Source organism: Dipteris shenzhenensis, chromosome 13 (assembly GCF_047967505.1).
Source record: "Dipteris shenzhenensis isolate YYH24624 ecotype China chromosome 13, Dip_SZ_1.0, whole genome shotgun sequence".
Lineage (NCBI taxonomy): Eukaryota > Viridiplantae > Streptophyta > Polypodiopsida > Gleicheniales > Dipteridaceae > Dipteris > Dipteris shenzhenensis.
In genome coordinates this window covers 25,112,419-25,256,597 of record NC_141608.1, presented here as the reverse complement: position 1 = coordinate 25,256,597, position 144,179 = coordinate 25,112,419, and the positions used below count along the sequence as shown (strand labels likewise).

The 144,179-nt window shown below is 41.9% G+C and overlaps 3 protein-coding genes and 1 pseudogene across 4 annotated transcripts; 3 read left to right on the top strand and 1 right to left on the bottom strand.

Moving 5' to 3' along the window:
• Window positions 1-19,294: 19,294 nt before the first annotated feature.
• Window positions 19,295-40,752, top strand: LOC147895214 (uncharacterized; annotated as a pseudogene).
• An 11,685-nt stretch (window positions 40,753-52,437) lies between these two features.
• LOC147895213 (transcription termination factor MTEF1, chloroplastic-like) lies at window positions 52,438-53,956 on the top strand. Its single transcript, XM_087383875.1, has one exon. It carries the CDS (start codon window positions 52,465-52,467, stop codon window positions 53,650-53,652), a length of 1,188 nt encoding a protein of 395 aa, XP_087240001.1. The 5' UTR covers window positions 52,438-52,464; the 3' UTR covers window positions 53,653-53,956.
• Window positions 53,957-78,060: 24,104 nt separating this feature from the next.
• Window positions 78,061-96,482, bottom strand: VEL1 (vernalization5/VIN3-like protein). Its single transcript, XM_087383524.1, has 4 exons — window positions 96,116-96,482; window positions 94,929-95,613; window positions 94,293-94,621; window positions 78,061-79,843 (listed from the first exon to the last, which is right to left on the bottom strand). The coding sequence occupies exons 1-4, from the start codon at window positions 96,153-96,155 to the stop codon at window positions 78,345-78,347; spliced, it is 2,553 nt and encodes an 850-aa protein (XP_087239650.1). The 5' UTR covers window positions 96,156-96,482; the 3' UTR covers window positions 78,061-78,344.
• Window positions 96,483-120,586: 24,104 nt separating this feature from the next.
• Window positions 120,587-142,525, top strand: UVH3 (5'-3' exonuclease family protein). Of its 2 annotated transcripts, XM_087383381.1 has the most exons (14): window positions 120,587-120,686; window positions 120,790-121,040; window positions 121,241-121,473; window positions 121,558-121,678; window positions 121,817-121,894; window positions 121,976-122,029; window positions 122,128-123,843; window positions 124,230-124,424; window positions 124,527-124,612; window positions 127,342-127,636; window positions 127,963-128,099; window positions 129,964-130,048; window positions 130,173-130,631; window positions 141,536-142,525. In XM_087383381.1, exons 1-14 carry the CDS (start codon window positions 120,599-120,601, stop codon window positions 142,166-142,168), a joined length of 4,431 nt encoding a protein of 1,476 aa, XP_087239507.1. In that variant the 5' UTR covers window positions 120,587-120,598; the 3' UTR covers window positions 142,169-142,525. The 2 variants fall into 2 exon arrangements, with proteins under 2 accessions (XP_087239507.1, XP_087239508.1); XM_087383382.1 differs by lacking the exons at window positions 120,587-120,686; window positions 120,790-121,040; window positions 121,241-121,473 and having other exon boundaries at window positions 121,625-121,689; window positions 141,536-142,524.
• Window positions 142,526-144,179: the final 1,654 nt, after the last annotated feature.

The window sequence follows — 144,179 nt, the reverse complement described above, 5'->3', positions numbered from 1 at the left end:
AGATAAGGGAAAGGAAAATTACAAGAGTTTGTGGACATGGACATATGTCAATGGATGTGTGCCTAGACCTACTTTGCAACCACCGTGAAACTCCAACAGTCCCTGTAGATGCCTTCCATGCACATTGTCTTTTGTTCTTGGACACCTCCTGAACTGCTGCTCGAACAAGTTCCGATTCCCTTGCCTTTTTAATGTTCAAAGTCCTTCCTATTATAGTTCTATAGAACCAATCAAACATCTCATGCAGTGCATTGCTAGAAGTGAATCCACCTCCATGCCTCGTATTCCTAAAGTACGCAACCCGGCATGATAATGTGACTTCTCCATACCTTGTGTGTTCCAAATAGATAAAGGCCCCCATTTTTTCAAGAACCATGGACCATGTGCAAAAAGAATGTGCTGCAAACATGAAATCATATTAAAACCAGAATTCACACATAACATCTACAAAATATGTCAATAAAAAGATGATTACCATGTAATATGTTATATGTGTCTCTCCCCATGCTTTTATCATTAGTTGTATAAATTCTGTCACTGCCATCCTGAACTTTTCATAATACATTTCATCTCATTGACTCTGGCGAAGTAGTTTCACAAATGCATCGAGTTTGGGCCACACTTTTTCTCTCAAGGTCATTGTTGAAGGGTGTGAAGCATTATTGGTGGTGCACTCACATAGAGCTTTCCAACACTCCCAACTTGAGGGACTATGAGACAATGTATGCTTTTCTTTTCCAAGATTATGGTTGGATAAGAATCACCTTGCCTTTGCTCCACCCATGGATACTTTGGCAAGAAGGTTTTGTGTTTTCCCTGACATTTTCTTGTCCTCCTTAAGTCTCACATGTCTACCATGGAATCCCATATCTGAAAGTAACTTCTCGGCCTGGGAAATACAATGTGCCGACAATTCTACGGGGATCAAAGTCCAAGCATAAATAAGATGCAAGTATAACAACTTGTCAAGTATGTGTAGTTTTGCATGTAGGGTACATATATGTACTCTCTCTAGCGGGATGGGCAAGATCGGATCCCACTTTGAACCTTTCTTGTCACGATCATGGGCTAGACGTTGGTCACAAGAAAGAATGCCTTTCTCCCATTGCAAGCCTACCTTTTGGGTCTTCTGGGAAGACATGCAATAAAGGCATGTGAGTTTGGCAGAGGCTCCCGTGTCACAACCAAACAAGCACTTCAATGTCTTCAAGTCATCGGCAAGATGCCACGCGACGTGAAATGGCCATGGCCATCCACCAATGTTTGCCCTTCCTCTTGCCTTTTAATAATCTCTGCTATGCCAGCTCTTTGAAAAAACCACTTTAATGTCTCATGGCACTATTTTGGAGTTTCAAAACCTGCGAGATGCCACTCGACTTGAAATGTGCCATGGCCATCCACCACCAATGTTTGCCCTTCCTCTTGCCTTTTAATAATCTCTGCTATGCCAGCTCTTTGAAAAAACCACTTCAATGTCTCATGGCACTCTTTTGGAGTTTTAAAAGCTGCGAGCCACCATATGGCTCTCTCCGATTGCACCGAGAAGTCTTGTACTACTTCCTCATCCCCTTGAGCAAACTGCAAGGCTTTGTTCATGATGCAAATGCTCACCTTCTCAAGCTTGTGTTCTTTAACCAATTGAGCTTCATCCATTTTGATAACAAACACCAACTTGCCAAGACAATCTATGCAAATCCGATAACTAATGAGGGCAACGGAAAATGCTAATGGTACAAGAGAAGCACTAAAAAAAAACCTTGGTATATCCAATGCAGTATGAAGATCAACGTACCGTTCTCCTTTTGTCCATAAAATCTGACCATTGTCTTCTGGAGTTGTTCGAGATCCACATAAACATTGTTGAAAGAATCCATTTCAAAGGATTGAGTGCCAGCTTTCTTTCTATTCTTCCAAGTCATTGTGCCAGTTACACTCCTACCATTTCCCTAGCATGTATGTTACTTTCTGTTCATGCAAGCTTCAGAGACCAAGGTGTTGGTAATGGCATGGCTGGATTCTTATACTGTTGTGCAACCGAGGATTTAAAAATCTTGAAAATAGATGAGTAAGCTTCACAACTCACACCAACAGCATCACATGCGCCCAACATCTCCTTCGCATCCACAATGGCCTTGAAGTCCTTCAACATTTCTTGAGTGACCCGTGCACATAAAATCTTATGTCTTGGGTCCTTCAGCATTTGAATGACATCAATTGGCTTCATCAAACTTTTAACAATGTATGAGTAGTCGGTGTCTTTTGTGGTTGGTGTTCCCATCACCTCGTTCATGAAGCTCCTAAACATGGGGCAATTGAATATCAAAAATAAGAAACATGAATGAACAGAAAAAAAACTCAGTAGAGATTTTGGAAACCAACCTTGTGGGATGGATTCTCCTCTTCTTTGCACCACCTTTGGATGCTAATGAATCCAATGAATGCAATTTTCTTTTTCTATACTTTTTTCCCAACGGAGTGTCTTTTAACTTTTGCACTCGATCTTTTGCAATTTGTAGGGACTTTTGCAATGACTGATTGCTTTCCACATGCTGCTTGATAGATTCTTGCAAATCTTGTCTCTCCTTGTCAAAAGCAATCGATTTCTCGAGTAGTTCCTTCTTCTGCATCTCAAGATCTTCAATGGTCCTCTGTATTACAACAATGGTGCTATTGGCTGAACAAGCTAGTTGCTCTAATTGTGCTCTTCGAAACTCACATGCTTGCAAAGTTGCACTTTGGAAATGGTTTAGTCGATTGCAATAACCGAGTAAACCATCCATTCCATCACAACATACCAAACAAGACCATGCATTGTACGGAAAGGGGGATTCCTTTGGGTTGCAGGATCTAAGGGATACAAGTTTCCATCAACCCAAAGGTCAATGTGTCTCTTCCCTTGCACACGAAAATTGTGCATCATATTCTCACAACATCCTCGATTTCCCAAGCTGCATGTGCTTGCATATTGAGCATCCAATAGTAAGTTCACATGGTACTTATTGGAGACATCCCCAAGTGGTGCCATGACTGGTCACACTACCTTTCACAAAGGTAGGGGTGCCTTGATGAAGATCTGGAAAGGAGGATAAGCCCCCAGCAATAGGGAGGAGGAGGGAAAAGTGGTAGAAGCAATGGAAAGCATGCACAAGAAAAAGGGATGGGTATCAGGTTTTGCTATTACTCCCAAATGAAGGAGCAAGAGGGAGGGGCTAAGGGAGGGGTAGGACTGGAGGAGAAGGATAGAGGAGCAAGGGGAGAATGAGGAGAAGAATGTAGGTAGAGTGGAAGGAGGAGAAGCAGGCACAGGAAGAGAGAAGAGGGGTAGGAGGAGTACGCATGGAGGTGGAGTTGGAGGAGGAGAAGGAATCTATGAGGAGGGGAGGGGCTGGGGAGGAGGAGGAGTGGGTGTCCAAGAGGAGGACAAGAACGAGGACGAGGGGGTGGGCATCCAAGAGGAGGAGGAGGAGGAGGAGGAGGAGGAGGAGGGAGGGAGGAGCAACAACAACAGAAAGAGTGGAAGTGGGGGAGGAGAAGCATGTGGATGGAGGGAGGGGAGAAGGAGGGAGATCAAATTTCAAATTTTGAAATAGTGGCCCCCTCCTTTGATGGGTTGAAAAGTGAAAGGTGGTGGGCTCATTTGTGAGCTGAATTGTGGGCTTAACCCGCATGGGTTAGGGGGTTAGACCCCTTTGGGAGCCCACCATGGGCTTTACATTAGCCCACTAATCCATTTCCTTACAAGGCCCTTTTGAGACCTCACTTCTCCCCTAATGTGTATGGTGACGTTGGCTGCCACAGGCAAAGAACTCTATAATTTGATTCTTGCAAGCGAATAAAATCCGAAAAGGGGTATCTAGTGAGCAAGTTGCCCTAGATCCTAGTCGTGGTATCTGTATGAAATTGGAATGAATTACATGAGCAAGAAGTGAAAGAATTGGATCTTACTACAAGATTGGTTAGCAAGACAGGAAATGAAGTGTAGAAAGAAACGAGAGCTTGCTATAAAATGTCGATTGAGAGTTATAAGGGCCCTGCCTACAAGAGAAAGCCACGCTGTACTCCAGAAGAACTTTCGATGGATGGAAGCTAGGACTGGTAAGACTGTTGTGCTGGCGTGATGTCCAACCCTACTGGGAAACCAAGGTAACATGTCGTCTGTCTTCTGGGAATCCACGTGAAGCCGAGAAAGATACCCCACTGTGAGATGGCTCCAAGATCTATGAGAAAACCAATTGACTTATGCCGGTTGATTTTCACCCCTACTGCTAGACAAGAAACTTCTAAAGCTAGTCTCACTCTCTCTAGTGACTCTACATCAGCTTGGACATAGAGAGCTGTGTCATCTATGTACTCTGAGTCCAAAGCTCGGTGTCGTCTCTGATGGGCAGGCACACTCCTTGAAGTCCGGTCGTATGGGCTTTGAGGAAGTGGGCCATGGCCTTTGCAAAAAATAAGAAGAGGTAGGGTGCGAGCGGGGACCCTTGTTGCACAGATTGCTCAAGATTGAACCTCTCCCCCATTCAGCCCCCAATGATGACTTGGCCGACATGCAGAGAGTTGCAGTACCCCTGATCCACTCCTCTGGAAAACCCAACCACAACAATGTGCCCTCCAGGAATGACCAATTCACCCTATCATAAGCCTTCTCAAAGTCAAGGCGTATGGCTAGGTGCTGCCCACTATGTTGCGCCCACTCGGTCACCTCTGAGAAGGTGAGGAGGTTGTCTAGAATCAGCTACAGTCTTGAACAAAGCTTGTCCGTGTGTCATGGATCAAGTTTAATAGGAGGGGCTGCATGCGAGCGCTGATCATTTTGGTAAGGATTTTGTAGACTGTGGGGAGTAGGGTGATGGGACACCATTGTCGGATCTCCTATTGGTCTCCTCCTTTGGAGAGGAGACAGATCAGTCTAGCTAAGAGACTCTTTCGCATCTGTCCATTGGAGAAAAGTTGCTGAAAAACTACCAGGAGGGACTGGTGAATCTACTCCCAGAAGGTGGTGAAGATGACTCTGGACAGCCTATCTTCCCATGGACACTTCTGTCCATCTATGTCCTGAAACACCTCCTACATCTCTGTCATGGTAAATGGGGTGAGTAGGGCTTCCTCCATGCTAGGCTGTATGAGAGTCAGTGTGTGGCTCCACACATCCTCCCTGCAAAGGTGGGCTCGAGGGGTCAGTGAGGGTCAGTGAACTCCTGCTAGAACAATGTCATGTAGTCTATAGCCAACTCCATGACCTCCTTTGGGCATGTGCTGATACTGCTATCCTGGGCCTCGAGAGAGCAAATCTACTCGCCTGCCACGACCTTTGACCACAACTCCTAAAAAACTTCTTGCACATCCTGTCTTCTTTTCTCGCCCAAAAGGACATGGAGGCGTGGAAAGAAAACTCAAATCGTCTCTGCGTGATCGCCAAATCCCCAGTTGGGTCCCACTCCTTGTCCTAGAGGTCCACTATCTTGTTGTGAACCTCCTCCTTGGTGTAGATGGAGTCTGGAATCCTGCATGAATGAGGGGCTAGGGAGTGAGTAGCCGCGTCTAGAGATAGGATAACTGGAGCGTGATTAGAAAGTGTCGTTGAACCCTAATGCTCCTCCTTGGCCTACCACCCAATTGCTGATGTAAAATCGATCTAGCCACTCCAAAAGTCTACCATCCTCCGTCCTATATCTCCAGGAGGAATCTAGGCTCCCCCGCCACTTGTTGAACGAAGGTTACCTCCAACTGTCCCTCCCTCTTGTCGCAAAGAGAAAGGACTACCACGTAGTCTACTCCACACGTGCAATGCCGGCAAACTCAAAGCCCCAGTCCTACTAATCCTCTAGTGCCTCTAGGTTATTGAAGTCCCCTCCAATTTTCCACGAGCCCACCTCCAAGACTGAGTCTACCAATGCACTCTAGAAATTGGCCCTCCACCTCAAGTCGGTCGGGGCATAGATGTTGAGGATTATAATCTTGGAGCCCTCTAAAGAGCTCACTCAGAAATCAAGGTGCCATGCCAGAAAACATGCTACTTGAGGGAAGTGCCAATGGAGGTGCAAACACCTCCGCTCCTCCCCTGCTCTCCAATTGAAGGCTCCTAGTAAGTGTGCGAGCATCCTGGGAGGGCCTGTTTGTGATGCCGAAAGTTTGCGTTCGTGTAATAGAAGCACATCCATCCGCCCAACTAGTGTCGGTTGAAGCTTCCGTTTCAAGTGATCTTCCTGAGACCACGGGTTCCAGAGGAATGGAACCCATTAACGTTCTAAGAAATGATGTGTACACTTATGTGGAGGAGTGGTGGGCCACGAACAACTGTTTGCTCGCAGTTAAGGTCGATGTCATCGGTGGGAGTCCTATATGCAAACGAAGGCGCTTCTGTAAAGGTTTAGAGGGGGTCAGATCATCCGTCCCATCCCCTAAAACCTTCAACAGAGGTGTGAGCCCTTTCGTTTTGTGATGGTATGCTCTCTCCAGCCAACTCAAAACCTTTGCCAATGACATACTATAGAAGCTAGCTACCTCCGAGGCCCTCCAGGGGCAGACCTTAGCAGGGTATATCCACTCAAGTGGGGGGCAAACAATGACCATCGAGTGAAACTGCTTGGTGCTACGGCGCCATGGCACCACCTCAAGAAAACATCCCCTTCTTGCCACTGTAAGCTACCTGTTTGGGGGGTGTTGACAACCTACAAACCAAGTAGTGGGCTGGCCACTTGTGGTATCTCTTGGTGTCCCTCCTTCCCTGCTTGGGTGCTAACTGCTGGTGTCGCAGGCGATGCGCTCTAAGCTATTGCAGTCCATGAGATAACAATTGGCGGGGGTGGGGGATGGGGAGGGTAGGAGGGGGGGGGAGGGAGAGTCTCTTATTGAGGAGTCTGCAGGTCTTGCTCCTTCTCCTGTGTGTGTTTCTCCCTACCGTCCCTGTACTCTTGGGTGGGGCATCCTCCTTGTTCTTTTTCTGTCTCTTGTTTTTACTTTCCACTTTCATCTAGCCTTTTGCCCCTGATGGGGTTATCGTGTGACGGGCTGCTCCCTATGTTGGCAGCAGTCTGGGCTAGCTAGGGGCAAGAGGAGGCTCTAGACTGGTGAAGTGGGGGCACGCTCTTTCCTGATGGCCGAATCCATGACATCTCAGGTACTGATATGGGAGACCTATGACTAGAAGACTTTGCATGATTATCCTGGCATTTGTCACGATCTCTAACTCTGAGGGCAGACTAGATGGATCCAGAACTGCCACTCTTGACTCGTGGAACACTCAAGGCTACCACTGCATCTACGAATGTATCTTGCTTGACCCATCCAAAGTGTGTCCCAAGATCTCAAACGATAGGTCAAAGCTCTACTACTAGGCCTAGGAATTGGAGGGTAACTAAATGGTGAGGTATATGGAAGCGAATGTCAAAGTCTGAGGCACTAAGCCCCTGTACCAAGAGACGAGGGTGATGATCTTGCTGTCCATTGAATTGCCTATGAGGACTCTCGGGTTGGAGACCTTGAGCCAGAAGATACCTCTACCCATGAGGGCAACATCCTCTATGTGACTATCCTCTAGAATCAAGGTGGGTCTGGAGCCAGTCACGAATCTCTGCTCGTGAGGGGCCCTATGACACGCCCATACATCGAGCAATTGGCGAAGTCTGTAGCGGCTCTTCTCATGTCTCTCGATAGGCTTTGGATGATGGGGTCTTGTTGGGCCACTAGTTCGGAGCTTGAGGCCGCCATATCGAAGGGGAAGACTAACAGGAAGCTCTCACGAGGGTGAAGGGGTTGCAGTCGCGAGAAGAGGGGATGAAGGTGATGATGGCACAACCTGGGAGTGTAGATGATGGTGAGGAGCCCTCAGCTGGCCTGCCTATCCATGCTTGTGGATCACCACTGTCTCCTTGCTCGACCAGCACCCTCGGAAGTTGGTCGCACACATGGGCTGGCAAAACTCGGCAAGATCAGCTCGCAGAGCAAGCAGTGATTCGCAGCCAGCAGGAAAACCCGCTCGCCAAGGTTGGAGCTGAACAGCAGCAGGAGGAAGTGCAGCCAGTTCGCGTGTCAGGTCATGGGCAGAGACAGCGTGCAGGTCTTGAGCAGCTGCAGCAACAGGTAGCGAGAAAAAGGGACATAGTTTCTTTCCTTGCTGCCTGCATGATCAACTTCTTCATCTCGCACATGTCTTGCTCCCCAGGATGAAAGGCTGTTCTGATGGTGAGGCATAGAAGAAGTGAGGTCTTCTTCTTCAAGTTTTGATTGGCCCGAGGCTTTTCGCATGCTTCCGGTCATCAAAATTAACTGCTGGAAGAAACCGAGCATTGAAAAATGCAAAGAAATCATCATTTTACCCTTTCATGCGGGGATGTTGTAGGTTGATTGCTGCTTCTTCTTGCAAGGTATCGCCTTTATTTGGGTTGTTTTGCCCTTGCTCTCCTCTTGCCGGGGGGAGGCAGCCTTTGTTTTCATGTTTGTTTGTCATTCAGGGTCTGGCTTGTGCCATGTTCTTCTCCTCTGATATCAGCCAGGAATCCACCTTCATGTGGGTCTGTTTGCCTATTTTCCCGCAGATCGGTGTCTGCTCCTCTTCTGCAATCTTCTGCAGGTCCGTTTTATCTGCAGGCAAGGGGTCTTTGCCCTTGATTTTTCCCTCCTTTGGGAATTGGCAGATTTGGTAGATCATTGTCTGCATCCACTCCTATTTTTCTGGCTGCGAGTAAGCCTTTGTGCAGGATCACTTTCTCTGCATTTCCTCCTTAATTGAGGAGAATCAACATGCCATTTCTTTGCGCAAACATGGCTGGTTCTGGCCTCAGATACCATGTAGAATTTCTCAGAGGTGTGCGCATAGATAGAAAAACGGTTATTGTATTGATTGATGAGTAGAAACATATAGATCATGGTGACTTTTACCAAGATGTACGTGCCTCTTCGCATCACCATTCAAATTATTACTAATGTAAGACCTTAATCATGCCTTAATTCCTACAGCTTGCGTTGGAACTGTTGTGGGACAGCCCAAAGTATTGTATCCTCAGTATTGGGTATTAAAATACAAAAATCCTGCTGGATTACTTACATTGCAAACCTTCACTTTACACATACAATATGAATTTGTTCCATATAATGAGCCATTTTCAACAACTTTTATGTGCATGCACCATGCCCAAACATGAGCTGTGCACATTTCACATGCTTATGCCTCTCCCGCCACTGGAAACAATGCTTCTTGCATCAAATGAGTAAAGCATCCCCATCCTAATAACAAAACCCTAGCCTTTCTTCATTGAGATTCTTGTTAGCGATGTTGCCTTTGTACACATTAATGTGCCACTAGCACAAACACTCGTCACAAAGCCACAGAAGTTTGAGAGGGAAGGGGATCCATGGATGCAAAAATGGTGCAATAATCGAAACTCATCATTCAAAGAACATATGATGAATAATCCAAAAGTGAATGCTACACAATAATCTTCCCTCCATTGTAGGTACTAAGAGCTAAGAGCTAACCTTGAGTCGTAGGCAGATCTTGCTAAGACCTAACCAATAACATTGGCAAGCACCACTAAGCCTAGATCTTTAACTTGCGAAGGTGTTAGAAATGTAGAAAAGAAAAAATGGATTTTGAGCTTGACCATAAGTTTGCATGAAGAGTAGAAAAGCAAAATTGGATTTTCAGCTGGCCAAAAGTTTGCACGAATATTAAAGAGAGACCAATGCCTTGCATGATTGTTAATTGAACGTCCAATTTTTTGCATTCTCACCAAATGGTGTGCGTGTAGAGCTGCTTGACGAAATTGTTGCATGATATTTGTAGATTCAATATACTGAGTCTATCATTATAGTTGTTGTGGTTAACTCTAGGATCTTGTGCAACATGATAGTGTAACAATCTTAAAATGTTGGGCAGCCAAGTGTGATTCTTGTCGAGAATCACCATTTGAATGCTTTCTTAGTGTGAAACATGACCCTAGAATTGCTAGGAAATGCCAAAGGTTGGGCAAGGTTGGTCCTTGAATTTGCATGTAGCTTGTGGGGTTTACAATTGTTGGTGGTTTTCTTATGTGGTCTACAATGAACCGTGTCTCTTGCATAGATTGAGGATCCATAAGTTCACGAAATGTTTTTGGAGATCCATTTAGGAAAATATGTAAACAAGACTTTTTGTAACAAATGAGTGGATGTTATGCTTTTATCAGGACACACTGTGTTGCATATATTATGCATGCTCTATCAAAGATTAAAACAAATGAGAGTAAGAAAACAAATATTCCACCATTTCCCTAGCTTAATCAATGCCCCTCTTTCTCATCTCTTCTTTCACGACAAATCAACAACCATCAATTTAAATCGTAGGAGACGCAAGCATACTAAATATGTGAGGTTGAAGCCTTTGTTTTGAATTAAACACGATGGACATGGGAAAATCTAAATTCTCAAATCCGTCATTTTCATACCATGCATTTGGCCCTAATTGAACCTTGTAGAGTACTCCTCCTTAGTTGCTATGCCGATCTTGTTACATCAATATCGATAGAGGGAATGCAAAATTGGAAAGGAAAATATGGTGATATGAAAGCTTATGTGTAGCATGGTAGAAATAGATCCTTCCTTGATGAGGTTTTTCTTTAAGTATGTAGAGTGAGCGACCAAAGTAAAGTTGATTGATGGGAAAATGGAACTTGCTATGTTAATGTGTGGGCAACCAAGTGTGATTAGTGCAAAACGTGACCCTACAAAAGCTAGGAAACTCCAAAGGCCGAGCAAGGATCCTTGAATTTGCGTGGAGCTTGTGGGGTTTACAATCATTGGTGCTTTTCTTATGTGGTCTATAAGGAAGTATCTCTCTTGCATAGATGGACAATTCATAAGTTCATGAAATGTTTTTTTGAGATTTGTGTTGAAAATGTGTTAACAATACCTTTTGTGACAAATGACTGGCTATGCTTTCATTCATGATACACTATGTTACATATATAATGCATCCTCTATGAAAGCTTAAAACAAATGTGTAGGAAGAGTATGAAAACAAATACTCTACCGTTTCCCTAGCTTAATGCCCCTCATCATCATCTCTTCTCTCATGAGAAATCAACAACTGAACCATAGGAGACCCAAGCATGCTAAGATACATGAAGTGGAAACCTTTATTTTGAAACAAATGCGATGGAAATGGGAAACTCTAAGTTCTTAGATTTGTCATTTTCATATCATGCATCTAAAGCAAAGACTTAGGCACGAATTGAATCTTTTAGAGTACTCCTCCTTGATTGCAATGACATTCCTGCTACATGCAAAGTGAAGGAGAGCAAACAACCTTGGCAAGGAAATGTTGATGGTATGCAAGCTTATGTGTAGTTTGGTAACATATCCTTCTTTGATGAGGCTTTTCTTTTAAGTATGTAGAGTGAATGGCCAAAGCAAAGTCGATTGATGGGAAAATGGAACATCTTACTTTGAACAAGTTGCAAAAATAGCCCCAACATAAAGAAATAACCCCATGAATAGTAAGGTGTTTTGACATAAAGCAACAATGATTTCAACTTCATGAATACATTGGAAGAAGCATCCAATTTTGCCCATAAAAAATGCAACAATTCAAAAGGAGGTCAAGCTACCAAAGAGAGGAGACAATTTGAGGGCTTTTGGTGCCTTTATTTTGCACATGTAAAGTGTAAGAAAGGAGAAAGATATCTGAAATTTGGATGTTTATTACTTATTGTGCTATCACTTAACCAAAATCCATGTGTCATTGAATTGAATCATTTTTACTCCATATATGGAGCTTGCTCTCAAAGCAAACAAGCCGTATCACACTGGATTTGTGATTACGATCAATTCATTTTGTGTTGGAGTTGCATGGTGTTACAACCTATTGAAAAACCTTTTAAAAATAAACGTGCGCATTGTTTTGGTGGGAAAAATAATGCAATACAAGAGCTAAGTTGTTGTGGTCAATCACTGTATCTTGCATTACCAAAGTAATGCTATCCTCTCGAAATGTTACAATTTACTACTTATGTTCTTACATTGCAAAGGAATCATAAGACTTAGGTGTATGTTTGATCATGAGTCCAGAAACAAGGCTAAAATCCATGTTGCTAAAATTAATGATTAAACTCATGAAAATCATTTGAGGAGTACTTGTAGAATTATACAAAATAAAGTTAATATCTAAAAGAAAAAGAATACAACATCTATGCTCAATAGATAACATGATCTTGTATTCAAGATAGAAAAACTAATAGCATGGCTCGAACAAAGATGTTCAACGATGACTAGACGAGACATGGCCCCCATCTGGTATCCAAACTAGGACCTACCAAATACCTAGCTACTTAAGTTTCATCTCCTCATATAGGGGTTCACTAGTAAAGCTAGTCGGTTCATATGTAGTTACACGAGTGGGACAATGATATTTAAGTACACTCCCCCTCAATGTCCACCTGTAGGTGAACCACCTTTTCGGCCCAATGTTGAGCCGATGAAGATGCCTCTCTAGTAAGTCTCTCCTGAGAGCTTTTGTGAATATGTCTGCAACAATCTCTGTAGTTGGACAGTACACTAAGTCGAACTCTCCATCCATGATAAACTCGTGCACAAATTGATATTGAATATCAATGTGTTTTTTACGAGGGTGGAACACGAGTTTCTTAGCAATTGCCATGCAACTTTGATTGTCAAATAACAATTGTATAACTTTGCTCTCCTCTGCACCCATGTCGCTCAAAATCCTCCTCAACCACACTACCTCACAAGAGGTGAAACATGCTAATTTGTACTCCCTCTATGTAGAAGAAAGAGCAACTGTAGGTTGCTTCTTGCTGATCCATGAGACACCCATGAGACCACTCTAAATCCAAGTGAAAAACAATTTCTGATCTCATGTTGTTTACGTCTTGTGCCCAATCTAATCATAGAATTTGGTCAAGGTGTTTCCCTTGGTATAGGCGATGCCATAATGTAGTGTGTCTTTGATGTATTTCAACAACTGCATCCTTGCCCTCCAGTGGTTCTCCTAGGGATTGTTGGAAAACTTGCCATTAATACACAAGTTGCATAACTAATGTTTGGCCATGTGTTGCACAAGTAAATCAAACTCCCTACAAGCCTTTTGTATAATGCTTCATCCACCAGTATTGATGAATTTTGTATAGAGACCTTCACACCAACCTCCATGCGGGTGGTAGGTGACTTGCTTTTAGCCATGCTAAATGCCTTTAATATAGCTCGGCCAACATACTTTTGTTGCAAGATGAAGATTTGATCACTCTTACTAAACCTCAATCCCCAAACAGAAATGCATAAGTGGAGGTCTATCCTTTCAAACTCTCCTCTCAACATTTGCTTTGTTTGTGAGATCTTCTCTATATGGTTCCATGTCATCATGACAAGGGCATCCACATAAAGGACCACAATCATACACCTGCCTCTGTTTTTGTAGATATACAAATTTTCATTAGTTGGGCTCCTCCCTTGGGGTGGGCTGGGTCACTAAAAAATATGTTACCATAGCACGTGGATTCAACAAGAGGGTTTTTTAAAATGGTATTATTTACAAAATGTTTGCACATATAAAGGGTTTATTTATTCACATTGAGAAAAAAATCACATTTCCTAGTGTAATTTGTTTTGAAAAACCATATGCGAGTATGGGTTTTTAATTGCCCCTTAAATGCATGTGTTATGGGTCATTCCTTTATAGTGACCCTTAGAGGCTCCTCCTAAACTTTTTTTGAAGGAAGTAAGCATCAATCCAATAGCAACATGCTTGTGGGGCTTGTTTTAGGTAAGCATCAATCCAATAGCAACATGCTTGTGGGGCTTGTTTTAGCTTGTAAAGTGCCTTCTTCAGTTTGCAGACTTTACCTTCTAAACTAGGGAGCACAAATCCTAGTGGCTACTCCACATATACCTCCTACTTGAGATCTCCATTCAGAAAGACGGATTCGTTAGGGGGCATTTGAACATAGAAAGGGCCTCATAAGGATTGTTAATCTCATGAGTTTAAGACTAGTTTTTATGGGATTAAAGAGACAAAGCTCTTAAAGAGGCCTACTTAGGAGCTTGCAAGTGAAGGTCCCCACTTCTTAAAGCTAGGAATTCCTCTCAAATATTCTTTTTCATTCTTTTCAAACTATTGCGTGCATAAGCATCCTTAAAATGACAAAAAAGCTTTTAAAATAAGGAAAATTATTATTCTCTATTTTAAAAAAAGTTTTATAAAAAAGCTTCAAGGATAAAATCTATATTTGCAATTCCTCTCTAACTTGATTCAAAATCCAAATAAACAAAAATTTGAAGCTCTCTATCTTTTGTGTCGAACCTACTTGCATACTCTCAAAGCTTCTTCTCAACAAGACTCAATAAATGGCACTCCTAGGTGGGCCACTATGTAAAATCCCCATATAGCATGTGATATCAAGACATATTTAAAAAAACCCTTAGCGTATGGATTTTTATAACCTATATACACCTCTTTTGTAATTTTTGAGGTGAAAAAAGCATTCCTTATGTATGGAAAATTTCATCTAAAACCCCTTTTGTTGATTGCATGTGTTATCTTACATATCACATTGAGGGACATAATAAACATTCCAGCTTCAACAACATTACAAAACAAGAACTTGCATGTTTGCACCAATAAAAAATGAATGTTCAGTTCACATGAGAAGCATCCATGAAGACTACATGATCAGACTAATGTGGATTTTTGGGTTGATGGAAATTTACATCCCATAGATTCTTCTTCACATTATTCTCCTCCATTCTTTGATATTCGATCATTTATTCAGTTTGTTGGGAAGGGTGAGAATGGTTGCTTACATATTGCAAAAGGTTAAACATGAGTGATGCATGTACATTACAATTTCTCCACATGCACAGAGTTTACAAAATATTTTAAATGCTATTTAAAATTCATTACAATTTGCTCAAAGCCAAATTTTGGAGTTCAAACACCAAGGAAAAAACAAACAGACAAAGGTTGAAATGCTGCAAGAAACAATCTCTCAAATGAAAAGCACTTCCATTGGTGCAAGAGAGCAAAAGAGACCAATGAATGATATTCAAGCACTCATAGTTGGTGGTGGTGCTTACAAATGAAGATTTCTCACAACAAGGTCTGGTTTCTAAAAGTTCTTATGATTATTTTGATTCAAATCATTTTCATGTTGTAGTGATCTTATGTTTTTCTATTGTAGGAGCTTTTTAAAAGAAGCATGTGGTGGCATTGATGCTCAAGACTTTAGAAATATATTGAGTGCTTATATGAAGAGACATGATATTATTTCTTTCATTTGAGATTCAAAATAGAAGAATTATGAGTGGTCATCACAATTGAGATGTTGAATGACATTACGAATATTATGAGTAGTGAGAATGCATGTGATGAAGTGGGTATAAGGACAAAAGGTTACTAAGCTCTCTACCAATTGTTGAAAGAAACACTTTATAGACATGATATTACAAAGATAAGATTTGCAAAGAGATCATGCAATGATGAGGTGAAGCATAAAATCAAAGAATTTATGTGTATTAATGATACATTCACCATTGGAGCTTGGGAAGAAGAATGAGAAAAGGATGGGAACCTTGCTTATTCCTATAATGAGTTCAATATATATTTGTTGATCTACGATAGCTTCAAAAAGCTATGATCTCATTTTATGGGCTTCCTAATCAATGTAAGCAAATGTAAAGCTTAGAATTTTCAAAATGATATTTAAGTGCTTTTCTTAGTGGCTAGACTAAGAATTTGGTCTTTCATGCTAGGTGAAAAAGTCAGTTTGTCTTAAGATGGACGAGTGTTAGATTGTAAATGATAAAAGGTTGGAAATATATACACTCATGAATGAAACAATGGCATATGCTATGAGTGAGCCATGTATTTTGGTTTATGGAAACATACAAAAAAGCAATCCATATTTTAGTGTTCAATCTGAGAAAGAATTGTTGTGGCTTGGGGCATTTGAGGTGCCAAAAGAGATGCATGAAGTGCTTGCTTGGGTTTTTGATAGGATTTCTTGGATTACCAATGTAATAAAACCACAAATTCAAGGACAAACATTAGAGGTGAAAGGAAACTGAACTTTCACAGTAAATTGGCATTTGGGAGGTGAGTTGAAAATAATTAGTGCATATTTGGTTGTGAACAAGGGTCTAATACTCTTGACCTTTGTCCATTTTGTATGAGAATGAAAAGAGTGATAAAATCAAAGCAAAGTAAGAAGAGCAGAGAATCGAGGTGATAAAGAGGTCACACTAAATGGCGACATTAACAATTGGATTTGTGGTGTTATGTCTGCCAATATGCTAGCTGAGCTAAACAAGAATTTGAAAGATAGACATTAAAAACCCATTATTCCTTTTGATTTAATAAATATTCATTTTTTAACTTTACGCACATTCATGCTCATATTTGATCACCTATTGAAGTGCCACATTGATTATGATTTTACAATGCAAGAAAAAGAAAGACAACATGCAACTCTTCAAAAGGTAGAGGACTTGCTAAATTTGATTGACTACCATGGTGGAAATGTACAGATTGTTACTTGCAAGAAAGCCTCAGGAACGAGTCATGAAATTGCATAGAAAGTATCCATGAGTGGAGCTAATGCAAAACATTTCTTAAAAAGACCAGAAAAAATCAAGCACTCTTCTAAACCTTGGGAATTGTGGGAAGATTTGTGTAACTATACAACTTTTGATTGCACCAAAGAGAAAGTTTGGTCTTGATTCAATAAAATGGTAAAGTTGATGACCAAACTGAAGACAATCTTAGAAGATCGAAATATGTTTGAAGAAGTGCTCTGAGATTTCACAAGGGCAATGGTGAATGCATGGGGGAAATGAACATCGCACATTATATGGTATCATCTTTCTTTGAGTTTTATTTTCAAAATTATTAAACATGTAAATTATTGCTTGATCTTTTCACTATGTTTGCATCATATATTGTATGCCCGTGGTGCATACTTTATGAATGCATATGGCTCTTTCAATATGTGGAGCACACAAGGAATGGTAAAGCACCACTATCGAGAAAGAGGAGTATATTTTAAGAACACAAGACATGGAGGATGTAAGACTAATACATTATCTTGTAGAGATGTTTAACTAGTTTTTTAGACATTTGGAAAAAAATTGTCCATGGAAAAGTGCATACAAGTGATTTAGCAAAAGTAGCAACAAAGGAAGCAAAAATGCAAAGGTCATTGCAATGGAGAATTGGCACATGACCCAACACGACATGCATCAGGGAGATCTTCACGTAGGCAAGAAATAAAATCTTGGAATAAAACATTTCTAACAATGAGTCAACCTATAAACACCTTTGCATTCAATAATAAACATGTATTTACGATGATAGTGTCTTTGTATCTACAATGAACGATCTAACTGCTCTTGAGATTCTTTATTTATGACTCCTTCTTTAGGTAATTTTCCTCTATAACGGAGGCAATTTTTGCAATTGTAGCCCTTCAATGATTCCACATTCTTGACTCCTTCACTAAGTGCATATCTTGTATAACATAAAATTGTAAGAAATAAAGGAGTAGCTTGTATATTTGGACAAGGCTTTCAATGTGAGTATAGGAATATAAGCATCATTTGAAAGCATCATTTGGCCATCTTGAATGCATTGCAACACCACAATTGGATGAGATTGATTGTGGCATGGAGGATATCAAGACATTGGCATCTTTCAAGGAAAAGATCAGAAAAGATAGTGGCCATGGCGATGAAGTTCACATTCAGATCCAAATGGTGTAGGTTATCTTGGTATATGCCTTTACACATTTTTGCAAACTGTCCGAATGCATAAAAGTGCTACTATGTGGACTTGTAAGAATGTTGATGCAAATGTGCTTGAGGATTTGCTTGGTAAGAGTTGGGGTTCAAAGACAGGTCAACAAAATGGTGATCTGTTTTGTTGTTATGCATGTTATTAATTATATTTGGTATTTATTGATTGTTAATAATGTTTTATATTGAAAAATTATTTGGCCATATTAGCAAGCATCTTTTGTATTGTGAACTAATTGTTAATGATGTTTGGTATTTATTGATTGTTAATAATGTTTTATATTGAAAAATTAATTGGCCATATTAGCAAGCATGACCAAATGTCTGAAGAGCTTGTTGACACATTGATAGATCACATGTTTCACATGTTGAAGCCCTTCTCTTCTCATATTTTCCCGTTGTTGAGCATTCAGCACCATAGCCTTTCGTCTTTTTTGTGGTGGAGCATATTGTTCTTCTAAGTCGATGTGAAGATGGTGTAATCGCTTCTTCTGAGATTGTGACGCGCTAGCATCGGCCATTTTTTGAGCTTCTGAGGTTGCAAAGTTTGCTTGTCAATCTCATAGTCTTTTTGTAACATGAATCATGGAAGTGTGGCGGTATCCATTTAAATATTTTAAAAAAGTGCAATCACCACAGTGATGGATTCTTTATGGGAGGCCTTATCACATCGTCAAAAAAGATGTCGAATCTTTGGGAAACAAGAAAAAACTAAGAACATATTTAATGCAAAATCGTGTTAGTTAGACAAAAGATTATCTTATTCCTTTCTGAACTGATAGTTCTGTAGTCCTTACTGACAGTTCTGAGCCATGTTTCCGTATTTTGCTATTTTTGAGGTCTTTTAGGAGAGAAATAAATCAAAAAATAGTGAATTTTTTACAAGGCCCCAAAATGAGCTCCCTAAAAGGGCAAAAGCATGTGAGTTGAATAGGGAGATTTTAGTCCATCTTTGAGTTTAAGAGTCTGTTTGAAACTTCCTGCTCGCGACAATCCAATTTCCTTTCTTCTCAGACTTTCGAAGGGTTGTTCCATCTTCGACAAGCATCCCTCCTTGCCATAGATTTGTTGTAATTTTCTCTATTCAACATTTCACCTATTGTGGATATCTTTTTGTTCTTTCTTTTAAGTCACTCTACATTACTTAGAATGTTAGATTAATTGAAATCTAACATCGTACTATCTTTCTTTCGTGTTGGTTTATATCAAGGGTGTGTTAGATTTGGAGTCTGAGATGGCACCTACAAACAATGGACGTGGCATTAGAAAACATTCGGTGGGTTTAGATGGTGAAGAAGTTGTTGATGTACGAAACATATCTTTGCCACAAAGGCCTATCACACAAATTTCAAGCCTAGAGGTTTCCAATATTGTAACAGCAAATGCTAGTTGGAAAATGTTCGAAGTGGGAAAAGGAGCCTGGGTACTAATGCAACCCAAGAGAATCAAGAAGAAGATCAAAAAGCAACAATCAACGAGTGCTTTCCTAACATCCTGGAAAGGCAGAGTAAAAGGTTTTAGAGTGAAAGAAGGCAGAAGATGCGTAAAAGAGATTTTGGTGCAGCGTGTTTATATGCATCGAGAACTTCAATTGCGAGAATATCCAACTTATCTTCCACATCATAGACCAAATTGTAAACACATGATATAACTTAAATTATTTTCAAGGCACAATTGTTTCTCCCTTTATAACTAAGTTGATCTTTTTGAATGTTTCAGATCTATATCCTTCATCATACGAGGAGTGGCAACCAGTGGAATGCATTTTAGGATTCTTCAATGTCATACATGGCACGGTAGGAGAGCTACAATACAAAAGTAGATCTGTAAGAGACTTGGCTAAAGCAGGTATTTTTTTCTATGATCACTTCTACCAGCTATTGGACCATGCTCACTCTTATGGCATATTGCAAAGGCAAGATTTTTTGGAATGGAATATAATAGACTCGCCTCTCTTCCCAATGGAAGTATAATAGAGGCATATAGAGCCAAACTATATGTAGAAGTGCAGCATTCATTGAAACCAAATATTGCAACAAGAAAAGTCAAAATCACAGTTTTTATGCCTGTCAATGTTTTCGTAGATATTTTCAAGAATTTTCAATCAAAGTTTGTATGACTATGTTTTCTTTTAAAGCAAAAGCCTGTGATGACATTCCAAAGTTTTTGGATGATGGTTGGAATAAAATTATGGCCAACACTGTGTATTGTGAGGTTGTCCATGACACAATCAATCTCAAGTACATGTTTGCCTCCCAGAATTTTATTTTCTCATTTTACTATAAACGAAGCAGGATGATAGGTACACAACTTGTACCAATGGAACAAGATCAGAGCTCTTCATGTCTACAGTATGATATTATTGATATAGATGTTGTTGAGAATGGCATTTTAATAGCATCCATCACTCTTGGAAGATACTGCACACTCTCTCGATTACGGAATGACGTTATAAACGAAACTGAAGGGAGTGTCTGCATAGGATTTTCCTTCATTTTAAACAACAAGAAGGTAAACTAAGTTTCCTAAAGTACTCATTCAAAATTGGCAAAATTGTTTTATCAAAATTCTAATTCAAAAAGCGTAATCTCATTTTCAAACTGTGGTTTTGTATCACATACTGCAAAGAAGAGAAAGCAAGATCCAATGCGGAGATATTGCCAACAGAACAATTCAGATAGTTCATTCATCTTAAACTCAGGTACAATACCCAATTCATATATACTTATACTAGATAGTAAAAGCATTATAAAATTCTTTTATTTTCAAACCAAAATGTGATCCATTGAGAAAAAATAATTGCATTTATATATGTATAAATGTATGACAAATATTGTTGTTGTTCTCAGCTGTACAAAGGAGGATATATTTACAGATCTACAACTTTGCCTATATCTGGGATTCTAGCTAAGGCTAAGCTTGGCTTTGGTCCAAAGACTCAGATAAAGGTTCCTTGTTGCTATGGCTCTTCCTCGGCTTCTCCTTTCGCACCTCAGTTACATCCGAAGACTCCATATTTCGTGGGCGAGCCTCATCTTCCATTTTGATCTCCTCTGGCACTTTGGAAGGGTGCTCCGAGTCTTTTTGGAACCCATCAAGAATGTTATCGTCTACGTTGAAAGATTTCAAATCTTTCTGCTTTTAATCACCTTTAGAAGTGGAGGAGTTATAGGAGTAGGAGACGCATGTCGAAGCAACATCAAAATTGTATTGGCTCTGTAACTATAGACATAGTCAGAGCCAAAACTATCTTCCTACATCTACAATAAAGAAAATATTATTTTCAAAATTTGATTGCATTTATGTTAAACATTAGAAAATTTGAAGACTGAAAATCTTTTGACTTACAAACTTAGGCTGCTTCTCTCCAAAGTAGGAGTCTAACATGTATTTCCCTATTATGACTAATCTCCATACACATGAATATGCATCTATTTGTTGCGGTGTCTGTAAATGAAATCATGAAAATTTATATAAAGATAAACAGTTTTCTATATAGAATGAGAGGATAAAATCATATTGGTGTTCTTCCACAAACCTGCAATGCAATTGGTTCAATCATGAGGAAATTTGCATTCAGAGGACATAAGTCCAAGGCATCAAAGAGTCTTTTCAACACACTACAATACCAAAGGAAATATGAGAAATATCCAAGAATCTTTGATATTAGCATTCTCCATACTCCAAAGGTTCATAACAATACATTATGGAAAAGACTTACAGGCCTAGCTCCTGGTGTGTACTCTAAAGAGAGTTGAATGTATAACATCTCTTTTGTTCCAGATCAATGGAAACAAAACTCCATGTCAATGTAAAGTGAAATAAGCCAAACAGTAAATACACATTAAATATGACCTACAAGCAAGGTAAGCCTCAATCATGAAGAGAGAAAACATAAGAGGAAAATATTTGCCGCAAAACGCGATTTCAGACTGTTTGCCACAGAAATAGAAACATATCGCATTTTCTCACTAAAAATGTTGAACTAGCTAGAGACTAATATTCCATGTCAGTGCAGAAAGATGAAAGATTGTTGAATGGTCCAGGGAGAGAGAACAAAAGTATGATTTTGAATGTAGCCAGACACATTGCTTGTCATTGGAGTTGGGTGGGGGAGAGGGGAGGAGTTGATAGTTCGCCCTAAAGAAACCAACATTTGAGTTCAAAAATCTGGCAAATGAGATCAATATACTAAAAGCAAAAATTTGCAATGAAACGTGATTTCAAGAGTCTGGCTGCAAAGACATCTGCAAAGACATAGTGAAATCGCGTTTTTTGACAAAAGGCTTGTTTCTACACCGAAACGAGTTTTGGCATCACTTGGCTTATCTGCTCTTCGATGTAGATGAAGAGATCTATATTAATATGAAACAAGAAAAGGTTTCATGTTTGCAGGAGCATCACCTCTTAGATGGTTGGAACGCTTGTGCTTTCAAAAGTACTTGTATTTGGCATTCCTTCCCTCTTTCATTGGCTCCCATTACTCCCCCTCTCCCATTGGACCCCCATCCCTCATACCAATCTTCCATTGGCCCTCCCCCCATCCATTTCTTCTTCCTCCCCCATTGCCACCACTCCCATCCCACATTTCCACCACGTCCCATACTCCTCCCATTTCCCAAAATCCCATATTTCCCCATCTCACCCTCCCCTTTTTCATCCCCTATTAATTCCCCTCACTCATTTCACTCCCTTCTTATCCTACTCCCCTATTACCTCCCCCTCTCCCATTCCATTCCTCCCTCCCCACTCTCACTTCCACTTCCCATTACTCACTTGCCATTTGCAAAATATTAATATATTATTATACTATTTTTTATACTTATTATCATACACCCCTATTACCCCCCCTCTCCCATTCCACTCCTCCCTCCTCACTCCCACTTCCACTTCCTATTACTCACTTGCTATACACATTTGCAAACTATTAATATATTATTATATGATTTTTTATACTATTTGCAAACTTACATGTGGGCAAAATCACAGGTGTCAAAGCGATCCTATCGTGGTCATACAACAACTGTGCTTTTATTCAAGGGTATATTTACAAGGGCATATTTATCCTCATCAACAAGCTTATTTCAGCTTTTATTTTGACACAATACTCAAGGTATGAAGTGCATAATTTGTGCACTAGGTGTTTACTTTGTTGTATTAAAATTGTTTGCCACACACACAGACATATACACATACCGAGAATTTGCTAATATTATCGCATCTACATTTCTCTGATGGTCACAAAACTTTGTACACACCTCAACCTAGGTCGTATTGACTTGCATACAAAATGGTGCACCCATCCCATAAGTACTTGTTCGGATAACACACCTGCAAACATATTTTATGACAATTGTGCATAACACTAGGAACAAAATGGTGTATAATGTGCGATCAACTATGCAAAGCATATTCAATGGACACAAGACTTTGTGCGTTCCTCAACCTAGGCAGTATTGACTTGTGTGCAAAGTGGCATCCCCATTCGATAAGTACTTGTTTGAAAAACACACCTAGGATCGTGTTTTTTAACGGTTCTACATGACACCAAGGCAAAAACGGTATCTAATACTCAATTTACCATGCAAAGCATATCCGATGGGCACAATACTTTGCACGTGCCTCAAAAGTGGTGGTATGGTGTTCCATGCAAAGTGGAACCCCCATTCAATAAGTACTTGGTATGATAATATACCTAAGAGTGTGTTCTTTGACGGATGTGCATAACACTAGGGGAAAAACGGTGTATAATGTGTGATCCCCCATGCAAAGCATAACTCATAGACACAATACTGTGCATGCACATCAACCTAGTTGAAATTGACTTTCTTGCAAAGTGGCTCCCCCATCCGACAAGTACTTTTTAGAATTTCACACCTAGGACCATGTTTTTTATTGGTTGTCCATGACACTAAGGCAAAAACGCCATTTTATGCTTGATCGACAATGCAATGCATATCCGATCATCACAATACTTTGCACACATCTCAACCTAGGTATTATTGACTTACATGCAAAGTGGCATGCCCATCCCATAAGTACTTAGTGAAATAACTCATCTAGAACCGCGTTTTTTGACAGTTGTGCATGACACTAAGGCCAAAACGGTGTTTAATGCTTGACCGACAATGCAAAGCATATCTGATGGGCACAATACTTTGCATTGAGCCATCAACAATTGTGGTATTGCATTGCATGCAAAGTGGTACACCCATCTGATAAGCAGTTGGTCGGATAACACACCTAAAAGCATGTTTTTTAATGGTTGTGCATGACATTGAGGCACAAACGGAGTTTAATATGTGATATACCATGCAAAGTACATCCGATGGGCACAATACTTTGCACCCACCTCAACCTGTATGGAGTATACTGAAAAGTACTTCCTTGAGTATTTACAAGCTCCACTTTCCTTTCAAATTCACACCACATTTGATGTGGTATCCTGCCACTATTGTCGAGATGCCAATCGACATGATCCGAACAAGAAAGATGCTCCTTGCAATTGGCCCCTAATAAATAGGTACTCCAAGGTCAAATGGACAAGCCAAGAAACTTTATTAAATCCTTGGACAAACATGCATCACAGATATGAGGTAGTTATGACTAAACACTCAAGGAAAGCAATCCTGGAGGTGCCCCTCACCATTCATGACCATCTACCCATGCTCAATTTCAACCCGAATCAATAGATAGAAACAACCAGTCGCATCTTCCAAAGAGCTATATCTCTTCAAGGGAAGTATGTGTGTTTGTTTGAATAAATGGTTGATACTGGCTTCTTAAAAACTGAGCAAACAATCTATAATGTTCGTGGATTACAAGGAAAATATCGACAACAAGCTCGATCCATCTATCACTGATGCCATCTTCACCATACTCATTGGGTAAAAGCTACTCCATCATAACATTGTCTATAGAATCAATCGAGGATAGGTAATCAAATCAATACGAGGGAATTGTTAACTCACATATATTGGTAGTTACAAGTTTCCAACAATGGCATATAGCAAATAGGAATAAATTCTCATGAAATACCCCAACTCTGTGTGATTTCTTTACATATAACCATATCCCAATTATGGATAATTGAGGGATAATTTCATAACCTTTGATACACAATCATATGTAGGGAAATACATGCTACAAAAAATGGCAAAAATAAATGAAACTTAATAATAATTAACAATAATTAGCAATGAAATATCTAGAGCATTCATTCAAGAGCATGGAATCATGTTCCTTCATATGCAATGTCATTGACAAATATACACCTATGAGGAAATTTTGTCACTTTCTTTCAAGGCAAGTGATTCTCTTGTGTTGAGGAATATGGTGCCATGAGCACATAATTAGAGGCTAAGGTATGGTATAGGAATTTATTAAAGTAGCCACCCTAGGATGTGGACTACATGATGTGAGGATGTGGATCGAGGACATCCATAAGGAGAGATGTGGATCAAAATATCCCACAAGTGTTGACTATTTCAAAGGCTCTCTCTATATAAGAAGCCTATCATGTATTGTTGTTGACACACATTGCAATAGATTGAGTGTTTTTTATTTGGTGTCTCTCTCCTCATGGTTTTTAGTATATGGTTTGAGCCTCGTTAGTTCTTCCAATGATCTTGTGTACTAGGCGATCTGTATATTGACATGGTATTAGAGCTCCGTTGCCTTCTACTGAGGCATTTCGATCCGTATGAGAGAGTGTGATGGATTGAAAGATTGAGTGTTCTCTTCCACCCAGAGAACTTTCGTCCATGTGAGAGAAAATTTCCGTCATTGATTTATGTTCATTGAGTGATAGAGATTTCTTCCTTGTTTGAGTGAGAGAAAAGAGTTGTTCAGTCCACAGAGGGATAGGGAGATTCTTTGAGAGAGAGATTTGTGAGAGACCTCCTTTGGATCTAAGAGGGAGAGATGTTTTTCAAACATACTCTTGATTACAAGAGACAAACAAAGCAAGAGGAGCTCCCTCAACTATCTCCTATAGCCTACAAACAAAAAGGATGCTCCAATACAGGCTAAGGCAACTCTAGTAGCAGCAATAACCATAGCTCTTAGCTCACACTCCACAGCCTAACATAGCTACCATCAACCTATGCTTCAACAAAGGTAGATGATGCCTTCCCACAGCTCCATCTATTTTCGAATGCGTCTACCACAATGACCTACCTCTCACACCAGCTGCGTAACCAAACCTACAACTCTATATGGCATTCACAATAGCTGCCTTCATCTCTATGCTTCACAAACAACCTTCTTCCGGCTCCAGCACGACAAGCCTCCATGGACAACGAGTCCAAGACTCCAAACTTCCACAGGCTAGACCCTCTGCAAAGGTAGCCTCCAAGCAACCGACCAAGTGCATCATCTTCATCATTGCTCCAATCGTTTGCTAATGCACGAGCAACATCCAGCAATTGGGTGTAGTGCCAACGTCTCCAAAAAGCCTCACAAGCCTCCTACATATGAGCTCCTCGCCAATGCCAGTGACTCTTCATCAACAACACAGAGGCACCATCAACATAAGTCAATCATTTCTAGGTGAACCTTAATCCTCATCACTATACGATTGACACATGGCAGATAAGCCACATAACCTAGGTTAAGGCTATGTCCTTGGGTTAAGTTTATGTTCACACTAAATTTACCATGGTTAAGTTTCTATAGGTTTGGTTAAGTTAATTTTTTTCCATATGGCATAGTGCCACCTAAGCACATAGTCCCTTTCTAAGCACAGTTTGAATGCTACATGTGAATGCCTATGCCACATCATCAAAGGCCTCTTCTTCATAAAAACTTTTACAAGCCATAACTTACAATCCAAAAATAATTTGCACTCGCTCCAAAAAGGAAAAGTGATCGCCTTTTCGAGCTTTACGTGCTTGTTAAGTTGGTTTTGTTGTATGCAATTAGGCATTGCCAGACTTATAAGTTTCTTCAATTGGTAAGAACATTGCAATGGCAATACACACCCCAACTATTGAGAAATTCACTGGGGAAGGATTTCACACCTGGTCTACACAAATGAGGTATCTCTTGATGCATTAGAAGCTTTGGAAGACTGTAAAAGAAGACATACCCACTACACAAAGTGAATCTTGGAAGGAAAAAGGCAAAGCAGCACTATCACTCATTGGTTTGCACTTGGGTCCAAACATAATTCATCAGATAGACTCTAAGGATCATGCAAAGATGCATTGGATGAGTTGAACACGGTGTCTGGTGCAAAAGCCAAAAACCAAGAAATTTATCTTAAGATTGAATTCTATGGTTTGCACATGAGCTTCAATGAATCCATGGCACAATTTGTCAACAAGATCAAAAGTAGTATGGCCCAACTTGAAGGCATAAATTCAAAGGTAGGAGAAAAGGATGCACTTGCAATCCTCCTTAAAAGCATGCCTAAAGAGTATAGCAGACTGACAACCACTTTGAAGAATCTTCTAGATCCAAAGTTTGAGGAATGTGTGTCCTCTCTTCTTGAGAAAAAGCATCAACATCGACATCTACATCAACACATAGTAATAATGAAGAACAAGCATTGTTCATTGTTTAATAAAACATCAATGAAGTGTTACCATTGTAGAAGGATGGGTCATTATCAAAGTGACAGTAGAGTGAAGAACAAACCAAAGTGTCACCATTGCAAGAAGCTGGGACACAAGGAAGAAGATTGCAGATTGAAGAATTAGTAGGTCAACTACATGGAGTCAACATCAAGCCATGAGCAAAATAACCATAACAACCTATATTGAGAAGCAACAGCCTTTCCACCTTAAGCCTATATTCTTGTAATCAAACCTAACCACTTGCAAGTAGCCAAGTAAGCACTCAAGGGAGGTATTGACATGTAAAAACTCACATCTTACCACCTTGCAGTAGCCAAAGACGCATGGCACCAAGGGGAGGTGTTGAGGAATATGGTGCCATGAGCACATTATTAGAGGCTAAAGTATGGTATAGGGATGTATTAAAGTAGCCACCCTAGGATGTGGACTACATGTTGTGAGGATGTGGATAGAGGACATCCACAAGGAGAGATGTGGATCAAACGATCCCACAAGTGTTGACTATTTCAAAGGCTCTCTCTATATAAGAAGCCTATCATGTATTGTTGACACACATTGCAATAGATTGAGTGTTTCCTATCTGGTGTTTCTCTCCTCATGGTTTTCAGTATATAGTTTGAGCCTCCTTAGTTCTTCCAATGATCTTGTGTATTAGGTTTAACATGATCCAAATATTGACATCTTGCATATCATACATGCTAGCAATATGTTGTGCATAAGATGGCAAAATACTGCAAAAACGAGAAAGCTTGAACTCAATGCTAGTAAATGTAAACATTGAACATTGTAACACTAAGAAAGAATCACATTAAAGAAGATATACATTTGAGAAGGGGGTACCACACTAGTTGTCATTAAGATCATCCAAATTACTAGTGCCTTCTAATTGCTAATCTTCACTATCGGTGTTGTAATCATCCTCTTGTACTTTTAGATGTTCATTATTTTGGTGCATCGTTTCCACATATGATACAATATGCTTGTTGATATCCATGCCTTTCCCAAAATGTAGTGCTACATCTACTGTACTACCACATCCCATCATCAAATCAAGAATGTTATCTGAAGTGGGCATCATAGCTCCTATGATTGTGCAAATGAAATGAGTTTTTTTCTCAAGTCCACCTGGAAAAAATAATAATCACTCAAAAGGAAATATCACATGAAAAAATTAGTAGCTAGAATTACATGTAGTAATATTTAAATGCCCACACCAAACATGCATTCCTATTAAGATGTAACAACTCTTTCAACAAGTATGTGTTATGGATAGGAGTGTAGGAATACAAATGCATAAGCCTATTTATAGGCATAACAACTATTTTACAAACTAGGGATTATAGAGAGCCATGTAGGAATCCAAATGTGTCAAATACATGGCATGGTGTCCCATATTCATACAATTGCTCTTTCAACAAGTATGTGTTATGAATAGGAGTGTAGGAATCCAAAATGCATAAGATATAACAAGTATTTTATAACTAGGGATAATAGAGACTTGAGAGTAGTGTAGGAATGAAAATGTATCAACCCACCGAGGCATGAGGTCCCATCTTCATACAATCACATACTTTGCACAGGAAGATACTGCTAGAAAAATTTTCTTCTTAAGTCAAATGAAAAACCCTCAACTTGGGTTTTAATTGGAAATGGTATGTAGCCATTATGATGGTACATAGACATTTGCATCAAATGGATTTACAATTTTAATGAAATAACATGCTAGCTTCAATATTGAATGGAAGAAAACATTTACTAAAAATGTCCAAACATCATTTTCAAATGTGATTATGTTACCTTCTCTCCCAGCACAACTCCTTGTCACAATCCAATGGGATCATTAAAGTAGATGTTCATAAGGCATTCCAAGTCATGGCCCTTTTTCATAGCAACTACATGAACTTGCCTATGTTGCTTCTCCATGTGAAACACTACCACTTGATCAGTATCATAAATAGCCAAACTCTAGCCAAATCAACAATGGCAAAAGCATCATCTATAAATTTTAATTCCAAGCAGGGATATCATTTCCAAAACAATGCACACGATGACTTGTACGAAGGTCAAGAATAACCAGATGTAGACCCCACTATCTAGGCTTTCCTCTCACCTACCATTCATATCATGTCTAGGTGAAAAGAATTCCTTTATAGTCTTGTAGCTAGCATTTGAAATATTTTGCTACTATAGAACTCTTTCACATCACCATGCAACATTTTGGTATTTTCAATAGAAAATAAAGATATAATTAGTACAAGTTCCTTTCCAACTTCAATAGATACAAAGAGAAGATGCCAAACATCAACATGACTTTCAATATGAAATCATAGCTTATTTTCACTATGACGTTAAGGCATAGTACTCAACAAGTTAAGGAATCATGAGATTTATTACCATACATTCTTAGATTCATCGTCTTCTATAAGATCTACAATCTACCACCTCTTACTTACTCATGATTGCGAGATGATTTCATCCCTTATACCATCAATCCTTGGATCTATTGATTGACTAATGTCTTCCCTAGTCATGTTCCTTGAAACTCATTGCAAATTCTTGTATCCAAGATAAATATCCCTCTCATATTTTGGATATTCACCCACAACCACCAAGTACAATTTTCTATCTCCCACTTAGACAATCACCCTTGTCTATCCAATTTTCCTGCAACATGATTATGGTCTTTGAGATGCTATTTTTTAAAGCAAGCTGACAACTTTGGGTGATCATGAATGAGAAACACAAACTAGTGTGAGAGAACATAGTCTTTGAGTCATCATCAATGTTCTTCAAAGGCATCATAATATCTAGTCTAGATGTCATTATGCCACTCTCCAATAGCATGGAGGTATACCTAGAATCATAAAGGAAATCAACAATGTATAAACATAGCTTGTAATGCAAAAAACCAAATGGAGACAAAGTTGAATTGATGAGGAGATGTACACTATCACATGAAAATCACTCTCATTATTAACTTGATTATTTCAAAGTGTTTATCTTTAGATTTGAGGTTAGATTGCATTTTTGGCTTGAATGCTTTGAATATCCTATGTCTATCCCCCTCACAGTATTTCTTGAGATACTTGTGAAATGACAAAATCCCATCTAATGCCTATGAGGGATGCAATTGAGCTAGAGTACCCCAATAAATTTTATGCTTGCATCTCAAGGTCATGAAGCCATGTCTCCTTGGTGATCCATATGTGAAATACTTTATCAAATATGAGGATACCATAAGTGTTCCTCACAAATTCACAAACACTTAACTTAATCATACATCGAACACTCATGTCATTAGTTATGCAAGCCACTCTCAACATCTCTAATTTCTCTAGACCAATCTTAATGCTCCACCCTCCAAATCAAGACTAGTTATCGACTTAAACCAAATCTTCACCAAGCTTAGGATTAATAAACGCAAGCCACTTACCCATTTGTTTTCCCATATCCTTTTCACAATTGACTCCGAATTAGTCAGTTTATCCTATTTAAATTTTAAAATGTAAATATAGAAAATAGAATTGAATAAATCAAAATACATGTAAGCATGGATCAAGGTCTCCTCATACCTTGTATTTTGATGTACCTCCATGTTTTTCCCTAGACTTTCAACATCAATCTCATGATCAATGTTCAATAAATGGTAAACTAGATTTATATTTCCCTATTTTAGAATCACATTCCTTGAAGCCATTAATATTTAAGAAGAGCATGCTAAATATCTTTTATATGATCTTGAAACAACATTTCTACCAAGAGATATCTTGTAAGTGGATACCAAGCTTCCTCTTTATATCGATTTGAATCCGTTTCTTTTTTCCTTTTTTCATTGACCTTGTACACATCACTCTTTGAAATCTTACTCTTTATTTGGATCTGAATATTGTTCTTCTTTCCTTTGTTCATTGACCTTGTCCACATCACTTTTTAAAATCTTACTATAGGAATATGTCATGTCAGATTCACACAACTTTTTCACACAAAAGAGAACATGCTTCAATGTGGTTTTGACCACACCCACATCATGCGACCTACAATACGCATCAAAACAAAAGTTTGTTAGGCTCAACCAAAGCCAAATGCAAGATAAATGGATGATAAGATAAAGTAGATGATGTACTTATTAATTTGATTCAACGCTTGAATAAGACAAACTTCATCATCTCTGGCTAGTGCAATAAATGATGCACACATTGAGACATGCATGCATCTACAGCCAAAAGCATTATCCTCTATTGCCTTGGTTCATTCCACAAGGGAATGATTGTGATACCATAGATAAACATATTTCCACTAAGATCCTTCCAATCTTCATTGATCTCCACACTCTTCTTAAACCTTGCATTTGTTCCTCTCCATATGGGGTCCCAATTGGAAATGCCCTCATCACAACCATCACCACTAGAATGGAAGTCCTCGTCAGTCCCATCCATGGTTTGTAAAGGAAAAGTGAAACACCTCTTCTCTTAAAGATAACCATACTTTCTGAAATGAAAGAACACCTCCATTGATTGTTTACCAACTTTTGATTCGAGAATTTAGCTTAATTCTACAAAGAGGAACTTTTGGGGGTGCAGTATTTTTGATAATCTTGAGTCTTCCAACCTTCTTTAAAGTGTCTCTTGAGAGAACTCAATTGGTGTAGATACTTCTTCATCCTTTGGCTCAATTTCAGCATTGAAGTTCATTTTTTCCTTTTTCGGCCTTGAACTCTAAAGTGTGCATCTAGCTTATTAACATTTCATGAAATTCAAAATTAACCTCATGATCCATACTAGATTCATATTATCCATGGCTAATCTCCATCAATGAATCCTCTTTGACCATTTCGAGTCTTTTGCAAACTGTATATATTCTACAAGTTGGTAGATTTTAGTACCCTTGCAATTCAATTGACTGATTTTTAATTTTTGAATGGGTTACCATTATCTATCAAACTATCAACTAGCATACCTACAATAATGATAGAAATGCTAGTTTAAGATCTTGACATTACCATACATGAATTCCATTCACAACACATACAATGATGGAAAATACAAAGTTCCTACATAAGGTTAGTACCTTGCAAAGGTAGACACACATGCTTGAGCTTACTGACTACACATTATGTGATGACCAGGTTTGCATACAAGTCATCTTGTAAAAGTTGACGCATCTAGTACCCATCATTTGTACAAATATAGGTGCATTATATGTCATAAATTTTCCCAACTTCTCTAAACATATTAGAGCACTAAGTTGCAAAAAATTGAGTTCAAAAATTGACTAAATCTAGATCTTTAGTTGACAAGTTCAACAAGCAAAAGTTCAAAAAACATTAATTTTTTTAAAAATGGCATCCTATAACCCCCTAAATGGCATTGTGTAAGGGTCCATGACATGGACCACAATATTAAACCACCTTGCCCAAAATTTCTTTTCTTCTTCCATAAACCACAAATGAGTCTCTCTACCTTGAATTTGTATGGGAGACAAGCCTATTTCAAGAAGAAGTTAGCCATCACCTCTTTGTGTAATTTCAAACATGCTTTGAGAATGGCCCAAAAGGTACCCTATGAAGCCCTATACAATGTCATGTAGGGGTCTACAACATCAATTATGAAGTAACATTGTGTCACAGATACTTCATCACATGAACAAAAATGTTTCATCACATGAACCACAATGTTACATCACATGGACCACAACGTTTGTCAAAGTAACATTTCATCACCTAAATGTTCTTCACATACAAGAAAATCATTTCCTCTGGTGCTAACTAATAGAGCATCCCAAAGGGAATCCTAGGGATGCCCTACATGGTGTCATATAGGGTTCTACGACATGACCATAAAGCAATGCTTCTCATAATTAAGAGAACTATTTTCTTATTTCTAGTTGATAGAGTAACTTGAAGGGCATCTTTTAAATCCCTACATGGCATCGTGTAGGGGTCTACATAATGAACCACAAAGCACCTATGATATCAAAGTAAAGCCTTCTCTTGAAAATTTATCATTGTGACAAAATATTAAGAGAACCAAAGTGTGAAGGCAGCAATGCTTGGCATTTGAGCTAGACTCAACCTTGACAATAACTAGTGCAGTGATATTTGTAGAGATGTCCAAGAATATAGGAGACCTTGTCAAGGTAAAGCGTTATGCATAGTGTATTAAAAAAATTAATGCATCCTATTTACCCCTACTATCACCATGTAGGGGTATATGACATGATTCTTTGTTCATAAGTTTGAAGATGGCACTGATTAACTAGCACTAAATGCTCATAGTGAGGAACATCTTCAAGGCAAGGACTACAATTTTTATAGAAGAAGATGAAGAAACAAGCAAGTAGCAAGAGGACCTGAGAAAGAAATAGACATGGCAGATTACAAAATTCGATGCACAATGAGGGAAATGGGAGGTGTGCAATAAAATCACGTCTAATCTTGGCCCAACAAATCAAGGATTCACAATGATGCCAACATTTGAACACAACAACCCGAGAAACTCCAAAAATTTTCAAAGAGAAACTGGTCACTATTGCCACGGCTACCGTCTGCAATTTCCAAGGATGAGGAGGAATAGGAATGGTGATGGTGGTTTTCTTTGATCTAACTATAGGAGCAAGGAAGCACTGGAAATATTTGATTATTATTGTGGATGAGAGATTCAAGGAAGAGGTACTGTATTGGCACTGGTAATGTTTAGGATGAGGGATTTGAGGTGCAGGTAACATTTTGGATGAGGGAGTCAAAAACGATGGCCCTTCATCATTGAGAAAGGCCTAACAAAGCTTGGGTTCAAGCTTGGGTTCACATCCTAGGATCAAATTTGGGCTTGGCCTAGGTTCAAGACCTTGGCTTGGCTTTAGGACACTCCCTCTCAAGTGACATAACCTAAACCTAAATTTCTCAAGTGACATAAACGTAACCTTGGCTTGGCTTGTTAGTCCACTCATCAATAAACCATAAGCCTAACCATAACTACTTTGTCTTCTAATCAAAACATTGTCTCCTTCCCATATCACACCCCATTAATTTCATACATGCAAGAATTCCTTCTCAAATGGATACCAACAAGTACATGATCTTATTCTATGTAGGTTGTGATGAGAGGTTGCAAGTGCAAATGGCTGGCACCCATTCCCAGATTACTGAGGATAGAATGTGTCGGCATTTCAAGATGAGAGGCTACAAGTACAAATAGCTTAGATCCATTGCAAGATTACAAAGGATAAAATTGGTCAGCATTTCAATGAAACACATGGTAGTTTCAATCTTTACTATATGATTGTAGAGGGCCAAAACTATATTGAGGAGAGAAGAGTTCCATTGGTTCTCCCTGTGATTCTAGGGGACAACTATTATCATCTCAATGCCTCCTGTGGAACATTTAACAAAATTGTGGTATTAGCAAATGTAGATAACAAGGATAGCATCCTAACTTTGTATTTTGATGAAGGTGAGATTGCAACAAATGAGGACTGTATTTTGGTTGAGAATAGAGAGGTGGAATGCTCTAATTGCTTAAAGGATGACATTAGTGAGAAAAATTTACATGAAAAATATTGAGGTGCGTATCAAGATCAATTTTTGGAAGACACATAATCACGACAAATGAACATCATGTTGTTAGGTACCTTCCTAATTATTATAATGGCAGTATTTTCTTTTGAGTTGTCACCTATTGGATGACAATGCTAGTGGTATGGACGGAAAGCAACAATTCTATGACCCTCACAATTGGTCTGGAACCAATTCTACCTCTATAGTGTCCTTGACAAGGATTGCAAAGGTGAGGCTAAGCCATTGTGGTGGATCTTTTGAATGTGCAAATCCTCTATGTGGCTATTTTTTGACTCATGATAGGAAAAATGATTGACAATAGAAAGGAAGAATAATGAACGTTGTGGATGTTGGAGAGGTTAGAACCAAACATGGTAGTCTTGAGTGTCTACATTATGGTGAGTAGCCTTTCTGTCGATCAACGTGTAGTGCAAAGATATATTAGTGTGAACCTGAAGATGTTGGGTTGGCATTATGTGGGGTTGACATGATGAGCTATACATGTTGTGAACCTGAATATGTTGGGTTGACACAATTAGCAATACATGTTGGGTATCATAGCCATCCCATTGGCCAATTGGAGAATAGGAAGCATTTAGAGAAGGCCCAACAACTATTTCAAGAAAAGGTAGATCAAATCCCGAATATGGGGGCTAGAAAAGTAGAGGAGTTGGCTAGGGAAATTGTATCCCAAAACCTCTTATTTGCAATCAAAATCAATGACATTTCAACACAATGGCAAGAACATATGGGAGGATATTCTTTGCCAATTGAAAGCAAGCACAAACCAAAGAAGGTGATTTGAAAATTCTTGTTGTTCACATATTTGTTTGCATGTGTTGTTGTATTTGTAAGGATGTGGGACATTGCTTTTAACTTTTGAAGATGGATATATGAAGCACTTAGCTCTTTGCATCCCAAGAGAGGTTCGCTTGATTCTATTGTATACTTAAGGAATCACTTCAAATATGATTTCCTACAAGGTTTCATGTTTGCAAGACAATCAATATATGATTCACAACCTTGTTATGTCATGATTATGTCCACAAAGGGTAGAGGCTCTGGGGTGGATGTAGTCAATTACATGCATCCTGGAGTTCACATCTTGATAAATCTTGGGTGCATTTTGACCATGTTCATAGAGCTCATGGTTGGACCACTATGGAAGTTCATGTATATGATTCAAGGTTTGGATCTTCATCCCCATTCCCTCCTCTTGTCACCCCTCCATCTTCTTTACCCTCTCCTTTACCCCATGGCAAACATTCCAATATTTTACGGTTGCATGGATGAAAATCCACAAGAATACCTAGTTTCTTTCAAATGCCGATCTATGTCTCTAAATTTCCTCATAGAGGATCAATGGTTGTTGGTTCCTCCTATATCCTTGGATGGTCTTGCAAAGATTAAGTATGAGGGGAAAACTAATATAGTTCAACAAAGTTGGCCACATTTTACTGTAGCACTAGTCGAGTCTTTTGGCAAGGATGAGGAGCATAAGAGTGTGCATCTATTGATAAAGGTTGAGGCAGGGAGAAGATGAGATGGCATGCCAATATGTGGATCATGCGGTTGGGCTCCTAAATTACCTAATTACTATGCAACCAGATGATGATGGGCTCATTGTTGGAATGACTCAGTATATGTTGAGCCATATGATTTTTGTTGCAACGGATGAGTTTCATCTCAAGTTGAAGTGGAAGAGTACAAAAACCATGGAGCAATGCAAAGGCAATTGCAACAAAGTTTGACAGAATGTATGATGATCATGTTATGATTTCTCCTTCCTCCTATGTGTCAATTGTCATGGTGGCTCATGATGAATTTGCCTTGATAAAACCTCTTGCTCCCCCATCTTGTCCTCCTCTGCCATAGTCCATATATCCTATCCTAAATGTTGTTCCTTCACTTCTTGATCCTAAGAAGAATGTTGATGATGAGCTTTGCACTGAATTGGTGGGTTTGAAAAGTAAGGCTACAACTGCTCAACAAGATAAGTTTGGGGTGGATTGTCAGGGTTGCAATCAAAATGGGCATTACCATTCAGAGTTCCCTAATCCTCGTCTCATGTAAGTTTTGGATAGATCTAACCTGAGGTAGAAGAGTCTAATGTTGAAAAGATAATGCCTATTAAGGAGCCTTCACCTATAAATTCCCATAGAAGAAGAAATGACAAGAGTTATGGCTCCATCCTTGGGGGGGAAGGGGGGCGAGGGGATTGTTATAGGCAAAAGTGAACAAGGGAAATTTCATAAATAAAAGTGAGTATGTTTGCATGTGGCACTACTAGTATAAAACATGGTGTGATAAGGGCCCATGGTTGAGGCGGTGGGGCTCATCCATGTACCACCCTTCCAAGTTGTTGGTTGCATGTGTGTGAGGTGTGAGTAATCCAAACCTAAATAATTCCTCTGATGTGTTAGGCCATCCTCATGGGCCATCCTTATACCTAAATGGCCCCATGATTTCAATAATTAGAAAAATAAAAATAGAAAGGAATCTCTGAGTAGGAAAGCATATTTTAGCTTGATTATTTTTTGAAAGAGCGATGGAGGAGAAAATAATGTGGAAGCTAAGCATCTTTGTCCTATTTATCCAAAGATTAAAATATGCAAAGAGGCACCTTTGCCTAGGATGTTAAGCATGATGTATCTGAAAAAGGGAAAGCCAAGCTTTTCGCACGCAATCTGAAGGATGCATACTCTTAAGCATCATGCTTAAGCATGATGTATATGAAAAAGGAAAAGCCAAGCTTACACGATGGAGGATGCATACTCTACAAGCATGGTTATGATTCATGATGAAGATGCACTTCGTATGTCAGGACATGCTAGTTTTTGAGTCCATCAACAACGCTAAGAACATGAATTAAGATAGGCTACACATCAATACAAAATATATGAACAAATGTGGGATTCCAATATGGGTCTCACGTGACCCATCCAATTATGGTAAATACATTTTCTTTTGTTTAATTAGGAGTACCTACAAACCACTAAAATAACTCCAAGAACTAGCACGATGATCACACCAAGTGATTGTCAACATGATGGTCATGAATCTAGATTGAAGTGTAGGTAGATAACAAGTGGCAAGATGTGGGTAGATGACAGGTGGTGAGATGTGGATAGATGGTAGGATAGACTATGGATAATCTGATGCACAAAGATGCAGCATAGAGATTGCATGGAGGGTAAAAATGCTCATGTAATGACGTGTTGAGCTTTGTGGTGTTCAGAACAGCAAGTTTTGACAGATTGCATCTCATTATTATGCTAGTAAGAAAATCATTAAGCCGATAAAAATTCTAATGAGAGTGCGAGTCTACTCAGAATTCAAAATATCACCGACCCGTGTGTCATGTCGTGTCCCCAAAACTACCCCTAATTTACTTCTATGATTGGCTACACCCCATCCTGCATTGACCCAAAGAAGCCATCATTGAAGGCTATAGTGAATATTTTAATTGGGATCTAGAAACAAAAAGCAAATAATTGCACATTAGAAGGTCAAATCTTTGATAATGATTTGGCCATCCTTTGCACTTTAATGGCGGTAGAGTATCCCAAGTTAGACTCTCTCACCAAAATAAATAGCAAATGGTCAAGAAACAAGGAAGAGGATGTGCAATGCCAGAAGGATAAGGAGGAGCACTTCATTGAGTTTGGAAGGATGCAAGCTAGAGTGGTGGAACTATACTTACCCAAGCCCGCCCAAGCGCCAAAACCACCAAAATTTCAATGGGACCAAAAGGGACTTGAGGATGTATGCACACTAGAGGAACCACTCTTTGAAAACAAAATGCCCATTGAGAATCCTATGCCAGTCTCCCAAAGCAAGAAGTGAGTTCAAGGTCCTTGTCCATCACCGTTACTCTCTTGGCATGGATAGCACATAAGTTCACGTCTTCAAAAAGACCTACTATCATCTGCTCCGTTGCCTCCTGAATTGCTCCCATAGTGCCTGAAGTGAAACGTGCATCATCCTTGTAATGCTGTGCTATTTCACGTACAACATGCTGGAAGGGTGCACAGGGAATGAGATTGTCCACAGTGGTTTGGAACTTGCAGATCTCCTGAAATGCATTCACACCTGATTTTTTGCGCCTCTTAATCTTTGGGGGACCCTGCACTGGCATTTGGGACATGGCCCCATGGCCGCTTGTCCGCTTTAAACTTCTTTCACCTCTCCTCCCTTGCAACCTCCTCTACAGACTCCTCTTCTTGTGTCTAGTGGGTCCTTTGAGGTAGCTTGTCATGCTTAGGGGTCTTCTTTGTCCTTGGCCCCTTTTCCTTTTGATGAGGCTGTGAGACAGCAGGCTGAGGCTCTTGCTCAGCTCGTACTAGAGTCTCCTCATATGTGACAATCTCGAGGCACGGAGGGTTGATGGTGCTCTTCTGTGCGGTCTGCTTGGTTGGAGGATTGGGGCCAAGGTTCATTATATCTGTGAGCCCGCCAATACTTCCTCTTGTTATGGCTCCTTTAATCTCTCCATCTCCTCTCTTTTCCTTTCTTGCTCCCCTTGTTGGTCTAGATGCTCCATGCCAAGACCCCACGGAGGAGGGAGGGATAGTTGATCACGATTGATTGGACCATTTTGTCCCTCTTGGGCTCCTCTTGGGAGACCTCTCTACTTCCACGATTAGTTGTGTGGAAGGACTGAGAGGACCCCTGATCGTGCTTGGATCCTTCATCATGCTGGGATTCCTCATGGTGTTGAGATCCTTGGGATCCCCCATGAGAGTTGGATGGTGGGGACTCACATTGCTGGGACTCCTGGTGATGAGAACCGCCTTCAGATCCTTGCTAATCATTGCCCTCTTGGCCACTGGGGTTTGCAGTGTGTTCGGAGGCCATGGAGTTGTGAGGAGGAGAGCGGGTAGCGTCTAAATGGCATCCAGTGGGTCTAGCAATTTGTTTAACTCATGCCATAGAAATGAGGGATTTTAGGGTTTTGAAGTGCTTTATATAGTCTTTTTTAAAGCACTTTGTTTTTCTTTTAAAATAGAATTTTTTGAGTGCACCCCATCCCCCCCGATCTTTTGTTACCAGAAAGAAAGTGACCAGCAGAAGCTCCTACAACAGATAGAAAAATAGCATGCATGTCTTCCTATTGTTACTAAATGGCTAAAAGAGATGCAAGATCAATTTTTTAATGTTTTGGAGGTAGTGTCTAAATGCAATAGAGAGCTGCAAACCAATAACTTATGGTTGCAAGCAAGACTGGATGCATTGCAGAACTTGGAGTAGCAACTGAAAGACATTTCAGAAGAGACAGAGCTGGAGGGAGTATTTGTGGCAGTAGATACTATGGACAATCTTAAAAATGAGTTGGTAGTTATATCTCAAGCAGTGTGGGATAATCTAAAAGAGAGGATGTTTATTTTGGCTTAGAGAGCTTATGAGGCTTTTGCTTCCGAGGAATATACAGCAAATATCTTGAAAGATAAGGTTCAAGAATAGGAGAACCAGATTCAAGAATTATAGCAAAAATTCTTGCAGTTCCAGCAACAATCCCAAGCAACATGAGCAACACTTCAGGGTACTAATTCAACCGAAATTTTTTCTAAGCTTTTGTCTGTGCAGGTACCTGAAGATATAGCACCAGGGCCAAGTAATCAAAGTAGTGGTCGTGTCGAGCTGAAGGAAGATTTTCAAGAGGAGTTGGTACAGCCAGAAGAGATACTTCAAGCTTTTAAATTTGTTCATGAGGTGACTGGAGGAAACCCGGATACATTGATGTTCAATAACCATTCGGAGGATATATTCAATGTAGTGCAAAAGAAAGATGAGGATATAATCACTATTGATTCAAAGAAACAGGTACAGGATGAGCATAAATAGTTTGAAGATCAAGTGGAAGACTAGTATGATGAGCAATTTATGGGAGTTCACCATGAAGATCATGATGTTCATCATGAATTAATTCCAACTAGTTCAATCTCAATAGACCATTGTACTGGATCTACTATAGCAGATAAATGAGTGGGTTCGAGTCTCAATAATTTTGTGGCACAAAATTGATTGTTCTATCGGGTGTGCTAGTGTGGGCGAGTGTAGCTCAAACACATTTAAGAACTATTTATCTTTAATAATGATATATAATGTATGGAAAACTTTAATGGGAGTCAGTTGTGCAACCGCTGATGAGGCACATCTGCGAGTTAGCAAGCAACTACCATATGTAGTTAGTTAGTTGTTCGACTCATAGACCTGTCATGTAGTATTCTGAATGCGGAGTGATGTTGTTGATCGGACTCTATTTTGTCTAGTTTTATACCGGTTCTATATATGCCATTGGGACAAAAGCATTTACAATATTTTAGGAATATGCAGTTGTTTACCTTAATCAACTATTTATACTGTACGAGTTGATGTGTTCTCTTTTAGAAGTTCTAATAAAATATATTTTTATGTTCTATTATTGTTCCCATGTTATTATACATGTTATGTGATGCTTTCCATTAGTTTATGCAAGTTCAGTGTGAATTTGAGTGGTCAAATGATGTTTTTTTGTTGTGGCGCAGAAGGCAAATGTGTTTGGCATCATGCGGGGAGCTCAGAAATGTCAAAACCCGCTATGGCACATACGAGGCCTGTTTGACTGAGTCAAACAGGCATCGTCATTGTATTTGAATACAAAAACACAATTTAGACTTATGAAAGTTGTATCTTCGTTAAATTTTGTGCTTCTCGAAGACTAGATGTCACCCACAAGCACTGGATTTTCAGATTTGCAAGGATTCGGAAGGACGATCCACTTTGGAGTAACAATTTATTGATTCTACTTATCACTTGGTTCCTAAAAAACATTTACGACCAAATAAATTCTGACTCTTATGTGTAAAGGGCTTACCTTGAAAATATCTATTAGAGCAAGGATAGACACTATTGTCAAGGCTCCCAAGTCAAACAAGCCTCATACGCACCATAGTAGGTTTTGACATTTCTGAGCTCCCCACACGATGCCAAACACATTTGCCTTCTGCACCACGATGATATTCTTACTGGATTGCTAAAAAATGACCATTATAGTGCAAAAATTTATCTGATAGCATGCTTTTGAACAGAATAGTGAATGAAAATATTAATGCCAACAACAATTAAAGTTACAAAATACAATGACAGTATAAAATAATATTTGTAAAAGAACACAAAATGGGGCACTGTATAAAAAGTATATTTGTATTCATATAAAATAAAAGTTCTATACAATAAGGCTTCAAATCTTTTCTCTCTTCTCTAAAACACTGAGAAAATCGGGCTTTGAATTCCCAAATACACTCCTAGATCTAACCCTAATCGATAGAGAGTCAATGCTATTGTCGTTGCTGGCCAGGGACATGGCTACTGCCGTCAATGCCATACCTTGAAAATTGGTTCCAAAAGCATTGAGGGTAGCCCACATGTGGTTCACCAAAATGACCTTGTCGGCATTGCGATTGATGTCAGCATGACCAATCACTCATGACAAGGTCTTCCACTTCAAGAGATCATTAGTGCCATGTGGAGAAAACTTTTTGTGGATAACCACAAAGCGCCCTTTTGCTTGGCCAAGGTAATGTGCCAATGAGTGATCTTGGCCTAAGCTACTATGAACAAGGCGTTGCTGAGATGAGAATAGGTCGACCTCAAATGCCTCATGCAATAGTCCAACATTACATTAGAATTCTATTAAAGCAAAATTATACCAAGAGAGAAGAAATTCAAAGCTCATAGTTTCTTACCACTATGGAGTCATCATGCTTAATCCCTTCCTCTTTGTCAATGAGGATGGATCCAGAGGCCTCCTACTGTCCGGAGTGAGATGTGGAGGCTTCTTTTGGAACATCAGCTAGGTTGGAGTAGATTGATGTCTCTGCATCTTTGATTTTGGCCAGTGTTAAAGCAAGAACCTCTTCTATTGAATCATCTACTTCCAAAAACCCAGGTTCTTACATAGTCATGTCCACTCGTATCCACATAGGACACCAAGAGCTTCATCCTCCCGAAGACCAAACATAGCCTCAATGTCATGGAGAAAGAGGTATTGTTCTCCATCGACAAGAAGGGGAGCAAGAAACCATATCACTATTGTGGGGTCAACAGAGGTGGTGCCCGAGGTGGATGGAATTTGAGAAGTAGAATGGGGTTCAAGAGGTCGCTGGAGCACTTCGAGGGCCAATGCAACTTCCTGTTCCTCAGCTTCTTCATCTATGGGCTCTTCATTGTAGATGTTAGGCTCATCTACAGAAATAAGAGGATCAGAAATGGCACGGGCAGGGTCAAGGCTTGAGGTTGAGGCCTCCTCTTCCATTTGTCCCTCCTAGAGAAGGAAAATAAAGGTCATTTCCCAAGATAGGAACCTATTTCTTGTGTTTCTGATGACTCCGCACGCTAGGAGGTCATCAGTGTCCACCTCCCTAAACCCTAGGGGTGTGAGTTGGGCTCAAAAGAGATCTAAATGCTTCACGAACCTGGGTTCTTGATTGAACAAGTACTTCAAATAATCAATTGGGACCCATCTTTTTGTAGACTCTCATCAAGTTGATATGCAAAACTCGCGATGTGGTCTTGCATGTACTTGATGAGGTCTTCAAAATCATCTCGGGTTCCCAAGTAGGTGCCTAGGACAAAATCGCCACAAGAGATGGATTTCTTTTCAGGAACCATTCCTCCTCATCGTCTTCCACTTCAGCTACCGTGCTAATGCCATCAGTTTTGCCAAGGGATGAACCCTTTTTGGTACACTCCTTGTTCGAACCATTGCCATCTTAAATTTCTTATTTCCTTTTCTAGTGGTCATCCTATCAGCCCCCCAATCGTGCTTGATCTTGGCTACCTGAAACCATGGCCTGCCAAGTAGCATCAAATAAGACTGCTCATCTCTTTCCAATCTTAGGACCACAAAACTGACCATAAACGTCAATCTACACACTCCAATCTGCTGGTTCCTCAAAACTCCCAGAGGTTGGACCCTTCTTTGGTCCACCATCTTCACCTAAAAAGGGGCTGGTTCTAATTCATTGAGACAAAATTTCCTATAAAGGTCTTCAGACAAGATGTTCACACCCAACCCACCATCTAGCAGGACTTCTGGTATCATCTGTGACTTATATTCCACCTGAATAAGTGGTACAGTATAATCCACATCCTCTATCTGTGCCATATTAACAGCTAGGTCAACTTTGAAAGACTCTCCCTCTTGCCTTTTCGCCTTATCCATTAGGCTCCCCATGTCAACTGACAACTTAGCCAACAATTGCATTTTGAACTCTGGTACCAAATTAAGAAGCTGGTCCAATGTGATATTAATCTTAGCCTTAAGCAGGCTATGAAACAATTCTTCTTGTTCCCCTGTAACCTCCTTTTCTGATTCCTTTAGTACACCAATCCTCAGCTAAGCCTCTTTGCAAGCCCCTTTCTTTTTTGGAATGTCTACTTTCTAGCTTTCATCTTGCATATAAGATACCTCAGGTTGTACTATGCTCCCTTTACTGTTGTCAGCTTGATCTTCCTTTGGTTCCACTTAATCATTGCTGGATTTGCACGTTGAGATTGTACTTTGTTCTTTATTGGTTGTACTGATTCATCCATTTTTACTTTAGAAGGTATAGGTTGTGTGGTGTCCATCAATGCCCACTTAACCTTTTTATCTACATTTACCTTATCCAAGGCTTTAAGAACCTCATGTCAAACTTCCTTTTGCTCATCCCAATCAATTGGGTGTTTGCGTTTGTCTACCATTGGCACTTTTTCTTCCTTTGGGATTGGTCCTTTAGACCTTGTTATAGCAAGTGCTGCTAGTAGGTCATTTTGTCCTTTTGACATGTCACTCTCCTACTTACATCCTGAGCACAGTCACATAAAACAGCCAATACCGGCTCCATATCCTTCTTCTTTTGTGCTTCTGTCTGCTTCAATTTTCCCAGTCCTTCTTCTACCCCATTTTGTGCGAGGTGTATTATCATAGCATTGGCCTGGGCTAGTGGTGGACGAGGTGGATTTTGCATTTTGATCATGTTTGGTATTGAACAATCGGGATGCCCCTCTCATTGTGGTGTTTACACCAGAGTTCACATCTTGGACCTTGCCTATGTACACCTTTTCCCACACATCAACTCATGATAGAGTACAATATAGATAGTCGATTAAGGTAAACAACTACATATTCCTTATATTGTAAATGCTTCTGTCACAACAATATATGTAGAATCGGTATAAAAGTGGACAAAACAGAGTCAGATCAACATCACTCCGCATTCGAATAACTGCATGACAGGTCTATGAGTCGAACAACTAACTAACTACATATGGTAGTTGCTTGCTAACTTGCAGACGTGCCTCATCAGTGGTTGCACAACTGACTCCCATTAAGGTTTCCCATACATCCTATATCATTGTTAAAGATAAATAGTTCTTATATGTATTTGAGCTACACTCGCCCACAGTTAGGATGCACCAAGATATGGTTCTAGAACCAATATGCTAAGATGCAATTGTGGATGAAATTTTCAAACATACAAGGGTGAGAAAAAATTACATGTCAGTAAAAACTCTTACACTTCTTGGTAAGGATTGGGCTCTCAACACATATCCTTACAACTAACAATTTTTTGTGTATCCACCACTAATAGAAAGATCTAGATTGCCCATCTACTAACCATTATAATTGGGTTTGGAATACAGCAAGAGGATGCCTCTACACCCCTCTTAACAAAAAACATAGAAGACTTTGAAACATTGATATTATCTCCTGAATGGGAACTAGGGTCCCCACCCACTCGTCAATGCAGATGACATGGATTAACAATAATCCAAGTAAATTCTTGAGGTTGACAATGTGGAACTCTACCAATGAATTTTGAAACTCAACTTAGAATTGCTACCGCAATAGATTGAATCAAGGGAAGAAATCCATGGGGGAGCCATGCCTCACAGTGAATTCACAAGTGGGCTAGATAGTGTTCCTCTTTAGGAATCACATGTCAACAATGTTGATGACTCTAGGGTCCATTGCCACAACCACAAATCATCTCTATTGATCCTCTACAACAGGTTTCCATCCAAGATAAAGATCAAGGTACCATATAGGCGCATGGGGGCCAACTATATACTCAATACAAGCAATGCAATACCACATTCCAAATCATGCAATATCATAGTCAACAATTCCGACAATGGTCAAAATTATTTGCTAGCATGGCATCAGATGAGCGAAAATGAGAAATGGAAAGATAGATGATCCCATCGCTCCAAACCAAGTTGTAGAGTGCAAAGACTAAGATTCATAAGATCAAGGAAAGCATGGCAAAGCAAATGCAACAATAGCTCCTTGTACAAAATGCTCTAGCAAAAAGTAGGAAGGATGAACTACAAGCTACAATTTTCCTACAAGAAAACCACCTTCATCTATCTGATACCATGAGAAGAAAGGAAGAGGTAGAGCTATCCCTACCCCAAATGCAAGTTTTTTGTGATGATCTGAAAAAAGAAATTGTGGGCTGAAACAAAATCTTGTGCTTAAAAATAATCAAATCCATGTCACAAAACAGACATAAACAATGAGTTCTAGAAAAGCCTCTAAGATTGTAAACAAGAAGTTCAAGCACTAGAGAAGGAATGTATAGCATCAAGGGAGACAATTGTGAATGCCAAATAAGATATGGATTCTCAAGAACAAGAAATAATCCTTCTCCATGTGCCTAATGATCAATTGCCAGGACAAGCAAAAGCAGCTCAACAATTCAATAGTCTAAGCTTTCCTACACCTCAATACTTGGTAAGTATAAAGAAAAATGCACATAGCTACAATATCAAGAGGCAATAATCTCGAAGTTGAAAGTTTAACTCTTGAATCAATCTGATAACGATGCAGAGGAGTCAGTACAAGATCTGTTACTACAAGGCACCACCAAGATCATGTTTTGGTCCTTAAGATAGGAGTAGGGAGTGGCTTGTAGTCATGTTGGTGAAACTGCTTAATTTCTGAGGTACATTAATGTGTAGGGATATGTTGCCAATCCCTTCAGTTTTGTGGGGTGTGTCATCCCCCATCATGATGTTCTCTCTTGGGTTCCAGTTGGGATGAAGATCAAAGAACCATTCTTTCTCAGGTGTAATGTGGTTGCTTGCACCAGAGGCAAACCACCATGTGTCCTCATCCTTCTATGTTTGAGATGTGGACTTCTTAAATTGAACATACTGCGATAAGAGAACTTTGTGTTGATAGTCATGAGAGTTGTTTCAGCATAGGCATAGTGGGCAGATTGCTGTTGATGGTTGCCTTGGCAAGGGTTGTGAGATCTATAAGACCCTCTTCCTCTTCCTCTTGCTGTGAAGGCGGTGTCATGATTATTCGAATCTTTGACTAATGCAATCACAAACTTCCCAGAATCTAGTCCAAGTCTATTGATGGCAAGCTAGACTTGTCTCTCTTCTTTGACCTCTTGTCCAAGTGATGTGAGCTAATCACTAAGATCCCGTAAGAAGTCAAGACCTAAATCATTTGGAAGCATTGGATTTTTGTTCAACTAATTCTCTAACAAGAGAATATGTGACATGTTGTTGCCATTGCCTTCTTTCCAAAGTCTTCCAAGCAAGTATAGCTGAGGTCTATCCATGAAGAAGAGGGATCATCATATCCTTCACATTGAATTTGATGATATTGAAGGCAAGTTAGGCCTTGGTATCCCACTCTTTCTATTTCTTTGTGAACTATAGTTGCTGATCTACATTAAGAGGATTTGTCGAGGTAGGATTGGGTCTCTTTTCATCTTATGTGACAATGCCCGACAAGCTCTTCAACTTAAAAAAATTTAGCATTTTGAACTTCCAATTGCCATAGTTGTTATCATTGAGATTGCTACTCTGATCAAGAAATATGACATCATCATGTGATTTTGCCATGGTGCACTAAGAATCAAAACCTATATACAAATAGAAACCAAGTGCCAGTGATAGCTAGAGGCTTTACAAGGCTTGAAGAAGTAGTGCAAGAGCTAATGCCAAATAGTCAACCAATGACTTTACAAGGTGGCATGTGAATGCAAAGGTTCAATTGTGCTAAATCAGTAACCCAAATTGCCAAGTGACTCAACAAAAGTGAATCTTCCCTCTGTCAAAGAATGGAATAGGTATCGATATGTGTGAGATGAATACCAATGATAGATTTTGTAGGGACTGCAAGAACTAATCGGGAATTTTTGGGTAGGTTGGCTTGTATTGGAGCTCTCTCCTCTAAGGTAGCTAGTCTTATAACTAGTCTACACATCGATCGAGATGAAAAAGTAGCAAAATAAACTTTATCTTGATTTGGTTTGTGCTGGGTTTGGAGAGGATGCGATCTGATCAGGAGGGACAAATAATGAAAGGTAGAAATCCCAATGTGAAATATGACATGACAGATGCATAGAGTGTGAGTTGGCAAGAAATATTGATGTTCGGAGCGCCTCCAAATTCCACTCGGATCAAAAGATACGCCCCCGAAAGAAAGGCTAAATTTTGATCACAAGAGGGGCAAAAACTGATGATATCGGTGCATTGATGATGCATCAGTAGTAGGTGGTACCACATGCAAAGTTGCTATGAAGCACACATGCTGAGGTTGCACCGTGAGATGACATTGCCACGTGTTAGGTGAGGTGGTAGGCAAGTGAGGTGTCACTACCATGTGGATAGGTAACATGGCCTACCACATGTCAGGTTAGGTGTCCAACAGATGATGTGGCACTACCACATGTTAGATGAAGTGGTAGGCACTGAGGTGGTAGGATAATGACATGTCACTACCATGTGGACAGTGATGATGTGGTAGTTATTGATGTGGCACTACCACGTGGGTAGCTGATGTGGTATGCGAGGCCACATGTCACAGATGATGTGGCACTAGGCTTGATGGCATCACACAACAGTGGCTGTGGCTAGATAAGGGTGACATGGTAGACTGGATAAGATGATCGAGCACGATAAGGCATGCTGGGATGTCTTGCTGTGGAATCATGTGGAGGAGCTCATAAGTGCACTACGAAGATGAGGGGTCAATGTTGTGGGACCCTCCTTAGCATTGGCCGTTGAGGGACCTACTGAGCTGCTGGGCTAATGGAGGCCGTGGGAGCCAGCATCATCTACTGGAGATGTGAAGGTTAAGCTGTAGAAGCTTTTGGAGCTTGAGGCAGTCATTTTAGTATTGGAGGTCACGGCTAAATCATGAGTGCTGTGTAAGCCGTGGTGGTTGCCTGCATCATTGGTGGCGTGTTGGGGCTGAGGACTCACCTATTTTGAAGGCTTGCCAATCGTTTTTGTGGAGCGTTTTGTAGGAGGCATTGTGAGTCCCGTTGCATGGGTGTGGAAGCTGTGTAGGCTATTGGCATTGAGACTTCTAGGGGTCAATGCTGAAGTCGATGGCATGTTGTATCTACCTTGAAGGTCATTTTGCTAAAGTCTATGGCCATGGCAGCGCTGTTCATGCATTTTCTCTGCTGGTCATTTAAGGTGACGGTAGAGATTAGCCACTTGGTGTTGGTTGTGTGTCTAAGTGTCCTTTGTTGCTGCTAGGTACTCGTGGAGTCTGTGTTGTCAGCCAAGCCTTGTTGTATGTGACTGTTGTTCCTCTCTTTTCTAAGCCATGGGTCGTAGGAGATAGCTGCCAAGATGGTTGGTGCTTGTTGTTTGGAGTTACGTAGGAGTCAGGAGCTGGAGCCTGTAGGAGATGAGATTCATTGATGGAGGTTGCTTGCTGCTTGTAGACTATTGCCAATTGCTACTCATTTTGCTGAGCACTGAGTTGCATGCTAGTTGTGGATGTCGGGGCTATGCTGATTTGGACGCCCTCATGTCCTTTTTCTTTGTGGGAGCCTAAAGTCAAGCTGCTTGTAGTGCTCCTTTGTACTATGTCTCTCTCTCTTCAAGTTCAGACAAGTCTCACCACCATTGAAACTCTCTCTCAACACATCATAAAATAAAATCTCTCGAGGAATTGATTACCCAATGAAACTAATTCTTCCATAAGAAGAGTGAAGAAATATGGAGAAAAAAGTCTCTCTCAAAATGGAAAGAACTAAATAAGAAACACCCAAACCTCATGAATAATTTGCAAGAAGAAATGGATGAAAATCTCTCTTTCAACCTCTAAAGATCAAATGCCTCAATGGAGGGCTTATTGTCTCGACAACATGCAAGGGATTATGAGCACCATTGGCTCGAATACCATCGTAGCGGAAATAAGAGAGGGATAGAGAGGAGTGCACACAAGATTACTAGCTCTACACTAAGTTGCATTCCATGAAAACTGTGAATATATACATTGAACCCTTAGGGTTAGGAATAGGGTTAGGGTTAGGGTTAGGGTTAGGGTTTGTCCCACAACCCTATGGTGCAATTTACACTATTCTCAACACTGGAAACACTTGCAATGCAAGATGCTATATGCAGTATCTAGTCTTGATTGGACCAAGCAAATGAGCACAAATACTGTCCAAGATCTATGCTAGAAAATGGATGAGGATGAGAAAAATATGTTGTCTCTCAATGCATGTAAACCTTATACATCTAAAACCTGATGCAATATTTCTATATGAATGCTTGATGGGAATTCCACCTCTTTGGGCAGTAGCTAGACTCTTACCCTTATTGCAACAATCACCATCAACCTCCCTGGGATATAATTCCAAGTCAAATGCTCCATTGAAGTTGACAAAAGCGACAAAGTTCTACCTGAGGAATATGTGGTCTACCGTCAATCTAATCTCCCCTATCTTAGCACTCTCTTTTTTTATCTTCTCACATCCCTCCTAACTCCAATAACATCCCTCGTGCCTTTTTTGAAATCCACGCTAGCCCATATTCCTTGCCATGCATCTTTGCCCATGCCTCTCAACACTACCTCTTAATCCGAGAGTCTAAATCCTACCATCATCTAGTAACACCTTAATTTTCCCACCTCTTGAAAACCATTCCCTCGAGGATTATCAAGTCGGTAAATCCGTTTGCCATGCTCTTCCTCCACTTCCCACCAACATCCCCTTCTCTAATTCACTACTTTCTTCTACCTTGTGTTTGTCCCTATAACCTCTTCCTCTCCCCCACGACCACATGTTTCTTAGATCTCAATTGAATTTCCAATAAAAGGCCCCATCAATAATTCCAAGAATGAGCTTCATGCTTTGGATAATCCAAATTGAACACCCACATGGGAGTTGAATAAGGACACATATAGGATTCCCATGCCTGTTAATCCCATCAGTGAATTTTGGAGGCAACACCCATAGATATGCAGTCAAGAGGAGGATAAGATCTCACAGGGAATTCCATTGACATTCGCCATGCGCAAATCTCTAGTGACAAATTAGAGCCACAACCTGCATGGCGTATACCAAAATTGCTCAAATAAAAGTACCCTCTTGAGTATTTACAAGCTCCATTTTCCTTTCAAATTCATCCTACATTTGATGCAGTACCCTGCCACTACCGGCGAGATGCTAATCGGCATGATCTGAACAAGAAAGATGCTCCTTGCAATTGGCCCTTGATATATAAGTACTTCAAGCCAAGAAACACTTATCAAGCCTTGGACAAACATGCATCACAGATGTGAGGTAGTTATGACAAAACACTCAAGGAAAGCACCAAGTACAGTGAAGCTCTAGTAGTAATCCTGTAGGTGCCCCTCACCATTGATGACCATCTACCCACGCTCACTTTCAACCCAAGTCAATAGATAGAAACAACCAGTCACATCTTCCAAAGAGCTATATCTCTTCAAGGGAAGTATGTGTGCTTGTTTGAATAACTAGTTGATAATGGCTTCTTAAAAACTAAGCAAACAATTAATATTGTTCGTGGATTACAAGGAAAAGATTGACAACATGCTCAATCCATCTATCACCAATGCCATCTTTACCATACTCATTGGGTAAAAACTACTCCATCACAACATCATTTGTAGAATCAACCGAGGATAAGTAATCAAATCGAAACGAGGGAGTTGTTAACCCTATGGCAACAAGGGCTAGAAGTGTAGTCTAGAGCAACAAGATGAGATCATTGTATGTGTAAAGTAGCGGCAAAGTTCTGCTTGAAATATCTTGAGCCTAAAAGATGGTATGATGAATCTAAAAGGATGAGGATAGCCAAATCCTCTCTAGAAAAGATCCAATTATACTTGCAAAATCAAGATCTAGAGATCTTGGACATAATTTAACTATCCGATGATGCATAGATCTTGGACATAACTATCAGATGACTCAGATGGTCAACACAGCTTGTTTTGGAAGGAAATAGTATTTCTCATGTGCCCCTTCCCTTACTGACGTCGGCATCAAATGTAAGAGCAACAAGGAGCAAGGAGATACGAACAGCGTGAAGGATTCATAGTTACCTTCCGACGATGATATGGGTGATGGGGATGAGGGTTTCACAGAAGAAGAAGAATAGGAAGAGGAAGCAGGATGCTATTGGGCGGATGCATGTGTGCCGGGTGGGACAGTGTGAGCCGGGACGGATGGCCTTACAAAGAGGAAGGAGGGTGAACTATACACAAGGGGGGCTAAGGATGTAGTAGGTGTGTTGGGAGGAAGGATGGCTTCTTGGTGGTGTTGCATCTCAACAAGAAGCTCAAGTCCACCACCCTTATCTTCTCCTCAAGTCCCTCCCTCTACTCCTCCTCTTCCTCCTCCTTCAAGCATTAGTAGTAACAAGAAGAAGAAGAAGACGACTAGATCTTCTCCCCCAGACCTCCCCTTGAAGCTCCAACTCCTCGCCTCCTCTGGCCTCCCTCCTCCCCTCCTCCTCCAACGCGTCCTCTCTCCCTACGCCCTCCCCTTCTTCTCCTCCTCCTCCCTCTCCAACCTCGCTTCCAAAATCCGCCTCCTTGGCCCCCACGTCGTCTGCTCCCACCCCCAACTTCTCAGCAAACCCACTCCTAGCCTTCAGCGCAAAATCGCCTTCCTCGACCGAGTCGGAATTCCCTTCCACACCTGCGGACGTGTGCTTTCTTTCAAGTCGGAGACTCTCCAAGAGCGGATTTCTTCGCTGCTATCTATCGGAATCAGTGAAGAAGATTTCGCAAAGATTCTCTCCAGGCATCCCCACATACTCACTGTTGACCCCGGAAAGCGTGTACAGGCCGTTTTTGAGCTTTTCGAGAAGCAGAGAGGCCTTTCCAGGGAAGCTATTTGCAGGTACATGGTCCAACGTCCCTCAGTCTTTAGTCTAACTTTGGAAAACGTCGCCCAGAAGCTAGAATACTTTGAAACGCTGGGCCTGAACCCAAACTCGTCTCGGTTCTATACTTCTTTTTTCGCACTCTCGTGCTTGACCCCTAAGTTGATACAGTCCCGAGTCGACTCGCTATTAGCCCGTGGATTTACCCGCGAACAGGTTACCGGCATCATTTTACGGGCGCCTACCGCAATTTCTTGTCCAGAAGAGAATTTGGCCAAAAAAATTGATTATTTGCTCAATGTATGGAAACGTGATCTGAGCGAGATCGCCAGCTTCCCAACTGTATTGTGCCACAGTGTGGAGAAGCGTTTGAAGCCTAGATTCACTGTCATGGCTAGAATGAAGGAAAAGGGTTTGCTGGAGCGTAACTATAAGCTATCGTCCATATTACTACCTTCAAACGAGAGATTTGAAAGGCTATTCATTCAGAGGGTGCAAGATGAAGCGCTCCAGAACGAATTGAGAAGGATGCTCAATAAGCAAGATGAAGTCCCGACTCACGGCTTCTCAGCTGCTAAAGTCAAGCTGCCCAAGGTCTTATAGTGACAAATGACTGACCATTCATATCGTGATGCGGTTCATAATGTGTTTAACTTAGTAGAGAACAAGAGATCAATATAAATTTTTGTTAGCACTGCCTTCCAAGATAGCCCTCTACTTAGACTTTTGTAAACAAGGTGAATGATTTTTAATCATTCATAAGGCTTGCCCAAGATCAAAAAAGCCAAAAAGAATAGACTAAAAATGGTTTGTAGGAAAACTAGGGTAGATCATTTGCATTTAGCAAAAACTAAGGGAGTCCTCAAGAGGACTTGTACTTGCTTGTTTTCACACATATTTGCATACTAACAAGGGCATACGAAGATGAATATTCGTTTTGTTTTCAACTTAGGTTTTAGCTTAGATGAGAACATATTAACTAGTGTAAGGGGTCGTCTCTAGATCCAAAGAGGCCATGTGTGTCTTGGAGTAGTCGTTTTTAAATGAGTGATCTCTAGATTGAGAGAAGATAGGACTTCATGATAGAATTGTTGCATTGAATAGTATATCTAATGATATGTTTTGAATCAATCATTAGGAGCTTTCATATGATTTACGATAGTATTGTTGAGGTGATATGTCAGAACGAAAGGAGTGCAAGACTGATACTATAGGAATCAATGATATGGGATTTTCCAAGAAGCTAACATGCTCATGGTGCATTTGAATGTAAAAGGATTATCACGTATTTTACTCATTTTGGTATCTATAATCTTAAAGTTTTCTTCCTTGAATACATGTTCACATTCTTTTATGGTTTTGTGGAAGTAATACTCATAACAATTTGATGGGGTGTCAAGATTTGAGCTTATAACATAATAAATGCTAATCCAAAGGGGGAAATAATGGTAGTCAAGACTTAAGAGATGACAACTTCTTGTATACACATGTCAAGAGGAGAAGTTGCGCTAGTGGAGCAAAGATGAGGATGCAATCAAACTAAAAGATGATTGAGTCTGAAGCAAAAGATGATAATGGATGAAAAATAAAAACTAACAAGAACATCATAATAGACAAGTATTGGGAGGTTTTAGAAGCAAAGAAAACTTTCTAAGTTGTCTAGAAAACTAATTGTTAGATAAAAGAATAGAAATTTGTAGTTGACATATGCACCCTCACCTATGAGTAGAGTTCTTGGGTCTAAGTTGAAATAATGTTGTGACCATAAGCACTTATCTTCAGTGGTTAGATGCAAATAGCACAAAGGACTTGATCTCACATTAACAAAAGTGATCATGTAATTAAAGAAAGGAGCTACATGGCTAGTGAAAACAGGGCTAAAACAAAATCCTCAGTTCTCCGCTTTTCTGGGCATGTACTGCAAAACTATGTCAAGAAGTCTAAATTGCATCAAATGATGTCGTCACTTTGAATAATGACTAACACAACCTAGGTGATCTTCAAACTTGGAATGTCTCCTATGATGTTAAAGGTGGTTTGTGTATGGTTATGTAGTTTGTATTCAGCCCTAAGACATGAAGGTAAGTGAAGTACATGTGCTTGCATGGAACAAATGCACCACGTGTCATGATTACTGAAGTCCTCGAAGGTGAAGGATGGTTCATTGCATATACGCACAATATATGTATTCCCAGTCAAGGTCTAAGTTGAAATAATGTTGTACCCATAAGCAATTATCTTCAGTGGTTAGATGCAAATATCACAAAGGACTTAATCTCACATTAACAAAAGTGATCATGTAATTAAAGAAAGGAGCTACATGGCTAGTCAAAATGGGGCTAAAACAAAATATTCAGTTCTCTGCTATTCTGGGCATGTACTACAAAACTATGTCAAGAAGTCTAAATTGCATCAAATGATGTCGTCATTTTGAATAATGACTAACACACAACCTAGGTGATCTTCAAACCTGGAACATCTCCAATGATGTTAAACGTGGTTTGTAGTTCGTATCCAGCCCTAAGACATGAAGGTAAATAAAGTACATGTGCTTGCATCGAACAAATGTGCCACATGTCATGATTATTGAAGTCCTCAGGTGAAGGATGGCTCATTGCATATATGCACAATATATGTATTCCTAGTCATGGCAGAATCAAAGCTTGTAACCCAAATCCCTCATCCTCATGCACATGCCACACTAATCTGATGTTTAATGTAGCTCTCATGTGCAAGGAGTAATTGATTGGTTAGAGCAAGCCTTAGAGATACTTGAGCGTCGTTTCATTTTATGATGAGATGAATTAGGTGTGCTGACAGGAGTGTAGGCTGATGGTATCCCAACATTTGTGCTATCAATTTGGATATCTAAGTGGCATGATGCTTGAATTTGAAAGCCAGATCTTTGTAGTTTTCACAATTCTGAACCTACCAAGCCAAGCCATATGGTTGGAACTCTTGGAACTTCAGCAATCTTATTGCTTAGAGTCCAAGCATGTGAAACATCATCTCTCTCTTTGGCTATGATTTGTTCTTCCCGTAAAAAATGGGGCTACACTCACACTCAAATTATTCTCATTGCTAAGCTTTTCACATTCGTGTCCCTCACTAGATAGCCAAGCTTGAGACAAGAAACTTTATTTCCACACTCTCAACAGTGGATGGCCCAAAAGACATCATGGATTTCTTGCTCTTTCATATTGAGATCTCCTTTAGACCCTTCATTCTTACTTAGAGGTTAATGGCTGCTTCCCCTCTTGAAAGTCATCAAATTGCATTGCTCCACCTGCAATTGTATGCCTCCCTCTTCTTGGATGAACCATATACTCCCTCTTCTTGGATGAACAATATACTCATAATCATGGCAATGGGTGTCATTGATCCCAAACCCTTCTCCAATCCTCTTCCTTCATCAAAACACTTTCAATATCCCCTAGAAGATGACTTGGATCAATATCAACACCTGTAATATTGAAGATGCAGTTACAACCTTGATAGCCTATTGTGGGCTGCATTGCTTAGGCTTGGGCCAAACACAATATGCAATCCTTTCATATGTTTCGCATACCTACGAATTTACAACAACGTAGTAGACAAGTCCCCAATGCATGCATCATACAAAGAGATTTGTCGAATGTATCCTTCTGACGATAACCAACTCCCATGCTTCGAATCTAACAAGTTGGTCCATGGAGTATTAGCTTTAGTTCTTGAGTCGATCACTTGACAAGCTATCCTTTTAGAATGCAATTCCCAAATTTCATGTAGAAGGAAAAATATGCAACTCATTGATAGTTCACTTGCACCTTAAAGGCACCCCAATGGACTATCCTATCCTCCCCCAATGACATCTAGTGGTCAAGGAATGCAATGGCATTTGGATTAGCATGGTAATTCCTCCACCACGTTCTAATGACATGTTTGTTCATGGGTTGTATCCTTTTTCTTTGCACCTCACCATGCTCTACAGAAGCGAAAATGTGTGTCTTGAAATCTATGATAAAAGCACTTTTTTTTGTGACTCTTTGCAATCCTTGCCCCCAATGAAAAATACATGAACGTTCTCTCCCATCCAATCAAAACTTTTAGGTCCACCATTTTAAACAGAGCAAAAGCTCGCCAATTCACTTGTGCTTCATCAGCCATGAACCCATAGAATTGAGGTTTACCAAATCCAGACTTTCCAACAACTTCATTTAGCATAGTCCAAAATAGTATTTGGGAATCTTTGTCTTGCTTTTTAAACTCACAAGATGCAATTGTTAGAATCTCTCGCATGCTGCAAACATGTTCAAAAGAAAATAAAAATTTGGTTCCATATGAAAAACGCTCATATGCCAATGGATACTTTACTAAGGGTGCTAATTGTTTCCAACAAATATAGAGTGTCTCTCCAATGTACATTCAACCAAATGTTGCCCAATAATTTGCAGCAGCCCTTTTCATGATCAGATGTCATAGATTAGTGGGTAATCTATGGAAGATTTCCCACCACGTGCATATCTTTTATAGGTTCAAGACTTCGAAAGCAAGGTCACCAAGTTGTTGGTCTCACACATGTAAAGTGATTCTAGTGGAAAAGGTAGCTTGTAACTTCCCCTGATCATCACTTTCTCTGGTTATGACTCAACGAGAGGAAAGGGAAGAGAAGGCTAAACCTTTTCCTTTTTACCACATGTAACTCCTACATCCTTGTCAAAAGTTGTGGCTTCTTGTGTGTGCTTGAAAACTACCACATCATCACTTGTTACTTCTTAGTTTACCACGTGTCATTGAAAGGCATTGTGACATTGTTAAGATCAATGGGTCAGTCAGCATATAATCAATCTGGTCAACAGATCAAAAATGCAAAAGAAATATGCCCTCGAGCATCCTTATGGATCCTCTTGTGTCTTCTTTAAGCTGTTACCACCATCATACTCAATTGACAAAGCTTAATCTCTTTCTATGCTATGATCCAAATGTAGCTTCTGCCATGATGTTTCTTCGCACTAATAGATCCTCCCTTGTCACTAAGATTTTCATGTAGCCTTAGAACCAAATGGACGCTTGAAAGGGAAACGGGTCTTTAAATACAGTTGGGTCTCCTAGTAAACATTTTTGGTGACGAATCTGTGCTAAAACCTACACAATAACTTAAAGCTACTCCAAATTCAATTCTAATCATTGAATTGATGCTGGGAATTGAAAGGAGTTATTGAAGACATTCAGGTCTCCCAAAAAACGTTTTTGGTGGAAGAATTTGTGCTAAAACCTGCACAAGAACTCAAGCTACTCCAAATTCAATTCTAACAATTGAGTTGATGCTGGGGAAGCTAAAGGGATCTTTGAAGATATTTTGGTCTCCCAAAAAACGTTTTTGGTGAAGAATCTGTGCTAAAACCTGCACAAGAACTCAAGTAGATCCAAATTTAATTATGATGATTGAATTGATGCTTGAATTCAAAAGTGGTCTCTGAAGATATTCTAGTCTCCCTAAAAACGTTTTTGGTGAAGAATCTATGCTAAACCTTGCCTGCCTCTTTAGACATGCTAACAAAGTCATGACAACTAGCTAATTATCATAAGTAATAGTAAGGTAGATAGAAATATTGAGCTCACATTTTTTGTGAAGAACGTCCACTTGTGATCACAAGCAGCCATACCGAGGGAACTATGAGGGGCATGGAGTGTTGGAGGTAGTGCGGGGAGGAGGTAGGGTTGTGAGAAAGTGAGAAACAAAAGGGAATTCTGAGGTTTGTAGTGAGGGAATAAAGGGTCATGGGTAAGGGGATGGGGGTGAGGGGGAGTATGAGCAACAACCAAGGAAAGGGGTTATGCTAGGGCTGAGCAACTATGAGGGAATCAAAGGACATGAGAGAGGGGTGTGGCAACAGGAGAGAAAGGGGAGGGAAGCATGTGGAGGGAAAGGGAGAGAGTGTGAGGGGGCTACTCTTTTGAGAAGGGAGAGATGAGAGAAAGAGAGGGTGAAGCAAAAGAATTTGTGGACCAAAACAAGGAGGGAAGTTTGAGAATGAGAGAAGTAAGAGAGTGGGTTTGAAAAAAAATCAGAGTATGCAAGGAGAGGGGTGTGAAATAAAAAAAAAGGGAAAATAGTGAGAATGAGGGAGATGGGATTATAGAAGGGAAGGAGTGAGCACATTAAAAGGAAATAGAGATAGGGCTCAGTCCCTTTCATAAAATATGATTAAGAAGAGACTCACGTTGATGGTTTCAATTTACACATGCAAGGACAGAAGGGATGGAAAATTGTATGAAAGTGACTAGATTGCAAAGGAGTAGGCAAATTAATTGCTCCAAATCCATTGTCGGCGTTGTGGATATTTGAATCCCATCAGCCACACCCAAAATTGTTGATCGACTTAAAAACAACCACGCACCAACATATGAAGTGCATCTTCATGAATCATAACCTTGGGGTAGAGGGAGAGAGGTAGCGCAATGAAAACTTAGAGAGGGGTACTAGGGGGGAAAGGAAAATGAGGGTATGGCACAAGAGGTAAGGGAGGGGAGAAGGGAATGTAATTCATGGCAACTTGGAGGAAAGTGCTAGAGACATCAAGGAAGAAGAAATATGGCTTTATTGAGAATGAGGGAGGGTGGATGTACAAAATGCAAGAGTGGTGGCTATAGAAGAATGAGCATGTCACATCAAGGAATAGAGCCGCCTTTTATAACCAAAAGAAAGGGTCTCTCTCCAAATCTCAATGTGAAAGAGGTTTGTACCAATGGCTTGTAGAGTATGCATCCTCCATTGCGTGCGACAAGCTTGGCTTTCCCTTTTTCAGATACATCATGCTTAAGCATCCTAGGCAAAGGTGCCTCTTTGCATATCTTAATCTTTGGATAAATAGGACAACGATGCTTAGCTTCCCCATTATTTTCTCCTCTATTGCTTTCTCTCAAAAAATAATCAAGCCAAAATATGCTTTCCTACTCAAAGATTCCTTCCCATTTTTATTTTCCTCACGCTTGGCCTTTTCTAATTATTGAACTCATGGGGCCACTTAGGTGGAAGGATGGCCCCATGAGGATCCCCTAAAACATCATCATAGAGAAATTATTTAGGTCTGAATTACTCACACCTCCTCACATGCACGTGGCCAAAAACTTGGAAGGGTGGTACATGGACGAGCCCCACCACTTCAACCATGGGCCATGGACCCTTATCACAACATATTTTATACTATCAGTGCCACACACAAACATACTCACTTTTATTTATGACATTTTCCTCTTGTTTTAAACTATTAATTGCCCTCTCATTACACTATAACAACATGTTATTACAACCAACAGGCTAGTTTTAAACCTTCTCGATGCATGCTATTATAGGCAAAAATGACCATGGTTAAAAGCTAATTCTAAATGAAGGGAAATATATTTTCTTGTGCAACCACCATGCTGGCTCTATTTATTGCAGGTTGTAGTTAATCCTAAGCCAAGGAAAATGTATTTTCTTGCAACCACCGCACTCATTCTTGGAACTATTTTAGCATTGCTTGCAATTAATCTTAAAGCCAAGAAAAAGGTATTTCCTTGTGCAACCACTATGTTGGTTCTATTTTTGTGTAAGTTGCAAGGAAAATGTATTTCCTTACAACCACTGCACTAGTTCTTGGAACTATTTTAGAGTTTCTTACAGTTAACCAGAAAACCAAGGAGAATGTATTTCCTTCTGCACCAATTTCTAATGTAATGACTACAACTAGCAACAATCACTACTAGTAATAATTGCTACCAGCAATGACTGTGATAATAGTATTATTTATATTAAAGTTTCAAAAGGTATTACACTTGGTGACTACAACAACTTAGCCATTGCTGAGAAAAAAAGTTGAACAAAGAGATTACATCCAAAGACAATTTATAAAGTCTTAGCGATTGCTAAGAGCCTCGTTTGATAAAAAATTGAACAAAAGTTATTACATCCACATCCAAAGATAGTTTATAAAAACTAAGAGCCTCATTGAGCAAAAATTTGGCTTCAAGCGACTAGTGTGCTAGTTCTTGGAGTTATGGAGTTATTTTAGTTAGGATTATGTATTTTCTTCTGCAACCACCTAGAGAAAGCGGAAGCAACATTATAATGCTAGTGTCAAGGTGATAAAATCATTGGATGAGAATTCATGCAAAGGAGCCAATGAAAAGAAGTGACAAAGAATATGCAATGAGGTTGTTCATCTTTTTAATCAATGTACATCAGGTCTGAACATGGATACATGGCTTTGTATATTTCATTGGATTGTCCAACATCCTTCGATGAGGGGATTCCTTACTAGATTGCAACAAAGATCTGAGGATGCTCATGGAGGTTTGGTAGCAAACATACACAATACACTCGCTACATTGAAAGTCCTAGAAGCTCTCAGGAGTTGTTTTTCAAAAGAGCTAGTATTATGATTTTAATCAATGGTACCACAATAGAAACATCTCAAACAAACATTTCTGCCACATCAAGAAGGTTAAACATACATAGGAAAAACTTTTATGTGGCTAAATCTCATTTGGAATAGCAAAATATGATGTATTTCTATTGTCAACATGTGAACAACAACCTCATCTAGTTGGGTCAATTACTGAGGTTAAGGAGGTGGTATTATCCTTTTGGGACGCTCATACCTATGTCACCCAATGAAAAAGATGTTTGTCGAAAGTGACTTGGAAGAAAATCTTGGATCAAGCACCATGTGCACCTCCTTGACCAGCCTCACGTTCACACAATGGTCATGATTCTTTCATTGTTTAGGTTGTTGCTATACCCAAACTGTATATTACTTTGATATCAATATTGTGATGGTGTGGATCACTAAGGTGGTATTTTGCAACATATCACATTTTTTTGAGTCGTTCATTAGAAAGAAAATAGTTACTTACTAATGCCACAGTGGTAGTACTTAAAAACTGGTATCATTGTATGACTATGTAGTAGTATGGACAAGTTTTACATTAGCTATGATATCTTATGTAGGAAATCACTTTTTTGCCAGTACTACATTAGCAAGATACTTGGATAGTAGAAAGCAATGTGAGATACTCCTTGTAGGTGGTTGTAATAAGTTCCTTACAAGAAATCGGTGAGGTGGCACTAGTAGTGCAACAATACCAATATAAAAGTAAGGATATGTGCACTCGTGGGAAAGGAAAAAGTGGTAGTACAAGATACTAACAATTCGTAGTAAGGTTGTGTGCTATCATGGAAATGTGGTAGCACAACAATAGCCGATTCATAGTAAGGTTCTATGCTATCATGGGTAAGTTGTGGTAATGTACTTCACTTCCCGTTATTGTACCAATATCATGCTGTTAACATCCACAGAGTACAACCACCAAATGCAGGGTAATCAATGAGTAAAGGTGACCAAGCTAAATGATCTACTTCAACAGGACAAGCTCAAGGGAGTTTGATACCCAAATACACCAGGGTCAATGATTACAAGCGATGTACACATGGAAGGAGTATAGCTCAAACTCAGGGAGTTTAATCCCCAAATACCCTAAACCCGCCCAAAAGTCCAAAGATCCCAGGCAAGATGCACAGGCTATATGTTCCAGCTGCCCCCACCCGGAACAAGGAGGTGTTGGAACAAGGAGATGCACACTTCTGGGCCCCGAAGAGTGCATGCGCCTTGCACTAGTCAGCTCCACATCCATAGGAAATAGCGACACCAACAAAAAATAGCCACGAAAGGAATACAGCTCAAACTCAGGGAGTTTGTTCCACAAATATTCTGAAGAAAAGGCTTCCCAAGCAACATTTAGGATTACCTTTGAGTGTCTCACGGAAGCCTAGCGTCATCACTCTAGGTTTTGAGCTGCATTCATGAGGTTCAAACACCAAACAGGTGAAGGTGTGAGGGCACTCAGGGAGTTTGAGCCCCAAATCACCCGAGCCTAGGAGTGGTGAGGCTAACACAAGCGCTATTTGGGAACCGGTTAGGATCACCTCCTAATACTAGGTTTGTCCCAAGCGCTTTAATATGGTTAACACAAGCACTATTTCCACTAGTAGGGAGAGTCGATAAGAATAGCAATATGCCTTGGCGCCCTACGAGCCCAACAGCCCATGGTTGTAAACTGAGGGAGAGTGCTAAAAAGGAAAAGGGTTGGCCCTCCCTTCAAAAGGTGACTTGTATAAAAGGCCAAAAGTTTGACTTTGGTCTTCATTGTTGTTTGCACAAGTTTCAAGCTCCCTCTTTTGGTTGCTTTTTGGTGTTTCAAGTTGATAGGAACGTAGTAGGCTTGATTGCTAAGGTGTGTGTGTGGCCTAATCATCTCAAAAAACAATAAAACTAAGGATTTTTGTCAAGTATTGAAGTAGTTTTGTGTTCTAGAACTTCCCTTCTCTGAGTTTTTGCATTTTGACTTCCAAAAAGTGTTTGTTTTCAAGTTTTTTTTTCATTGAGTAGGTAGATTAGGTAGTGTAGCACCCCCCCATCATAATAAATCATGAACAGAAACTGCAAAATCCTTGGAAATCACCCAATCTCAATCGATGCAACTATGTCTGACTATCCCACCGAGTCGGCGCTATAGCGTATCGCACTGACCAATTTCCTCGCCGACCGACGCATTAGCCGAATCCCATCGATCAAACATCATTGACCTGATGCCGTAGTACTTCCCCGTCGACCTAACCCTTGACCATGGTTCTGACCACAATTTCACCTCATCGCCTAGAGTTAATGTCGCGTTACTCCATCGCACCGCCTGTTGCTGTGAAACCCCACCGTCCGATGTTGGTCGCATACTATGCCCTCGTTGCTATACTATCCCGTCGACCGGTGTCATACCATATCCCTATGCCCGTGGGGATATTCCATCCTTTCGATCGTGCCGACCACGTGGCAACTATTTTTCCACTGATCATCACCATACATCCATCACACTGCTCGATGCCATTTTCGCATTCCGTCGATCATCACGCTAAAAGTTTACGTTGCCACCCGCTGCTACTGCCAAAACCATACTCCACCACCCGTTGCTATACCCATAGCCTGCCGACTGGTGCTATACCTTTGGGGTAGCAAAGGAATTAATAAGAAATTCCAAAACCTCAATTCAGCTTGGGTGTCCCCAGCCAGAGGCATCCCACATGCACTTGAGGTCTGGAAGGATTTTGCCAAAAGGTCCCGTGCCAGAAGAAAGCGCTTCGAGCTACGCTCAGCAGCCCACCCTCCGTCCTAGTTGGGGGTTCAGTAGCTCGATTCCTAGCCTCCACGTGTTCGTAGGACCCCACCCAGAAACCCACAGTTCAGACGACACAGAGAGTCTTGAAGGAGTGATGCAAGACCCCATGAGTCCAAGGGCATCTGAAGCCCCCTTCATGAGTGTAACCTCTCCCAACTCTCCTGCACCTTTGGTTGCATCCAGGCTTAGAGGTACGTTCTCTAATATGTTTGGCCACTTGGGAAGAACAGAGTCAGCATACATGGAGAACCCCGTTGTCGACATGTCCACAGGAACGAAAGGCCAGCAACATGTAGTTCCCGACCCACAAACCGGGATAGAAACTCTTTTCACCAATCCAGGTTCCTCCTCTTACGCCAGACCCCCCCAGTGGGAGAATATGGACGATGAAGATCCATGGACGAGGGAACTCCATAGACAAGGCCCAAGTTGAGGGGATACTAAGAACTTCCAAGGTGGAATGCCTTACGACCCTCTAACCGCCCCGGCCCCACTAGCCTTCGTCCACTTTGGGGCACCGCAGTTTCCACCCTGCCACCCGCAGCATGGGACCAATGCTACCATGCCCCAGGACCCCCCACCTCTGGGAGTCAGTTCCTTCCCGTCTGTACCAATTGCTCCAATGAATGCAGGCATGGGTACTTATGTCCCAATGCCGACACGAGCAACTACATGGACACCACCACCGGCGGGGCAAGGCCTAAGGCCAGCCTTGCGACCCGTTAGGCCCACAGCAACACCACCCCCGCTAGCTACTCAAATAATGCTGGCTGATGAGGCTATGTGTATTTTGGTGAATGCCCTAGGAAGGGGGGCAACACCACCGCGCACCCGCCCCAGTGTTCCCTGCAGGGATGGCAAATCCCTGAGGAGCCGTCCCATAAGCATTTTCAAGATGATGACCAAGTTCCTCGAATAAGGAGACCCGATCTCTCATGTGGAAAGGTTCGAGCAGACTTGCAAAGCCTTTGGTGCACTAGGTGACCTTGAAATGGCTAATGCATTTGGCCTTAGTCTAGGTGGCAAGGCAAGTCAATGGTAAAGAGCTCTCACCCCAGAGAAAAAGATCAACTGGGAGACATTGAGAAAGGCTTTTATTGTGGGATTTGCTCCGAGCGGCCATAAATGGAGCCCGATTAACTAGCTATATGGGGTGAAACAGAACGACAAGGAATCCCTTAGGGATTACATTGCAAGGATTAAGCACCTCAATGCCCATTGTGAACCCTATAAGCGAATGAGCGACAAATGACTGTTGCCACACTTCCTTATCGGGTTAGCAAACCCAAAGCTGCATGACCATCTCATGGTGTGATGAATCCCACCTCCTTTGATCTATGCAGCAAAGTGGCCATCCGTATATGTGACAATATGATGGACAAAGTGGATTCGGATAAGGCCTCGGCCCCCTCCGAAATAACCCCATCAATTAGGTCCTCGAGTGTAGAGTCAAGTAAGAAGGAGGCTAATGAGCCTTAAAGCTTGGATGTGAGTGAGCTAGCCTCCACTTTGTTGGAGCAGCTAGGTCAGCAATGGAGAGCAAGAGCCTCCAAAGAGGTGCCGAGCACCCCCACTTGTTTCCACGACGAGACAATGTTTGGTGTGGGATATGCAATGGCAACCACCCCTCAATGAGTGCCCGCACCTAAGGGCAAGGCCAGCACTCTACTATGCACACTGCCATAGGTGGGGAAACCATGATACCTCCCAATGTCACTTTTCGAGGTCCCTTCCCCAACCCATGTATCAAATGTGACCCCCATTGGCCCTAACCGCCCAACCCAACCCCCAACTCCTACAAGGTGGCCCTATAGCTAGCTCTAGTTAGTATCGTGCACAACCAGCTCCGTTGCCACCACCCATACTAGGCCCACAATTCCCACTACCTCGCATCGCCCTAGTCAAACAAGCATTGGTTGAAGAGCTGCCCAACGACTGGCAAGAGACGGACCCTGATCATGGACCTCATGATTATTACCCTTATGAGGAGGCACGAGCCGAAACTATGCCAACAACCCCTATTGCACCCTTCATCTCACACTCCACCACCCCTCAGGAGACAGCATCCTTCGCCACAGGCACCTCTTCCACACCATGGGCAGGTCTAGCAGAGGCCATACAATTTTACAGTGCACCCCAGTACAGGGCAATGGGATGCTATAGCCATATGACGGCAGAACAGTTGTCACGTGTTGATGTCATGGAAATGAACCTCTTTGAAGCCATGGCACAACTGCCACAATTCTCCTGCATGATCTTACAAAGGAGGCAAGAGCAAGCCTCAAGACTCTCCTCCAATCTCGTCCAAGCCCAGCTCTCAGCACACGAAAGCCAGTCGACAATGGTCGCAACTCAAGCAATGGGCCAAATATTGGGCTAAGGTGGAAGAGCTTGAGCTCACTCTGAAGAAACTCGAATATGACCTCACCACCAGTGTGTATCCCTGGTCCAGACGTTCATGGAACAGGCGAAAAAGACAGAATCAGCCTTGCACATGATGCTGAAGCAACAAGCACAAGCAGAGCAACGGTATGCCTACACCCAAGAGACCCACGACAAACAGATCTACTCCTTACAGGATCTCTTGGCACAAGGGAGGCACCTCACAATCTCTTTCCAAGAAGAAATAGAAAGACAGCGCGACACTGGCCACTCGGAGGAGTCAGGGTTGGAAGACTACAAGTAGCAGGAGTTCATGATGTACCCCTGGAGGTGTCAGCAAAGTTAGCCACGTATACACTTGCACCATGCACCATCACCCAAACCCTCCAAATGCACTTCAATGCACTCCGCGCACAAAACTTGACCTTCCACCTAGACCTCCCTACCCCACTACCGCCCAACGCCCTTCAAACCATCCTCCATTTTAATCTCGACCACTGCTGCCCCATCTTAGCCATGTCCTATTTTTCTCTTGACCTTCAGCCCACCTCCCTATCTCTTCTTCACCCCTCCGATCTCCAAACCCTATCCTCCCATCCCATTCTTCTCAATTTTCAAGGCTGGTGCTGCGTCATCACTGAGTCCCTTAATTATCCTGCAGACGATGAAGTGATGCAACTTGCAAAACTCGAGGAATTCATGCCATGGATTTGTACTCTAGAAAGTCTGCATGCAAACATAACTTGGATGCAGACCTACGGGTGAGTCTCCGCAGTCCAAGCTCAAGGACACCTTGCAGCCTACCAGACCACCACCTACCATCCCCTCAGAATAATAAGACTCTTTAATCGAGTGCTACAAGCTCTCCAAGACTCACTTGAGTCCTACAATTTTGAAACAATTCACATAGCATACCCTGAGGAAATAACTAAGGACGAAGAACAAAATGCAATCACCCTCCTTCATACCACCGCCCCCCCTGCAAATATTCCATTACCACCCCCACTAGATCCCTCCCAACCCACCCAACAAGCTACCCAACCTCCTCTCACTCGGACAACACTTCTCAAGTACTCATCCAATGCCTCCAACACCACCACCGTACAGCACGGACCCTCCCCGTCAATCACCTCCAACGCTCTGGTCAACCTCCCTGACAAGGCATTCACCACGCTGCTCAACGCAGCACATTTTGTACAAAGCACCGATGCTGCGACTCCTACACGCCCCCCAAAGACAGAGCCAATGCCTTTTGCCGATGATGAAGCTCCGCCATCCCCACCAAGGTCTCCTCCTAAGGATGTTCATTGGCATCCGAACTTGCAGTCCTTCCAAGAGTTACCGGATAGTGCACTCATGCACCATTGGAAGCGCCAACTTGAGGGCTCCAACCTCCATCTCTACAAAATTCTGGAGGTACTCTCTCTCACATAGTTCATAATGCAATCATTCAACGACTAGCGACAAGTGCATCCCAAGTGCACAAGAGGAGGATACAACCTCACCCCCAACGCCCTCGTCCCCGTGATTGATGCAAATGCTGGTCTATAGCCCAATTAGCGGCTCCCCTTTTTGAAGCTGGAGAAATTTTGGTGCTACTACTGCAGCGCACCCATTGATCGTCGAGTCCACCCACTCTACGTGCCCATGGAATGACATTGGACATGGGCCATCTTTCGAGCTCTCCAACAATAGGACCCCAATGTGTTGTACAATTTTTTGAAGTACAACTTCCCAAAAGAAATGACGCAGGAAAGTTTTTGCTTCCGCCTCCAGTCATTCAATGACACCTATGGCTTCGTCCCAGATCTAGCCATCGTCGTCGCCGTCCACTTCAATCGCCTCATCCTCTTACTCCTCCACAATCTTCCCATCCACAACCGCCCCATCGATGACCGCATTCAATATTTGACCAATCAGATTGTCTTCAACCCCGACGTTGGTCCCAGTCAGCCAGTTCCAAGACCTCCGCCTCTACCTTCGAGTCCGCAACCTTCATGGGCATCACATCCGCACTTACGAGGATATGCATGCCACCCATTTTTGGAAATATCGCTTGTACCTCACTCGCCTCACGTCCAAGCAGTTGGACTGCTATGCCATCCTGCAGTCAGTCCTCTCCACCACCCTGGCTGGACGGATCAACAATAGGAAAGGGCGCATGTTAACATCCACAGAGTACAACCGCCAAATGCAAGGTAATCAATGAGTAAAGGTGACCAAGCCAAATGATCTACTTCAACAAGACAAGCTCAAGGGAGTTTGATACCCAAATACACCAAGGTCAATGATTACAAGCAATGTGCACAGGAAGGAGTATAGCTCAAACTCAAGGAGTTTGATCCCCAAATACCATAAGCCCACCCAAAAGTCCAAAGATCCCAGGCAATGTGCACAGGCTGTATGTTCCAACTGCCCCTCCCCAAAACAAGGAGATGTTGGAACAAGTAGATGCACACTTTTGGGTCACAAAGAGTACATGCACCTTGCACTGTTTACTCCACATCCATAGGAAATAGAGACGCCAACAAAAATAGCCACGATAGGAGTTTGTTCCCCAAATACTCCGAAGAAAAGGCTTCCCAAGCAAAATTGAGGATTACCTTTGAGTGTCTAACGAAAGCCTAGCCTCGTCACTCCAGGTTTTGAGCCGCATTCATGAGGTTCAAACACCAAACAGGTGAAGATATGAGGGTGCTCAGGGAGTTTGAGCCCCAAATCACCCGAGCCTAGGAGTGGCGAGGCTAACACAAGCGCTATTTGGGAACCGATTAGGATCACCTCCTAATATACTAGGTTTGTCCTAAGCGCTTTAATATGGTTAACACAAGCGCTATTTCTGCTAGTAGGGAGAGTCGATAAGAATAGCAATATGCCTTGGCGCCCTACGAGCCCAAGATCCCATGGTTGTACAGTGAGGGAGAGTGCTAAAAAGGAAAAGGGTTGGCCCTCCCTTCAAAAGGTGACTTGTATAAAAGGCCAAAAGTTTGACTTTGGTCTTCATTGTTGTTTGCACAAGTTTGAACACAAGCTCCCTCTTCTCTTCCAAGAGAGTGTTTTGGTTGTTCTCTTGTTTTCATTGTAGTGCCTTTGTGGTTGTCACTCTATAGCCCTTTACTCCCTTCTCCTTCTTCCCTTCCTCCTCCTCCCTTCTCCCCTCCTTCTCCTTCTCCCTCTCCCCTCCCCTCTTCCCTTTCCCTCTTCCTCGTGTGAAACCATAGTGCAACAATCCAGAGGCCGCTTGAGTGACACTTGCGGACGGCTCGTGCTATGCATTACTCCCACAAGGAGTAGCTGGGAGTGGAAGCTCCGTCGGCATATCTTCAACTACCCCATGACGTGTCATCCTGCTTATCATCAGTTCTGTAGAAGTGATGGGTTTTGTGGATGTCACCTGCAATATGAACATAGGAAATGTAAACAAAGATTGTTACTTGGCTGGAATAGTGCATGGATTGTATCTCATTCTACTCCTTGAAGCTATAATTTGGAAGGAATTAAGCCAAAACCTACCACCTATGAATTTGAAGAGAATTGTTTGAAAGGAGGATTACGACATCATGGGCAAGTTTAAAGATTTTGATATGGCCAAGCAAAATCTCACTTTTGAGAATTACCTTTAAAAATTCAAAGACTTGCAAACACGTGCGACAAAGATGGATCCCATCACTTTGTTGGGATTCTTTGTTGATGGATTATCTACCTCTTATAAGCTTCATATCAAGAACAACAAGTGTAGAACTTTGTAGAAGGCGATAGGATTTGTGTGCACCTATGATGATAGATACTATGACCTCAACAAAATGGCCAGCCACTTCAAATATAGGAGGGAACAACAAATGCAAGCTCTTCTAGTTGTCTTCTAGAACCAAGGAGGACAAGCTTTAGGATATCCTTTTAAAGAAGAAGTTGCATTCAATAAAGGGCAATTGAGATCGATTTTCATCTCAAGAAAGAGAGATCTGCATTTATGTTAAACATATGGAAAGGAAAGCCTTTTGAACTAAGTATCAGCATTATAAGTTTCTTGCATTTCTTTTTGGGTTGACCGATGCTTTTGCAACCTTTCAAAAAAATGATGAATGACTTGTTTTGAGATCATTTGGGCAAGTTTATAGTTCTGTTCTTGGATGACATCTTGATTTATAACAAGACATTGGAGGACCACATCAGCCGTATTTGGATTGTCTTAGTTTTACTAAGGCAGAATTAGTTGTATTCCAAGATGAGTAAATGTGACTTCTTCATGAAGGAGATCTCAAGGGAATGACTTGTTTTGAGATCATTTGGGCAAGTTTATAGTTCTGTTCTTGGATGACATCTTGATTTATAACAAGACATTGGAGGACCACATCAGCCGTATTTGGATTGTCTTAGTTTTACTAAGGCAGAATTAGTTGTATTCCAAGATGAGTAAATGTGACTTCTTCATGAAGGAGATCTTAGGAGACAAGATCTCAAGGGAATGTATTAGCATTTATCTAGATCATATTCAAAAGGTTTTGGATTGTCAGATACCTCTTAGACTGTGAAATAACTACATTCTTTCCTAGGACTTACTATCACGATTCCTTTGACCATCATATTGAAAGGTCATGGAGATTGGTCCAATTAGCCTATCACTTGGAATGAAGAGTTGAACAAGGATTTTGACATGCTGAAAGTTGGTGTCAAGGAAGCAATAGTTCTAGCATTGTTCGATCCTATTTGGCCAATGCGAGTGATTATGCAATTGGGTTGCATTATTCCAAGAGGTAGACCAGTTGATTTTGAGAGTAAAAAGTTAGATGATACCCAATATTGTTGGTCGACACTAGAAAAGGAACTTTATGTGTATGCTCTTAAGTTTTGGAGACACTATCTATATGGTTTCAGATTTCTAGTATTGACTGACAAACAAAATATCTATGCGCTTGGACTTATTTGAGGGTGAGGAACGCTAGATGGACAGAGTTGATGCAAGATTTTGATTTTGAAATCTGGTATCGGAAGGGTTCCTTAAATAGTGTAGTAGATGCTCTCAGTCAAATTAAGATGGTAAATGCTATGTACAAAGGTATCCTCTAATCTATTTCAATCCTTGAGAGGGCTTTGCACCTGATAGTCATTGCAGTCCTTATTGGTGGCAGAAGGTCCAAGATGCGAGCTCTTGATTTACCAAGACACAGGGATTGTGCCACCTAGGATACAATCGGCAAGAGGTCAGTGGGTGATTCGAAATGGGTGGTTGCTCCAAAATAAAAATATTTGTGTACCAGATGTGTCAGATCTTAGATCCAAGATTCTCCGAAAGTGTCGTGATGCACCTCGTGCACAACATCCAAGTGTATACAAGACACTATCTCTGGCCTAATATGAGGGAATTTATTTAGAACTATGTAGTAGGTTGCCGCATTTGTCAAGTGACCAAGGTTGAATGCCTATGGGATGCAAGTTTATTGTAACTATTTCAAATTCCTGGTAATAAATGGGAAAGTATTTCCATGGATTTTATCATGGTTTTCCAAGAACGCACAAGGGTCGTGATGCCATATGGGTTATAGTAGATTGCTTGACAAAGATGGCTAGATTTTTACCTAATAGTTCAATCGTTACAACAAGTCAATTGGCTCAGCAATTTGTTGACCATTTGTTCGTATGTATGGTTTGCCTATTTTTTGGAAAGGTCACCTCCCCATCTGTAAGCCCCCATATGAGGAGAGCATGGGGGAGGGAGACCTAGGGCATTTGCCTAGAGAAAAGAGTGAAAAGAAGGGGCTATCACATGGATAGCATGATGGTTGTCATGTGGGCAGCACATATGAAGAGATACTTGTTGGCAATGGAATGGATTCTTGGATGGCAGATCTGGTAGAAGGATATCCAAAGGCTGTCCACATGGAGAGAGGACCTCATTGTGCAGGAGAAACAGGGCTGCCATGTGCAGATGGCATCATCAAAGTACACAAGCCATACGACTGTTGGGAGAGCAATTCTATGGCACAAAGGAGACCCTACAAAGAGGTGCAGCAAAGGGGCAGATGTGGAGGCTTTGGTAGGCCAGCCACCTGGCCATAGATGTGCCCAATGGGGGCTACCCTTGGGGCCTGGAAGCAGTAGAAGAGGGAAGGCCTTTATATAGGGTTGCCTCCATAAAGTTGGGCAGGGGGGGCAGAAAGTCGGCCAAAATGAGGATGTTGGTCGGTGGTATTTCCAGCCCCTTGGGGGCTATATAAAGGGGCCATTGAGTCCTCACAATTCCTCTAGCACACCAGCAGTTTTGTGAGCAGCAGGAGCAGTAGTGCACACTTCTTCATGCCTACTTCCCCTCCCCTAGATGATCCTAACAGGTTGAAATTTTACCCTCTCCTCCTCTTTCTTCCCACCCCTTAATCTCTCCAAACTTTTAACTTCTTCCCACCCTTTATTCTCTCCAAACTTCCGTTGCTCCCATCCGAATCTTCGTCGTCCAAGAGGCAGAAGAGTGCAGGAGAGGCTACAGACTAAGCTCTCCTTGAGGCTGGGCCTTGGCTGTCTACAAGGGTAGCAAGAAGTTGAGATTTGGACTAAGAGTCTACATATGCTCGGGGTGAAGCACGTGGACTCGAGTCTAGAGATATCCGACAAATAGTAGAAGTACCTTGTGGTTAGATCAAAGGACCACACTCTGGTGGGACGTTGGATCCATCTTTTTTGTATTGTGCCCATAGCTTTGGATGAAAATATATTATTTTGGTGGTTTCTATATCTAGCTGGTTCATTGTCTATTGATCAGTCGGCACATCTATTTGATGCACATTAAGTAAAGCTGTCGAATCGGTATGGGCAAAGGAAAGGGCATGTCTAATGGTGGCAAGTCCAAGAAGGATGACTCTAATGATGAGGACACTTCCCAGAAAAGGAAGCACAAGAATAAGTGCTTCTATTGTGACACGCGATCCATTTTGTGAAGGTTTGCAGAAAGAAGGTGGCGGATCAGAACAACAACAAGGAGTCCAACTCAGATTCAGAGCATGGTGCGTGGAAGACTCTAGGTTGTTCACACATTATCAGGGGGACAACTAGAAGATTGTGGTATCTGGATTGCTTGAGTTTGAAGGTGGAAACGTGACTGAAGGTGGTGGTGTCAGGAGTTGCTGCCAGAGATGACCCAAGATGGTGTGCAAAAACGGAACCAGACCTAGTGGATCAAGAGCCACTGGATTAAAAGCCAGGAAAAGATTTCGACATCGAAATGTTCCACAAGACTACAACCAACAAGTTACTGGAGCGTTGTCATCAACATGTTGGCATTGGGCCGAGATGGTGAGAGGGGGTGTTGGAAAGGTCACCTCCCCGTCTGTAAGCCCCCATATGAGGAGAGCATGGGGAAGGGAGACCTAGGGCATTTACCTAGAGAAAAGAGTGAAAAGAAGGGGCTGCCACATGGACAGTGTGATGGTTGTCATGTGGGCAGCACATATGAAGAGATACCTAGCAATGGAAGGGCTTCCTGGAGGGTAGATCTGGCAGAAGGAGATCCAGAGGCTGTCCACATGGAGAGAAGACCTGATTGCATAGGAGAAAGAGGGCTTCCATGTGGCGATGACATCAGCATAGGTACGCAGACCGTACGACTATTGGGAGAGGAGTTCCATGGCACGAAGGAGACCATGCAAAGAGGCACATCAAAGGGGCAGAGATGGACGCTATGGCGGGCCAGCCACCTAGCCATAGATGTGCCCATGGGTTGGGCCCGATTGGGGCTTCCCTTGGGGCCTGGCAGCAGTATAAGAGGGCCAACAAAGGGCCCTTCTATAGGACTGCCTACATAAAGTCAGCCGGGGGGAGCAGAAAGTCAGCCAAAATAAGGATGCTGGTCAGTGGTATTTCAAGCCCCTTGGGGGCAATATGAAGGGGCCATTGAGCCCTCACAATTCCTCCAGCACACCAGTATTTTGTGAGCAACAAGAGCAGTAGTGCACACATCTTTAGGCCTACTTCCAGGAGGCAGAAGAGTGCAATAGAGGCTGCAGACTGAGCTCTCCTCGGGGCTCAGACTTAGCTATCTACAAGGGTAGCAAGAAGCTAAGATCTGGACGAAGAGTCTACATATGCTCAAGGTGGTGCACATGGGCTCGAGTCCAGAGATATAGTAGAAGTACCTTGTGGTAAGACCAAAGGACCACACTCTTGTGGGACTTTGGATCTATCTCTTTTGTATTGTGTCCATAGCTTTGGACAGAAATATATTATTTTGGTGGTTTCTATATCTGGTTGGTTCATTGTCTATTGATGAGTCTACACATCTATTTGATGCACATTAAGTAAAGAAGTTTGTGATTCCACACCCCACACACACTGTGTGAGCTCCTGGGCCCTCCTGGGCCGTTCTATCAGTCTTCCGTTGTGCGTACCCTCTATTGGTCGATTCATAACATTGTTGACATACTCAGTGATACAGATTCTAAGTTTGAGTGAATTATGGATACTCATCTTTGATAAGTTAGATACCATTCTTAGTTTGAGTTCCTCTAAACATGCACAGCCTGATGGCCAAACAGAAGTAGTAAACCAAGTTTTGCAAGATATGCTTTGTGCATATGTTTCCAAGAGACAAACTTCATGGGAAGAGTATGATTGAATTTACTTTTAATAGTGCAAAGCATTCAAGTAAAAGTTCCAGTCTTTTTATGCTTATGTATGACTTTCAACCTTAGTCGCCAGTTATGATCGGATTCAAGATCATTTTGCAAGATATGCAAGAAATGTTGCATTTTACGAAAGAGTCTACTAGAAGTGCCAAGATAAACTAATAGACATCATTCCCTGAGAAACTTTTCTAAAGGAACAATGGTATTTTAACGAGTTCCCAAGCAGTCTAAGTACTGGTGAGGTTAAGAAGTTATCCACCAAATACTGTGGTCCATCAGATTAAATGAAGAATTGGACATGTTGCATATGAACTATATTGCCTCCTACTAGGTGCGGAGGATCAGTTTGTAACTCTTCAAGAACTCATAGAGGTTGAGGATTTAACCTTTGTACCGCATGAACATGAAAGTATTCTTGGATTTCGTGAACGTCAAGGCAAAAATATGATAGTCACGTAATGCAAGATTATGTAGAAGGATCAAGTTGAGGAGGATTCTACATGGGAGACATTAACTAACCTTCAAAGAGAGTTTTCAGACTTTCTTATAAACTCACTCGAGTAGAGTCGCAAGGGCATAGATGGATTAGGGTTTGAATTAGGGTATTTGCTCTTTTTGGCGCACTAGGCTCAGGGGTTCAATGTTCAACGTGCAAGTTGAGTAAGTTCAATTCTTCCTTGTTGGTCTGGATCATGTTGCAGACCCGCACTTGCTTCCTAGTGTATCCCAAGACCCAACAGTTGATCCAAGGCCCACGAGGCACCACCTGGTCATGTGGGACACCAAGATGGTTGGGAGATGTGCCAATAGCTCAACTCATGACATAGAGGGGATGACCTTGCGAGTGTCATGGGGTGGGTGGTGATTTAGCCGACGCCCATCTATGTTGTTGTCTTTGTGCTTGTTTTGCAAGTCCAAGATTTCAAGAGCTCTAGGATCGTGTCAAAAGGTCTACTTGAAACATAAGGGACAGAGACCTTGAAATCGAGCATTACATGTTGAAGTCATAGGCCTCTTCATTGAAAGTATTACACATTTTTGCAAAACGAGGATATTAAATGTTGCATTGAAACAAACAAGAGAAAAATGTTTCAATAGCTCCACTAGTATTTATTTGGAGTTTCAGTTTCCACCATTGATGTAGTACAATGTTGGAACGCTTGATCAAAGGAACAAATTTCCTAAAAGGGCTTTTCCTTCACCTTTTTGTACCACAAAGTCTGCATGATGTCAAATTTTGACGTGGGTTGTGCAAGCTACCTCAAAACTCAAGGCTTGCAGAGGCGATGGAATTGCAACAGCAAAACTCCTTGTGTTTGAAGTAGAAATCTACGACAACAAACAAGGGACATACATTATTTGCCTTTGCTTATTGTGACACCAAGTACTGAAGAGGAGCATTTACATAATTTGCAACTGCTTGAATGGTCAAGCAGAGGTAGACTAGAGCATACAAAGTCGAAATGTGGGTGCCACAATAGAGAATAAAGAGAAGTGCAATTTACCTCTTAAGATATTTGCATTACTTGTCTGCAACACATGAAAATCAACACATGAAAATTTTCAGGCCTTTTTATTTGAAGGATTAGAGAGCTGTACCAATCAAGGAAAATTAAAAGTTGCAAAAATTTGCATTAAAGCAAACAATAGCAAAATGTTTCAATAGTTTCACATAAAGTATGTGAACTTTCATTAGGATCCACAAGAGCACTGGAATGCCTGATTGGATTGACAAATGACCTGCGAGAATTGATGCTTGTTCTTCACATTGTCACACCATATGGAGGTCTGCAATTCGTCCATATGCATCACTTTCAAATGGAATTGCAAAACCACCTCCTAAGCGCACACACACACACACACACACACACACACACACACAGGTACAACATATACAGATCTTAGAAAGGAAAAATGTTTAACTTGGGTAGCCACAACTTTTAAAAACTGTGTTGATTGGATAAAGAATTCATGTTATCATTTTTGAGACTCCATTGTGACAAAAAATTGCACCAAAACGTATCCTGCTTCAGGCTAGATACATAGATATATCTAGACTTCTAGCACACAACCCAGAAAGTTATATCAGTCTAATTTAGTAGCAGACTTCAAGAACACAAACGTTTACTAGTGAGTTCAAAATTTTACAACACCTTCGTCTATGTTTTGAAACCATAGACAGACCACTTCATCTCCAAACAGAGTTGAAAAGAAGCTTCAAAACATCTCCAGAACACTATGGTCTAAGTTCATGGTAGCAAAGGCAAATCCAAGCACGTATCTCTTTGCGAGAACAAGACAGTACAATTCAGTCACACTGGGACTCCTGCACCCCATCCTGATAAGCAACGGTGACAAAAACAATCCTACACCTAGTCCAATGTTAAAAGCAAAGAACGACAGGGTGGTTACATGCATACCGTAGATGCAATTCGAAACACAACATTGAAAAAAAATCATGAAGACAAAGGAATGACAGCATCATACTTGCATGTACACCCAGAACATCTAGATACAATTCATGAGGACAAAGCAAGGAATCAGCATCATATTTTCATATCCATTCACCCATAACCAGAACAACTTGCTCAATATGAGACCTTCAATCCTCTGACGTCAATTTACTCACAAGGAGCTATCAAAGATCTTTCTGAAACAGAGACTTTACACTGTACCCGATCTTGATAAGCAAAGGTGACAAAAACAATCCTACAACTAGTTCAATGTTAAAAGCAAATAAATACAGGGTGGTTACATGCATACCGTAGATGTAATTCGAATGACAACATTGAAAAAAAATCGTGAAGACAAAGGAATGACAGCATCATACTTGCATGTACACCCAGAACATCTAGATACAATTCATGAGGACAAAGCAAGGAATCAGCGTCATATTTTCATATCCATTCACCCATAACCAGAACAACTTGCTCAATATGAGACCTTCAATCCTCTGACGTCAATTTCCTCACAAGGAGCTATCAAAGATCTTTCTGAAACAGAGACTTTACAAGCTTCAAGTCCAGTGTGAAGATAAACTAAGAACCTTCTGAACAAGACGGGAACTCATTTCCCTCCTTGAACAACCATGCCTTTAAATCAAATGATGCCTTAATGCCACAACCTATTGCAAAAACCATTGGATATTGTGTGCTGCCTCTTTGAGGAGATAATATCTGCAAAGGTATCCATTAATTGTCCTGCTAGGCTTGCTGGATTGTCTTGAAGGGTATCAATAAATACACTGACCACTCTCTTCTCATGATCTGATGCCCTTAAGCTAAACCAAGTAAGAAATTTCATCCGAAAATCTTCCTTAAGATGACCTTCGCATTCCAACCAACGGACTATCTTCACACAGAATTCATAGCTCTTTGCCGCACACAGAGGGGCTCCTGCACTAGTTCCTCCACAGCCATTTGCGAGACCATAACAACTATCTGCTCTTTCTAAGCCTCCAACCGTTCTCTTCCTCAGTATGGCTGTCTGGGGTTCCATCCCAACAGCAGCTCCACTTCGAACTTGGACTGCCCAGCTTTCTCCATGACCATTAGACTCTAAATCATCAGTTCTAGGTGTTTCCTCCAAAGTATCATTCAATTCAGTTGTGCCGTTAGCTTGCATGGAATCCGAAACATTAGGAGAGACAGCATCAGTTTCTTCCCTTCTTGAAGTATGTGAGTTCCCTGGATCACTAATGTCATCCAGTTCTGTAACCTTTGCATGAACCAATGGGCCTTTTCTTGGGGACTGGATGTCCTCACTTTCTTGTAACAAGCCACTGGAATCCTTCCTAGAGCATGCTTTAATTAGCGGAGGAGCTAATCCCACTTCTACTGTGACTCTACCCTCCTCCAGCCCAGGATCCATATCAGCAACTGTATTTATATCTCTGTGGTGGACTGCAGCATGACTCGTTCTGTGGTGGACTGCAGCATGACTTGGCTTGCATACTCCGTCTTCAACACTAGAAGCATCTGCCCCAGGACTCAAGAGAACATTGAGAGCAGGACTAACATGTTCACCCTTCCTCAACTCATTTCCCTTCTCATTCTCCAAATTCCTCATCCCTCCTGTGCTTCGGAAAATACCTTCAATGACATCAGCTGACTGGTATTCTTGACCCCATACTGAATGCAATACCTTTCCAAGGTCACGAACTTTAAAATTGGATTCAAACTCATCTGAATTACAGAATCCTTCATTTTCAGAGTTCACGATACGTGGGCTGTTCTCATGATGCTTATGTACTACATTCACAAGTGATTCCACGGGCCGCTGCAACTCAAGAGGCCTTTTTATAACCTCGACACTCTTTGTAAAACACCGAGCCTCAACACAACCACCGATACCTCTTTCAGAAAATGGGGCAATGCGGAAAGCGTATTCTGAGCAAGCTTGCAAATTGGAAATCAGGGCCCTGCTTGAACTCCAAGGGATTATGCAAGTAGGGTTGTTTGGGTAGCTTGCCTCACTTGCTTTACGATGCCAAAGTCTATAGCCAATCAATGGTTCCCCAAGCACATGATTTCCACCTTTGACCGTTACCTCAATAGAGCATGAGGAGACTTCCTTGAACTCTATTGTACAACACGGATCTGCTATTTCCACTGCCACACATCACAGAATATCAAACCCCTGCTTGTTTCACTACAAAAGATTCTCATGACCGGGATTGGTTATCTTACATGAAAGAAAATGTATTCATCAGCCATGTCCTTCATATACCCAAGGTTTTAAACAAGACAACAACTTCTCCTTTTTCTTTATCTAGATTCGTATATTTAATGATTCTTAATACAATATACATCCGTATCATAACAGTATGTGATATTCCAAGAACTGAGCACATACTACAGTCGATAAAATTTACAAAAATATAAAGACCTAAAGCTTAGACCCTCAACAGAGTGCTCAAGGGATTGCAAATTTAAAAATCTGAATTTCTGAATGCGAATCATTGGCCATATGCAGTTTTAAAAATATGACATACAAAGTAGGGTCTATACTTTGTCTACAGATTGAAGTAGAGAATATACTATGTAGTCTACAGATTGCCATCAAGGAAGATTGCCATCGACATTCAAGTGTGCTCACCTTCTTTGCTGTTATCAACATCCTCTTTGGAAGAGGACCAGAAGAGGGGAGAGCTCGAAACAAGGTCAGTAATCTGAAGAGCTCCTGATGGAGATGGTACTGCTGCTTAGATGCTCTTCGTGAGCTCACACCTCATCTTGCATGCAAAAATCCCCATAGAGAAAGCAACAGACATCCTTATCTCGGAGATAACAAAGCAATTCTTCCTTAACTCCACCGTAATCTTGTCATGGGTTCAATCTGTGATGTCTGGGCATAAGGCTGCATAAGGTGAAGTGTCTATCACATCTGGCTCATGCTGCTCCCGCCTCTTCCCCACCAACCCCCTCTGCCTCCATCACTCGCTACCCACCCTCTCCACCATGCCTCTCTTCCCCCGCCTGCCTGCCCCACCTTGCCCTGTTTGAGGGCTGCTCTAGCGTTGCCTGCAGCTGGTTTCTTGCTGCCTGTGCGTCGCCCAGACGCTGCCCCTGATCCAAGAGTTAGCTTGCATTCAGGCTTCACACAGCCCGCTTGAGGGGTTTCCATTGGTTCGTGGCCTGCCCGCAGTCAACCAAAGAGATGCCCTCCTTGGTTTGATTGCTTTGGTGACCTGTGAGCTTTTTTGGCTTGGCTGGTTCCTTACCAGGGCTTTTTGGTGGTCATTTTGCTGTCTAAATCCTTTTTTTGGCTCTGCTGGTGCCTTTTCCAGCGAGCTGGACAGCCCTCAACTGTGCCTCGTTGCTGCCCAAGCCCTCTGCCTGTTCATTTGTCTGGACTTTAAATCCCTTTTAGCCCTTTTCCCACCCTCCTTCCTTTTCGCAGCGCAAAGCCACTCTAGAGGACAAACAACCAGGTAAAGAATGCAGTACAGTCAGTCAGGAAAGCTTGGTGAGAAGGATTGTTGGACTCATACCCATGAGGAGCCACGTGCGGGATTGGATCCAGGGTGAGCTTAATGCTAGATGGGGACCACATTTAGGCAGTCATCATCTCTGGGAGAGGAGTCTTTCTTCTCCATTTGAGTTCCCCCACCAACACCACCCTAGCCTTGGTACCATGGGTTCACAGTTGATTGGATGACTCGACACATCATGTGCCACACTTCCTGCTGACACTCCCCTTCCCAAGGCTTCCGAGGGAGTATTGACCGGGGTGCCTTTAGTGGAGCAAAGTGCCGTTTTCTTAGGCGCACCTTTTTTATTTCATCCCCGGCACAAGGTAGTCCCTGCCGACTTTAGCGGCCTAGATCATGGCAGATGAAAGGGGTCCCTCGACTTTGGGCGATCATAGAGTGTCATGAGTCCCTTCTTAAGAAGATGTTCCTCGAGTTCCCACAAACAAGGCCCGGCTCCCCCTCCTTCGCAAGCTCGACAGGGGCAGCAAAGGGAGTATAGTGCAAATAGAGCCCAACGTCAAAAACCGTAGGCGACAAGCCAGACTTAGGCAATGGGCAATGGCAAATCAAGCAACAGCTTCTTCACCTTAGGGGGTAGATAGATGGATCCCCCCAGACTCCTAAGAGAGACCTTTGATCTTCTTATAGACCCGCCAAAGGCAATGGCCCAAAAGATTCTACATAGTGTCAAGCCATAGGAGAGCCCGCCGCACACTGGATCCCCCTCTACCCCCCCCCCCCTTCCTCCACACTCTGGTCCCTCACCTCCTTCCATCCATCCCGCTGTAGTCACTCTCGCCACCCTCCCTCTTACCACCTCTTCCCTGCCTCCCCCCCCCCCCCCCCCCCACTTCCTGAATTGCAGCGGTCCCTCTTGTTCCCTCCTCCCATCCTCCCCCCAAAGGTCCCACCCTCCTCCAAGCTCCAATGTGTAAGCCTTCAGGCAAGGGCAAGGTTAAGACTTCTTCCTCTCAGTCCCAACCCAGCCCTCTCCCAACAAAGGAAGCAAGTCTGAGGCAAATGGCCCCTTTTCTTAGCTTCCAAGTATGCGGCCCCGGCTCATCCGTGCGAGTTCTGAAGGTTAGCAGCTTGGAACTACCTCGACGTCCCAGATGATTAACCCCCACCTTTGGACGTAATCTGTAGGGGGGTTCATTGGGACAGTTGACATCCTTTTTGGGGTTTCAACTTTGCCTCGGGAGGAAAGAAGTGGACCCCCGTGCTTTTTTATCTCATGATGAGGGACCACATGATGGAGGAGCGGTTGGGACTCAAGGAGAGGAAGTTAAAGATTTCCATGGGGACAAAGCTATCTTCCAATTGGGTTTCGCCAGATAGATGGGCGCTGGGCCTAGTAGTAGCTATGCTCCATTAGCTCATGCAGAGGTCTCCTTGATGTTGCAGTGGCTTTGAAGGTAGGCATCGAGCCGCGTAATGCCTTTGGCGCAGACATAGACTACTCCCCTTCCAAATCCCCTCGTTCAAGCTCCCAACCACAAAAGGGCTTTGTTCTCGAAACCCCCCCCCCCCCCCCCCCTTTCACTTGTAGGAAATATGTAGATTGTGAGCTTGAGGAAGGCCTTGGCCAACGACTCCCATCTATAAGAATACGCCTTTCAGAAGTTGGCTCTAATAGCAGCTGACACGATCCCAAAGCTCCTGGAAACCCGCACCTGCAAAACACGTAAAAAAAACAATCATGGAAACAACTAGATCAGGGTAGACTATCTCACCAACAACCATGCCATCCACGAGGACTCGTGAATCTGTGACATCCCCTCTAAGCCACGAGCTGAGCTACAACATCCCATACCACCAGGTGGCGCCTAAGGGCCCTTGAACTACTACTTGGTCTTGGGGCTGCGCTAGATAACATGTGCACGTCCGCGCAATATTAAACCGGCAAGGAAACATGACTCGCTCCCACTCGCACCAATACCAACTGAACCCCTAGAATCCTTATATAGGCTTGAGCCCAGTACGCTTGAAATAGCGGGAAACCATAATTCAACCATACCCTTGCAAGTCAACCCTAGAATCGCCTACCTATTCCCAAGCTTCCTGAGCTAGTCTTGTGAGACTAGAGCACACCTCAGATACAGTTCACGCACATGACAAGAGACAAGGCCATTTGGCAAATAGTGATCCTACACCAAGCACAAGGAGGACTGGTCTTTATTGATCCCGAGATGCAAAGCAGAGCACTTTTTTGGCAAGTTGTGATACATGGACTCGCCCTAGGCTTCTAGCCCTAGAAGCTCTTGATATAGCGAGGGCTACTGAGGAACACCCCCCATTAAAGAGGAGAGTGGTAGCAGTCCCGTCGGTTGCTCTTTTCAAAGACTCCCCTCATAAGGAAGGACTCACACCTAATGAGGAGTCTTCACAGGGTTTGGCAGCTTTTCTTTGGTGGACTCATTTGGACCAATCTAACGTGCCTGGAGGAGGCAGCCTCTCATATGGCATCCCGAGGCTCAAGACCAAGAGGGACACCCGGATGGCGGAGATCGACACGGTAATCCCAAGGCATGGTGGCAGGGACTCGCAATGTCTCAGACCCCATCATTGGTATGGGCAGTTTCCAAGGACCAGGATGCCTCTTAGAATCCAACTTCTGCGGTAGTCCCTTGGCTTTTACTAGTGCAGACTTTTATAGAGGGGGGACTGGAGACCTTGTTTCAGCCAGAGACAGTTGGGAACTGTGAGGCTAATGGGATTTTGGGCTTGCTCGAGTAGCAGAGGGTCAGGGTCGTGGGCCACTTGCGCAACACACACAAATATGTGCATGCATATATATACATGCATCTATGTATGTAAATATGTGTGCACACACACATGCACGCATGCACACATGCTTTTTTTTTAACCCATGCACACGCACGTACACACGCACACGCACTTTTTTGTGTGAAACCCATGCACACGCACACGCACACATAGACACATGTACATAGATGTATCCAAATAAATCCAGGAACATGCCCAAACTCATTACCTGAAAACACACAATCATAGGAAAAGGGTCAACTCCCCATTTGTAAGCCCCCAAATGAGGAGAGCATGGGGGAGTGACACATGAAGAACGAAGAGGGAAAATGAACGGATGAACAGACTACCATGTGGACAGCATATAGAATCTTTCCTAGGGTTTTATTTGATATTCCTTTGTAAGGCTAAAATATGTTAGGTATGAGCCTTGTAGGTCAGGTCAACTCGATGAGTTGACTTCTTTGGTCAACCATATGGTTGACTTGGGAGCCATATAGGCCACCCTTTGTATTTTCCTCTTATCCATTTGAGCAGTACTACGTTTTGCTCAAACTTGTTGTTTGCTTCCTGAACTCCAACTCCCATTCAATACTTCTTGCACCAAACAATGGTATAAGAGCAAGTTCTCTTGCTCCTACCTGCCATTTTACTCCATCTCAGTCCAGTGCCTCATTTCATCGCCAAAACCTGTGTTTTGAGCAGAAAAACAGACCAGCGACTGTTTTTTTGACTTTTTGAGATCGATTTCAACGTTTTTTGAAATTTCTGAGCTGCCCGCATACAAACAACCATGTCCCGCACCATCTTGGCCAGAAAAGAAATTGTACAGATGTCCGTACGGCTGTCCGGACCTGTACGGGCAGGTGCGCGATGCTGCTAGGAATCCGTACAACTTGTCAAAAGTTGATTTTGAGCATTTTTGAACTGCTTTTGGAGGTTTTTGCTCAGATCTAGACTCTTTCTAGTCATTCGGGCCTTCTTCCAGCTGCTCCAACCTGCTCTAGCACCATTTGGCTGGGATTCTCTCCCCCTTGACTCAGATCTGCCTCCAACACTGGGGATTTTGGATCTATTGCTGACAGATTGCCGGATATTTTTAGATTTGCAGGTTATTTTGTCACATTTGCTTTATTTCAGCAAAATTTGGGGCTTTTGGTCATTTGCCCCAAATTTGACAGTTTTGCCCTCCAAAAATTGGGGGTTTTGTCAATTTTGTTGAAATTTGCAGTGACATTGGCTTGGTACAGCCAATTTTGGACATGTGGTAGACATTGGCATGCAGGAACATTGACATTGGCTTGGAATTGCAGCACATTGAATCACATTTGCAACTGGCAGCACAATTTGGGGCTTTTCCCAATTTGCCCTCTTTTTTGCATATTTGCCCTCTCAGATTTTGGGGCTTTTGCCAGATTTCCATTGCAGTGACATTTGCTTTATTCACCTCAATTTGGGTATATTATGCATTTACCCCTTGATTTGGGCTTGTTGTCTTGTCAGATTTGAGGCACGCAGCCTCCATCTGGGACATTTAAAAGCTCAACTGATCATTGGATACATTTGCAGACATTTGCCCCTTGTTTTGGGCTGATATTTTTGCACGACACCTATCTTTGGCAGGGGGGTCCTTTGACCGGACAGATATTGTTTTGCAGGTCATTTTTTTGGGGACAGCACATGCATTTAGCTCATTGTTTGGGCAATCAATTTTTGGTTGGTCACTACCTGACATTTGATGTCATTTTTGGACAACCAGCTCATTTTGCAGTGAAAGCCTTGAGGCTACTCTTGAGGATTTATTTTTGCCATGAGAAGCAACGATTGGATGGGTATGTTCTCAGCTGAGAACAAGCTCGATGGACCCAATTATCCCATGTGGTCAAACATGGTGAAACATTTGCTGGTTGCCAAAAAAATCTCAGGATCGGATCTTCGACCTTCCTCTATGGCATCCACTTCTACTACTGCTACAATTGGTGCAGCTACTACAGCCACTTATGGATCTACTGCCACCGCTGGTGCAGCTGTTACAGCCACCTCTGGATCTACTACTACTCTAGCCACACCTCCTACACCCGAACAGGCCAGATGGGATGGTAGAGATGCCCAAGCACATTCTATCATTGCTTTCTCAGCTCTAGAACCTTCTGTTCCAGAGCACTCCAAGGTGCATTGGGATCCTATATAGAGAGGGGGAGGGGACAAGCGCGAGCAGTGGAGAGGGGGGAAGAGTGGGAGAGGGGAGCTGGAGGGAGAGTCAAGGAGAGGACAAGAGAGCGGGGGGGGAGGACTGAGGGAGGAAGGGAGAGTTAGTGAGAGCCGAGGGGGAGGAGGGAGCGAGCAAATAGATAGCTGAAGCTGGGCTTTGTGGGATTAATAGAGGAGCAATTGCGGGTGAGACAACACCTTACAAAGAAACAACGGAGGCAGGGAACGATCATGCGATGAATGAATGAGGATCGTGATGTTGGTGGAGGTGTCAGTTGACGTTTGATCAGTGGAGAGGTATTGAGTGGGCACGCAGGGCGAAGAAGGCAAGGGCGGTGAGGGAGGTGGCGAGGGTAGAGAGGAGAGACCTATGCTAATCACATTAATTAGATTAAACAAAGTAATAACCTTATGTTAATTGAGATCAGGGGAGGCGAAGCACTAATTAATTGATACGTTTGAGCGTGAGAGTGAATTTGCTTAGATATATGGCATGAAGGCCAAATCTGATGTGTTCCCATGCTTCAAACATTGGCTTGCCATGGCTGAAAATTAATCAAGCAACAAGCTCCTTACTCTACACACTGACATGGGGGGAGAGTACATGTCCTGTGAATTCTCTGATTTTTTGGCAGCTCGGGGTATTATTCATCAATGTACAGTGCCTTATACTCCACAGCGAACGGGCTGGCAGAGAGGAAAAATCGGTCAGAGATGGAAATGGGCAGATGCATGCTCAAAGGAAAGTCTTTGCCAAATAAGTTTTGGTTGGATGTTGTCATGTTCTCCAACTATGTGCTCAATTGAGCACCCAAAAAGGCATTGAAGACTATCACACCTTACGAGGCATGGCATGGTCGCAAACCTGAAATTTCTCATATGCGGATGTTCGGGTCATTGGCTTATGCTCATGTGCCATCTCAGCCGAGGCACAAGCTTGAAGACAATGCTGTAAAATGCATATTCATTGGTTATAGCACAGAGAGCAAGAGATACAGGTTGTATCAGCAAAACACGGGCAAGGTCATTGTCAATAGGGCTTTCAAGCCCAAGCCCACAGTCTCTTACCTCTTCATGGATAATAGCTTCTCACAGTTTTCTTGTACCTGGTGCTCCTAGCTCGCGACACCCAAGGTTCTCCACGCTTTTATAATAGAGGCACCCATATCTAAACCTCCCAGCTAAATAATTGTCGACCTTTCCAGCTTGATCCAAGCTCTAATTCGCAAACAATAATTCGTCTCAAGATCTTCTTCCCCGCTTGGTCGTCATCCCGCAGCCACATAGCTCCCTCAAAAAGCAACAGCCCGCTTTCATTTGATCTTTGCCAGCCCACCAAAGACACCCTCCACTCTGTCTGATCACCATATTTGCCTTGCACCCTCCTGCCCTTCCCTCACGCACCTCCTAGCTCCTCTGAGGGATCCCCCTCTGTCGCAATCCTCACCCAAAGGCCTCTCGTTCTCCTCGTATATTCTTGGCCTCCCCGCTTCATGTTCACTCACGCACCTCCTCGCCCATCGACCAGAAGCCTCCACGAGCCTCCTATCCTTCCGTCTGCAACCCTCCAAGCCTCCCACTCAAAGCTTCCCCCAGCTCCAGAACAAACGACCCCCAGCGCTCCCTCTGAGCTTGCATGCTCCCCTACTATATTCTCGCTGCCTGAGAGCTCACCTCCCCCTGTGCTGTGAGCCCACGACCCTGCTGGTCCTTCCAACAAGCTCCTCCCTGCGCAACCATGGACCTCTCCCAGCTCACGGTTTTTCTTTCGCCGTCCCTCAGGTTCTCCTCCTCTATTCCCAAGCGACTCCCCTTCACGTGAAGCTTCTAGCCCCGATCCGACCATCTGTGTAGGATCCTCGTGCCACCTTCATAGTTGCCATCCTCACGTATCACCAACTCACGACCAGAAGCTTCCCTTCATCCTCACGTAGCCACATTTGCATGCATGTACCTAGATGAATCCAGGAACATTCCCAAACTCATCCTCTAAAAACACAACATAGTGCAGTTTCAATCTCATGATAGTCACTCACAAGGTTGAAAACCATAAACTCCATCATGCATAGTAGGGACTAGCTACTATGACATCCCCACTGAACCGACGTCATCAGCGCCCAACAGTGGGTGTAGACCATAGTATAAAAATATGCTCTCACACATACAAATCCACACACCCACACATACTTGAGCATCAATTTATACAAAGTCTTCGTACTGAGTTTCTGTCGGCACTCCGGAGGTGAAGGGCAGACTCAGCCATGATGAAGGCTAGCACTAAAGGAGAAGACTAATCAAAAGGTAGTCCAAAATCTCTTCATTCAAGCTACAACTGCTTGTGAAGTCTAAACATTTTCATTTTAGTCTCTCCCCAACGAGCATCTAAATCTAAATCTAGCTGATAGGGCAACGCACCATTTAAGATAGAAAGAATTATCACAATACCAGCAGGCCGCAACTTGGACGAAAACTTCACAAGGTGAAATTTGCATGTCCGCTAATACGGCAGAAGCATATACCTAGATGAATCCAAGAACATTCCCAAACTCATCCTCTAAAAGCACAACATAGTGCAGTTTTAATCTCATGATAGTCACTCACAAGGTTGAAAACCATAAACTCCATCATGATAGCCACATTTGCATGCATGCCTTAAAATTAGCCACGTCACCTCATGTTCCTTTTTTACCACTCCCAAGGATTCCCACTTAAGGCACATACGGTTCTAGTTAGGCATTCAATCACTTGCATGCCTCCAACACTTAGCATTTAGTTGCCCAGACTACCACATATGGTGAACACCATCCCGACACAATGGATTTTCAAGACAACCACGACAAAAAAAATGTTCATGCCCTCATACAAAAAGGATTCGGGACAACCATAAAGAGTACATGTCATCCCACAACAAAACTCCGTCACACTCTGGATACCATGCTCTGAATTGTCTGGTGCACCCACACTGCTTTTCATCATCTCCCAAAAGTCCTTGGAGAAGCATCTGCCATCTCAAGAAAGTATATCATCAATGTGGAGTCTTTTATGAGAATATCAATAGCTCATTTCCACTAAAAACATTTTTTCATTTTTATCCACACAACGTGATAGGGAAAATAATAGTTACATTATTCGAGATACAAAATAAAGGGAATATCGAAGAAAATAAAAAGAATTGGGATTTGAAAAACAAGTAACTTGTAGGATATAGAACTTAGGAAAGATTATGAGAACATTAAATCAAGGGGTACCAAAGATGAAGCGTGGTCGCTTCACAATTAGCAAGGAGGGGACTGCTACAAAACACTATTTAAAAAAAAAGTGAAGGCTACAAAAGTGGAGGAAACTCGAATGAAGGCTACCAAAGTGCCTCGTCAGAATGGAATACACAATTGCATGGTGATGACAAGGGTCAAATGATTGACCTACTTAAACTCAAGATGAGCATTTAGGACAAAGAATGAATTAATAATGCATTTGCATGTAGGATAATGAAGTAATAAATGCATTTGCATGTAGGATCATACACTAGAAATAAAACTCAAGAATTGAGCACATGCACAATTATTACCTTGGAAATGTACACACTGGTATCGTACAGAGACGTTGGGCAAGCTGGGCTTTGGAAAGCATCCATGGTGCCAAGAGTCTTGAAGTTGGAGTACTAGAGATGGTTAAGTCATTCTCTTAGGTTGGGTTGATGACACAAGGTAGTACTTGGGCTCTTCGCAAGCAAGAGGGTGCTATATTTGGCCATAGGTGTTGGACTAGGTGGTGGATATGTAAGCGCTTAGTAAGGTCTGGTGACCTTAGAGAGATCTCAAATAATTGGTAAGTCATGGACGCATGACTATGGGTGGATCCACAATTAGACCTGGTAGTCTAGAATGAGTACTCAAGCAAGATCTCGTGATCTTGATCTTGTAAGTTACGCCTATCTTGTAAGTTTTGGGTCTAATCAACCTAAAACTAATGGTTCCAAACTGGTCACTTGGAACTTGGACCAATGCATGCATGTGAGAGAGATAGATTAGGAAATGGTATCCTATTGGAAAGGAAAAATAGAACAGAAATGGATTCCTACTAACCCTAATAGATAAAATTAAATTAGTCCTTGTAGGCATGTCCAAAGCACAGCAGTACATGGACAACACAACATGAAAGATAAGTACTATGTCTTTCTTACTAATTTATTTGAAAATTTGATTTAAAGAAACATACTAATGTTGGACTTGTTTGATGAAAGATTGAAGTTGTTGTATGGAAGTTTATACAGGAACCTAAAGAGTGCTAAAGATCATGAAGACAAAGAAGAGTACCTACTAGATGAGGACATCTATGTCCCAAGCAAGAGGGCATGTCACGACACGATTTTGTAGTCTAGAATGTATTAGGCTAGCATGATCAAATGTAATAATTAGTAGGTAGGCTAGGTAGGTTTATATGGCTAAATGCCATATTGATAATGTATTGGATATATGTTAATTGATTAATAAACGGTGCACTCACACATGTAGGTCCTAGGACAGGAATGGGTAGGAATGCATGGGTATGCATTAATAAATGGTAGGCATGAAAGAGTCATAGGTTAAGGGTAGAATAATGGGGTGTGCCCAAGGGATGGATCCCAACAGGCATGAGAGGTTGTGACCTCTCGTATGCATGGAATGTGTGTATGAGGCATTATGCATTCATATGTGGTTTGTTGATTGCATGAGCATTCTAGTTGTTGTCAATAGCAAAAGTACACACGTGGGCACTCCTTCCACCCCATTTGGAGGGCCAATACTTCTCTAATTCTGCATCATCCTTTCACACATGTACATCCTCCAACCGGTACGTGACATCTTCAGTATGCCATTTCCCAACTCAGCAAATACATGCACAAGCCTAGTACACAGCATTGCCAAGCAGTGAAGCGGGTCTTTCGATACTTGAAGGCCACGCAGCATTTGGGTTTACTCTATGGTTCAGAGGCCCCACTTGTTTTGCATGCATTCACGGACAGCGACTGGGCAGGATGTTACGACACTAGGGTGTCACACAGCGGCAACTGTTTTATGCTTGGAGCTTCATGCATCTCTTGGTTCAGCAAGAAGCAGCCTACAGTTGCCACATTCAATTGTCAGAGCAGCTTTCACAGCTACAGTAGAGTGCGTTTGGCTTCGCAAGTTACTTGCAGCCCAACTCTACTAATCTACACCGACAGCCAGAGTGCTTGAAACCCAGTGTTTCATGCGCGCACAAAGCATATTCAAGTCCACTATCACTATGTTCGAGAGCGACTGTATGGTGGAGACATCCAATTGTCCCATGTTCCCACTGAGGACAACTTGGCAGATCTTTTCACGAAAGCTTTACCGCGGCCCAAGTTTGAGGCATTTCGACATGCTTTACACTTGGTTCCTTTTGTTACGTGAGGGATCACTCTGTACATATCATAGGTTGCTATATCCCTTTGGGACGAATATGTGCAACCATGATGTAGTTTCCAGGTATTCCTGAGATATTTCAGGATACTTCAGCCATACCATGGAGGGGGTTTGTTAGCAGTTTGCCCTGGTATGAGCCTTGTAAGTCAGGTCAACTCTATGAGTTGACTTCTCTGGTCAACCATATGGTTGACTTGGTCACCCTTTGTATTTTCCTATCCATTTGAGCAGTACTACGTTTTGCTCCAGCTTGTTGTTTGCTTCCTGCACTCCACTCCCGTTCTATTGCTTTCCTGCACCCAACAAAATATATCCAATCGTACAAATGCAGATTTATATTTGACCCTCTATAACAGGCTTAACAGTCCACATGGGACTGCCATGGATCTGCCGGAGAACAAAGGCTGAGACATTGCTCAGCAAACAGTGAATGCAGCGGGAGAGCAGAAAAACTACAGCAGTACGGTGGCTGGAGCAGATGCTGAGCTGGTCAGCAGTACTGCAGGACTGGACGGGTGCTGAAGTAGGTACAGTACAGTGCAGCAGGGCTGGGGCAGATTCCAGGAGCGGCTCCTGCAGACAGGGCCTTAAGGCTTACATAGGCCTGCAGACTGGTCGGCTGACCAGGGAAAGGACAGACTGGGTCCGCCCAGTCTGTGGGCTGTTCGGTTGGCTGACAGACTGGTTGGCCAGTCTGTAGCAGGCCGGCCAGTCTGTATGGGGCATCCAGCCCATATAAAAGGCCCTCATTGGGGGATTCAGAAAAGCACTTGCAGAGCAACATTGCAGACTGTTTAGGGCCTAGGCACTTCAGGAGTGCATCCCCAGGCACTAGAAGGATCAGGAAAAGGCAGTAGCAAGGGTGCAGCAGTTGACCATCTGTTCCAGGCTTCAGAGGTGCACGAAGGCACAACAGAGGTACCAGCAGCAGCAGTAGACCTTAGCTTGTGTGTAGGGCTCATGCCCTCCGGGGTTGTCCAGATCTACAGACCTGGTCGGCCTGGTCTGTGCCTTCCCCAGTCCTATTTTTCAATTGTATCACACAAGACAGTGAGAAGTACGTCCTCAACTTTAGGCATTTATTAGATTTAACAGCTACCTGATGGAATAAGTGGTGCAAGGATCATTATGATACAGATTGGGAGCGAGCCCAATTCTCAATTTTGCCTCCTCAGTGTCAGAGGATCGAATCTGCTTGAAGTGGCAAACTTATGCAGCAGAACTCTCCGATCTGATCCAAATGGTACACGAGCTATAAACATTCCATCCCTGTATGACTAAGCCAAAGGAGGGCCTATAGCTCAGAACTACTAGGGCAAACTGAAGGCTCTGTTGGCCTCCTGGTGCCTTGTGAAAGGGCTTCAGTAGGATGCCCTAAAAAAGCCAACAAGAGGCCGTCATATAAGGGATCGGTCTTCTTATCATACCTTTCGAATTGACCCAGAAAAAAGACTTGGTGGGCTGTTGCATGGTCACCTCTTTCTGGTCCTTTTGCTCCGTGGGCACTTCTGCCCCATTCTTCATTTGGTTCTTGGAAAAGGCAGATCCGTAGCTGTAGTTGAAGCAACTGCTCCTCTGGAGTCTGGCTTCACGCAATATTTCTTGTGCTGATGGCTGAAGTTTGATAGGTGCTCCCATGAAAGCAGGGGATTCCCTACTAGTGTGGATGTCTCGGATCTCCACGTTCTCACTGGAGCCTGCTGGGTCTAAATTGTCCATCATTGTATACCATGTCATAAAAGAGGAAAGCAACCTAATGCTAGTCACCACAGCAGAGACGGGATTGATCAATCTAATCATACAATCAACCTAGTGCACAAGAGAAAAACCCAATCTGTGATGGAGCACTATAATGTGTAGGCAGTGAGTACACAACTTAGTCACATAACCAGCCAAGTGCTGGACTGACAAACTCAGCCACGTGTGATCTAAACTAAAGGAACAGCTGCTGCTCTTCTCCGCTGCCTGCACACCCATGAAAGCTTGACTGGGTTGAGGACGAGAAGTGCCCATTATATAACCTTAGAAGAAGGCAGTGGGCCCCCAACTTGATGAACCCAAACCTGTTCTAGCCCTGTAAATAGCTGGCTGTTTCAAGCCTCTCAGACCTTCACATGACCTGGCAAAACAGCCCTTTCTATGTGCAGATCCAAACAGGAATGTGTGCACATGTGGCCTCCTCAAAAGGCCTTTCCAACTGCCCTAAGGTCTGGCAATCAATGTTGACCCTAAAGTAAAATTCCAATGCTGCCCTGAAAAGTGTCCACACTAACATTGTAATAAGGAGATCTCCATGTGACTGGAATCTTACGACTTTTGGAGGTAGGCTAATGCAACCAGTGTGAAGAGGGCAGCATTGGAGGTAGGCTCCTTTTGCAAATCAAACCTGATCAGTCAGGCTCTCTATCTCCTTATCTGAAATCTGGCTTCATAAACAGGTCTGCTACTTCTATCCCTTAGTTATGTACACATTTTGGGGACTACTATATCCGAATATCTTGAGTGACGCAGCTGCTTTCACATACAACAGCCTTAAACACCTGGCCAACAAGTTAGTACATATCTTGAAGATAAGACTAATATATCTAAATTGAAACTTTAAACAATTTTGAAATTGATTGAATATCCCCTCCTATGCTAGAAAACCAACAAGGGAAGAAAGAAACAGACACTACACACCTTGGAGGTTTGAGGCCTTGACTCTTGGTTGTAAATCCACTACTGGATCTTCATGTAATGTTTCTAATTTGTCTAGTGCGATAGATACAAGATTCTGTACCTCAGCACCACAAGACAGCCTGTTCACTATACCACGGGCAAGCTTGGCAGAACCTTCTGTTATCGATCCTACCTCTGCTTCAAGTTTCTTAGTTGCTCTGTCTACAACTTCATGAATTTCCTTGTACTTGTGAGTTCCGTTCAGCAATCTATGGCTCAAAGCCAGACGCTGGCAAAGAATATCTACTCTCCTAGCGTCCTTGGCAACCAGGAGCTGTTTTCTCCAGCATCTGTGAAGACCCGTATCAATCATAATCAGTGTCAGGTTTATCCAGAAACAATTCATCAAAACACACACAACAGCAACTAGACATGAAAGATGTTTTGTTTGCAGCCCAGTCATTTGCTGTACGGGTTAAGTAGTTAGCTTATGCATATCTTATACCCGCAATGCAAAAACAAAAGGTATGAAGGCAACAGGATCACAGTCGCCTGGGAGCAACTACTAATTCATACAAGTTTGTGACTATATGCTGTAAGCATCGCATGCCTATGCAACAGAACAACATTATTTGCAAAAAAAAGCATCTGACCCACCCTATCAAGCCACTGATTCTCCGACAAGATCCGCAACGATAACTTCCATCAAGCAGTACATTCGACCCGTCAATTACTACCCCAGCCATGCCATGGTTCATTGCACACTCAAGGTGACAGGAGAGCCTGCAATCACTTTCCCCATCTAGTGGCTCGGGTGTACAGACAATCCAAAGACTAGGATCCTTATTGTCATCAAACTTTTGGCAGATCCAACAGGAGCATCGCTTACAGAAACTAACACCTGGTTGCAACTGAGCCCTGCACGCTATATTTCTGCAAATCCAGGAGAGATCTGGTTTCCTAGCATCCACGGCCACAGGCGTCTGACTTGCAGATGGAATCCGAGAAGGGTGGCCTCCCTTTCTTTGCCGCCTGGCAGGGCTTTGTGTGACAAAAGGATAGCTTGGGGAAACAGGGTCAGAGCTCATCACGTCTTCCCCTAATCCCTTCATGGACACCAATCTTAACAAATGCTCAACCATCTTGCTTTTAGAAACCCCTGTATATTTTCTCTCCTTGCCCATCTCAAGGCACAATATCTGTAACAGATCTTTTCTTGTCCAAGACTCCAGAGCCTCACGGCCTCCCTCAGAACCTTTAGCGGCTTCATAAACAAGTTCCTGCTTCTGTGGCAATGTCAGACCTCCGATCTGTGCAGCATATGTTCCTGGAAAATAGGCCCCTGCAGTCCAATAAATTGCAATTAACCTCTTTGCCAAACATACTGTTCTGCAGTACAGGTCATGTATTGGGAGGAATCATGACGCAAAAATCATTAAATTGTGGTGAGTTTTCTTTAAAGAAATGGCACGCTCTTAGTTTGTGAACGTCAATCTAGGAAGATATCCACAGTATGCTTTCGTCAAATAAAGGGATCATTCAATTCTCGCTTTACAAATATAAAACTACGCAACAGAATGGCTCGATTCTGCCGCAAATTCGAATCTTGCGCACACAAGAAACAACGGGACAACTGGCCAAAGTAATGGCATGCCACATTTCACCGCGCATTCCCAAAAGAGATAGACTCAAAGGGAGCAAGCACAGAAAACTTCCAAAAAACACTTCTGTAACCTTGCGACATCTAAAGTAGTCTAACTGCCCCAGACCGTACCTACACCTCTTCGTTCGCTAAATTGTACCTTGGAAAGGAGGAGAAGAGACAGATGATGAATGTTTATTACCTGAGGAAGGAGAAAACGGAGACGGTTTCACCCGCGGCATGGTTCTCCTCGAAGGTCTCAGAGAGGTAATTCTGCCTCAATTGACGCTCGACTGGGCTGACTCGAGCTTTTGGGGACAAATCCGACAGCAGGGTGTCTGTTCCAGGGCAGCCATGGCCACAACGAAAAGTGTTGAAGCGATGGCAAGGCAGGGCAGATGTTAGCAGGATTTTTTCGCAGAGGGATGAAAATTTTCGGTGAGAAGGTAGCACAGAATCCGAAAATTTGCATCCCAACTCATCTCTACGGGGAAATGGAGATGGAGCTGGAGATGGAGATGGCTATGGCGAAGGAGAAGCAGCAAAAACGATGCTCAGAAAGCACAGAACTCGAACCCTTTTTGCAGTTTCCCCCTAATTACACAATAATTATCTTCCCCTAATGAGAGTGTACCCCTCCCTAATTTCCCTCCGTCAACCTAACCAACGGTCACTCTAGGGAACAGCGGTTAACCTCCCTCGGTCACTAAGATGTTTTTTCCCCACTCACACGCCCTATCGCAAGGCACTCGCCCCGGCCATCGCCCTAGTAGGCAGGCAGGCACCCTACCATTGGGCTGCCGCCGCGGCATTTGCAAGAGATAGTATCCAGCTGAGTGCCTCTACATGAGCTTCGCAAATTGTGATTCGCAATGATAGGAAGAAAGGATCAAAAAGCAATGTCTTAAATAACTATATCTTAGGGACTCTAGAGGCACTCAAATAACTATATCTTAGTGACTATGCCAGGAAGAGTGGTATGTGTGCGCACAACACATGGATGCTCTATTCCAATTCCAAAAATGTAACTGAGCTCAAGTGTCCACCCCCCTTTTTGGCCGTACTAAGTGTCTATGGAAAGTTGGGGATTATTTTCGCTAATCTAGGCAAATGTTTGTTTTCCTTTCTTTCTAGTCAAACTAATCGTGTTAGAAAGTAGATTTTGTGTTGGTTGTTAATGGGCAATAAAGCGTGCCTTTCTTTAGTAGTACATTGTAATTGAAACACAATCTCTCCACAAAAGCACACACATAGAGCTAAGGATAAGTACCCGATTAATAATGGTCTAAGGTTGGGTTCACTTGTTAAGGAGAGGTTTTGCTTTGATTTCCCTCAAAGTCCCCCTCTTGAAACCTTAACACTTGGAATATGGTTACAAGGCAATGATAATTCCATTGACTCCTTAACAACCTATCAAACACACTTTGTGATTGCTTTAATGTGAGCTCCAAACGTTCAAACCTCTTCATCTTAGAATATGGGAATCCTAGGGAGTAAAGGCATTTATTATTTGTAACACAAATTCTTTTCTTCTTTTTTTTAACCTATAACACGGGAGAAATTATATAAGTGGTATTCTTAAGTGGTAGAAATGTATAACTGGTAAAATTTGACTAAGACTGTGGTCGTGGGGCTATTACATTGCCCATCCTTTATTAGTATACCCTCACTAGAGGTCTATGCTCTAGGAAGGACTTTAACCTTTATTAATGTGATATCTTAAGTGTCTTTCATTTTTGGGGAACTCTTTATTACCTAAAGCTTTCTTATTGGATGTGTCTTTTATTAGATAAGCTTTCTTGTTGAATGTGTGTTAATTGATTATGTTTCTTCTCTTTTTACACTTATTTTGAATCCCTCTCCCATGTTGGATGCATGTTGATTGATTGCCTTTCTTCTCTCTTTTCTCTCTTTACACTTATTTTGATCTCTCTTTCTTGGTTGATACATGTTAATTAGTTGCCTTTCTTCTCTCTTTGCACTTTAACCTAAGACCCTTTGTTAGCTCTCTTTCTCTCTCTCTCTCTCTCTCTCTCTCTCTCTCTCTCTCTCTCTCTCTCTCTCTCTCTCTCTCGTTGTACCACTTGAGCAAACGTAGGGCAAAATCCCTCTCATCTCCCAATTTGTGCAACCCAAATCCACCAAAATGCAAAACTAACTCTTTGTGTTCATGCACGCGGTTGAGGGGAGAGAGACTCTCCCATCTCCCAATTTATGCAACCCAAATCCACCAAAATGCAAAACTAACTCTCTATATTCGCGCTGCGACTAGGGGGGGGACTACGAACCAAAAACGATGCTTGAAAATATTCTTTTACAAATGAGAAAAGCAAAGGAATATGGCTGTTTTTTTAACCTATCTCGCAAAGTCCCCACAAGTAATCAATAGATAATGCTCAAGTTACATTATGTTTAATATTTTGACATCTTTCGAATTGTCCTATGCATAAAGCATTGAGTTAGTCTATTCAATCCTTCCGTAAGAGACTTCATGTTTCCCATCTTAACTTCCTTTGAATGGCCTATACATAAAGCATTGAGCTAGCGTATTTAGTTTTTGAGTATCTTGCAGATCAAAAACTCTCTTCGAGCCTTTTGGAATGTTTTGGTTTACATACATCACTGGTGCATCAACCTTGCTTAGATTTGCATGCTTTGCCCCACCATCTCTCTTCTTTGCAAACCAACATAGATTATATAGATTATTATAAGTCAAAGTACCCCTCACTAAAAGCTACATTCTTTCAAGCCATGATTAGAAGATGCTCTTAAATATATTCTTTAGGAACTTCCAAAGTAATAGTTTATCCTTCACATGTTATGCATGCCTATTTTAACCAAGAAAGACTTTCTATGCTTTTGAATGTATGCAATTGTATAAGGCTTTGAATATAGCCAAAAAATACAACTAGCTTAGGGGAATATAGTAAGCTTTTAGAATTTATAATAATGCATTATAGTTTTTAATTTCAATGGGGAAAAGTCCCATTAGCTTCTCGGATTCAACCTTTTTGCTTGTGATCTTATGATGCATAATGGATTTTCCCACTAGATATTTAACATGCCTTAATTTTTGGATCATAGTTCGCATATAACAAAACACCCAAATTTTGATGAGATATAGCAACGTGCATTCTATGCCTTTAGCAATTGTTTATGTGTTTGCATTTTAAGATCTAACAATGTTTTTGCCAAATCTTGCATTGCTCTTGCAACTGAATAATGAAATTTGCTGTGATGTCAATCCTAGGAAGTGACTATTTTGCATGCATCTAAAAGCAACATCAAACCATACCTCATAGGTCTTTAACATGTAACATGGCACATATGCATGTAGTGGTAATCATAGCAATCTCAACATTAGTTATGTGTAAATTAGGCTATACATAAGTGTGTATAAAGCATGGGGGTACACTATTACTATATACGATGTGTGTTTAAGGGATATATAAAGATTCCCTTTTTTGTAAATTTTGCATAAAACCTTTACGAACTTATCGCAGTGGAGGGGGGTGTCCCCATAATTCAATTTTAAAAAACCTATATGTAAATAAATCTCTATAAAGTTACCTTAAGGGGGGGGAGGGGGCACTGGGGCTTTCCCATAATTCAATTAAGAAAATCAATATGTAAGTAATATTCTATACCTAAGTATTTTAATTACAACACCATAGAGTGGTATTCTCTATTCATCTAAAGAGCCTTTTTTTTTTTTGAACTCACCCACCCCACACTCACGCACCCATGACCCTATCGAGGAACACCCTGCCCTGGACTCTGGTGGGCAATGGTGGTCCACTACTCACACACACGCACCCAACCACAAGCTAAGACTCCATACCTCAGCCTCCAAGACTTGGAAGCCCAACACTCACTTGGAGGCATCTAAAGAGCCTCTTATATAGGCTAAGATTATAATGCAAATACATCATCACTGAGATCATCAAATCCAATATCTACTCCTTGAGTATCTCAACCATCCCCATGATTCTATCCAATTATCACTTAATCATACCTATCAAGACACCACACACACATGTGCATTCGTAGAGTCTCAAATACCCAACAGACACCCTTTAGAGTGAAGGTAAAAATGTTTGAGAGGCCTTGACATGGAAATTTGGGCTCTAAGACTATACCACGTACTCCACCATAGCAAAATCATGGCATGATATCTACTTCAAATTTTGAGACTCATGAGCAAGGCTTAAAGGCTCACATAGGGCATGGCTTAAAGGTTCAACAAAGCATTAATTGTGCAAAGATTCAAATTTCATGTAAAGATTTATAGACGAGCTTGCCCATGCTTGTATTAGTCTACCCAAACACAAACCCTCTTTCCCAAAGAAGCAATGACATGGAAAGAAAATGATGGAGCCTTTTATGACATTACAAACCAATAGGTGGTAAAAAAATACAGGATTATTGCATTTATTTTGGGGCACATTCCGGGTAGAGGCTTGACTCACCATGTGTCATAGCACTCTCTTCCTATGACAAATTCCAAGCTCCCATTTCGATGATGACATGCTTGTTGGATTCCATGTGGATGATTAGCACACTGATGTCAATGACAATCTTCTTGCCAATGGTAATCCATGATGGTAGTTGAAAAAGATAATGATGTCCAAATGCAAATGCTTGGACCCTCCATGGTATTGTAGAAGTTTATTTTTAAAAACACCAAATTATTATTGATGTTGCATTGACGTGCAAGCAGTGGTAGAGTTTCTTCAGTTGTTGCTGATGGCTACTATTGTAGATGGTGCACAAATGTAGACCTAATAGCTTAGAGGTTGCATAGATAGAGGAACATCTAATGTAGAGTGTGTAGAATTCTACAACACTTGGCCAATCATAGTAGTGAGGACATGCCTTTAATGAAAATTCTCAAGACAAAACTAATAAGATTGTCTACAAATTTTCTCAACTTGGCCTTGCCTCTTTAAGAGAACAAAGACCCATGTTAGCTTTCAAAAACCCATGGTGAAGGCATTGAACAAGCATGATTTCCTCTAGAACCTGAAAGCACTAAGGCCCATGCAAGCTTTCAAAAACCCATGTGAAGGCATTGAAGAGGCTTGCTTTCCTCCCCCTAGAGAATCATATTGTAATCAGGCCCATTGAATCCAACTACAATTTGCATCCACAAATAGCACGCCTCTCCCAACACACAGTGTCACTAGTATTGATTTTCCAACAACAAATTTAGGCTATCATTGTGAACAATAGTGATTTTTGAGGGTTGATTGTATAAGACCTATTAAAGCTCTCCAAAATGTAGGTTCAAGGATTTATAAAGTCGGGCCTTGAGCTAGTTCTCAAAGATAAGGCAGTGTGATAGTCCAATTGTGTGAGATCCTAGGAGTCTGACAGAATCTTCCAAGGATGAAGAGAAAGGGAGCTAAACTGAAAACTAAAGGGATCCAGAAGGTGACTAAGCTATGGAAAGGTTGCAGCCGGCCAACTCTGATACTATCTATAAGAAATTGAGAGATCGATGAGATAATGGCCATGGATGGTTGTAAACAAATGTGGATTTCAAAATGAAAGCAATAAATGACAATACAATAGAGAGATACTTAAGGGTGACAACACTAATTCAAGAGCTCTTCATCAAACTTAATGACGAATTACTAGGCAAGCCTTAAGCTAGTTAGACTTGATCGAACCTCCTCTATCGTTTCTTTATAGAGATCACATTAGACTTGTCATTTCCAAAAAGTTTCATTTCTAGAAGGGATTTAGGGAAGATGATCTCCTATCCATCAATAATTATACCAAGAGATACAAAGAAATGCAATCACTATATTAGTTTTAGCCAAATACTATTCTAGGCATACATGAGGAGCCCTACTCCAAATGAAATAAAAAAGTTACAAGATAAAGTTAAGGATACAAGTAGACTAGCTCACAAGCAGCCAGTCCCATTCCATTTTGTTGTGCAAAACAATGTTTAGTATAGATACATGGTGTGGCAATTAGGGGAGATTTGGACTCAAAAGGGCCTCTTGGATTAAAATTTTAAGAAATCCTCTAATCTTGAGATTAGAAAAGTAGCCACTAGGAAGGACTGGGCATTTACAAACCGGAGGACATCATATTGGCCTCTCAGTGGTGGAGAGACCACTGTTCCCCCTCTTAGCCCTCAATCACCACCTTGAGCATTTATTCACTTGGAAGGTATCCAATTGCTTTTTGGGTGGTCCCCTCAAACTCTCCCCCCTCTCTTGGTGGGCCTCAAATATCGCATGACATTTCCCTCTTTAAAAAATGAAAATTTTCCAAAAGTCTCCCCACTAGCCCAAACACCTCTCAAAAGTCCTCTCAAACTATTCCCACTCACCCACACCCTTTGCTTGTGCGAAAAGGGTTGTTCTTGTGGTGTAGAATCCCACCAAACCTCTTCTGCCTCAAAGACTAGGGTAGGTTCTAAGTTGTGCAATTGATATGCCCAAGGTTTCACTTAAATAGGTAGGGGTGGAGGGAGAGTGATTGATTCAGGAAGAAGGAGCTCTAAGCAAGAGGCCTAAAACGCAAAAGGCTGATGTTTCAAAAGCAACACTAACGCTGCTTTTAGTATGACTTAAAAATCAAGGAAGAAAGGTTAAGCTTTTCTTTAGAGTATTCATAGCCTGAGACTTCATTGGAGGGATAATGTATATACTTTGCATATGGCCTCATGTTGTGCACTTACTAGGCTATGCGAGCTTATATCTATTAGTCCAGTTTAGAAATTGCATGAAGATCTAGTATGCAAAGCAGATACATTTGCCCCTTGAAGCAATGATGGTTCTTCTGAAGCCTGTTGTGGCCATTGTTAAGGCACCTTGAATGGTCCTCTCAAACAAGCCCACTATTTCCAAATTGCTTCTATAATATCCATACATGGATCTATCTTGTTAGAAACTTTGACATATTTTGGTTATAACAAGTACTTGTGGAATAAGTCCTTTTGGCTTTTCCAAAACAATCCAACTAGAAAATCATCCTAGCCATGAAGATTTAAGTGTATTTACTGAGTTAGTACCTCGCTCCAATACTTAGATAGTAGGATAAAGTTGCCTTAAAATTTTGTTGTTTAATCTATTTTTAGTATTTGAAGCTAATCTATGCACTGCCATTATGCCAATTATTGCTATTTGAGCTAGAAAATTTTAAAAGTTTGTAAAAAGTTCCCTACAAAATCACAAAAAGAATCTATTGCTACCCTTCTTGCTTGTGTTGCACTCTTAATGTGATTGCATGAACCTCATTGCTTGCTAAATCAGTACATGGGGTTACAATAACCTAGTTTAGCACCTTGATCCATTAGCTAAGGCTTGAATTTATTCTATAGAGAAACATACATATGACATGAAAAGCATTAGGGACCACTATGTATGAAATTCCATTTGGACAACAATCTCAAATGTCAAATGAATTGCTTTATGGCTCCCTCACCCTAGTCCTCTCCAAACTCTCTTTCTTTTCTTGTGTAAAACTATCCACAAAACTAGACTCATTGCATGCACAAATTGTGTTTGCTAAACTAGTCTTTCAAATGAGTCTTAACACAATAGTATTCTCATTCAACCTAGCATAAGCCATCATGCAATTACTAGAGCAAAGCAAATGGATAATAGTTGTCAATGCAAATATTTGACAATTGAACACAACCTTTTTAGTGACTCGCAGTTCATGCGTTGCAAAGTGGCAATGAATTTCATTTCAGGCTGCATTGTGGGCTTAATAAATGTTGCTAATACACGTGGATGATGCAACCTAACCTAACCTACCTATGCATTGAGTTTATCACATATGGGATCGACATGTTAGCCCCGCCGATCCGAGCAAAGCTATTCAATGATGCTGTTTGCCTTGGCTTCCCCTGCACTGGACACTCAACACCATCACGCCCATCCGCAAGGCAGGGAATCCCATGGACCCAAGTAACTATAGGACTATCATGATTGGACATGTGATGTCCAAGATCTATGCAGCTATATTGGATGCGTCGATCAGCCTATTTGCAGAGATGAGAGGGCTTAGAGCAAAGGGTCAGGCCAGTTTCAAGCAAGACCATGGGACTATGGATCACATACTCACACTCAGGAGCGTCATTGAGGAGGCCAAATCATGAAAGGAGAGGGTATATTGCTGCTTTGTGGATTTTCGCAAAGCCTTTGAGATAGTATCTCGAGCTCGTCTCATCACACGCCTACAGACACTGGGATTTGATCAGGAGATCATCTGGGCAGTCATGGCACTGTATGAGAGAGTCTCATGCTGAGTTCAGACAGGCACATGTTGGACAGTTGAGATCTTGAGTACCATAGGGGTCAAACAGGGTTTTCCTTATCACCGACCCTGGCCTCTACATTGATGAGCTTAAGACTTTCATAGGGGCGTTTGGAGGGACCGGTTGCTCACTTGCTAGGATCATCATCAGGATTCTTCTTTATGTAGATGATGTGGCACTCTTGTTGTCCACACCCGAGGGGCTCCAGCAACACCTAGATGCACTACAGGCTTTTTGTTTATCCCATGATTTGGAGGTCAACCTTGTCAAGACCAAGGTCATGATCTTTAACACCTCTCGAGCAAACATGCAATGGAAGCAGTTTACTTTTACTTTTGGTGGGTCACTAGTTGAGATTGTATCCTCATACACTTACTTGGGGGTCATCTTCTCTGGCTCGATCTTCATGATGAGACTTGCGATGCAGGCTAGACTGAGCAGGGGATATGCCTCACTGGCTCGGCAAGAGAGACAATGCTTCCACTCCCACTTCCAAGACCCTCGGACCAAGGCTCTTCTCTTCGACTCCTTGGTCCGACCAGTTGGTATGTATGGCAGCCCTTGTTGGGGGCCTAACATGTTAGAGATAGAGTGGACACGGGTGGAGCGCTTGTAGATCCTCATGCTCTCACGGATGATCCGAGGGAAACCATTTGTACCACATCACATCATTCAGGCCGAGTTTGGTGCTTCTCTACTCCAACTAGATGTAGCCTTTCAGACCATCACATATCTACACCGGGTTAGATCATATGGGGATTGCACATCAGGGAGACAGAGGTTGCCATGGTTGGCTCTCGATTCCTCCATGAGGTTGGGAGCAGAGGGAAACGAGCGATGCTGGTATGCACGAACTCATAGATGGTTTGTGAAACTAGGGTTCCACATCGATAGGATACCTCCTTTTCAGTATAGTTTAGATGCCCCTTTGGTACTCCCACCCACCATCCCGATCGGGCCACACACCACCAACTAGGTCATTCGAGAGGATCTCCTACAGCTACACACCTTTAGGACCTGGTTGGAGCCAAGGGAGCTTCCAGTGAAGCTGAGTTTCTACAGAGATTACTGTCTTCGTATTTCAGAGGAGGGATTCATCACACCACCGGGGTACACTGAGCTTCATATGCCTCACTCAATACAGATCTCCATCAGACAGTTTTGGGTATCATCACACCGCCTCCGCATAGAGAGCGACTGAGCAGAGGGGATTCCTAGGGAGCATCGCTTATGCATATTGTGCAAATGTCAGGAGGTTGAGTCAGAGGAGCATTTTATTTTCAGGTGCCCAATGTACTACAAGATCCGAGGTTGCTACCACTGCCTCTTCAGAGATAGCTCCAGGCTCCTTTCTAGATTCTCACCTACCCAGATCAGAGATGCCTCGCGGCTTTCATTCATGAAGGGGGTCCAACACAGAGAGTACTTACTCAGGTGACGAGGCTTGGCCACATCATCAAATGCCTCTCAGAGCAGGATCACAGAGTTCTTCCCATCGAGTGACATTGATCGTCCAATCTCTAGTCGCAAATGTGACAGAGACCCCGACCCAACGATTGCAGCACGACACACAAGACATCGAGGGGACACACATATCACTCTAGGGGACCTCCCGTCATTGTTTAGACCCGAGATACATTTCACGAGAGTCACGATGGCTCTGGTCTTGCATCGAGCCTCGTCCAAGAGACCAAGACACATGGCACCCCTTAACGGGGGCACCAGCATCCCATCATCGGGCTATGCACCAGCTAGGGCGACATGACATACGGAGGATTCCGCTCCACTCCAGTCCTTTTCTTTTCATTGTTACATCCAGATGTATTTGATTATGTATGATCAGACTTAGGATTCAGCATGAGTGATGATGCTCGTTTCAATAGCTCCACCCTTACTATGATTTGTATCAGGTTTTCTTTCAGTCTCATAGACCCATTGGTCTTCCGAAGACTCTAATAAAATTTCTTTCTTTTTCTTTCATCTATTAACTCAAGCGAAGACTTGTTATATGATTAACCTCCCAAAGAAAGAACATCTTCCCTTGAGTTTTTCAAAGCGAGGTTCTCTTTCAAGCTCTCTTTCAAAACTCATCATCAATTTTCCTCCATAATGGATCCCATTGAGCTTTCATTGCATCTGTGACATCTAATGTGTTTCCATCAAGCAATCTGACAAAATGAATCTCCCTTTCTCTTTGATATACTTTTCTTTAGCAAAGGCACCCTTTAATTCTGTTAGCTATTGTAGGCAAATCAACAAACATGGCCAATTTCTATAGCAAGTCCTTAGCATGTTCTTGCTCAATAGAGACTAGTATTTGCTACCAAAGATCATCATCCATGTGATTATTTTGAATAACCATCTCCATACCGGGTGCTCCTTCCATTTCATGACCTTGGATCTCATCTTCATCATTTCCTCCACTTACATCACGATTCTCAACTAGTGTATTGATATTTGACAAGGAAAGATGCACATTTGTGTCCCCACCAATGTGCAAAGAAGTTTTCCTCCAGCTTTATCAATTAATATAAAGAGATTTCCACATTGAGTCTCTCTTCCACCAATTCTACCCACTCTATTTCTCCCTCGTTTTTGTCCTCCTATTGTCTTCTTTGCTCTTACCATAGCTCCCACCCTGCACACTTGTAAACAAATTTCACATCAGCTATTGTTATGTTGATATGATTAAGATAAAAAGTTTGACTATGACCATGGTTTTGCCAGCAAAACCATCTGCATAGTCAATTTTCTTTTCTTCTTCACCACAGATATCCATGATAGAAAAACAAAAGTGATGATAGAGTAGGGCAAATTAGTCATGCATATTTCTATTGTTACACTTATTGAACTACCTTCAATGAAGACGTTGGGATGAAGAAGTTGCCTACTTGTGTCTAGCTCTAAAGTGTGTGTAAACTTAAAACTTGCTTAAAAAATTTGACTGTGGTGATGGCTCCACAGACAAAATCATCTCCATAGTGAATTTCCTTTTTTGTTTCTGACCATGAATATACATGATAGACAAAAAAAGTAATGATAGAGTTGGACAAATGGATCATGTACGCTTCTACTATTACACTTGGTTATGAACTACCTTCAAATAAAGGTGCTTGAATTAAGAAGTCGCTTGCTTGTCTAGCTCTAAAGTGCACAAAAATTGAAATTAAAAATGCAAAACTTAAATTTTTTAAAAAATGATTGTGGCAATGGTTTTGCTACTGATAGAACCATCTCCATAGTTACTTTTATTTTTTTCTTCCAAGCATGTTTATCCATGATTGACAAAAAATGTGATAATAGAATTGGTCAAATGGATATTGCATGCTTCTTTTGCTATACCCACTTATGCTCTTCCTATGAAATACCTTCAATGAAGAGACTAGAACATAGAAGTTGCCTACACATCTAGCTTTGAAGTTTATAAAACTTTAAAATTGCTACATGCCTCTTGTTGGACTATGCAAAACTTAAATTAAAAAAATTTCTTGTGGCGATGGTTCCACTGACAGAACCATCTGCACAATCAAAATTTTTTTTCTCTTCCACCATGGAGAGTTTAAAAATATACAGTGTAAAGAAAAGGAAAAGAAGTGAGAGCTAGAATGACTTGGGGATCCCACCTCAAAAGTGATTAGAGAAACATAGGAGGGTCGATGCGGTGTAGAAAACTCAAGAAATAGACTAGAGGGAGACAAATCTAGACTCAACTAGGAGGAGGAAAGAGGCTGGCCATGGACTCACCACAGAGTAATATGGTGGGAGAAGAGGCTACGATAAACGATTAAAGTAAAGAGACCTTTAAAGGGGTAGTCAAGGAAGGGTAGAGTTTCCAAGGAGAGGTGCCAAGTCCATAGTGTGGAAGGCAAAGGATATGAAACCACGAGAATTCTCACTACAAGAAGTAGTACTTCACCAATGCGAGAAGCATTCTCTCATAACGGTGGGGACTGTCTTGATGATTCTTTTCCCAAGCTTGAGGCTGGGTTTTTTTTCTTATTTATTTATTTATAAACATTGTCGACTTATACTAGTTGGGAGCGTCAGCAGTCCCAAAAAAAGACCCTAGTTACAAAAATTAGCCTAGAAAGGGCTAAGGCTTAGGGCTAATGCTAGGAAAGGAGGGTAGAAAAACTAGAAAGTGGAGAGACCAAGAACTCCCTAATACAGTAGAGATTTTAAATAGCCAACTATCAACAAGTAGATCACATTTAACCACTATTTTTGCCAGGTCCCACAAGCAATATTTCACTGATCCCATCAAAACACTCTCTAAAACCAACTACCATCAACCTTTGAAACACTACCTTGTTTCTAGTAAGCTAGATGGAGCAAGTTGTACATACTGCTAGCATGAAACAAGTGTATAGGGGCATCTTAAGGCATCTCTTAACAAGCTCATTCACTAATTGGAGCCTAGGTGAAATTTTGACATTAATACCACCTTTTGGATTGCACTCTCAACATGAGACCAGACCCCTCGGCATAGGGCAAGACCACATTAGATGCTTATTGTTCTCTATAAATTTATTGCATATAGTGTGCACACTGGATTCATGGCAAATCTCTTGGTGAGCTTAATGTGAACAGGAAGCCATTGGTGCACCTTAACAAATCATGGGCTCCTTTGAGTAAACTTGGTCAATCAGGCAGGGTTATCCTATAGCTCCCCTTCTATTTGCAATATGCTCAATTCCCATGATCCATCTCTTAAAGCAGATGATGGCTATTGGTCGCTTGAAGGGCTTGAGCCTCCCATCTAAAGAGGAGGTGTGTGCTTAGATCTTCATAGATGTACATCATGAATTTTTGTCAGGAGTAATATTTGCCTTGATGAGCTAATGAAAGTGACAAGTTCCTTTTGTTATGCCTCTGGGTCGGTGTGTAGGTGGTGCTCTTAGGACGAATTTGCCTTGCCCGATTGGCATAAATTGGTCCCTGTTCAATGGAAAAATAGAGGAGATGTAATTCACCATTTGGGTGCTCCTATAGGTCTGAAAAATTGTGTCAATTGGTTTAAGGATCGTATCAAGGCTAAGCTCTAAGGATGGCATGGCCTCAGTTTAGGATGGAATGCAAGGGCCTTGATCATGAAGCATGTCTTATCTACATCTATCATGTATGTTGCTACAATTTGGAGTTTCAGGCACAATCATTGGAAGGAGATTAAAAGACTTTTCAAGGTGTTCTTATGGGCAGAGGATGGAGATAAAAGGAGAATGCACTAGAGGCACTCAAAGCTCCAAAGCTGTAGAGAGTTTTATGAATGCCTAATATTTCCCTTAAAAATATGTCGCTTGTGGAAAAGTGGATTCTACGTCTGTTTGCAGATGCTTTGCCCTAGGTTGAACTTGTCCACTGGTTTGTGGAGCAAGGGAAAGGTGATGGTGTTGGGACATGGAAGGATCTCCTTTGCTATGCAAGGCTTTTCTCTTATTTTCCCTTGCGTATAATGGGTTCAGATCTAATGTCTAGTTTAGTTTGTGCCTAGGAAATTTGTATGAGTAAGATGAAGTGGATTGGTAATGGTGGGCTACATGGTGATGCAAGACTTAGTGAATGCATTTGGTGTTCGCATTTGCTTGCCATAGTTTGGATACTATGGGGTTGAAGTTGTTGGTGTATAGGTATTTTGGCTCCCTCCTGAAGAAGATTGGTGGTTGGGTCATACCACTTTGCAATACAAGTATATACTTGCCATTTGTCATCCTAATGTCTCAAAAGAACGCATTGAAGTTGAGTCTCAACATAGATGGTTGCACCAGTAAGTTAGAGATGTATTTGAATTTTGCCTTGTATGAGCTTAAATCTACAAAGCTTGCTAGAGGTTCTAGAAATTGAGTCCTCACCATGGATGGCCATGGGAAGCTGAACCTACAAGCTATGCCTCGTTTCTTGCACGTCTTTTGATGTTTATGTGTTTGAATCTATTTCTCTGGTAGGTCTAGGAGCGACAAGCCTGTTGTGATGTACTTATCAATGAATGCTTCTATGATGTCATTTTCTTATGAACCATATGTTGGTGCTCCCCAACGCTCTGTAGCAAACTGTGGTCATGTTGGCTGGCTCTATTTTGGAACTCAATGGACAAAGAAGAAGTCAATGATTGGGCCCAATATGGAGGTACCTTGTTTCAACACGCATTTCATAGCTTGGAATTTGTGAATGTAATATCGAGCCGTTGTTATCGGGACTAAGCGAATCATGTCACAAATGTCATTCTATAGGTCTGCATACGAAGTATGGGTATGTGTTCCCCACAGCACAGACAAGGAGTGAAGTAGGGGTTGCCTTAGTCTCTGTGTGGTTGAGAACGTGACAAAAAAAGTTGGTGGCACAATTTGGCATACCATTGCAAACAACTCCTTCTTTAGACACTGCTTTTAATCTATAGATGTACGCATGCATGTGAAGTCACAATATTCAATTTTAGATTGCAAGAGTTTCTCAATGTTTGTATTAATCAATGGATCTTTGGCTTGTAGCATTGTTTTTCTCAGTTGACCTTTGCGCATTCATACCCATGTTCTTGAAAGAACATATCAAACAAAAACCTTCATTGTTTTAAAGAATAGGTTCTCTATGCAAGTAGCAAACTGACTATCCTTATTTGTCAACTCCCACTTCACAATCCCTTGATAACTTGTCCATTCAGGAATGTCGTGCACGTGGGTGACCATAAAATAGTGTTGAGAATGCTAGCTCCTTAATGGTGGGAAGTCTTCAGATGGAGTCACGACAACCAATTTGTCTTGGAAGTCAACGGCTTGTTGGCTTGTGTATAGACCATGTACCAGAGTATCTTTTTCAATGTAATTTTCAAAATGAGGGGCATCCTTTGGTCCGTGGCTACCATCATCAAATCCATTGCTCTCTTGCAATGCAAATATGTGGGCCATCCAAAGTGGGTTGATTTGATCATTTTTTTGCTTATAAAGTGGTGTCTGAAGAAGTTCATGCATTGCGTACATCTAAGGGTTCTCTAGAGTGCTCATATGGATGTGTTTCTATGCTTTTGAGTTTGTTGTGTGTACCAATGTAGTTGGATGAACAAGCCCATTCATGTAGTTGTGTAAGTAACATAACCTTCATTTGATTGTGGCCAACACTGTTGCATTATCTGAAAGAAACCATGGCAACACAGAATGATGGCCAATCCAGATGTGGCGATGCTCTTATGGCACTTGCAGTTTCATGTTGTAGGACCGGATTTCATAGGCTTGGGATTGCTACCTCTAAACAAGCCCTTCTACCACGTTTTTTGTATGACGAAAAAACTAAAGGACATGGGAAACATAGAAGAAACCAGCATAAATGAGGCAAAGAGCAACAACAAAAAACCTACAAAATAAGGATGAGATGGAGATAAAAAAGGTGTTCCTATTCTGATTCCACAACATAATGTAAGCACTCGATATAGCCATTGAGAAGTCACACATACAAAGCCCTAGATGGATATAGAGAATATTCTCCTCTTTCATATTGGAGGACCTACATATAGCATTATTTTTCACTTAAGTGTAGGACATGTTCCCCTGTCATGCAATGTCTTTCGAACTAGGGAAATGAAGGCAATCCATGAGAGCCTTGCTTGCAGAACTAGAAAAGATTGGCAAGGCGACATTTGATCCTTGTATCAATGATGCAACTTCTCTTGACATTAGCATTGAAGGTGGAGGCAATGCAGTAGGCACAAAAGTAGTAAGGGAACCTGACGTTGATTTGAGCTGCTTACATTGCCAAGTAACATGGACACTAATATGCCCACAAAGGTGGTGTGGTTTTGTGTTCGGCCACTTGCTCCATCAAGACGTCCGTTCCACCTACCCGAACTTGGTTTCGGTGGCCACCGTTGTTGAATCCAAGTGACCCTAGAGGGATGGCTCTCTATTGAGGAAATCTAGAATCTAGAAGACCTCTAGGAGGTTGCTGAAGAGAGTGTTCCACGCCATTGCTTTGCAAGCATTCATTCAGGATGAGCCTCTTGACATCTGACTTCTCTTCTGCCAATTCCTCTCTCGTGTGTGTTTGTCCCTCTATAGAGGGTCCATATCCGGCTAAACTATTCTCAGCAACCCCAAGACCAGAGCGCCCTTCAAAGGAGGGAATTTGAAAACAGAACTTGTAAGGGAATTAAAAATCAGAAAATCAAACGTGGAGGTCACCTCTGCCGAAGTTGCCACTACCTATGTCCATGGACTTGATTGGAGCCTCAAAGTCGCAGCCATCTCTACAATGCTTGATTCACAAATGCAAACTGGAGCTACTGTCAATGCAATCTCAGAGCAAAGGGCACTGAACATCCGAAGTGGGAACTGTAGGTGGAGTGGGCTTCCCTATAGCTTTCGTAGATGTAGAATTTCAAGGACTTTGGAAGCTTCCTGCTCCCGTCGGTCGCCGTGTCTCTGTGGAAGCTCTAGACAATAAAAAGCTTGCCATCGGTATCATCTCCTTCACCAATTCCTTGTTTAATCGTATATACTCATGATTAGCCACATGGAACACAGAACAGTTCTCATGGAAATGAGCCGAATAGACGCGAGTATCCGGATCATTGAGTTTATGAAGGCTATGTGAGATGACAAGGGATACATGATAAGGAACACCCACTTGCTCAGTTTCTTCCGGCATAGGTCACCATAGAATAGCAAATCAATGCCACCAAAGGGTTGATCATGGTTGTGCTTTATTCTTGCAAAGGGGTTCACTTTGACCAGAGAGATCTCATTGATGACTAGTAGTTCCAGGTCTCTGTACAATGGTGATAGTGTTTGGAGCTTGTTAGTAGTAGAAAGGGCTATGTATGAGGATGCAAGCAGTGGCACATGCAATGCCGAGCATATGGTCATTCCTCAGATGGCATGTGCTGCACTTCTAGTATAAGCAAGCAGCAACACCCTAGGAGGGTCCACATTTGAAGTTTGGCTGTGCCAATAAAATCGCAGCTATGCTTGTACCAAAATCATGAGTGTGAAGGTATTTCCTATCCATGCCTCCCTCGAAAGGAATAGGTGGAATCTTTTTCGTGGTTGTAATCTGTTCTTGAGCATGATGTCCTCCACGATGATCCTTTGTTGGATGTTCAAGTTTTGTAGGGAATCATAGTACTTGTCGGTGGGCATGAGACTTTGCTTGTACTGTTGCGGTTCACGTGTTGTGGTTTTCTTGGTTTGGATATTTTATTTTTGTTGCAAGGTCAAAACTGTCCCTACCCATAGTAGGTTTGTTGTTGTTGAAGCTAGAGTCTATTGTAAAATTACTATTGATAGACATGGGTAGGTATGAATAAATTTTGTCGAACATTGCACGATTAGATTCGATCGTATCCAAAGTGGGAATTGTAAATGTCATGCCAAGTCGGGATTGCATCAGTGAGGGTGTGCTCTTCGGTATGCAAAGGCAAGTACAACATGCATAGTTCTATGAAATGGTTCTCAAGGTCTTTCAATTTGTTGCAATTGTTGAAGCGTATAATTTTGCCTCATTTTCTTGCATGCTTTTGCTTGGCAGGGTCAATGCTCTCACTGTTGAAAGTCTCTAGGCATGCATGTTCAAAGTTGCTTCTATGGGGTGAAGGTACTTGATGACAATGTCATCAAAGAAGATGTTGGTACTGTGAGGGTCCATTTGCTGAAGTTGTGATCAGGGGCACTCGTGTTAATGGAGTAGAATTGCCTACTTGGGCTTGTGAGAGGGAGTGATAGGCATAGGTAAGCAGCTTGTGGTGCACTCATGTGTTGCATGTTAAGTACAGCATTCTCGACCTTCCTTATGCACTTGTTTGTAGGTGCATTGCTTTACATGCTTGATATCAGAGCATTTTAAATGGCATTCTTTGTCTCTTTATCGTTCTTGGTCATGTACGATATGCAATATGAAGTTGCTCCATGAGGGTTCAAGACAAATTGAATCTCCGTGTTTGCTTGCCATAATTTGGATGTTGTGGGGTTGAAGTTGTTGGCATATAGGTCTTGTGGCTCCCTCCTCAAGAAGATTGTTGGTTGGGTCATGCCACTTCGCAGTACAAGTATGTACTCATCATTTGTCATCTCGATCTCTTGGAAGAATGCATTGAAATTGAGTCTCAATGTAGATGGTTGCACCAGTTAGTTAGAGATGTATTTGAGTTTTGCCTTGTACGAGCTTAAATCTACACGGATGGTAGAGGTTTCAGAATTTGAGTCCTCACCATGGGTGGCCATGGAAAGCCAAACTTGCAAGATGTGCCTTGTTTCTTGCACGTCTTCCAATGTTTATGTGTTTCAATCTCTTTCTCTGTTAGGTCTAGGGGCAACAAGTCCATTGTGATGTACTTATCAGTAAATGCTTCTATGATGTCATTTTCTAATGAGCCATACATCAGTGCTCCAACATACCACAACACACCCTAAAATGTAATATTTGAGAGATTTTGTGGCCTATAACTTCCTCTTTCTTGGGCTATAGGGTCGTGCATGTTGGATACAAATAAAGGCATTTCACTTGGAATTTGATTTATAATGATTGTAGATACAATCCTTAAGAAAAGAATGCTACATTCTTGGTGATCACACACATGTGCATTTAAATTAATGGTATTCCCATTCTTCAACCATTAGCTTGGATTGCACATTCGAACAAAATTTCAATGTTGTGGTCATTGTAAATAAGAGCATAGGGCACTGATAAATACCGTGCATAAGAATATGAAATGCTGATTTTGTATGCAATTGGCACACATGCAATCCTTGAAATGTTGGAGTGGTGTATATGCTATGTGACTCTTCTTAAATACCATCTCAATGTTGTGCAATGCAAATGATGCTGTTGTATATGCTACGTGCTTCTCTTCGATCCTATGATGAACTTGGGATTGCCTCTAAACAAGCCCTTCTACCATGTTTGTTGTACGACGAAAAAACTAAGAGACACGGGAAACATAGAAGAAACCGCTGTAAATGAGGCAAAGAGAAACATTGAACAATCTATAGAGTGAGGACGGGATGGAGATAAAAAAGGTGTTCTTGTTCAAATTCCACAACGTAACGTAAGCACTCGAAGAGAGCCATTGAGAAGTCGGACATACAAAGCCCAAACTGTATATAGAGAATCTTCTCCTCTTTCAGATTGGAGGACCTATGTGTAGCATTAATATGCACTTAAGCATGTGACGCGTCTGTCACACAATGTCTTCTAGACTGGTGAAACAAAGGCAATCCATGAGAGCCTTTCTCACAAATCGTTGAGAACATTTCAACAGGATATGGACCCTCTACATATGGACAAACACACATGAGAGAGGAATCAACAGCAAAAGAGAATTCGGATGTTAAGAGGCTCACCTTGAACATATGCTTGAGAAGCAACGGCGTGGAGCGCTCTCTTTAGTGACCTCTTAGAGGTCCTTTGGATTTCAAATTTCCTCAACAGAGAGCCATGCCTCTAGGGTTGCTTAGATTCAACAACGGCGGCCATTGAAATTGAGATTCGGGTGAGTGGAATGGATGTCTCGATCGAGCAAGTGGTCGAACACGAAACCACACCACCTATGTAGGCATATTAGCATCCATGTTACCTGATAGTGTAAGAAGCTCGAATCTGTCAACATTTGGTGGATTGGGGTTCCCTTACCTACTTTTGTGCCTATTGCATTGCTTGCACCTTTAGCTCCACTGTCAGGAGAAGTCGCATCGTCAATGCAAGGATCAACTGTCGCTTTGCCAATCTTTTCTAGTTTTGCAAGCAACTAGTTACGTTGTCTGCCCACGACCAGAGCGCCCTTCAAAGGAGGGAATCCAAAAACGGAACATGAAATGGAAGAAATGGGAATGAAAAATAAAAAATTCAAGCATGGAGGCCACCTCTGCATGTGTCCATGGACTTGGCAAGAGCCTTGAAGTTAGCTATCTCTACAATGCTTAATTCAAACCGCAGGTTGTAGCTACCATCAATGCAATCACAGAGCAACATGCATTGAACATCCGAAGTGGGTACTGTAGGCAAACTAGGCTTCCTTATAGCTCTCACAAATAACGAAGCATGGAATTGGAATCCATCCAATTCCAACTTCCTCTCCACCAGGGCTCGTGCCACACCAAAGAATGGCAGTGTTCTTACGTTCCCAAAAAAAGGGTACACGTGGACACAGACCAATCAGAAGGTGACAAAATATGGCACTCAAATTTTCCACGAATTTCCACAATTGCGTTTTACGTGCCCTGGATTCATTAGTAATGAGTAGCATGACCCGTCTATGACAGGCTAGAGACCCGCTCCGCTGGGTCTCAAGTGGGATCTAAATTTTAAGAAAATAAAATTTCAACTTTCAAAACCCCTCTATCTCTTCAATTTGTTAGCTGTGGTAGTTGTGATTGTGCCATAAATTTAGTATCAATCTCATTGTGGTGCTAGCAACTTAGGAAATAGAGGAAGCAAAAATTTTGAGTAGTTATAGTGACCTTTATTCCTATCAAATGCTTGGAATATTATGTGTTATGCATCATGGTTTAGTAGACTTTTGAATGCCCCAAGTGGAAACATGGGTTTCATGCAAAAAATTCATCATGTCTAGGGCAAAGCCATCATCCAATGGGAGCAAGAACAAAAATCGATAGGGAAGGGGGATAAGCACTCCAAAATGGAAAATGTATTTAACATGTGTATGTGTTGCATTCATGTATGTGTGCATGTGGTGTGGCTATACATGTGTCTCTATGCTCTATGTTTATGTATGCGTGCATGCATGCGTGTGCACAATTGTGCTTCTGTTTACATGGCATTGCAGGGGCAACTCTTGTTTCTATCATTTTACAAAAAATATGGCAAACTTCTTGAGTTCCAGATTCTACATCCTCCATCCTACTTGTGCAATTGATTACACTTTGATCATGGAGGAGAGACCTACCCTGAGCTGAGCAACGTCATGCACGCCACGTTGTATCTTAGACCAATCAAGAGCTCCTCACCTAGATGCTTGCCAAGTTCACCAAACGTGGCAACCTATCCTCTCTATTGCATCCAATGCACATTGGGATACAAATCCTTTGTCCCTCATGACAATTTGTATGGGTGCTTGTGGCTAAAGTTTCTTTATGATTGAGTGCTTCTACGTATGAGATCATGTTAATCACTATTAGATGTCCAATCCCATTGTGACCACTGTCGACTATAGTAAGAAAGTTGTCTTTCTCTCATGAAATTCATCAAGATCACTCGCCAAAATTAAAATTCGAACTCAACACTTAAAGACCAGGATGCATTGTTAGAGCAATGCAATTTTAAGCAGCTCCAAAGAACATTATTTTGTGGCAAAGATCTCCAAAAGATCACATTTGCAAAGTTTGCATGCTTCATTGAAAATACATAAAGTCCTCACACCATAGATACATTCCATAATGGTTGTCCTAAACAATTGGTTATATAACCACTCTTCTTCAAAAAGATGTAACTATCCATGTAGCAAAATGATCGAACAATACAATCTTCTTTGTCCTATATCTCTATCGTGTCCATATCATAGAGTTAGAACTTTCTTCAATTTCTTGGCTTGCCTTCCAACATTTGTCCCAAATCTAACATGGTATCATTGCAACCTATTGATCCATCCCATGATGGTCCTCAACACTTTATTGCACATGCCTAGATGTTCATCTTGGTGACCTTATGGCCTAAGCCCCAACTACCCCTATCTAATTTATAGATGTCCATTCTCGCTCACCAATTTTTGCAAAAGGAATAAACAAACTCTTTTCAAGGCCACCCCTACTTGAACTTGTCACAATTTCCATTTTACATAGGGTAGATGGGCTAGTAAAGGGGTGATCATGAGTAGGGAGGCAAGTACCCCCTAGTATTATCCACCTTAGGATTGAATATTGGTCATAGAGAAAGGATGAAAATGTTGCATGTCAAGCTCTCCTTTCTGGAGAAATGATGCCTTTGCATAGACTACCCAAGTATTCACTCTCATGCCTTTAACATGTTTCTATCTCCATTTTACTCGACGATACCCTTAGATATGGATTCTAACTTCATTAAGGCCATTTCCTCCAGCTAATAGTGCTTAAAAGTGAGGCTAGGGTGCCGTAGTAATCTTGAACCTAAGATAGCCCAAATGGCTGTAGTGGCGATGAAAATTTTGATGGCATTCCCATCAATGCCCATTGCTTATTGTTCTTTTTCCCCATCAATGGCCTCTTCCAATATTTGATGTCATCTCAAGCCTTATTTAAGGTGACCTACAAATATGTTAGGATGTGTTCCAATCTGCACTTTATTGGCATTTGCTTTATGAATAACAGCAAAGTCAAACTCTTCTTGATGAATATGTGCTCACAATGTCTCTCGGATGACCTCCATATGTGCTCAGTTCTCTACTACGATGCAAGACTCATGAAATGGCATCTCCCTAATTACCTTTAGTGCCTCCCATCAACGGAGATTTCTCAAACCCTTGTCAAGGCTACCTTTATATATATATACATATTCCCCCCCACCCCCCCCCTCTCTCTCTCTATATATATATATATATATATATATTTATATATATTACTAACTATATGTATATATATAAATAATTTCATTTATATAAACTATATAATGTATACTCCCTCTCCCCTTACCATGTTGCAATCTCCCTCTCTCTCTATGCATAAGTTGTCCATTTGTTCATGGGTTACAACATCATGGCCCATGCTTTGGTGGCATCAATTTGTGAAACTGGGATCATGGGAACATCACAGGAACATTGTAGGGTATCCATTTGTTCATGGGGTACAACATCATGGCCCTTGGTTAAGTGGCTTGTGCTTTGGTGGTTACTTTTTTCTCATCTAATGTGCTCACATTCGTGTCTAGGTTGGTTTCTTTCCCTTATCTTCCCACTGCATTTGCTAGGGCCATTCCTTTGCTGGTGGTGCCTCTTTGTTTCATTATTCTTATGCCTTGGTTTTGATCAGTGGGAGTGGCCACTCATTTCCCTCTTTCCCTTGGTGTTTCTTGGAACAAATCATATGACCTTTGTTGGCTCTCACTTCTTTCCAATAGATAAAGGTGCATGTCCATGATTCCTAACTTTTTCCACCTTGATTTGATCTTCACTACTTGGTTTTTTATTTGAAATTTTAGTAGCTTCACCTAGTTGACTCATGCTCTACCTATGGAGACAAGGGAGTTCTGACTGCTTAGAACTTCAATAAGAAAAGTGAGCTCCACTTCTTCAAAGGGGTTTATATATGCGGGCATGTAGGGTTTGCCACCCCAATGGTCTACCAACTATTTGGATTAGTGCCCTTTTTACCTCTCCTTTCCATCATTAGGTTATCCCACTTCTCTCTCTCTCTCTCTTTGGTCACTAGGTTGTACCCTCTACCACTGCCCTCGCATTGCTCCTGTGCCATGTGTCATTTATTCTTGCACTGCGCGCTCTAGCCTCTACGCTATGCCACTGTCCTTGAGTTCTCGCGACACCACATGTTCCCTTGCAGGGCTCCAACCAATCGTTTCGCGCGTCTGCATTTGCACTACACATCCGCGTTTGAACTTTGCATTGCTCTGCCGTCTGCATTCTGCACGCATGGCTACACATCTAACTCACGCCAGACTGCAGGTCTGATGTCTCAAACGTCCGTGGGGACACGTGGCGTGACAACATGCCTCCTCCGAGTTTGCAGTTTGAAGTCTCAGACTTGCGCGAGGACACGTGGCGCGACAGCTGGCACTCCTTCGAACCTCGATGTATGCCCGAACCTCCCGTGAAGCTGCCTTTTGCACATCCCGAACCAAGGTGCCAACACAATATGGGTAAATGTCTCACTGTGATCAGGCTGCAATTTCGTTTTAAGAAAGTCTGCTTTCTAAGAGTAAAATTCACTCTTAGCAAGTCCAGTTTAGACGGGTACCTTAAAGGGCAACTAGGGAAGTGCTAATAACTAGAAGCATGTGTTTGGAGTTTCCGTTACCATTGCCTTAAGGTAAGAGCTAACAAAAGGCAAATATGGAAGGTTGTCCAAGTAAGGCAATGCCTTGTGTTTGCGGTGTTGGGCTTGCACCCACCAGACATCTCATGAAGAACTCTTTCCCCCCACCTTATTTATTCGGTGCCACCTCAAGTGTGGACCCTTTGTCAATCAATACACCTCAGAGAGCGGAGAAGACACTAGGGCCTTGACGAACCTAGGCATGCGGGACTTGCCTCCGACCCCAAGACCTTGGGCAATGCCTTGTGCAATAATGGCTTCGCACAGAGAAAGCCCACAAGAAAGATGGTGTGAATGCATCTGGGCGTTGGGCAGGAGCGAGTTGGGCGTGCCAAGGGTCGGGTGGGAAGAAGCTAAGGCAGGAGCATGCGAGGTGGCAAGAGAGAGGTGAGGTGGCACTTGGTACTCTAAAACTAAGCAATTGTGCACATTCTCCTCTAAGTGTAGGATGGGAGTTCAAGGACTCTGGGAGCTTCTTGCTCCCGTTGGTCGCCGTGTCTCTGTGGAAGCTCTGAGCGGTAAAAAGCTCGCCATCGGTATCTTTCCCTTCCCCAATTCCTTTTTTAATCTTACCTTCTCTTATGATTTAGCTTTCACATCCATCTCTCACCTTTTCCCCTTGCAAAATGAGCTCCCCAGACGCCAGTATCTGGATCGTTCAGTTCATGAAGGCCATGCGCGATGACAAGGGTGACATGATCAGGAATGCCCACTTGCTCGGTTTCTTCCGTCGTATTTGCAAACTTCTCTACTTGAGGGTGAAGCCCGTGTTTGTGTTCGATGGCGCGACTCCAGCTTTGAAGAGGCGGACGATCATTGCCCGACGAAGGCAGAGAGAGAGAGCCCAGGGGAGGATTAGGAAAACGGCAGAAAAGCTGCTGTTAAATCATGTGAGTGTTTAGCCTTCACGCCTCCTTACAAAAGTTTGGCGCATAAGTTTTCTTCAGCCAGGTTTTTCTGGATGCTCCTTTTATATTGGAGCTCATATGTGAGTGTGGAACCACTCGCTAAAGTCAAACCCGGGATTTGGATGCAATACTCTTCTCAAAAAATGGCTTAATTTTAGATTTTGCTTGATGATGCTGAGCAGCTCAGAACCAGGAAGCTTGAAGAAATAGCACAAAATATTGGGCTACCTCAGCTCGAGAAAAAGGGGGAAAACTTGAAAACGGAAGGGAAGAGAACGGAGGATTATAATGGCGATGATACGGATTGTATGAAAAAAAGTTCACCGACTCAATCAACATCTAGCATGACGGAGGACGCTTTTTTGGAACAATCAAGAACTCACGGCAACCTTGTCACTGAAGCTACTAGTAGCATGTACGTGCTTCGTTTAGCTCTGCTCTGTGGTTGGATATTTTATTGTTTTAGAGGTGTCAAACAAAGGTTAATTTATAATGACAGGTTGAGAAGTTCTTCGATAGCAGAGTCAGAAGAAGGTGAAAATCAGTTGAATCCTTCAGATGGCACAACTTTGATTCCAAGTCATGAAAGTGACGATGAAAATGACGAGTATTTTATGCTTGTAAGCTTTAGGTACCCTATACATGCTTTTTCTGTGTCCACCATGTCTATGCTTATCTGCCTACTACTGCAAAGCACTCCTAGACATATATCTATGTGGCTAGTCCACTGATTTTGAATAAATGTTGTTGTTATGCAGCCAGCCACACAAGGGCACGTGGATCCTGCAGTGCTGGCATCACTGCCCCCTTCCATGCAGCTCAACCTTCTTGTCCAGGTATGATGTTGGCTTTGTAGCATTTTTGTTGGAGACTCCATTCAATGGGGATAATCAATGCTTGAAACTTTGGCTGTGCAGATGCGAGAGCAGCAAGTAGCAGAAAATAGAAAAAAGTTTCATAAAGTTGCACAGGTCTGGAACTGGAATTGTCATTTGCTTACGTTATGTTATATGGGATTGCCGAGGCTATGCAGATGCTGAGCTTTACTAAATTTTCCTTGTTTGGACAGAGTCCTGCATCTTTTTCACAACTGCAAATTCAAGCATATCTGAAAACAGTAGCCTTTCGACGTGATATTAATGAAGTGCAAAAGGCAGCCGCTGGCAAGGGTATCGGTGGGATACCTAGTGCTCGAATAGCTTCTGAGGCAGACCGAGAATATATTTTTTCTACGTCGTTCCAGGTGGAAAAAGATACACATGCACTTAACAAAGAGGCAACTACTCGCGTTGCTCAAGGTGAAAACAATGTCTCTGTTGGCTCCACCGGAGATGAGGCACATAGAAATGTGCCTATAAGTATCGAGATTGATCAAAGTGCTTTTGGGATAGACTTGCAAAGGCCTTGTCCAGGTACTGAGCTGGATGATAGAGATGGCTCTGGGGAAAGTGACGTTGAGTGGGAAAATGGGGTAGCTGCCAAGGATTGCGGAGATAGTGAGATTGAATGGGTGGATGGAGGTGGAGGTGATGCTATTTGCAGAGGGGATAGTGATATTGAGAAAGAAGATGGAAGTGGAGCACTAACTTCAAGAACTGAGGGAGTCAGCACAGGCAGTGAAGAGATAGCTGGCACTACACTAATGGAAATAGAGGCAGCAGAGCTAGAGGAAGCAATACGCAGGAGTTTGGAAGATTTTGGGGCTGCCAAGCCTTTTGGATCTTCTCACATAGTAATCAGGGATGAAAGGGACCAGCTTTTGGAAAAAAGGAAGCTATCCCCTGAATGTGCAGTGTCCACTGATGCTCCTAACTCCGAAGATGCTTTTCTAGTGCGTGAAAGAGAGAGAAAGGGCAAAATGATAATTACTAACTGGAATGAATCAAAGGCAAACTATGCGCAGGAACAAATCACTCCTTGTTCTCCCAAGACTCAAATAAAGGTAGAGCAGATGCATGGACAAAAGGACTTGCGTATAAATATGCATATGAGAGTTGATGATGTTGGAGTCAGTGAAGTGCAAAACTCACCCAGCATGATGAAAACAGGGGGAAATTTTGAAGACGAGCAAGCATTTGTTGATCTTGGTGATGTCCAGGATGCAGAGCTAAACACAGTCCCAATGTGCGAAGAAAAGAGCGATACATCTTTTCCAACATTTAAAGGTGAGGATTCTCATTTTTCTCAGCAAGATTTTTTACAGGATGTGGTGCATAAAGATGGGGAGGAGCTTCATGTCTGCAAGGAACAGAGGGAAATCAATGTATTTACAGAGAGGGAAGACCTCCCTCTGCAGCAAGCACAGCTCCATTTAGAAACTGAAGCTGGAAAAACTGCAATACAAACAGAAATTATAGACAGCGTGAATGAAATCGGGAAGAAGCATGGGGAGGACCATGCTTTTGTGAACTATCCTGAAGCCCAAGTTATGAGGTTGGTGTGTGAACAGGAGAGAGATGCATTACGTTCAATGTCTAGAGACCACAATCCTGAACAGGATGTTTTTCAAGATGCTTTACTGAGGGAAGCAGAGGAGCTTGATGTTCACAAGGAGCAGGAAGCGTTCGCAAGGAGGGAAATGGATGTGCGTGCAGAGAGGGAGGAACTGTCTCGGCAGCAAGCAGAGCTCCAAGCAGAAATTGAAGCTGAACAAGCAGCTATTCAAGAAGGTCTGCAGGATGAAAGGGAGTTCTTGTTACAAGAGGAGATGGAATTGCATGCAACTCAAAGAAAGAATCAGCGGAATGCAGAGTCTGTGACTGGAGAAATGTTTTCTGAATGCCAGGTACTAGATCTGAGAATGATACATACAAGTGCAGAAAGTTATCGAGTCTTGCACAATGTATCTGTGATATCATAGTAACCTCTGATTAGGTAGAACTATTCTGTTGTAATTATATAATTTTAATGTGAATTAAACAAACAGGTGATGGGAGAGAAACAATTAGTCTACTAAACACAGCTGCCAAGCGAAGTCTGCAAAGGCGACAGATTGAAGAAGAGAAAAACCAAGGCTATTTTTACGTTTGTCGAGTGCACAAGATTTTCTCATAGAAATGTGTGTTCTGGGGCAGACAAAAGAGTGACAAGGCACATGTTTTGCAACATGGACAAATTATGTGGAAAGACACCTTTAGACCATTGATCCTTTAAACTTCCTCTAATGTGCAGGAACTGCTTCAAATGTTTGGATTGCCCTATGTTGTGGCTCCGATGGAGGCCGAAGCTCAGTGCGCTTTTATGGATTCCATTGGTCTGGTTGATGGTGTTGTCACAGATGACTGCGATGTCTTTTTATTTGGTGGTCGGAATGTTTTCAAGAATATATTTGATGACCGGAAGTATGTGGAAACATATTACATGAAGGTTAGTCCTCTTCCCAATTTGTGTTTTGTGTTTGACTGGGGAATCAGGCTGAGTCTATTGATTTTCATTCAACACTGATGCTTAATTCTTGACTGCTCACAGGATGTTGAAAGTGAGCTTGGTTTGGACCAGGAAAAGCTCATCCACATGGCCTTGCTTCTTGGAAGTGATTATACAGAGGGCATCAGGTCAGTTGTGTATTTCTTTCTCTCTTTTATGTAATAGAACTGCCCTCCACTCCCAAAAGTGAAAAAAGAATGTCTTATATTTTGCTTGCGAAGGTCCATAGAATAATCAACTATCCCCTAGGGTGCTGACAAAAAGGAAAGAGATCGGCTTTCTGCATCTCAGGGTTCCAGCTCACTATGTGAGGTAACCCTCAAGCAGGGGTAACACCAGTGGATTCCTCTATCCTTGAAGATACCAAATGTAGGCTTTGCAAAACAGGTGGCGCCCTGAGGTGCTCTTGGTACATTTCTGACCTGCTTCCTAATGGAGTACAGGGTGTAAACTATGTCCAGCTTGGACTCCCAGATCTGCCACGCTATAGCACCAGTTATCGACTCCTAGACATCATCCTCTGGTAGATGGGAGAGGCACTATGTGGAGATTGATGTGACTTGAGTGATCTCATGACACATTGCGGACTCCCGACTCTCAATGTTTGGTTGGGACTTCCCTCTGCTGCAGATTGGAAGGCCTTGATGCCCTCTGTGGCCAAGCTGTCAAACCATATGTGAGCACCCAAGGTACCAGCCAAAGTTGAGCAATGATTCTAATTGTGCTCCTCCAGGTTTTTTGAGATGAACATTGCCGTAGGCAGGAGTGCTGCATACACTCCTGGCAATCCATCTATCCCTTTTCACTCTCGTCATAGGTGAGTGGGGAGTCATCGATGTGCAGCCAGTCAGAAGAAGTATAATCTTTTGCAACGAGTAATTGGGCCAAAGTGAGGTCCATAAACTGGAGAGGTGGTTCCAATCCTTTACTAGCTCAAGTCTCAATTATGCCTATTGGCGTTAAGGAGTAAACCATTTATGGTTATTGCAGGTACATTGTACAGGCACAAAATTGACTAAGTCATCTGGTGTTGTATCCCAGAACATGAGAAACATGCAGTATTACAAGAAGATCATTAGGAGGCGGCAGGCAGACACTTTGCCGGCGAGATTACAGGAGAGAGAAGTTTTCAGGCCATACTTTGGTGGCCAAGGATGCTCAAGGATTCTCACAAATTTGCGGCCAATTGTTGGTATTGCCAAAGGGATGGACAACCTACTGATGTGGACCAATTACCTCTGAATCCCATCGTCCCAATTGATCCATTTTAGAAATGGGGATTAGATTTCATAGGTCCGATAAATCTTGTGGCACAGATCATAAGGAATCAATACATTTTGGTAGCAAACTAGGTATTGGTCTACCCTTGGTTAGACCAGGCCTGGGTATGAAATGTATGGGATTCCCCATTTCTAATATCAGAGAAAGCAGCGAACATGAATCCGAAAACAAGGTGGCTCAAGCTATCAGCCATCTCTATAAGTCTCTCTTAGCCAGGCCTGGACTAAAAGAAAGCCAACCTTGAAGGCGTGGGGTAGTTCAGCAGAACATGCATATAGTCACAAGGCCCTAGTCACGAAAAATTTGATAACTTGCACAACGATGAAGGCCTGCTCATGTTGAGGATGTTAATGAGAGAGAAGGGAATGGATAAGCTTTCGGGGGAGAAGGCTTGAGCATATGTTTATATTATGGTCTATACCCACTGTTTGACGCTGATGACGTCAGTGGGGATGTCATAGTTGTGTGATGGAGTTTATGGTTTCATCCTTATGGGTGACTATCATGAGATTGAAACTGCACTATGTTGTGTTTTTAGAGGATGAGTTTGGCAATGTTCCTGGATTCGTTTAGATATTTGAATGATGCTGGGAATATGATTACAATAGCAATCTCAGAATTCCAGAAGGAACCAAAAAGTTGAAGTTCCTAAACATGTATTGTATATCAACCTTCTCCTTGAATGATGATGAATAATAATAACAAAAGGGTCTCCAAAGGGTGTCCCTAGTGAAACCAAGGAGTAGAACTTGTGCCAAATATCAAAACTCAGCCCGAGAGAATGGCCAAAGTACACCTGTATAGCTCTTTCCTGAAGACACTGCTACACATTTACTGAAGATACTCACGGGTATATGAAGTCCCAAAACATAAATTCACACACTCACATGCGCTTATTGAGTACACATAAAAATAAATAATAGATAAGTGAATCCGAAATCTGAACTTGTATGATTGGATATATTCTAGTCTTACAAAAGATATATAAAAATAGATAAATGAATCCAAAATCCAAAATGGAGAAATGAAAAACCATGGAAATGAAGGTCTATTACAAGGGGACAGGATACAATGCACGTTAATGGGGGAAGAAAGGAGAGCTGGGCAAGGGGGGCGGGAGGGGGGGGGGGGGAGAGAGAGAGAGAGAGAGAGAGAGAGAGAGAGAGAGCTTAAATTGTAGGAGGCTGGTGAGGAGGAGAGCAGGAAGCAAGGAGCAGGGAGCTCCATCAGAATATGGCTCCATTCCTTGTGTCAACGTATGAATGATAAGCTTGCCCTTCACATGAGACTTAAGTACAGTCAGGTGTTTGTTTTTGTACGTTTACAAATTTTGTTCAATGACATGGCTTTTTTCATAAGTGTAGCTTTGCTTACTAAGTTAATTATTCTTTTTTATATTTCTCATTTAGTCTAAAGTCGCTCACAAATACCCTTCTTGCCTTTGTTGTTTTGCTTGGTCTATAAAATATTTAATTTGTAGGATTGGATATATTCTAGTCTTATGAAAGTATATGGTTTTTTTACATTGTCATCTTCTCACGTATGACACTCTCATCTAACTCTGCTCGTTGACCAGTGGGATTGGAATTGTCAATGCCGTTGAGGTTGTAAATGCTTTTCAAGGAGAGACTGGTTTGGAAAAGTTCAAAGACTGGCTTGATGCACCAGATTTGTCATTGCTAGAAAAGGTGGGTCAGAAGAAACAAACGAGGAGGAACAAAAGACAGGAGGGAGTTGCAAAAGACAATCATAGAGAGAATGAAGTTGAAGATTGTGTGACAGAGTCAGTAGCAGATGTAGAGGATCACGATAGAAAGGAGTCAGAATCTTCAGATTATAACTACCAGCAGCATGTTTTTATGGAAAAGCATGTGAGACTTTCAAAGCTCAACTTTTAGAAGTCTGCATGCTGAAGTTTTTAAGGTCTTGGTTTTCAAGCTGCTAAAGATGATTGCTTGTCTATGGGTACTTGGTTTGTTTTGAAATTAGTAACGTACATGATTTGTGGAGATCTTAAAAGATAGATTGTCCTTTGTTCTGTTGTAAGGCTGATATGCCCTTGTGCTAGATTTTCACTGGTTTGATTTTCTAAAGATCTGATATTCATGCAGCTGATTGGAAAAGCTCTAGTACAGGACAACCTTACGTGCTTATGTCTGTTCCTTTTTGTAATCTAAAGGGGACTTATTGTCTTCAGCGTGCAGTTAGCAAGAATTGGAATATTCCAGAATCCTTTCCAAATGGTGTTGTTATCAGTGCATACAAAGTACCTCAAGTGGATAGATCCACAGAATCTTTCTCATGGGGGAGGCCAGACTTGGAGGCTCTTCGTGGGTAAGCTTTTCTGTCTTTGAAAAACTTTCATATGATTAGAGACGTAGAGCATATGTGATGCATTGCTGGTTCTTGTTCATACCTGCCTTTTTCCTTAGGTAGTGCAAAGGGGGATGATGAATACAGGAAGGTGTTGTTGTTATTCGTGAAAGATTATATATTGAACCAAAGGGGGTAGCTGTTGTAGCACTAGCTGTCGCTCTCTTTTGGAAAAGCAGTACAAGGTATTAAATGTCAAACACACCTTTCTCCATCAGGATGAATCTGTTGGTGCCAGGTGGCAGAAATTGGTGCTGAGACAAACTGCTGAGACAGATATAATGTGATTCTTCTTTTATGCCTTAGCACAAGCTGAGTTGCATTGCAAGCACACCTTTCTCCATCAGGATGAATCTGTTGGTGCCAGGTGGCAGAAATTGGTGCTGAGACAAACTGCTGAGACAGATAGATATGTGATTCTTCTTTTGTGCCTTAGCACAAGCTGAGTTGAATTGCAAACACTTCTACCTCTTGCTATCATAGAGAAAGTGTCATAAGGGCTCTTCCAGCCATCTTTCATGCGGTGACTTGCATGCCATGTTCTCCAGTGTTGACTGGACAAATTAATAGGTTGCTTGGGACTGGTGTTTTTTCAATTGCTGTTCTTTAGAAGTCATTAAGAATGTCCACCCAACCTGGTGTAAGAGATTTGACACCCTTAGGAACTTGCCAAGCTGTCTTCATAGATGTTGCTCTTGACAACACAATAGTTACAATTAGTCCGTGAGGGATGACTCTTTTAGGTATTTATACATGCTGCTATATTGCCATGGAGTTTGAGACACTATCTATGTAGTATAGATCAGATTATCTTGTAATGTCTCCATGAGCCTGCCTACCTCTTTGGCACTTAATCCCTGAACCCATCTGTTGGTTACTCCTTAGTTTACCTGGTGCTACCTATCTTGGTCAATGCCACCACCATTTGGAGTGATTTAAAGCAACTTCTGGCTGCAACTTGCAGCAAGTGACATCTCTCTAGAAAGAAGCATACACCTGGACATAATCTGGTACCTGTTATGGTGGGATCAACTCACCTGAAACCCACAGCACGTAATAGATTTTGATTTGCTGATTTGAGCACCTGATACATGCTATTTTGACGGATCACTTGTTATTTGAAGCATCTGGAATCAAGTGCGATTTGGAATAGGGTGTCTTTTTTGGATTCCAATTTGACCTGGAGGCTTTTGGGCTAATCCCCTTGCTGTGTTTTGATTGGGGACCATAGTCTATAGATTTGGTGTTCTCTGACCTGGTTTTCTGAAATTATATCTGATGTTCTTCTCCTTTCTTGATGAGAGTCTGCTGCCCTGCTTCTCCTACTTTTGAGAGAGATAGTGAGCTCAAAGAGCATTTGTGGTCCTCACTTTTGAATGAAAAGACCTTTGAATTGCAGGATCAGTAGGATAAAGAGTAATGTATTATGTGAGGAAATGTTGCAACTTTTTCTCAAAGGTGCTTGGTGTTAAGACCACCATGTTACAACATGCATTCACTGCATTTGTTTTCAAATGCTAGGTCAAACATGCTTTCTTGATTCGGATATGTTACACTGTGTTTCATTATCTCAAATTCTTATAGAGCAAGCTTTAAATTACAGAATTTCATGCTTTTGTGTAATAAAGAATTTAGATCACAAGACTATTCATGTGTACCATCTTTTTTTTGTACTGCATCTATTGGGATTTCACAATTAGCAACTTGTCTTTGTAGGATTACTCTTTCAGTGAATGGCCTTCTTGTGAACTTTTTAAAAAGTTCTCTACATATTCCTAAACAAATTCTGGATTCTCTTTATTTTTTTAATAGATTTTTCTTACAGGTTATGCTTTGAAAGATTTAGTTGGATCAAAAGTAAAGCAGACGAGCTTTTGCTTCCAGTGCTAAAGGAGTATGACCGCCATGAGGTATGCTTTGTACTATTACAACTGTTTTCTCTTTCTTTCAAAAGCTATATAAGCACATATTTCAGCATATTGTCATGTTTTGTTTTTCTTTATTTGATAATTTAGAAGAGCGGTTTCTATGCAGACACAACTACGTCTTGAGGCCTTCTATACCTTTAATCAGCGCTTTGCAAAGATTCGAAGCAAGAGGATTCAGAAAGCTGTAACTCGCATTACAGGGCGTAGGTCATCAGAATTAATGGATTTCCCACCAAATGCTGATGAATTTTCTCCAACAAAAGAGACTGATGTCAGATTTGAAAAACCATTGGAGGACAAAACTGCAGGCTTGAAAAGAAAGAGAGGTAAGGATTCATTGCAGGTTAAAGCATGGGCTGCAGATTCTTGTAAACAAGGCAGAGGAAGGGGACGAGGTAGGATGTCAAGCAGGGGAAGGGGTAAAAGTCAAGGGAAAAATGCTAGAGGATCATTATCAAGCGTTTCTGCAGAGTCCTCAACTGACAAGAGTTCAAGTGAGGATACTTTAGACGTAGAAAAAGGGCAGCAAAAGAGTTCTGGTATTAATGGAGAGCAGCTACGACGGGTATGGAACTCTCTCTCTCTCTCTCTCTCTCTCTCTATCTATCTATGTGTGTGTGTGACTAGAAGTCCCACCTTTTGGGACTGATTCTTGTAATATAGTCTTCAATGGATTTCACCAAAAGAAAAAATGTGTGCACGGACGTGTGAAATGTACATTTTACTGAATGAAATCTCTCTTTTACCCCCAAAAAAAAGAGTGTGTGTGTGTGTGTGCACGCCTGCTCACATGCGCGTGCTTGTCTTGTATTACTTTATTCCATATCCATTGCTTGTCCTAATCCTTTTCCATAGTTGTGGTGCCATTCTTGTGGCTATGCTTGAAGAAAAGTTTATGCACAATACACGCTATTCTGCAAGGTTTTTGGACCATAAATGACAGCTGCTTAACATTTTTTCCATCTGTAATATAAGGATAAAGGTCCAGAGGCATTTGTTAGCGAATTAAAGTCTGCTTGCTGTAGCAAACTTGCAGCAGAAGACTCTCAAGAAAGCCTCACCCTCTCTCCAATGAACACTCTAACACAAGAAAGCCCCACACTCTCTCCAATCAACACTCAACACAAGAAAGAAAGAAAGAAATAAAGAAAGAAAGTTTATTAAAATTCTACAAAAGATCGAAGGATCTATGAGACTGAAAAAACCAGATACAATGAGCTGAAAAAGTGGAGCCTCTAAGCGGGCATCTACGCCCAAGACAATTACAATATGAACATAGAAACACTAGTACATAAATGTTTGAGCCCATGGAGAGGATGGAAGCCGTGGTGTGGCATCACTACGATGGTCCTCTGGATGTTGATGGAGGGGGGAGATCTCGGCAATGTACGAGGCGGCGGTAGTATAAAACCTCTGATAGATTGGTGGTGAAGATCAGTGTGTGTGACCTGTTGTGATCTCCTAGCTGTGGAACTTTGTCAGACTAGTGCCAGTGTCACACCCATAGGTCCTGTCTATGGTCTGGTGGACATGGAGGGAAGATTTCCAGGTCTGATTTGTGCATTGGCGAGTCTGTCATGTCTCTCGCTCTGGGCCTTGGCTACGCCGTCTCCTGGGGCCTGTTGGTCTGTGCTATTGGCTGGAAAACTTGATGATCATGCTCTGAGTGGAATCTGGCTGTACACCCTAGGTGAAGCACAATTTGGGTATTACAGCAGAAGTCGAGAGGCAAAAAGTCGGCATAAATACTCATCCCTTGGTGTGGCTCAAAGGTGAACAAAAAACATCAAGCTCAAGAACTTGGAGTACTACATCAAAAATTGACAGCATTTGAGATCTAGAGAGAGCATGGGGCTGCTCAAGGGAAAAAAGCCCTCCTTATGTAGGCCTAGGTAGGCAAATGCTGGATGCGATTAGGGGAAGGTTAGGGTCGATCTGAATCAGCTGGCCTGGCAGATCTGGCTGACTAGACTGATGAGATCTGATCCATAAATAGGCTCATACCTGGCCCCAAAACAAGATGCAATCTGCAGCCTCTAGCAGTTAAGGATGACCCACAAATGGGCTTTTTAATCCTTCCATTCACCCCTTCCATTCTATTAAAAGTACTACCCTCATATCAGGGCTCACAGGTGAGGCAGTGACTTCTAACATCCCCTTTCACAGTCACTGTGGGCTTACATCTATCAAGGTTGCAAGAAGATAGTGACTCCAATGGAGGTTGGGACCAGACTAAGTAAGGAGGATGCAACTTAGTTGGTGGATACAAAGACATATCGGCCATTGGTTGGGAGTCTTTTCAACACCTGGCCCGATATTGCTTTCTTAATTGGATTTTCTATGCCCAGTTTTCTTCACAGCCGCAGAGGGAGACTCACTAGAATGTGTGTTTATGGAACTCGATATCTCAAGGGTGCCTCTACCACATGCCACACAAGAATTGAATTTTACGAATATTGTGCTTCAAATTGCTAGGATAACCGACGTTCCACTTCTGGCTACTGTTACTTGTTGGGGTTAGGAGTCATTTCGTGGCTCAGCAAGAAGCAATTAACATATACCTTTGTAAGACTAGAATAGATCCAATCGTACAAATTCAGATTTTTGTTGTCCAAATTTCTAGAATGAAATAAAGAAGAAAGGAAAAAGCAGGCAACATTTGCTCTCTTGTCCACCGAGCAGAGTACAGAGTGCTGCTTGCTTGGCATCATGTGAATCCTTTTGGCTTATATGGATCCAAGGAGTTATGGACATTCTTCAAAAGATCTATTGTGAGAACTAGAGCCGCATTGCAATCACCAAGAACCAAATGTTTCATGCTCGTATGAAGCACATTGAGGTTCATTTCATCAAGGAGATGAGATAGGACAAGTTAATTGTGTTCATTTACTGCCCCAACAAAGGAGAAGGCATCTGACTTACTGACCAAGGCTCTTGCACAAGAGCAAAGGAGTATCTCGATGCCATTCAAATATGCTTAAGGATCTCCAAACAAAACTTTTCCTATGAAACAAAAATTTAGTCATATTTCTACGACATCTCAATGCTGAGAAGTAATGAAGTCCTAGATCAATCACATATCAAACTCCTCTCTTAGAAGAAGTTTTACATTCTTAATCTTGTCACTGGTCGTGATCCAATCATTCACATATAGAATCACTATCATTCTCCCGGTCACCTTTGAATGGAGACAGGTTGAAGTTTGAAGGCCAAATGTCTATGAACTGGTCATGTCGATGTGCTGGTACCATGCCCTAGGGGCTTGTTTCAGCCTATAGAGAGTTTGCACAATGTCTTTTACTTGGGTTGAGAGGCTTGTGGCTGTTCTACATAGAGTTCCTTCTCCAAGTCCCCATTGAGAAACATAGACTTAACATCCATCTCGTAGATAGGCCATAAATAGTGGGCAGCCAATGCAATCATTGTCTTAATAGCCTTCATGCGAGCTAGTGAGATCACCGATTGTGATCCAATCATATACATATAGAATCACTATCATTCTCTTGTCCACCTTTGAATGGAGATATAGGTTGGCGTTTGAAGGCCAGTCTCTATGAACTAGTCTTGTCGATGTGCTGATATCATGCCCTAGGGGCTCGTTTCAGCTTGTAGAGAGTTTGCACACCATCTTTTACTTGGGTCGTTTACTTGGGGTTGAGAGCCTTGTGGCTGTTCTATGTAGAGTTCCTCCTCCAAGTCCCCCATTGAGATGCACAGACTTAACACCCATAGTGGGCAGGCAATGCATTGACCGTCTGAATAGCCTTCATACAAGTTGTCGAAGCAAAAGTCTCCTCATAATTGGGAACTAATGTTGGTGCATAACCCTTGGCCACCAACGTGTCTTTGTACTTGTCAAGGATTCCATTTGACTTGTACTTGGCTTCGTGTAGATCCACTTGTTCCCAATCACCTTCCTCTTGCTTGGCTGGTTTGCTTCAATGGCCTCCATTTATGATTCCGTTGCTGCCCGTCACTCTAAGACACCCTTTGCTTCATCAAAGTTTCTTGGCTCTTTGATTACTTGCCTTGAGTGCGTAGTTCGCAATGGCAGTCGCTTGAACTTGATGAGACCTTCTCTCCAGGTCCCAATTACTCTTATGGATGTCTGTCACCCATTAGTTCTCCAAGGTCTTTAGATCCCATTATGGTACCCTTCTCTCCTTTGCAAGAGTCTGCTTCTTTAGCAGCTCTAGTTCTAGATTTGGATAACCATGTCTTTATTGATCAACACCTATTTTGTCTCCTTGTTGTACAACCGATAAGCTTTAGACTATGTGTGTATCTGGCAATTATGCACTTCGTGCTTCTTAGATCCAACGTAGAAAATCCTCAAATACTAATGACATGTTTCTTGCCTTAATATGGCTCCAGTGGTGTCCACACTCCCTCTCACGACCCACTTTGGGCCAATATATGCGTCCATGCATATGGGCCATCAACTCCCACTGAGAAATTCTGAGGAAGAAGTCGGAGATGTCATTGGTCATCAGTCTTTGAACCCGCAGGTCCTGCTCCTCTAGGTCAGCCCCATGCAAGCAAACCATCCTTGAACACAGGTACAATCTAGGTAGCACTAAAAGTTTATGACAACACCATTCTCAATCACAAATATGCTATCACAGGCATCCACAAGCTCGTGGCCATGCTAGCTACTACCAGCGCAAGCAGCCAGGTCAACGGCCACGTAGGCATCCATATAGCCATGCAGGTATCCTTGCGCAATTAGCAGTCAGCACACAATCAACGCCTCATCATCGTAGGTCAAAAAACACAAAGTTGACTTTTTGGTCAAAAGTCAATGTTGGCTTTTTTGATCGACCTGGTCAACGGTCGGCATTGATCAGTCGACCAAGGTCAACGGTCGACGTTGACCAAGTCGGCCAGGTTGACCTTACGGCTATAAAAGGGCAGCCTTTGGTCCTCATTCTTTGTCATGTGCATGGTGTACCTAGGGTTGGATAGCAGGTGAACATGGGTTACGGGATAGCTTAGGATTGGATGGCTATTTTTAGCTGAGATTGCTATATATAGAGATTGATTAGTGCTCACTTTATATGGAGGGAGCTATTCATAGCATTGTGCTATCTATAGCGGGTTTCCTTCTATATAGAGGGAGGGCCAGTGCTATTGTGTAGATCAGTTGAGCGCTCCTCAACTGATGGATGGGGCTTGGACCCAGGCCGAGACTCTGGCCATCTACATGGCGGATCATAGGTGGTGTATCGAAGGTCCTCTGGACGGGCTCAGGTGGTATGGGACGCCTAGGTTAGATACGGGCCTATGGATGAGTCGAGCTGTAGCCCACGTGCTCGGGGGTGGTCAAGAGGATTGAGGCACCTGCGCTATGATTCTGGTTGTATTGACGACGAGATTCTAGGTCAGTGATAGGGTCAGATCTTGCGAGCTCGTGTCATTTGGTATCAGAGCCGTCCTATCACGATTGAATTCAACGCGAGGTATACAGAAAAGATGTCTTCTAGGTACGCTTTCTGAGATTGCTCTTGCAAAACTGAATTTTCGCTCATGTATGGGCTGAATTGTTGGTTGATGATGTGCGCTCATGATTGGGAGAGTTGTGGAAGAAATAGAAGTCCATAGGCTGTGTGCTGTCTCTCTCGGTTGCTACGTGTTTGGAAATCGAGATTCCCTGAGAAGGGTAGGAGATGAGAAGACTTGATGATTCAGCAAGAGAGATGAGTATGTGTTGTTTTTGACCTATAACTTCCCACGCTTGGGTTGTTGATGTGATGGGCTGCGTGGGGAAGAGTAGGCTGGTTAGGGAAAGAATTCACTCTAGGTTCTCAAGGATGAGATTCCTTCCCTAGAGACCTAGATTTGCTGCAGTTGAGAAGGAGGAGGAAAGAGAGGGCGTTCATAAGCCGGAGAGCGGCTTGTCTAGGAGATTTGGGCATGAGAGACAGGGGCGATATGATTGGGGCAGGCGCTTGGCTTTGGGAAGGAGTGTAGCAGTTGAGAAGGAGGAGGAAAGAGAGGGCGTTCATAAGCCGGAGAGCGGCTTGTCTAGGAGATTTGGGCATCAGAGACAAGGGCGATATGATTGGGGCAGGCGCTTGGCTTTGGGAAGGAGCGTATGGCCTGATTTTAGCGCGTTTTGGCTATTTTTGGCTGGCTGGAGAAAAGCGGAACCAGATCTATTAAAAGCAAGACTGTTTTTGGTAAAAAAAAGCAGGTTGCTTTTTGGTTGTTCTCTAGCGAGGAAAGCACTTGCTCTAAATCAAGCACTCACCCTAAATTCGCCTAGCTTTTGATGGCCCGTCTTGGCTATTTATATACCCGGGATTCCTCTCTCTCTCTCTCACTTCAGCACTTCAGCGCATGAAGGCGAATTTCCCACCCTCTTTCTGTCTGAGATCAGCCTATTAGATTCCGCCATCTTTCTTGCTGTCCTCTACCCGCCTTCTTCCTTGATTTTACGCAGCACGAGATTCTCTTTTGCCAGTGTGAAGAGCACGTGTTGGACGCAGCTGTTTTTCTTCTAGTCCCTCTCCCGTGCGAGATATTTTCCAGCCATGGAAGGACATGAAAGTAATGAGACACCTACGTTGGATTACTGTTTTATTGAGATGGAGGACGAGGCTACATCGGAGGTTATTCCTTGTAGACCTCATGACCTGCTACGAGAGATGGATTCCTTGATGGATGAACTTTGGGCAGCTCTTCACTACTATAAAACCCCTCAGTACCATAAATATATTGAAGAAGGCTCATGCTGTTCTAAATGTAGACAGCTTGTTTTAGAGTTGTTGTACCGCTTTCGAGTTATTGAGAAGCGATGAAGAGGTTGAAATCCTCAGTTTTGACCGACACCCAATTATTTTTGGCTCGATTGGATCTTTTGAACCACGTTTGGTTCAAGATGTTTTCCAATTTTGTATGAATTGTAAACTGTCTTGTTATTAAATTGACCAAGTTTTGGTTAATTTGGGTTTGATTTGTAACTAGTGGCATTTATAATTTGATTGGTTTTTTCAAATTATATAACGTGTACTTTTGTTCCATATATCTTGCAGTTTTTTAGATATATGGTACATTGAGGATGCCTGAGACTTTGTTACATCTTAAACTGGACTTAACTAAGACAATTGGATTTCCCTTTCTCGAATCTTGGTGCGTAGATTCTTGTTTGGTTTCTATTTGAAGTTTTGATCTCGATGTGATTGTGAGTTATGGCGTTTCTTCGAGTTACCGTTTGGACATATAAAGGTTCTTATTGATTAGACCAGGATGAGTCTTGTTGGATACCTTCTTTGAATCATGTCCAAAAGCGGGGTCATTTTGATTCTCACTCTTTTAGCCCGAGGTCATGGATAGTCAGGATTCAAGAGTTGTTAGGGATACTACCTACTGGGTTTTCTTCTTTGACCTATTGGTTGGGGTATTGTAACACAAGGGGGTGATGAAATCACATTAAGAAAAGGATTGAGAACGGATTTGCCACCCTGACTCAATCTGGGATCATCTGAGTTGAAGAGGGATTGGCTACCTGATTCACTCATATTGTCCACCAAGTTTTTTATTTGCAGTATCCTTTGGTGGTATGGGACACTAAGGTATGTTACATTTAAGATTCTCTGATGTGGTGGTATAATCTAGCGTGAAATTATACCCAAGGACCTCTAGGGTGAAGTACAAGTAGGCTGAATTGAATTGGGGGCAACCTGATTAGATTTTTTACGAGGGCTGACTAAGATTCTTTACCTTGAGAGAAGCCATGTATTTTTTGGGTTCAACCCTGGAGCTCCATAGTCTAGACTCAATCTCAGGGAGGATTACCACATCTCTTCTGATGATGATCTGTCAATGCCTTGTTTGGAACCTGGTGTTCCTAGATAAGAGATCCTAAGAATTGGATGATCTTGTGATCGGAGCGGTTTATTGTGCACAAGTTTATATTGGATATTCGATAGTGGATCTTATTTTAAGAGATTTCGGATTATATGCTTCCATAGTCTTTGGATCACATAGGATGTTATTCCTATGATGGTTGACTATATAATTGTCTAGAACAGTACCATTGACTGGATATAGCCAACTGAATTTTTACTGATTATCCTCATGTAGGGACATTTGGAGGATAGATCAAGGGGACCATATCTTTGGTCAGGATTTTGCCCATTGATACTTCCATGAAGATTCTTCCATCATGAGTTATGAACGGATACCTAATGGTTCTGCGATGGAAAGTTTGTCATGTATTTCAACCTAAGAATTTGAATTACAAGGGTATTCCGTTGAGGGATTTTCTGAATACTAAGTAATTCAGGACATTAGGGTTGATAGAAAACCCAAAAGTTCACCTCGAGGGGTTCAATTGATGGGGTTGTTCGAACAATGATTCCTCGATCTCAACCTAAGATTTTGAGTTCAAGGATACTCAATAGATAAGGTTGATAGAATCATTTACCTTCAGGTACAGATTTTACCATGCTTGTGTACGGATATGTCAACGGAATTAACTCTGTGGATTCAGGCGTTACTTGATTTCTCGAGGAGACTACTCGACGATATGTAACCTTGTTTAGATTGAGAGATTTACTTTCCTTGGGTTAGTTATCAAAGATTGTGGCTTAGGCCTTAGATTCTCTTTGATTTGAATCTCATGGAAAGTATAGCACACTCAAATTGATAGTCAGAGTATAGTTATTGGCATTGACTCATCTTCAGAGAGAGTTTTCGGGCTTTCTAGTGAACTCAGGAGTGAGTTCTTATAGGAAGGGAGTATGTCATGTGCATGGTGTACCTAGGGTTGGATAGCAGGTGAACATGGGTTACGGGATAGCTTAGGGCTGGATGGCTATTTTTAGCCGAGATTGCTATATATAGAGATTGATTCATATATAGTGCTCGCTTTATATGGAGGGAGCTATTCATAGCATTGTGCTATCTATAGCGGGTTTCCTTCTATATGGAGGGAGGGCCAGTGCTATTGTGTAGATCAGTTGAGCGCTCCTCAACTGATGGATGGGGCTTGGACCTAGGCCGGGACTCTGGCCATCTACATGGCAGATCATAGGTGGTGTATCGAAGGTCCTTTGGACGGGCTCAGGTAGTATGGGACGCCTGGGTGAGATACGGGCCTATGGATGAGTCGAGCTGTGGCCCACGTGCTCAGGGGTGGTCGGGAGGATCGAGGCACCTGCGCTATGACTCTGGTTGTATTGAGGACGAGATTCTAGGTCAGTGATAGGGTCAGATCCTGCGGGGTCGTGTCATTCTTCATCCCACCTTAGGCCTTCCACCCTTTAGTGAAGTAGCACCTAGGCCTCCCCGTAGTAGACGAGCAGGGTAGCCTCATCCTGTTCAAGGATCTAGTGAGGATTCACCTCCTCTAGGTAGTCTACTCTTCGCAGTGAGGGTTTCAGCCCCTTCATACAGTTGCATTCAGCCCTTTGGGCATTCATTATTCAGTTGTATCTATTTTTCTCTTTGGAGGTCCACTACATTCTCTCCCTCTGATTCTCTCACACACATCCACAGCATCACTTTGTGTATTAAGTGAATCATCTTGCAATTGTAGTTAGTATTGAGCAAGAGAGAGAGTGAGGATAGTCTATCTCCCACTACACCTACCAATGTCCTCGAGCAATCCTAGCACAAACATCGAGTCTATATGGCTATCAATGTCACGATCTGTGACGTATTCCTTTCTCTATACCTTAACTTAAAGGTGAATTTTTCTTGACTAAAGACATACATTGCAGGCGATGAAGCAGTTTCTCTTGCAGGTGATTATGTCCCAGAAATTGAAGACGATTATGTTCTCCTTATTCTTGAGCGTATTCTGGACCATCGACAGTGAGAGACTCGACATCAACTTATCACGGAACTCCTTGTTCTTTGGCGAGATCTGAACGACTCCGATGCTACTTGGCAATTTGATGAAGACTTACAGCAGTATCCTGACATTTTACAGCAGTATTTTCAGAATGTTTTCTACACCAGCTCATTATCTCCACCAAGGTCTTATTTTGAGTGGGAGGGGATGTCACGATGTGTGACGTATTCCTTTCTCTATACCTTAGACTTATGGATGGTTTAATGAATGGACACTTGTGGAAGGGTATGTCCTTTCGACGGGACACTTCCTATGAGGCACAACCCTTCACAAGAGACATTCTATTGAAGAGACACTACCATTGTAATGTACCCTCTCGTCAAGGGTCACACCCTTCACAAGGGGTACACACGTCTTCATGCACATACACTCTGGAGTACACACCTTTTCATGTATGACTCTTCACTCTATATATAAGAGAGGCCCAACTGTATGGATGACAACTACAGACACTCAAGCAATACAAATATTCCTTGTTCTCTTAGCACATTTCTAAATATTGTAAATCTAGGATTTCTTACAATCAACCCATCTCCACTCTGGCAACATTTGTAACCAAGTGTCCACCTAAACAATGCTGATCCACATAGATTCTTAAGGCCAAATTTCTTTCCAAAAATCGTGGACCATAAGCTCTAGATGAGCTCACAAGTGAGTAACCCTCCAGCAACAATACACTCTTTAGATTTGTAGATGTTCCCGTCTCCACCATAAAGACTTCAACAGATTCACCTTGTTCTGCTTCCAGTAGGCTGCAGCTGAGCTTTGTAATATCGTGTCCTTGTCACCAAGTCATGCTCCTCAAAGCAATCATCACTGCCTTTGACAAAAGTCATGAAGTAGGCATGATGTTCTTTGACAAAAGTACACCAACCGGTCCCCAAACACACATACCCCCTTGTCCCAAAGATGTACGCATGCCTTAGGAGATGTATGCTTTGTGAAGTCTTCTCAAAACACCCTTGATCATTGGCCTACAGCATCAAGGATGCCGAAAAAATGATTCTGTTGATCATAGTCTAGCCTTTCATCTTTATGCTGAAAAGGAGTACTATGCATCTTGAACTGTAACATTAGTAAAATGTTAGGAATGTTTCAAGGGGCTACAATGTAATAGGTTCCCATTTACAGTTCTTTGAATACTTAGTAGTCTCATAGTTATTTTGGGAATAGAATGTGTGCATGCCATGTGTCATAGGGCAGCTTATTGGCCCATATCCAAACAATGCTGGCCCTCTAATTGAATTATATAAAGAGGGCTTCAGCTAGATCATCTTATGAATGGCAATATCTTTTCTTGTACTTTCAAAGTATGCTTGCGACTCTCTTTGTGGTTGAACATACAAGCAGGATAACACTTGCTGTTGTTAGCCAGCTCCATGTGAGCTGCCATTGGTTACAAGGCTCTTACCGTCCTTCCATTTGCCTTGTCTCTCTATGTCTTGCTAGTTTAGTAGTTCTGTTTCATAAGCTGTTAATTTCGTGGAAACAGCGAGTTAAGAGGGATAAGGAATATGCATGGGGGCAATTACTCTGCTGGAATCAATCAATTTCTGTAGAGTCTTGCTCATTTTGATTTTCTAAGACTTCCCGTTGGGTTTGCAATGCAGTCGACCCGACTGTCTCAGAGAGGCACGTACAGGTTTTCTGACTCTGAAAAAGATGGGAGCGGTTATCTGTCACAAGCATTGGATGGGGAAACAGTGACAAGCAGGAATGACTGTTCTGGTGGGAATGTACCAAACTCGTTATATCAAGAGATTGGAGGGTCTAGAAGTCCCATACCTTCGAGTGATGGAGTCGCTGATGATTTTAAAGAGGTTCCTGTTACGGAAGAAGCTGTATTGGCTAATGATTCAAGTACTCCATTCAGATTACAAGGGCAGCAAGAGGATTCTAATGGTGTTATTGGTAAGGAAGAATCTTTATTAGCTAGTAATTCAATTGCACAGCATCCATCTGGTGTACAAGGGCAGCAAGAGGACACAGATTATCTGGTCATGGGTGGTGGTTTTTGTTTTACTGATGACAAAGCTCAGGAACCAATCGAGAGCGCTTCCAGATCTAGTAATAATTTTTTGAGAGACCAGCAAGAGGACATTCCTGGTCCTAGTAGTGCTGGTCTCTCAAGTGTCAGCTGCCCAAAACAATCTCCAAGCAGTGTAATTGAACCTTCTGGAGAGGCAAGGTTTGCCCTGCGTGCTGTTCCCTTTTTGAGGCGAAAGAAACACCGACTGAATTGAGGGACGTATGAGAGTTATTGCATGATAATCTTGGTCATATAGACTGGCTGCTCCTGGTGCATGTCATTGTCATTCGGAATATTATGTGTGGTGGATATTACCGTGCTCCAGGAGATGTATTTTATTTATACCATTGTGCTAAAAAAGCCTGTTACCAAAATCAAATTATTTGTACGCTGTGTTGCCATACTTTTACTATCACTCTGGGATTTCCCAAGCTCTGCATTTGGTTTGCATCTGCTTCCCTTTTGAGTTTAAAGAAGTGCCAGTGGAACTGAGGTTTTCAACTGTGGAACTGTGCAATAAAATTAGGCATCTCGACTGCATACCAGTTCATGGTTATACTACAGCTTTTTCTGGATTACTATCTGGTGGATAGTAATGCATTTTAAGCTACATGGCAGAGGTACCTCATGTTGTTGACATGGCACACTGCAATGCCAAATACTAACAGGAAGTTAATGGATTGTGCTTTGTCTGTTGTAGAAAAAAATAGTTTCTATATACCTGATCGAGTTTTTGGTGGGGATATTACAGATATCTTTACCTCTTGAAGATTCATGGTGTCTTTGTGATCCAATACACTTCGATCCTTGTATAATTATTCCAAGATCACGGAAAACAATGCAAGACTAGCATAAGGCCAAAACGGGAGAGTGGCAAAGTCCAACTAATCACTCCATGTACTCCCAATCGTAGAAGTGAGATAAGTCACCTATATTCCACCGCACGTTAGGAATATTCTGGCAATGTGGTCCACAATTTAATTCTTCAATGACGTCCGAATTCCTTGTATGCATGTGCAAAGGTCTCATTGCCTAGTGATAATTTGGTTCATCTTGTCGTTAATTGAATGGTTCCCCTATGTGCAACTCCAAGGTGCTATTGTTCCATTTACCCACATGGATTAATTGCTTGTAACTAATGGGACCATATCATTGGCTTCATGATTCTTGTTTAGTAGGTCTACAATACCTAAAGCCCATGACCATTGGGTGAACCAAAGTTTGGGGTCATTTGGCAATTGCTACTATGTACTATGCTATTGGTACTCTAGCTCATAATACTCAAATCATCTAGTCACAACTTTGTGTATGAATTGAACTAGCATCCACAATTGTGGACCAGTATCCCCCATGATTCTACTTTGAGAGCCCTAACAATTACAATTGGAGAATGTTAAAGGAAATCTATAACACTTATCTCACATTCAAGTCTATAACTTGCCTAGAGTGCACAAAAATCGCATCCACAGTGCATAGAAGAGCCATGGCTTAGAGGTGAGCCAACTGTCAAAGTCAGTTTGTGAGACTAGCTCTTGAAGCTACTAGACACTTTTGAGGTACAAGAGTGAATTTTGAGTGATAAAACTTGACAGAAGCTACAAGAGAATGTTAGAATAGCTTAAGGCCAGAGAGATGGACACCAAATACAAAGGCACACACACACTTTGAGTTTCCACCTCTACTTAACCTTAAAAATTCACATAATGTCATACCTCATCATAACTTAGTACTAAAAGATGCAAACATAGATGCCTATGTATTTTTAGTCAAAGAGTACAAGGCTAACTAAAGTGTTAAAAATCCCAATATGAGCAAAAGTCAATCAAGGGTTGACCTCTACACGTTTGTGTACTTTGAGGTAAAGAATTTGACGAAAAAGCATCCAAATTATATAGAATCTTAAGGCTTTTATGCATCAGATCTAGAGGTTTAATAGCTTGGAACCACCAAAAACTGTGGTGTTTATAGTTTAAGCTAAGAGGCCATCTATGAGCTTCAAAATAGAAAGAGTGGCATAAAACCACATGAAATATCAAATGATGCTCCAAAGTTATACTCTTAAGTCATTTTAGAATCTATTTGCTAACATAAATAAGATCTACAATGCTACCTAAAGCTTGTAAACCTCATCATTGGTGAGAGGAGTCTCAAAGTTAGAAAGTTTTTTAGTTAGAGGCAACCTAAGCCATAAAGCATACAATTTTGGTTGGATAAAGAATGATCCA

Bases quoted from the DNA above. Each gene is read 5' to 3' on its own strand.
- VEL1 (XM_087383524.1), bottom strand. From the start codon at position 96,155: ATGCCGCGGGTGAAACCGTCTCCGTTTTCTCCTTCCTCAG. The intron at 94,622-94,928 runs GTGGGTCAGATG...GGGTCTTCACAG, and splicing joins AGAATCAGTGGCTTGATAGG to ATGCTGGAGAAAACAGCTCC. The intron at 79,844-94,292 runs GTGTGTAGTGTC...GATGTGTGGCAG, and splicing joins CAAGGCCTCAAACCTCCAAG to TGGAAATAGCAGATCCGTGT.
- LOC147895213 (XM_087383875.1), top strand. From the start codon at position 52,465: ATGGCTTCTTGGTGGTGTTGCATCTCAACAAGAAGCTCAAGTCCACCA.
- UVH3 (XM_087383381.1), top strand. From the start codon at position 120,599: ATGGGAGTTCAAGGACTCTGGGAGCTTCTTGCTCCCGTTGGTCGCCGT. The intron at 121,474-121,557 runs GTACGTGCTTCG...TTATAATGACAG, and splicing joins ACTGAAGCTACTAGTAGCAT to GTTGAGAAGTTCTTCGATAG. The intron at 124,425-124,526 runs GTTAGTCCTCTT...GACTGCTCACAG, and splicing joins TGGAAACATATTACATGAAG to GATGTTGAAAGTGAGCTTGG.